Source organism: Lissotriton helveticus, chromosome 7 (assembly GCF_964261635.1).
Source record: "Lissotriton helveticus chromosome 7, aLisHel1.1, whole genome shotgun sequence".
Lineage (NCBI taxonomy): Eukaryota > Metazoa > Chordata > Amphibia > Caudata > Salamandridae > Lissotriton > Lissotriton helveticus.
In genome coordinates, this window is record NC_136068.1 from 1942666982 (window position 1) to 1942811160 (window position 144179).

Genomic DNA, 144179 nt, shown 5'->3' on the forward strand with positions numbered 1-144179 from the left:
TGGCCCCTGGTCTGTACAGCACATCGAACGCATATTGCTGAAGTTGTGCAAACCATGTTTCAATCCTCAGTGGAAGGTGCTGTGCTGTCCCAGCAAACAGCGGCTTGTGCTTAATGATGACATTGGAGATTCATACTTACAAATATAGATGGAAGTGGTGACACCCGCCCACCTCCTGATTACCAGATCCCCCCTCTCACTATTAGGGCCCTACTGACAAACGCATACATTGTTCATATTCCCTTCTTATGCTCTTGGAGCAAGGCAGCACCCAAACGGGAAACAGTCTTTACAACGCAACCGTTACAACGCATGCCATTACATGACATGCCGTTGCAACACAAAAGTTGTGCAGCAGTGGAAAGATGGTGTTGGATTTACCTCTAACGCCTTCCCTACTGTTGCACACACTGGAGTTGGAATAGAAAATTAATCTATTCCAACTTCCAGCGCTCCCCCAACAGAAAGTCGGGGTAAAGGTATGCATTGTAACGACATGTGATGTAATGGCATGTGTTGTTAAGTCACATAAACCACCCAAACCTACTGGAGTCTTGTCTTTTCCACCACCACCTCGGTGATTTTTTGTGGGTCAAAGTACACCACTCTTGGGTCATGTAAGGACGCAGTCTTACCATTGTTGAATACCTCCTCTGCATTCTGCTCTTCCTTAGTGTTGGCTTTGGTTAGGGCTCTTAGGAGTTCAGAAAGAGAGGCCAAACAAGGGACAGATCTACCACAGCATGTAACCGTGCAGAGGAAGCTGTTTACTTCCATGGCACTCGTGGGCACAGGAGCTGCTCATATGGTATCGCACTTGATGGGTCTATCTTTAACCCTTCCTTGTAAAAGGTACAAATTTAACTCAATTTGTGTATCGAAAAATAAACTTTGCTCCTTGTGCATGGTCAGGCCTTGATCAGAGAGTCATTTGAGTGTTGCACGGAGCCTTCGGAGGTACTCTTCCAAAGTCATGGAGAACTTGAGAATGTCTTCACTAATGTTCAGAATGCCCCCAAGCCCAGAGAGTGCTACAAGAATGGTCTTGTGAAACACCTCTGCGGTAGAAGAAAGTCCAAATGTCCGGTGTTTGTATCTCTGCACCCCTCAGTGAGTTGAGAAAGTCATGATATACCTGCTGGCTGGGGCGAGCATCGACTGGTGGTACCCTGTGTTTAGTTCTAACTTGGAGAACCATTGCGGTCCATGAAGGGCTATAACTATGTCATGATGTCAATTATGTTATGTGTGATATGTTGCTACTGGTTTATAAATCTTCATATTATTGTACTCATAATATGACAAACTTATTTGTATGGTCAGCCCAATGCATTTCGGGCGGGTGCCCTTCTGCAGGGCACTTAGTGTCTGAAAGCAATCAAGTAAAGCACAATTTAGCGATATTATGTACATCCTACATTACATTCTTTTAGTTTCTGGTGTCTCAGTTGCATCAAGAACTTTACAGAGGCTGAAGTTAAAATGATATAGTCAGTATGAAGGCATCTTGTCAGAGCTTGTCTGCAACTCCTTATTCCACGAACATTAAAATGTCTCTTAAGAATGGATATTCTTTCAACTTTCAGTTCTGGACAAAGACAAATGAGGTGCATAATGTTCTCTTCACCAAGTTTACATAAGTTACAAGTCGTTGGTCTCTCTGTACTCAACCATGGTATTAGATGGCATGTGCCCGTAAATACTCCAAAGCGAGCTTTTATAAATATTTGCTTGTGCTTCACAGAGCAAGGAATTTCGAGGTACGGTTGCACTTTTACCTTGGTATAGCCATTCATAAGAGCCAGTCACATAAGAGGCCACGCATGTTTTCTTTTTGAGAAGGTATCTTTATCCAAGAGTAACGGTAAATGCTTTGTTGTACTATTAATAACTTTTTTTAACGAGTTCAAGGTAATTGGCATTTCCCAGACCGAGTTTACTTAACATTCCTCTAATGATGTAAATAGATATTTCCACACCTGGGCTTTCCAGTTAAAGCTTATTTCCTGCCACAATAATTTGGACAATTGATTTACAGTATCTTTTTTTATCCTTTTCCACGCCTTAATAAATTGGCCTTTTCACACAAGTATCCAAGAGATTGGGGACCCAGGGCTTTTTAAGCGTGTCTGCCCTATCAATGTATTAAACAAAAAGAAGTACGCTGTTCTTCAACGTGTCTATGTATGACCTACTACGTGTAGATCAGTGTGCAGATAGTGTCCCAGGCACCCAAAGAAAAAGGGGGCATTTATCCTTTCGGAACTAGGGCTCTCACACACCCGGCAAGCTAGGTGTAACGCTTCATCACATGGGCATGCTCCTTGTCGGGTCGACGCTGCAATACCCAATGGGCACCCATAAATGGGCTCTTTGCCGGAGATCTTTTGTTCCTGTCGTATGGGTGCCGTGGGTGTGAGGGGCCTAGTGTATGTGTAGATGTGCTGAATAGTGTAGTTAAAACAAGTAGGGGATCCTTAGGACAATTTTAATATAGGAGGATCCCTCCCTGGTTAACAATGGTAAGGAGAGGCGACTGTCAGACTATCAAGAGTCGAGAGGCGCTCCACTCCTGGATGGACGACATGTTTCACTCCAATTAATCCAAAGGATCAGGTGACATTTCTTCAGGACCGTGAAAATTAACTATCTACAACAAGTGATGTGCAATATTTTACTAAATAAAATATGTACAATAAGGTAGGTCGGTAAAGGTTTACCTGCCATCACAAGGAAAAGCGGGGTACTACCCGCAGGTACTGGGGTAAACATGCATAGATGAACATAAGTTGATATTAATAATAGTACCCAAAGAGGCTGACCATACATCAAGTGATACGGGGATGATAACCCCTTACTAATTTTAATTACACTGTACTGGTGGTCAAAAGGTTAAAACACAGGTAGTAAAACACAATTTGAAGACAACACATAGCAGCAGCGATAAAAATCACAGATAAAAATTGTGGTGATGTGCTAGAATACATCCACAGTATATTACTAATAGTGCCGATATATGGTGGTGATGATCATGGATATTGAAACTCACCTCGAAGTGGTAAAGAATACGCCCCTTCTGCTTCAGTACAATAACGACATCTGTATTAGGATGTGTATGTAATGAAGGAAGAAAGCAGGTGTTTAATGCTTCTTGGGGCTGGTACTGTGTTCACTTTTGACAGAAAAGGATGTCCCACTTCTCAGGGACCTCCCTTGGCAGAGGGCAGGATAGGGTAGTGTGCTGGGATAGTTTTTAGAGCACATCCCTGGATCTTAACTCGATACCCGCAATGATGCGTGCTAGGGGTGCGGGGCGGCGGCCCATCAAATGGACCCACAGAGTCTTAAAGGTACCGCCACTAGGTCCGTGTGTGTCACCCCCGCCGCCGCGTCCCTGCCCGCTACAGGCCGAGGTGCAAAAGAGAGAAGGACCCCTCACCTGGGGCACAGGGAGTATGTTCTTATACTAGCGGTCCTGCTGCCCACAGCCATCTATGCAGCTCGCTTACCTTGACATCGATGCCGCAGAGCGCTGGAAGTCTCTCTGTCTCGTCAGGACCCGCGCGGCGCTCACACACGGGGATTATTCCCCTGCTGTGCTGAGCGTTCCACGTAAACGGGTGTGGTCACGATGAGCTCAGCTCGTTATGAGCACAGCGCCACCATGCAGCATGACGAGCCGAGCTTGTCACAAGCACCGTGGCGCTGCGTGCGCCCCCCCTCCCACCCCCAGCACCGCGGGGGAATTAGCCCCGCGGCGAAGGGGTTAAAGTGGGTAGATAGTTTCGTGGTAGTTTTCTGACAACGGATACTACTTTTGTGTTCCGAAATTCTGTTCTTGACTACCCTCATGGTCATACCCACGTATTTTTTGTCACGGGGGCATATGAGCAGATATATACACTGGGATGTATTGCAATTTGTGTGGGGGCGTATCTTCCAGGTGAAGGAATCTGCTAGTGTGATCTCCTTTGTGGGTTTGGTTTGTGGGCAAGCGGCACAGTAGCCACAAGGATAGTGGCCCTGTACTGGTGGAAGGTTCCATAGTTCTTTGTATACTCGTGTTAGCTGGTTTGGGTCTTGCGTGCACGAGCATGTCTTTCAGATTGCTCGTGCGTTCGAATGCAAAGCTCGGCATCGGGATCTCACGGGACCCTGTATTGAGAAGGCCCCAGTGTTTGTTAATGATTTTCTTAAGTCGGTTAGATCCGGTGTGAAAGAAGATGCACATGTCAAGATCTCACTGGGTTCTTTTTGTTTGACTTCTAGCAAGGCATCCCTGTTATTATTCCTCGCCCTTTTTAATGATTTTTCAACTTGATGAGGGGGGTAATGTCTCTTGACCAGATTCTCAGCTGGTGACTTAGCCTCAGTCTTGTAGTCGTTGGGCTGTAGCTCTGTCTTTCAATTCCTCAAAGGCTGAATCAGTATTCTCTCAGGAGCCGGAGTACATCAAATAACATGCAATGAAATGAAATGAAAATTTATACCGCGCACTACTGCCCGAAGGTGTCTAGGCACTAATAAAGACGCCTGGACATCTTTGAAAAAAACTGTGGAACACATCCAGTCAAGTATCCAGAGAATGACACTAGTAACCGCAGGATAGGCAGCGAAATCTGTAGTGTCCAGATCAGACCAAAAAAATTACTTTGTAACATCATGATCACTCTCTACCCCCTGAGTAAAGGTGTCGTGCATGTCCTTAGGCGAGGCAAGCAGCGATGTGAGTGCCAACTCCACAGGCCCGGGTGTAGCGGCCCACATTAGAAAATGCATTTAAAGATATAAATTAATATCAAACTGACAGAAGAAAAGACTTTCTTGCCCACAGACCTGTTCCTCTTAGGATGTCTGACTGATAACATAACAGGAAAGAAATTGAGTGGGTTCACTTTACTCCAAGCCAAAGATTTGAAGCCCCCTGGCACGAGTCTGTGGCGGCTGGGAATGGGCGTCTTAAGGCTGGAGGTGAAAATGGTCCATTAAAGAGCCTTCTGCTTGGTGGGCCAGACTGCAACATCTCTGAGTCAGCTAGCTTCAGTCTCTGCAGGGGGGATAGCAAAGAAGTCCTCAGCTACAACAGGGAAGGATTTGCTTCTTCTATGTGGGCCCCAACAGTGAATCCAGAGTTGACTCCGAAGGGGCATCGAAGGGACTGACTTTCTGGAAGTCACGATAAATGCCAGCCTCACTGCAGAAGAGGAAGCAAACCATAATAAATGTATATATGTTATTATATTATGGCACGGCGAAACACGTTGTGTGGATTAAACCTGTGTTCGAGTAACTGGTGTTTCCTGACTTTTTTCCTGAGAGCGCACGAACTTTGTGTATGAGATTTGGAATTGTGACTACCGGCACGCTCCGCCGGAGTGTGCGCCACCCCTCGTGGGTCCCAGTATCACGGAAGGAGCTTGTTTTCTTAAGGATGTTATTATATATGTGGTAATTCTATCATGAAAACCTAGCCAGAAGGCAGCGGAGCGCGGTAGAGGTGTATGGTGCCTCATCATCCTCATGTGCAGTGCTCGATGCCCTGAAGCCGATCCAAAAAAGTCTTCCGTCCTCTGAAAATATTGCTGTGAGGTAAAGGTGCTGGAGGTTCACGCTCATCAGCCTGAGGTTGAGCTTTTGTGATACAATATCTGGGCTTTGGACAGGCTCTTGCTGAAGATGTGCCAAATCTGAAGTCTATAGCGGATCTTGAACCGGCACCGCTGGAGCGGGGGTAAACGTTGATGGAGGATGGAGTGTTGGGACCTGAGGTAAAGAGTGGAGTCGTGGTCCACCACGGAATGTGGAGTGGAATGACGTCATCCAGGGTCAGAGGTAGGGAAGGACCGACTGGTGGAATCTGGAATAGAGGCCCTCGTATATCTGAGGGACCCAGAACCACTCTGAAGATCTGCAGCATGACCTCATCCAAGGCCTCAATTTGCTGCAGCCTCCCATAGCTGAGCAACTTGTGACTTATCAGTTCCAGGTTCAGCAATGGGTCGGACATTGAGGGCGGCGTCTGCGGACATGAGAACCTCCTCTGGGGGCTCTCCCTGGATCATGGCATCTGTGTGTGAAAGAACTTCCAGCTGGCTTCTTAAGCTACTTCAACATGTCAATGGACCTGTCCTTTGACCTACCTGCCACCATCGCACAGGGAAGAGGATGTGGCCAAACGGCTAGAGTATTCAACCTCAAAGCTGGGGAACCAGGTTCGAGTCTCGACAGGGACGCTCAACATGCTGTGATTCCGGGGCGTGGCCAGCAGCATGGTGGAGTAGGACATGCCTCTGCTCGGCTCCCGGCTTACTGCACGAATCCGTCGTTAAAACAGCCCTACAAACTTCCAAAACTCCACTAAATTGAAGCCAGTGAGACTCCGCCGACCTCGCAACCCGATCTGAGGTATCCTGCTGACACACGGGGCCATATTCGGCGCTGAGCGGGGGAACGCGAGAGGCGGTGATGGACCCGCGACAAGATGGCAACCGGACCCGCTCCTTCATCCTAAGTGGACCGCTGCCCGGCTTTGGGGTCGCGCTGCCTGCGGCCCCTCTTTATCGGCGGATCCGGTATTACGGCCCGGCTGGAGGTGAGGCGGGCGGCCCCGTCCGCCTACGTCTGGAGGCTGCAGAGTGGTGATCCGGGACGGAGGGTCCCTGCCGGGCCAGAGGGAGAGCCGATCGGAGAGTCGCCGAGAGCCCGGGGCCGGGGGCTGCGGCGGACGGCAGCGGAGGAGAGCGCCGAGACAGTGGGGTCCGCGGACGACAGAGGTCCGGGTAAGGAGGGGGGGCCGCCTCGCTCCAGAGGCCTTGAATAGTGGTGCTCACCCCCCTCCCCCGCCTTCACCCTGAGACTGGGCCTTAAATTGTGAGGATTCCGAAGTGGCTGGCTGGTCGGACCTGCGGCTGCCTCCTAGCCTCCCGCCTGGCCTGTCGACGCATCTGTGGGACAGGGGAGGCCTCGAACAGTGCCGACGAAGGCCCGAGACCTGTGTTGCCGCCGGGAGAGGGAGAGCTGAGACGCACTGGGGAGCGCCGCGACCGGGCCCTGATCGGGCCGGTGCCGTCCCTTTTGAGACAACAAACTACGCCAGTGAGGCAAGGGTGTGAGTACCGTGGGCACCCACTGCAGCTGTCGTTCACCTGAGGGATACGTCGGGGGAGCTGCCTATTTTCGACACTCAATAGAGGGGGGCCCCGATACAGCCGGAGGCACTTCACAGTGGAGGGAAGCGATACCCGCCTCGACAGGCAGTGTGTGAGACCCTGGGAGGCTCCCTCCCCGCATCCGCCCATCCACAGCTGCCCACTCCAGCGGACTATCCGTTGTAGGCGAGTCCTACTGAACCAGGGTGCCCAGACTTGGGTGTTCTTCCCCCCCCCTCGCCACCTGCACCGACCCTCGTACAGCAGGGAGTGGATACTGCTCAGGCCTGGGGCCCGTCATGGGGAAAAGGGACCCTGCCCAGAGGACGGCCAGACAGGAAACCATCGACAGCTACGCTACGGTACATCTCAGAAGGAGATGGCCCCGGCACCGCCTGGCACAAGTACAGACACGACCATCATTATGGAGGCAATACAGGCCTCAAGGACAGATATCCAGAACTCTAGAATGGCACTGGAGACAAAAATAGGCGAGGTGGGTTCAGAGGTCCTCTTGTTACGCCAGGACTTCAGGAATCTAACGGAGAGAGTGACCGCCACTGAGACCAGAATCAGCGAGACGGAGAATTCCCTTACTGCACTAAAGAAAGATATGGCGGAGTTACAGGCTTCCCACAAGCAGCTGCTGTGGAGAGTTGATGATGCTGAAAATAGGGCAAGACGCAACAACCTTCGCTTCGTGGGTTTTAGAGAAGGTATTGAGAAGACCGACGTTGCAGCATTTCTCCGAGACTGGTTAACAGCGACATTCCCACAGGCCAACTTCTCGAACTGCTTTATCATAGAAAGGGCGCACAGGGCCCTGCTAATGAAACCTCCGGAGGGAGCGAGGCCACGGCCGATCATTGCCTGTTTCCTCAACTTTGCTGATAGGGACCTCATCCTGAGAGAGGCAAGGAAAAAAGGGGAACTTAGACTGGATAATGCAAACATCATGATATTCCCGGATTATAGCCAGGATGTGCAGAAGCAGCGCCGTTCGTATGACTCAGTTAAAGCAAAACTGCGTGACATGCACATATCCTACATGTTGCTCTTTCCGGCGAAGCTAAAGTTCTTATATAAGGGCCAGTCACATTTCTTCAGTCGCCCGGAGGAGGCTTGGGAGTGGTTGTAGGAAAGACCCCTGCTCCGAGGGGCGGAGGAGGAGGGCCGTAGGGTCAGATTCGAAATGGCGGCAGCCAACTTCCGGAGAAGCCCGCCTACGACACAACGGTCCCACATCCCTAGGATGAAACGCCATACACTCTCCCCATTGAATTCTGAACGCACTGCATCGACCAGAGGAGAACGAGACCGAAATGTAACCATGGAGGTGAATCCGACGCCGGGTAACAGATTCAACAGCCTGGACAACCGCATCTTCTACGAGATGGCCGATGTGGCTAGCGCACGCTCGTCAGATTTTGAGGACTCAACAGATAACTCCCTACACCCCCTGGTCGAGGCGATCCGGGAGATGGAACAGGGGGCTACTGGAGGCGCGGAGGACTGCGGCCTGGACTCACAAGATTCCCGCTCGTGAGGAAGTATGGAATTGGTATCCGGAACTGCAGTAAGCCACTGCCGGAGACACGCAAGTTACAAACACCACTTTTTGAATTCTGTTTGACACTATTGTTGTCAGCTTGACTAGGTGCCACCTCTAGCGGCCTACGGGACGGCAGAACTCGTCCAGTCACTAGTTGGACAATTAAGCTGGTGGCGGCCTAGCCTGGGGCCCTAGTGTCCTTCAAGTTGGGGTGGTTGGCGGGAGGGCGATAGACCTTTACCGCCCAAAAGTCTTGTGCTTTCTTGGTTACAAGTATGGGATGGCTGGGAGGAGAAGGTGGGGAGGGGGTGGTGGGGGCTGGGGAAGTTCAGACAATTTGTTGGGGTGGACTCTGGGAGGAGGTGGGGGGGGAAACAGTTGATTGTTTACAGTCGTGTTTATTATTGCAACATTCTCCGCTCATACACCAGGAAACACCCACGCTATCACGTTAACACATCAGAATGGCAAGTACATTAGATATACAACCGTCTGACCTTTCCAAACTTAGCGTCCTGTCCTGGAATGTGAATGGTCTTGGTAACAAGGTTAAGAGGGGACTAGTAAACGCATACATTAAAAGAATAGGACCGGATGTAATTTTCCTACAAAAGACGCACCTCAAGGGGTCCAATTGCTCCTTCATTGCTAGGGGACGATACAAAGTGTTGGCCCACGCGGGATACACTACTGATTCCAGGGGGGTGGGCATCATCCTGAAGACCGCTTCCCCGTTCTGCATCACACGCACATGGGTGGACCCACAGGGAACGTGCGTTGGAGTACAAGGGAAGTGGCGTAGACGCACATACACACTTGTGTCCGTATATGCCCCCCCTAAACTACAGGCGAATGCACTCACGACGTTACCAAACATACTTCTAGAATCGGACGACACCATTCAATTAGTGGGCGGGGACTTCAACGATGTCATGGATAGGAAGCTGGATCGCTCAGGGTCGCCGCACGCTAAGATTACCCAGACACCACTGGCCCAGATGATTTCCACAATTGGTCTTACTGATGTTTGGAGGTGGATACACCCGGGGCAACTTACATACTCCTTTTACTCGGCCCCCCATAAGGTTTTCTCGCGCCTAGACTATATCTTTATGTCCAGACAAGACTTGACCACGGACTCGACCGCAGACTACAGGGCGAGAGGTATCTCAGACCACTCGCCTCTACAAGTTACAGTAGGTCACAGACGCAACACTACAGGGGCCACCTGGCGATTGGACGCTTGGGAACTCAAAAACCCAACGATCCTGAAGGGGGTGCGGGCAGATACACGAGTTTACCTGGCTGAAAACGAAGGAACGGTTGACTCAGGAGTAACCCTCTGGGAAGCCCTGAAACCGGTCATGAGAGACAGGATAATGAGTAGAATTGGAGAAGAGAGGAAACGACTTCAGGGAGTGGTGGCAGGGGCTGAGCGGACCATAATAGACCTGGAGAGAGAATACCTGTGCGACAAATCCCCTAACGGCCTGAGAAAACTAGTAGATGCACAACGCCACTACAGGGACCTAGTGACGGATGAGGCTAAGACGCAGAACCTGGCCACCCTTCATCGCCTGTATGACGTGGGGGACAAATCGGGCAGACTCCTAGCATGGCTTAGTAGGAAGGAGCGGGCAGCAAGGTGGGTAGAACAAGTTAAGGGTGTAGACGGTAGCCTTGCCTGCACAGATACACACATCGCTGAGGTCTTCGCTGCCCACTATGAGAGTTTTTATACTGCTAGGAACCTAGGCTCGAGTGATGATGCCCTCCGATATATGAGCCAGATTGAAGTACCATCCCTAGACCCGGACGCAGTTAAGGCCCTTGAAGCCGATATCTCGACAGAGGATGTTTCTTTAGCGTTTGGCAGACTGAGGCCGGGGAAGGCCCCGGGACCCAATGGTTTCCCGGCGGAATTCTTTAAATGTACGACGGACATCCTGGCTCCACACTTGAGGAACCTTTTCTTAGGTGCCTACCAGGAGGAGAGGCTCCCCGCTGACCTCTCTGCGACAATAATCGTTCCAATCTACAAAGAGGGTAAATCGCGAGAGGACTGCTCATCCTACAGACCTATATCCCTCCTGAACACCGAGGTGAAACTCCTTGCGACGGTCCTGGCGATCCGGCTATGGTCGGTGATACCGGATCTGATACACCTAGGCCAAACCGGTTTCCTCCCTGACAGAGCTACAAAATTCAATCTCAGACGTACGCACAACTGGCTTCAAGAGGTACGTGACAGGGAGGCACCGCACTGGTTCCTCTCCCTCGATGCAGAAAAGACCTTTGATGTGGTGCACTGGCCATTTCTGGCAGGGGTGTTAGAAAAATTTGGCTTTGGCCCCAAATTCCGGGCCTGGGTTCGCCTCCTTTACACTGCACCACGAGCCAGGGTAAGAGTGAACGGGAGTCTATCCCAGGAATTTCAGATTCGGAGAGGGACCCGACAGGGATGCCCTCTATCGCCCCTTCTCTTGACACTCACCATTGAAATCATGGCGGCCAGGGCCCGACAGAACTCGACAATTAGTGGATTCAGAATAACAGACGTAGATGCGGCTCAGGAGAAGCTTCCCTATATGCGGACGTTGTCCTTCTATACATCATTGACCCGAAGACGACCATCCCGGAGCTCTTCCGGGAGCTGGAAAATTATGGTGCCCTTTCCGGTTATACAATTAACTGGCATAAATCAATCCTGTATGACCATGGGGGAGGTGATCGTTGGATGACGCTGCCCCAACAATTAATAACTACTACAGAGGGCTTTCAATACCTAGGGATTTACATTACCCTGGATAAGGCACTCTCCCTTCAGAAAAATGTAGATAGGGTCTCACTAAACTCAACCGCCGACATGGAAAGATGGCGACGCCTACCACTCACACTCTTAGAGCGAGCAGCTTTATATAAAATGATTATCCTTCCCAAATACTTGTACGCCTTACAAAATGAATATTATTCCCTCCCAGACACATTGTTATACAGGATTCATTCGGATCTCCGGGCATTTCTTTGGCTAGGTAAACAACCTAGGATAGCGCTGCCCACGCTTCAGAGGCACCAGTATAGTGGCGGAATCTCACTCCCGAATCTGGAAGCCCATTATTGAGCGGAACACATGACCCCGATTAATGAGTGGCTACACCTACGGCAGACCATCCCACCTATGCCCTAGAAAGACATACACTATCCACACACAACCTGCTGCACTACTTATATGGAGGGTCCGCACAACACAAACTGCTCCCGGCTACCCTTACGACATTACGCGCCTGGAATAAAGCCATGAAACGCACGGGCTGGGACAAGACCCCCACTCGCCAGACACCACTTTGGCACTGTACGTGGCTACGTGAGTTACACAAACTAAAAGGTTTCAAACGATGGGATTATATTGGTGTCTCCACCATCGGGGATGTTATAGCTAAGGGAGAATTGAAGTCCTTCCAGAATATGAGAGCTGATTATGGACTGCAAAACTCAGTTTTTTAAGTACACCCAGTTCCGCCACGCGTGGAAAGCGCAACAACTACAACTGTTAGGGATGTCGGAGTATGCTCCACTGGAGGGGCGGCTTCTGCAGGAGCGGATTCAGGGGAAAGCAGTCTCTCTTACATACAAAACACTAACCAATAATATGCTGGGGGACCTTGCGAAGCTCAGGGCTACATGGGAGAGTGAAGTAGGAACACTGGAAGATCTAGACTGGGAGTTGGTGTTAATGCACCCCCGTGAGGTAGCGATAAAATCGAGGCTGTGCCTTATTCAATATAATATACTGCATAGGACATACCACGACAGGGTACGGCTACATGAAATGGGGAAAATCGAGAACGACAGATGTCTCAGATGCCACGTGGCTGAGGGTGGTTTTTATCATACACTATCGACCTGCACAGTGATCCAAATATACTGGTCCCATGTTTTCTCAGAATTGCGGGAGGTCCTGGGAGCTCCGCTGACGCAAAAGCCGATGCTGGCTTTATTGGGAATGTCCAATGATGTGGATTTGCCATGCCCACTTATAATTTTCCTGGTCCTAGCCCTGGTGGTAGCCAAAAGAGACATTGCGAAACGATGGGGGTCCCGACTCCTCCCGACCTGGAGGAATGGAGGCAAGGTCTAGACCTCTACATGGCGGCTGAGAGGGTGACCTACAAATCCAGGGGGTGCCCTAGGAAGTTTCTAAAAATCTGGTCTAAGTGGAGACATTATCATGGACTGGATGGAGGACTGGGGAATGATTGAGCATACCGGAGCGTTCCTAGTTCATATAGGGGAGGGCGGGTGGGGATGGAGGGGGAAATGGAGAGGTGGAATCTTGATGCATAGTCCACTTTTACGAATTTGCGATGTACTGCATATCAACAGTGTGTTTTTTAGGGGGGGTGGGAGTGGAACTAGAGGAAGAAGTGTTGCTGAATACATGACTGTATTGTTCAGTTATATACAAAAAGCAAATAAAAATGTTTAAAAAAAAAAAAACCAACAACATGCTGTGATTCCGAGCTAATCACTTAATCATCCCATGCCTACAAAAAAATGAATGTGTCTGTAACGCAACTGGTGCTCATGTAAAGCGCTCCGATACCTTGGGGTCTAGTTCGCGCTATATAAAACACAACAAAAAAAAGCACAACCCACTGAGCATTTACATGAGTAGGCTATGCGTTATGTAACACTCAATTGTTGAAACGGTACAAAGAATATACGTTGATAGCAAACCTTCTTTCACTCTTGATCAGCGGTCTTCAAATCTTTTTGCTTTAAGCCCCCCTAGACAAGATGTTTTGAAGTCAGGCCCCCTCCAAAACTTTATGAGAAGGATTGGAGGAGCGGGAGACATGAGTCTGAGCATGGGGTGGGGTTTATGAGATCAGTATAGTGCTCTTGTTTCCGTAGCTTATAGTCTCCAGTAAGGGCCTGATGTAGATCTCGGCGGACGGGATACTCCGTCACATTGATGATGAATATCCCATCCGCCGAAATATAAATCCCAATATATCCTATGGAATTTATGTCAGTGGACAGGATATCCATCACGATTGTGACGGCGTAACCCGTCCGCCGAGGTCTGCATCAGGCCCTAACTCTGAGACTTATAAAACAGCATATACAGCAAACAAACTCAGAAATTGACCTAAAATTACTGCTCCCCATAATCGGGGTGCTGGGAGCCCCTCGCACTCCAGGCCCCAATGCAAACGCACCTCCTGCACTGTTGATAACGGAGTCCCTGAGTAGCAGGCTATCACCTCTGCCTCTCTCACACCTTCCGCACATTGCCACAGTGTCACGCCACACTTGCAACAGACTCTCTGTCCCTTCACTAATGATAGCTGCTGCCTTGCAAACTACTTTCTGCCCCTTCGAGTTAAAAAATACCCCGACAAAACAGCAAGGTTGACCCGGGCTCTAATGCTCGCGAGAACAATGGGCCCTCACTCTGATTCTTTGGAATTAGCAGACATACTTGGGGTACAGTGGTCACTTACACCCTTGGCTCCAGTACCTGTAGCACTAATGACAGTGATTGCCCTGTAAAAAATCATTAGTGCAGCAGGTGCAGTTGCATTGCGGCCCAGGAGTGTGAGGGTCACAACACCCTAATTAAGGGTAAAAGGATCTGTGGGTCAGTTACTGGTTTAGTTTTCTGTACTTGCTGTTTTATGAATCTCATGTGGGGGGTCCACATACCTTTTGCTGGCGGGTGAGAGGAGACGTCGTGAGAGGGAGCGCTGAGCCACAGGAGCAACACCAACACTGCTGCCGCTGCCATCAGTCGCGTCCGCCGCTCCGGGACTTCATATCCCGGCAGCCTTTGCGGCGGCGCGATCCCTGACGCGGAATACGCGCCAGGAGGGGCGATTTAAACACCAAGCCCTCAGCGTCGCGGGACGCCCGGGGCGAAGCCCGGGCAAAGGGCGGGCCCTCTGTGGCCCTCCGAGGCCTGAGGAGCCTGGCCTGGGCCATAAACCCTGGACGGATTCCCCTACATCCTTTTGTGAGCTCTGCAAGACAACACTGGCCATGACCCATCGGGAAACCAGAAGTATGGCCGCTGCAGGAGCCAAAAAACTTACTGGCACATTGGATGACTTTATTATCCATACAAACGCACTAATTGATGAGGGAATCATACTAATGGATAGGAGAGTTTCCCAAGACCTGGCAACGGCCAAGCGATCCTCTCTGGGCCTCATCGCCCAGGCACAGACGCCAAACACCGATTCCCGTATGAATGCCCAGGCTCTAGTACACAATATCAGGATGACTGGGGTTTCGGTGTTACAGACACCCTCCAGGACTTGGAGGCCTCTCCAAACCTTAACCTCCTAACAGAGATCAAAGTGAGCTCAACACACCCAATACGGAAAGCGCCATTAATGAAAGGGGCCGGATAGAAGGGGCAATCCCTAAACATAAACGAGAGGTTAACAACCCGTCCATTCTTAAAGGGAAGAAGGTTCAAATTGCCCTTAACGATCAAATGGTCGCCTCCGACCCTCCTATCATGGATAACTCACTATTAGAGCTATCTACTCCCACGAGGGGACTGCATTCCACCAAGAATGGCTTACCCTTGAGCCTCCCAGATGATACTATCATCGATCATAGCCTAGAGGAAATCCTGGAGTTGAGTGGGGAAGTTGGTAATCCAGTAAGTTCATCACAGGAGGGGAATGATGTAAGTACAGATTACATTATTATTGTCAATATGCTAAAAGCACTGCTTGATCCCATAGAGATGAGACTACGCTGCCTGGAGACTATCCTAAAGAATATACACAAGGATATTAGTGCTCCTAGTTTTACTATGAATAATAAACCAGCCCAGGTCATCAACCCACCCACAAAGGCCAACAAGCCGCCCGTGGTGGTTAATAGAGCCCTGGAGACCAATAATGCTGACCCTGTGAAATCAAGTAACACCTTAAAACAGGACGGCACTAAAAATAAGACTCCTGTAACAGGGCAAACCCACAAAAATGATCGAACCCAGAATATGACAAAAACTAACCCAACCCCTCAGGTGTCACTGGGCAATTGTACACCACAGCCCCCAAACTCTGATGTATTCACCAGAGCCAAGGGCACGGCTCGCAGAAACATCCATCTTGCCCCGGATGCTTGTCCCTATGTGGTCATTCTAACCGGTGTTACTGTAATTTCTCCAACAGAAGTAGAGTCGTACCAGGCTCTAAAAAACAAAGTATGCCATTGGCTATCTAAAAACTACCCTCTCCCCCCAAACATACCGAGCAACATCCTAATGGTAGAGAGAACCCCGTGGGTGGGAGGTAATAGGAAAAAATTGCAAGGGGACTGTGTAGTGGTCACTTTTGAGAATATGGAGGCCGTGGACTTCATATTCAACAGTGGACCTCCGAGACACCAAGAAAACACTGTGACTGCTAGACCCCTTTCCTATTTTTATCTATTAGAAAATCAAGCTGATAACCGATGGAGCTGGCTAAAGGGAGCACATGACTTTAATCCTAGACAGAGATTTACCCCCCCGTGGGAATTACATCACCAGGGATGGGAAGAGGGGGGGGACGTGGGTTGGAATATGGTAAGGAGAAGAAGAGGTAGACCGCCTCAAGGCGTCCCCTTTGTTGGGTTGCATCATACTCAGCCTCAGAATCACCATTACTCTGTAAATAGGCTAAATAACCCTCTCTACTTTCCAATGGCAAACCGCTTTGATTGTCTGTCAACCATAGATTGGGTTGACTGACAAAGACAGGTCTCCCCAATAGGTCGGAGTCATCAGAGCACCCGTACGCAACTACGCACGGCCACCACTGTGAGGGATCTGAAAAAATTAAACTTATCTACAATGTCTGACAAGACCCTTGTTGCTGGCGAGATTCGGGGGTTGCCTACTATGCCTAACTCTTATCCATTATATTGTAAAATTCTTACCTGGAACGTGGCGGGCTTAAACGCAAAGGCGTCAGACCCTATATGGCAAGGGTTCGTTAGTCAGTATGATATTCTGGCACTCCAAGAAACATGGGATACTACTACAGGTTTCTCAATGGATGGCTATTCCAGCTTTTTCACTCCAGCAGTGTCGGGCTTAAGAGGGAGAGCCAAGGGTGGCCTACTTATATTGTGCTCCTTGAACTTGGTGGGGGCCTTTAAAAAACTAGATTCCGCACCCACGAATTCGCTAGTTGTGGAGTGGACTCTGTCAGACTCATATACTCTTCTGCTTATTAACTTTTATAATTCCAAAGAGGTCTCCTGTGAGAATGAGCATTTGATTTCTTTGCTAGACTTTTTGTCAGTCTATAGACAAGATTGCATTTCCGTCCCAGAGATGGTAATTCTGGGTGATTTTAATATTCACCCCTGTGAGGGGGGTTGTTACAATGACAGATATGGAGGTTTACCGACCGAGGGCATCCCCCATTTTGAACACACGAAGGAGGGTGAGGGCCTTGAAACTTTCCTTGCGAACTTAAACTTATTCGAACCAGTCCAGGGTAAAACTGAGCCTAGAGCACCAACCTTCATCAAGAGAGACGCCAACACCGTCATAGACTACATCTTTGTTTCAACTGGGGCTCTGGCTAAGGCATACGAGTATAGGGTGGTAACTGCTAGCTTTAGTGATCATCATCCTGTCCTCTCAAAGCTGGACCTAGATTGCTTCCGGACTGGGAGAACAACTGGTGTGGCAGGCATAAGAGACCTGACGTCTAAGGATCAGGGAAGGCGACTAAAATGGGAGAAGATTGTTCCTGAGCAATTCTTTCATACACTAGCCCAAGAGACTGAGGACAATATGGCAGTTTGTTTAGATTCGACTGCCTCGGGCCCTGATGTAGTGGCTGCCTATGTGGAGATATGTGCGAGTATCACAAAGAACTTGGAGTTAAGTTCAGGCCCGCAAGGTAGAAAGAAAATTCATAAATGGTTCAATAAGGAATGCTCGCTAAAGCACTCTACCCTGTTGAAGGCATTAAAACACAAACCTAGAGACAGGTCTCTAGTGGCAAACTTAAGGAAAGAATATAAATCAGCAGTTGTTAAACGCAAGAACCAAATTAAGGAGGAAGCCTGGGACAGCTTATCAGACATTGATGTACTGAGAGGCAGCAAAAAGTTTTGGGCCATTGTGAATCAGCCTTTTTTCTCCGAGGATGGGAAGACTGACATGGAATGCGTGATTGAAGATGATAGATGGCTTTGCCACTTCAAACAGATTTATGACTCCACGGCACCAACTTCACCGGTCAGCACCCACGGTCCATCCAATTCGGTTATGGAATTTAATATAACGGAGGTTGAAAGGGCGATCACAAATACTAGTAAACACAAGGCCCCTGGACCTGACGGGGTCCCTGCAGATCTCTACATCCAGTATCCGCAATTTTGGTCAAAAATACTAACTAATGTCTTTAATGCGATACCTGCAGCTGGTTTCCCATCTTCCTGGTCCACCTCTATTATTGTTCCCATATTTAAAAAGGGGAACAGGGGGGATCCTGCCTGCTACAGGCCAATCTCCCTGCTGGACTCTGCTGTCAAGATTCTGGGCAGAGTCATTCTGCAAAGACTCGGGGATTGGCTTGAGGAGAGCGGGATCCTTTCTGATTTGCAGTATGGTTTTAGAGCACATAGGGGGACTATGGATCAATGTTTAAACCTTCACCTTATTATTAGCAAATACACCGTGGTGAAGGGGGGGCATCTTTATTTGGGTTTCATGGATTTATCTTCTGCTTTCGACCTGGTTAACCGTTCTAAGTTGTGGATTATTTTGCAAGATTTGGGTTTGGACTCCACTTTGGTTAATTTCTTGCACGATCTTCACCAAAATGTGTTTGCCTCTGTTAGGGTAACAAGGGAGGGAAGATGCACTGAGAAGTTTAGATCAGGGAGAGGGGTCAGACAAGGCTGCATACTTGCCCCTCTCCTTTTTACTTTGTACACCAACTCCCTGGGGAAATCCCTGAATTCAGCTACCTTGGACATGCCGCGTATGGGGGGTCACCTATCCCGGTCCTCCTATACGCGGATGATGCCGTCCTTTTAGCTCGAACAGGTGTGGGCCTGCAAAGACTATTGGATCACTTTGGTGGTTTCATGGAAGCGCTGGATCTAAAGATTAATACAGTTAAATCTCATGTCATGGTTACGGGCTCACGGAAGAAAAACACGAAGCTCAGGTCTTTTAGCTGTAATAACTCTCCAATCTCGAGGGTACCCTCTTTTTGTTATTTAGGCGTCACCTTTGACGAGAAAGGAACTTGGGGTGCCCAACTGAAACTAAAAGAGAATGGAGTCAGTAGATCCACTGCAGCACTCATGCATTTCTCCAAAAGGCTTGGATCAAGACCCATGGAGGCGATGACTCGCATCTACAGATCCAAATGCTTGGCAATCGCATCTTACGGGGCAGATATCTGGGGTTATGTTTCAGCCCCAGGCATACAAGTTGCAGAAAATAAATGTATACGTACCTTGTTGTCACTCCCGAATTCATCTCATACATATTCAATCCATAATGAAATAGGTTTGGGATACGTTACTGATCTCTTAAAAATGTCTCCATTGTTATGCTGGATTAAAACTTGGACAAATGAGGAGATCACTTTGAACCGTTGCATTCTAAAAGACTGTATGGCCCTGGATAAAGCAGCCAGCATACCCTGGCTGGCGTATGTTAGAGCGGCATGCGCAAGGCTAGGGCGCCCGGATATGTATTCTTTACCACAGAGCCTCAAGAAAGAGGATGCAAGGTGGGTCAAGCAGCATTTTCGAAATATGTTGGAGACAGAGAGGGAAGCGGCTGAGCTTTGCAAGCCAATGGTAAGGACATTATACCAACTCTCGTCGTCCATGGCTATGGAACCTTATCTGAAATATGTAACTAAACCATACCACCGTTTTTTACTAATAAGGTTCAGGTTTAACCAGATACATCTTGTGCTTGGCTCATATACAAAATGGGGTACTCCAGAAAATAGCCCACCCTGTTCCTGTGATTGTTTTTCCACGCAGGATACTCTTCATCTAGTTATGCTTTGCGATCATTACAGGGCGGCCCGTAAAAAATTCCTTCTTCCAATTCTGAAAGACCTGAATTTTGTCCAGGTACGGCCGGCCCTTCTATACCTACAGATGTTGAACTCGGTGCAGGTCACTTATAGTGTAGCTTGTTTTTTGGTAGCAGCTGGTAGACAAAACAAAACTAAACTCCCTCCGATAAACAACCTCTAAACCTGATACTTTTTTTTGTAAATTTTGTTCGCAGGGAATGTGCAAAATATACTGGAAAGTGTATTCTCCATATCTATTTTTTTTTGTGAACTTGCTTTTATCTAATAACTTTCTCTCTTTTAATGTACTTTTTAATAGTTCCTTTGTTAGGATGTGCAATCACTTTTGAAACTTTATTGTAAATTTAATTGTATTTTAACTATATTTTATTGCTTATAACTATGTACTGCTTTTATGGTTTTAATTAACCGAATAAAGTTATTTGACTGACTGACTGACTGAATCTCACTTTTGGCGTAGACACTTAGCTACTGAAAAAGTACCACTGAATGATCTTATAGGCTCCACCCCCTGTGCTCAGCCCAGATTCTCCGCCCCCCCCTTTTCTAGGGGTCATCTTTCTGATGAAGTTGTCTCTGTGCATTTGTAAACACAAAAATGAGCCCACACATAGTGCCCCCTCTCTGGGCCACATCCTTTACACTGGCAACACGCCCCTTCCTGTTTCTCCTGTGCCTTAACTCTGATGCCCCAGGACTCCAGAGGATTAGGACTCTGCACCTGAATGTAACTCTGTTTCCCCTCTACCCTGCCACCCCCTGGACTCACCTTTTACAAAAACCAGCTGTCCCTGAATGGTTGATGCTGACCTTGAGTTGCCTTTGCCTGAAAGCAAAGGTCATGGTGGGGTCTAAAGAGCTAAAGAAGAAAAAGGCTTCTCCCCAGCCTTTAATTGATGTAGTGCATTAAAGCTTGATGGCTACAAAGATTTATTCTTTTTAAGAGGTGATGTAAGTGTGTCATTAACAGAGTTCCAGAGTAAATGAGGCAGTGCATTTCTAAGTTTGTCAGGAAGCTACATTGGCTTCCAGTCAAGCACAGAATCACCTTCAAAGCGCTTCGTATCACTTTCAAAGCACTGCATGGCCAAGGTCCAGATTTTATTAGGAAAAGCTTTAATTGGTACATGCCAGGTAGGTCGGTCCCTTCGTTCGGCATCTGCTACATTCGTAGCAGTTCCTAGGTTTCATCACTTGTCTTGGGGAGGCAGAAGCTTTGTGATGGGAGCAGCAAAGGCTGGAATTCACTACCATTAGACATTACAACTTTGTGAACTCTGCTGGCCTTTAGGAAGGCCTTGAAAACTTGTTTTTTCTGTACAATAATTCTCACATTTTGGGGCATTCTTCTTCCTCTGTAAACTCAGCTAGCGCCAAGATGCCTTTTAGGTATTCAAGCGCTTTTCAAGAAATAATAACAATTTCCTAAAATGTTATAACTAGGTATAGTCTGATTACTTATTGCTAAAATATATATTTTGAAAGCACATGTTTTATCTCAAACGCTACCTCGGATGTGGCGTTACAGCTAGAGCCGCCGACTTTGGGACTGGGGAACCGGGTTTGAGCCCCGGCCTTTGCTCAACATTCTGTAATTCTGGGCAAATCAATTAATCTTCCAGTGCCTAAAAAATAAATGAATGTGACCTAATGCAATATAACTGGTGCTCATGTAAACGCTCCAATACCTTCCTGTTGTGCACGCACTATATAAAACTGCAAATAAATAAATACATGGTGTCAGTCTAGCTTATATGGAGTGTAATACTAAATGAGGACTTACATATTCACAGTGCTTTCTGTCACAGGCTGGGCCCTCATAGGACAACAAATACATAAGTCATTATTCCACACAACACCAACTAGGATTTAGTTCTACACACAGACAGACATCTGCAGTAAGTGCATTAACCAACTGAGATTGTTCATTTCTCACAGATTTTTTTTTTTTAGTTTTGTATAGTGCAAACTTGACCTGAAGGTACTGGAGTGCTTCACTTGAGCCCCAGTTACATTACACACAGTCACATTCATTTGTTTTGCACAGGTAAATTAAGTTATTTGCAAAGAATTATAAAATGTTGAACTTGCATTTATTATTCATTTCACTGTGCGCGGGCTACTTTACAAGCAGCTACGTGCAGAAAAAAATAACAAAATACTTACATATTTTGTTCTTTTTAGCCAATCCTTTGACCCTGCTATCACATTCAATGATCTCTGCCCCCATGGCACCCCAGATTGCAGTGCCCATACTTTTGCACTTCAAGATTTGTAAATGAAGAGAGCCTGGAAACCCACCAAATAAAGAAGTCAGCACTTCCAGGTGATCTTTATTTACACTTCTTTCCTGAGGCATTCGTCCCTTTTAGAGAATTGAGCCACGGACCCCCAGGGTTCACGCCCCACATTTTGAAGACCTCTCCTCTAGACGAACACACTCAAGAATTCACACCTGGATAAGCGTTTATATACTTTTATTGAAAGCTAAAAACCTATGCTAGTACACACAACATGTATAGTGGTAACTGTAAAAACAACCAGGAAAGCAGCCAATATCTTTACAAGAAAACAGAAAAGAAGGAAATATTGCAACATGATTATTAAAATCCAGCATATATTTAAGAATGTGATAAGTCAGTTTCCCAACGCGACATCCGTATACCTTGGCAGAACAAAAAGAGTTCTGTTCTAGGCGGCAGAAAGAGTTACAGTCCACTTCCTTCAATAAGCTGCACTCAGATGAAATGCGCAGAAGCAGTTTCCTTTGAAAGGGAACTTGTTGATATCACGGTTCAGATGTGCCCCAGCAGCACCTCCTTGTGTCTGGTCCAACGCCCTCTCCGGGTACAATATGTGTTCAAAGCTTTCATAACTTTATGTGCAGAAATTGTTGTAAGATCATGTTAAAATACAACTAGCGCTTCTGTCTCCTCTCTGACTCTTTCGTACTTCTGTTAGACTTTATGCGCAATTTGTTAAAAATAAATAACAGGGAAGCCAATGTACCAATGTTCAAAAATCATCTAGAATCTCTTACTTGTGTAATCAATATTATCACAATATCTCAGAGCAAGCATTTCACAGGTGTATGATTAAAGCATTTTAATTTAAAGCCATAGATTGTGAATAACTGAAGCTAAAACTAAATATGTAGAACAACCAATATATATAAAATATATAAAAATGATCACAGAACGGCTTGAAATCTATCATCTTTGGGGACGACATCCTTGTACAGCGCCCAAGTTTAGTTTTTTTAGACTTGATTCTTGAAGATGCTGTTCTGCATTATGAGGAATAGAAAACAAATTCAACCTTCAGTTTTCCATCCTATGCTTTGTAGCTTTTAGATGCTTTGTCATTGCTTCATTCCCATATGTTGTTTCTCATGAGAAGTCAGACATCTTTTCTGGCTAAACCCTTTCCCACATTCCATACACTTGTAACGTTTATCTACAGAGTGTATTCCCTCATGTTTTGTAAGATCTGTCAGATGGTTAAATCTTTTTTCACATACAGCACAGCTGTAAGGTTTTTCGCCAGTGTGCGTCCTCTGATGCACAGTAAGTATGAATTTATGGCTAAAGCTTTTGTCACATTCGGTGCAGTGATAAGGTTTCTCCCCTGTATGTGTTCTTTCGTGACTAGTGAGATGGTGCTTACGTCTGAAAGATTTCCCACATTCGATGCATTGATAAGGCTTTTCTCCATTATGACAACGTTTGTGGACATTAAGATTTGATACAGTACCAAAGCTTCTCCCACATTCACCGCACTGATAAGGTTTCTCACCAGTATGCGTTCGTACATGTCGGATTAGAGAAACTTTATCACGGAATCTTTTCCCACATTCAATGCACTGACATGGCTTCTCGCCTGTATGTGTTTTTTCATGGTGTGTAAGGTCGACTTTGGTAAAGAAGCTTTTCTCACATTTTGTACAGAGATGTAGTTTTTCTCTTCCACTGTGTACCCTTCTTTTGTGCATAATTAGACTGCCAGATTGACTGTAACTTTTACCACAGTCACTGCACCAATAAGGTTTTTCACCTGTATGGATTCTCTCATGAATTTTCAGTTTAACAGTAGAACTAAAACGTTTGCTGCATTCTGAGCACTGATAAGGTTTCTCCCCAGTATGTGTTCTCTCATGGATAGTAAGCATTCCTTTAGTAATAAAGCTTTTCTTACATTCAGAGCACTGATACGGTTTCTCACCCGTATGCACTCTTAAATGGAGGGCGAGACATTCCTTACGCCTAAATCCTTTCCCACATTCACTGCAAATGTGTATCTTCTCATCCACGTGTGTTCTTTTATGGACTGTGTTGTTTGTCCTGTATTTTTTTAACTGCAATATTTTTTCACCTGTGTGTTTTCTTAAATGTTTCTTCATGTCACTTCTATGACAAAATCTTTTATCACAATCAGGGCACTGAAAGGGTTTCTCGCCTGTGTGGATTCTTTCATGGCTTGAGAGAGAACCCTTTGTCTGGAACCTTTTCCCACATTCACCGCACTGATATGGCTTCTCTCCTGTGTGTATTCTTATGTGAATTTTAAGACCTCCCACCTGGCTGAACCTTTTCCCGCACTCAATGCACTGATGAGGTTTTTCCCCTGTATGTGTTTTCTCATGTTCCGTCAGACTGCCTTTTGCACTGAAACTATTGTTGCATTCAGAGCACTGGTATGGTTTCTCACCAGTGTGTGTTCTCTCATGGACTGAAAGCTGTCCTTTCTGGCAGAAGCATTTCCCACATTCAGAGCACTGGTATGGCTTGTAACCTGTATGTGTTCTCTCGTGGTAGGAAAGGTGGGCCTTTGTACTGAACTTTTTCCCACATTCAGAGCACTGGAAGGGCTTGTCACCTGTATGAATTATCTCATGGACGATAAGTTGGGGCTTTAACCTGAACCTTTTGTCACATTCAGAGCACTGATATAATTTCTTATTCCGAGGCATTTTCTTGTGTAAGGAATGTCTGTAAACTCTGGATAGTAAGCTCTGTCCAGAGAGGATAGTACGCTCCGACACCCTAGGAAACTTATCGATCTCTATGGTTTGTGGCTAAAAGGCTCCGAATGCTGAGGCTCTGTTAGATGTGGATAATAAGGACTGTTGCCCTTGGACAGTAAGTTTATCGACCGTACACAGTAATCTCAGATGATTGTGGATAGTGAGTTCTGCCAACGGTGGATAGTAAGCTCTGACTTCCATAGTAAGCTCAATTAACTGTCGCTAGCGAGGTCTCTACATTATGTGTATTGACAATTTATAATTCAAGTGCTTCTCTACCATTTAGAACTCCCTTCTGGTTGTGATATTTTGCACATTAGCCCCCAAATAGTGTTTATTTCAGTAGCAATTCAATCAGGTAATGGGAGAAAAATATATAGCTCCAAAGAGTCCTTCATTCAGTAGATTTGTCTTGTCTCGTGGGTGGTTCTCATGATGTGACCACGCATTTGACGGATGATTCAGACCATCTTCACATTCTGTAACTTAAAATCTCTCAGTTCTTGATTATTTTCAGACTGCGTGTGCCTTCTAATGTCGTTTCTGGTGCAATTTCACCTGCTTTTCATTACATTTTTAGCAGTGTCATTCTTCACGTGATATAACAAAGGCGTCACTGTATCAGTTTCTGCTCAAGCTTTAATACCTGTTGGTTTAAAATAGTTTCTCCATTAGTTTCTGCATTTACAATAAAACACAAACAGCATTAATGATCCTATCTTGTGAACTATTAAGACACTGTGTACAAGTCCCTTCCCTCATAGGAACACAGGGGCAGAAGGGGTTTGAAAGTCTGTGAAGGTAAAGAACGTGAATCAATTAACAGTTATTGCCGGCACAGCTGCTCCGGCTGGTCCGCTCACGATGTCTGGCAGCTAAAAATCAGATTGCAGAATGACTGATCTCATGATAATAGCATGTTTGGACAACAAGATCCAGACCAGTAACATATCTGAGCCTTTGCTAAAGAAACATTTATTGTAGTTTATGGTATGATTTGGGATTGTAGAACACCACCACAGTAATAAGATGCAGTCACATCATAAAGAAATAACTTCTATGCTATAAAAAAAAGTACATAAGCACAGAACAATGGGACCCTTATAGTCAGAAGGGACCAAGGGTAGTAGTAAGTTATTAGAGAGCGCGGTCCCTTTCAAGAAGAATACATCCATATAGCCACAAAACTACACTCAGGATTGGGTCTATTCCTGTCCAAATGAATGGTATTAGGATGTATTAAACAAAAATAAAACATGGAACCAATACATTAACAAAGTGAACAGGACGTGATCTAATTTCATGGGCTCAGGGTCCCAATATTTATACCCATAAACCCTTTGTTCTCTGAGGGGAGATGTGGAAAATGACAATGTATATGTACATAAGCGGCGTTCATTTGTGTTCACCCTCGCCACTGTTGAAGGTAAAGCGAAAGTCACGAAACAGTGGCCCCGCCATCTTGTTCCCTTTTAGGCCCCATCACGAACATAGATAGTAGCCATTTTTGTATCATGACCTCTCTGCCCACTGCCAATAGCCTGCGTCTCTCTCTCTCTCTCCCACTCCCCAGCCTCGCGAGTATTCCCCCGCGCCCTGACAGCCCCCGGTTTCTCCTGCGTGGGCCATGAACGCACCTCTAAACACGACCCTGCCTCCGTGCTGAACCCCTGCCCCCTCGCTCTTTCATCCCACCCATAGAACAGACCCTTTCGGTAACCTCTTCCTCCCTGCCCGATTGCCCGGCCTGATCCCAGGCCATCACCTAGCCCAACAGATGCAGTTTATTGCTTCCTACAGTAGGACCTCGCCTCACATCAGAGGAGCGGTGATTAATGAAGGCCTTCACACCCCTAAATCTGACCGACACCCCTGCATTCCTCCCAGGAACACCCTCCCTCTCTTATGATGACCCCCCCCCCGGCTACACCTGGCCTCTCGACCCAGTCCCAAGTCATAAAACTAGGTCTCGTGGATATACCCCCCCCCCGGCCCCGCATAGCAAAACGTGATCTTTTCGCCTGCCCAACCTTAGATCAGACTACCCCCTCCTGCCCTCGTGTCCTGTTGGAATGTCCGGCTGCAGATTGCAATCACATGTTACATTTGGGGGGGGGAAACAACATCAGAGCGGCCGGTATGGGAATAGGCCTGGAGCTGGGATCCCAAACATGCCCTTTTTGTACTTCAAAGTGTCTTTATTGCAATAAGGAATGTTTGTGCATCATAAACCTGTGTATAAAAGACGGAGCCGTAGAGAAACTTGCTAGAGCACCTAGAGAAGATACCCTGTTGTCTGATTTGACGTGTTCTGTTCCGTCGGAAATAAACTCCTGTTTCCTGCCTTCCAGTCTCCAGCGCCTGCCTCTTTATTTGGTAATCATGAGTTGGGTGAGAAGCGGCTAACGCCGGGCAAATATGGACAAAGGGGTAATCGACCTGACCTGCCTGAACCCTTTTGTTTAGCAATTGGCGCCCCAAACGTGGGGCCCATCAGCGACACGTGGATCCAGTGGGAGAGGTCCCAACGACAGAGTGAACGACTGCAACGATCGGGAAGAGCTCCTGCCCGATAGACCCTTGTCTGGCAGCCGATCATCCGAACTTCACTGGTTCCGAGCAGACCTCTCTCAAGTGATCTACGGTCCTGACTGGGAACCATCAGGAGTGCCACAGCAATTACGGAGAATAGAGGACGATCGGGCGCTGGAAACGGAAGACGAGAAACTGTCCATTCGGTCCGGGTAAGGTCGTGTAACACGGCAAATTGCGAATTGATTGTTTGATTGTCATTGGAAAATACTAGTATTACGCATTTGATTGTTGTGTTCTGAGAGATTCCCTGTCTGCAAACGGGGAAGGATAGGAGTATTCTCCCTTTGCAGATAGTGAAGGGTGGGTAGCGCAGGCTTTTGCCCCCGTTGTAACCCGTCGCGCCTACTTCCCTCTCCATTCGATTGATTGTTACCCAAGCATTTATTGTTTTGGAATTGGTTCTCTTTGGATCATTCTCTATTTGCAAACAAGCACAGAGTCGCCATACTCTGTTTAGTCTTTGCAGATAGTGAAGGGTAGGTAACGCAGGCTTTTGCCCCCGTTGTAATCCGTCGTGCCTATTTTTATCCCCAACTGATTGATTATTTGACCGGACATTAATCGTTCGGAATTGGTTCTCTGAAAGGATCTTCTCTGCCTACAAACAGGGAGGAACAGGAAGACCTCTCTCTTTGCAGATAGTGAAGGGTAGGTAGCGCAGGCTTTTGCCCCCGTTGTAACCCGTCGCGCCTATTTTTATTCCTCATTTGATTGATTGATTGTTTGCCCGAACACTGATTGTTTGGAATTGGTTCTCTCTTTGGGTATTCCCTATTTGCGAATACTGTAGAATAGAAATATTTTATCTAGTCTCCGCAAAGTAGTGAAGGATAGGTAGTGCAGACTTTTGTCCCCGTTGTAACCCGTCATGCCTATCTTCTCCCCATTGTTCAGTAGTTGGTTCAGCCCGGACCATTTATTAGAGGTAGACCATCTGGCTCCACCGGAGGACACCCCTAATAAAAAGGACATATATAAAGAAAAATGCGGATTAGCCGCTGTATCATGATAGCAAATTAAAGAACATAAAAATCGTTAGGAAAAGCAAAAGGAATCGAGCAACATCAGTAGGCCACTGATGAGATCTCTTTTCGACCTCGCTGAAATGGAAACATTAGGAACAACCCCTCAGGAAATATGAAACTAGTGAGAAGAGCCTAACTCAACGCTATGACTGCAAGACAACTCGGCTCCACCGCCCACCCCGCCCAAATAACGACAAACCCTAGGCAAATATTAGAAATATACAACACTCCAGCAAGGGAACATGTTAAAACGTTTTATTTTACAACTATATATTAAACAACTATTTACACGGCAAACGGCTGCAACACCAAACCCACAATGCAATTCGCCGCCTGCTTGACGCCGTTCCTGTCCCTCCTTCCTCAAAGTAGCAATGTTGGGCTACTTTGGGCTAGTAGGTTTTTGGGCGTTAGAAAGTCTACAAAGCCATCAGCTGGCGAGGTAGCGTCGGTGGCGGCCTGGGGTGGAGGACCATTGCGCAAATAGCCCAGAGGCGACACCACGCGCCGAGGCCTGCCCCCAGGATGAATCAGCGTTCCGCTCGACGAACCCCGCGGTTGGCTGACCGGGGAACCCGCTCCTGTGGCCGTGGTAAAGAGCGGCTGGCCGCCATCGGCCGGAGAAGTCGTGGGGTGAATGGCCCGGAATGTACTGGTCCTCCCATTCCCTTCTTCTCCCGGCGCCTTGCAGGCCACGGGGGGGGGGGATGTCTTGCATATGCCTCCGACCCCCCCCCTCTTTCATCGCCTGGTCCAGCCATAACGAATGTCAGCGAGACGGCGTGGGGTGCGCTGGGAGGGAGAGGCGGCGCAGACGAGCCTCTCCCATCTCCCCAGGTGGAGGCTCCTCAGCTGCACCCCCAACGCTCCACGCACCCGGCAAAGGGTTCGTCCACTCTTGCGGTGCAGCGACGCTCCACTCACCCAGCAGGGTCTCGTCCACTGCGGCGGTGCAACGACGCCTCGCCCGGCAGGCTGGAATCCGTCTGCTCTTTCGACCCAGTGACTGCCGGTAGCTGCAGAACTCCTAAAAATGGCGGTCGACTCTGCAGGAATGAGCCTGGCGTGCAAGGATGGCCTGGTCGCTGGCCAGCTAGAAAACGAGTCCCCCGTCCAGAAGCGTTCTCCTCAGCTTTGAAGATTCTACGAGAACTGCAGGGGCCCCACGCCCCCGATGGGGAACGACTGCCATGATTGCCCGCAGAACGACCAAGACGTAGCCACAAGACGTTGGCGCCCTCATGCTGGCGCCAGCCTCAGTTTTGAATGACCAAAAATACTGCAGACTACCGATTTGATCAGTTCCGGTGGAACATCAGTATGACCCGGTAGGAAAGATTGTTGCCTCCTCCCTTTTCTTTGATTGATGGTTCATGTCACCGGTCCCTTCTGTTGCCCCTTAACGAAACTTCTGGACTGCCGAAAGAGGTTCTGGTCCGACCACGAGTTGGTGGAGACATTTTGACTATACTTGGACCCACCTGACCCCACCCAAAATGGCGCCGGTACAAACGAAACCCGCAACTCCCTGTTGTGTTCCGGATGCTCAGATTTGATATCATGAGATATGTATGCAGTTTTTTTTTTTTGAAGCACATGGCGAGAGGGGATGAGTATGTAAATGTAAATGTAAATGTGTTGGACTTGTAAAGCGCACAGCTGCCCGTAAGCGTCCCGGCGCTTGCTTAGGGAACCCGTCCTGGTATTCCCCTGTGAGAAACCCTGGCAGGGTGTCCACAAGGTGAAAGCCAGGCATCCCGCCGCGAGGGGCCGTAGTGGAGATTAAGCAAGCTATTGCCCAGAGTCGCAGAGTGTGACCCCGTGAGTTGAGTAGGCACTAGAGCGAGAATTGTCGAGTGGAATTTTTTGAGCCCGAGACCCGCCGAGGCGGGGAATCGAACCCTGGTCCACGGTCAATCTCAGCTTCCGGGTCTGCCGCCTCTAACCACTGAGCCACGCTTCTCAGTATTGATTGAACATTCGGACAATGATTTGATATTAAGTTCTGACGCGTCATTGATTACAGTATTATTGAAAGTTCGAATTTTCAACACTTATGGTACTTGCCCACAATGAATTTCAATATAATTTTATTGCACTTATCGTACCTTGATGAAATAAAACGACCACCGACTCAGTTACGTTCTCCTCAAATAAATATGCCCTCAGGTACAGTTCCAGTCTGCTCCGTGGCCGGCCCACGTGGTTGTAGGCCTGCATTTGTACGTCAGCATTTTTTTTAAATAAAAGTTTTGTGAAAAGCAAAAATAGTCGTAGCTCTTGGATTGGTAAGTTCGAATACATGACCATTGTTTCCGATATACGTAAAATACCGGCAAAATAAGGCAAGTCGATCACTTAAAGGTTAAAAAAAGCAAAGTACCCAGAAATATTGCAAATATGAATGGTCCAAGTTCGTTGCGTGTGTTGTTTTTTTATTTTATTTTACTTTTGTGCGACATAAAGCAATCAACAAAGGTCCCGATGTTTTGTTTTTCTTTATATGCCACATATCCCAGGGAAATTGTTTCAGATGCCCATAAGTCAGACCCGGTACCACTGTAGACCACCCCTCCTCCTCGAAGGAAGAACACGAGTTCACCCCACTTTACACTGACTGCCCTTTTGTTTCGACCCCCCCCCCCCCACACAAGATCCGCAATACCACACGTGGGCGATCTATGCAATATACAGTCCATCAATGATTTTGCCTCCCGCACCACCAGTCCCTCTGGGCTTAAAGCGCCGAGATGGAAGGGACTGCACCCCGCGGAGATAGGTCGAATATGTGGTAAGTAAAATCCTTTTGGGTTTATGCGCGCGGATGTGTTTTAAATGCTGCCCCCACCCCTTCTTCTTCCCCTTCTTTCTGCAGGTCGCATTGGAACATCGACTAAAATGTGGAGAAGACCTAAGCAACGCGAATTTGGGTGATATGAATGCACGCGTGTATGACCGGATGAGTGTAACTCGACTGGATATACGTTGCACGCGTTGACCTGATAAGAGAGATGTTTTTGTACGACTTGAGTGATGAGTGAACGGCCGATGGAATGGGGAAAAAGGGGTGGCCTGAAGCAGAAACTTGGCGGGTTATTGCAGTATGACAAAAATATGACTCCAACCGGCCCCCGAATAATGCAACCAAGAATGACGTGCACCTACGGGTAGATTCTTACGACATGAAACTCGAAGCTGCCCATTGTTCCCCCAACTGACACCCTCCGTTGCCTCAGCCTGGATACCCATTCGCTAAAAAACGATTCAAAGATCCCACCGTAAGTACTAGCCCGACCAGGTTAGTTCCCGAACAATTGACGAAAGTGTAAGTATTTGCAACAGAGACCAACAGCAAAAGACAGCCAGGCGAATTAAATAGGAAACTAAGGATGCGCAGCATGCAGGAGGAAATATCTTTGGCCAAGTACTGTTCTATGTTTTGTCTTGAGTTCTGTATGTAAATACATGTACCCCCCCGCCTGAATTCATGTGTACGTAGTATATGGATTTATGTTGTCCCACAGTCTGTGTTTCTATATAACATGACCCCTACTGTTTTGTGTTGTGTGCGCACTAAAATGGCCTATTATTGTACACGTTTCTCTCTCTCTCTTTCTTTCTCTCCATGTCGTACGTGTACCGAATAGTTCATTTAAAATGCGGACGACTCTCTCTCCGAGGGTCCCCCTGTTCCCTCTTCCTTTGTGTGGTAACGTTGTGCCCCGCCGGCACGAGCCTAATTGGTTTTTCGAACATAAAGGTGTTCGACAAATTGCCAGAAACTAAAACAATTGTAATTTGCCATATTACTACCTCTCCTTTCTGTAAAAATGATAGAACTTGAATTGGCTATGAAGGAAAGGACAGGTAAGACGACTGATGTCCCCTAATCTGGCCCTTTTTATAGGAGGATTATACGTCAGTGGCCTTCTGTTCTCAGCTCGTTAGAAACACAATCTCCTATGCCCAGATTGCCCCACCCCTCCGCACCCAAGTACGAATGTCCAAAACGTCCCCGTTCCCCCCCGCTTGACCCCAGCTCCGTAAACTCGAAGTATAACTGACGACCCTGATTAACTGTTGCTCCCCGAGAAAAGAGTGTTTAGCCTCTACCTCTCTCATGATGATAGAAGACTGCCAGGGCTTGGGGTAGAAAAAACGAGTCTCTACCGAAGGGTCCGATTTCGAGTCTGATGAAGTACACAGTCAATAAGAGTCGGATCTCTCCCTGTACGTCATGAATGAACGCCAAATAGGCTTAGCACATACTCAGTAGACATGCCTGTATACATGCTCCTCAGTGATAACTTCTGACCGTGACCGATGAACGAACCCCCAACTACTTAGATTTGGGACGGAATTGAAATGTATAAATATCTTCGCTTGTCAGTTCTCTAAAACCTGTTTTGTACCCATTCAAGGACACACAGTCACCGGAAGAGAGGGGCCAGACGTGACGCACAGCCTGGCCACAGATCATGAGGCACGTGTGACCTCGACCTAAGATGGAGCCGCAGAGCAACGGGACGCGGGACGATGCACCACTCTCAAACGCAGAAAATGAAGGAATGGAGGGCTGCCTTGAAGCCCTCTACTTGTTGACCAACGCGTGCCAGAAGTCCCCGCCCCTTTGAGCCCGATTGATGGACCTGCCTGCGCATCACCCTTTGCTCCCTTGGTTTGTCTCAAAGATCTGGTCCCAATCCGCCCTCTCTTCCCTCGATTATCCGACAAAACCCCCTCTTTCCCTTTCACATGGATTTTTGACTCAGAGACAAGGAACAGCATTTAGGTAGAATAGCGTTTGCCACGGAAGGAGAAAAGAAATGCGGGTGCCCAGCATGAGGCGCCCTTAAAAAGATTAGTTAGGAAACAGGACTGTGGTCTAACAGCAGAAGACAGATCGCACCCTGCGACGTGTAAAGAAGGATCCGAGCTGGACCTATAGCTCCACCACCGGTGCTCAACAGCGCCAACGGAAGAAAACGAACTACCAGAGCCTACCAGTGATGGCTCGCTACTAAAAAGGACACTGTGGCGAAGACCCCCCCCTTTTTTTTCGGAACTTTCTACACCCCTTGGCTAATTGCTTGTATTGGACTAAATTCCTCCCTCAACCACTTTTTGCCTGTAAAATGTTTCATCGGTCACTTTTTAAATACGACAAATGTAAATTTATATGTATTCCACCTCGTATGTCGCACCAATTGCACACGGTTATATGCAAGTCCACCAGTATTGACAAACGCTATTTCATTGACAACACACGACTATATGTACACCCCGTCAGTTATGTTAAACACGGAAATGACCTAACTTATGTTAAAAAGCGGCGACTGTGGAAAATGACAATGTATATGTACATAAGCGGCGTTCATTTGTGTTCACCCTCGCCACTGTTGAAGGTAAAGCGGAAGTCACGAAACAGTGGCCCCACCATCTTGTCCCCTTTTAGGCCCCATCACGAACATAGATAGTAGCCATTTTTGTGTCATGACCTCTCTGCCCACTGCCAATAGCCTGCGTCTCTCTCTCTCTCTCCCACTCCCCAGCCTCGCGAGTATTCCCCCTCGCCCTGACAGCCCCCGGTTTCTCCTGCGCGGGCCATGAACGCACCTCTAAACACGACCCTGCCTCCGTGCTGAACCCCTGCCCCCTCGCTCTTTCATCCCACCCATAGAACAGACCCTTTCGGTAACCTCTTCCTCCCTGCCCGATTGCCCGGCCTGATCGCAGGCCATCACCTAGCCCAACAGATGCAGTTTATTGCTTCCTACAGTAGGACCTCGCCTCACATCAGAGGAGCGGTGATTAATGAAGGCCTTCACACCCCTAGACCTGACCGACACCCCTGCATTCCTCCCAGGAACACCCTCCCTCTCTTCTGTTGACCCCCCCCCCCCGGCTACACCTGGCCTCTCGACCCAGTCCCAAGTCATACAACTAGGTCTCGTGGATATACCCCCCCGGCCCCGCATAGCAAAACGTGATCTTATCGCCTGCCCAACCTTAGATCAGACTACCCCCTCCTGCCCTCGTGTCCTGTTGGAATGTCCGGCTGCAGATTGCAATCACATGTTACATTTGGGAGGGGAAAACAACATCAGAGCGGCCGGTATGGGAATAGGCCTGGAGCTGGGATCCCAAACATGCCCTTTTTGTACTTCAAAGTGTCTTTATTGCAATAAGGAATGTTTGTGCATCATAAACCTGTGTATAAAAGACGGAGCCGTAAAGAAACTTGCTAGAGCACCTCGAGAAGATACCCTGTTGTCTAATTTGACGTGTTCTGTTCCATCGGAAATAAACTCCTGTTTCCTGCCTTCCAGTCTCCAGCGCCTGCCTCTTTATTTGGTAATCATGAGTTGGGTGAGAAGCGGCTAACGCCGGGCAAATATGGAAAAAGGGGTAATCGACCTGACCTGCCTGAACCCTTTTGTTTAGCAGAGAGGGGCTTGTGCCTAGTCCAAACCAGTTCCTGAGCACTTTGTTTACCATACGTCTCCTCTCCTTTCACAGTGCAGGGCAGAAACATCAGACGCCCCACAGGAGGTGGAGCCAGCATTGTGGAAGGCAAGTACAGCCCTGGAGCACTTTGTTGACAGTCTTCCTTCTCTTCTTTCCTTGTGCAGGGCAGAGACATCAGACGCACCACAGAAGGTGGAGCTAGCATTGTGGAAGGCAGGCACAGCCCTATTCAGAGTTCAGGTGAACTCCTCCCTCCCATCAAGATGTAGATCTCTCTATTCACCACTGGGTGACTCAGCCTGTCTCTTGGAATCACCCAACCCTGTCACTCACAAAACCAGACAAAGGAATACACAACCTAGCAGAGGCAGGTCTGTATGGTTAGACAAGCAAATACCTACTTTCTAAAAGTGGTTTTTGCAAACACAGAATATTAAAATAAACTTTACTAAAATATGTATTTTATTATTCTGAGTTCAGGCATACTAAACTCGAATTTCTACCATGTTCTCTGAGCCTGTTAGGATTATAAAATGTAACAATTCTAACACCCCATTCTGGCCGATGGAGAACAGGTAGCCTTGCAATAGTGAAAAACGAAAATGGCTGAAATTCAATATTAGGACATGCCACACACATCAGGGCTTGTCCTACCTTATACTTGCAATGCACCCGGCCCTTGGGCCTACCATAGGGGTGACTAATATGAAGAAAAGGGAAGGTTTAGGGACTGGGAAGTGGGTGCACTTGCCAATTCAGCATGACAGTACCAGACTGCACGCAGGTTCTGCAATGGAAGACCTTAGGCACATTTTACAAGGCTACTTCTGTGGGTGGCACAACCAGTGCTGCAGGCTCACCAGCAGCATTTGGATTACACGCCCTGGCACACTTAGTGCACTAGATTAGGGTCTGACAAGTAAACCAAATAGCCAAACATGTAATCACTAATCCATACATCAATTTACAATAGGGTGCACTTGCACTGTTGTAAACGTATCTAGGACCCTATTTAAATATTCCCGATTTATGCCCTTATGTGGTTATAACAAATCATATCCTTATAAAGGCATAAGAATCATATCCATATTTAGTCATAGCCAATGCAGTCCAAATACGGCAAGGCTACTCCCATAGACTCCTAGAAAGCACAACGCATTCCTAAACAAACCAAGCCTCCAGCAGCCCGGGAATTCCCCCTGCTTCTGTATTGATTTGTCCTAGAACTCCTGGAGTCCTGAAAAGAACTGCGAGTTCTTAGTGACGTCTTATGTCCAACCTTACGTCAAACTCTGCACCTTCCAGGTATAAATATACCAACAGCTGCCCTAGCAAAACACACGGTGGTTTGGAGCAGATCAGCTATCTACTTGCCCGACGCCCTGCTGTGGCAAGTGCCGAAGGAAGCCGACCCTCCCATTGACGCACTGAGAGAGACCCTGTCTTTTCTCCTGCCGAGAAATCCAGCTCCAGTGTTTCCAGTCACCCTTGCGGGTTGCTGGGAGATCGAGTCCTGAGAAAGAGATACAAGACCTCCTTCATTCTATAACCAAGGTACGGAGCTAATTAGATCCTTAGAGAATTATTGATTCAGATTCTTGGCAAAAACTATCTTAACTTAAACTGCAGCTCCCTTACTCCTTCCCACGTACTAGGCTTAGGTTAGGTACACCGGGGTAGGCGTATCTTAGAAGCACCAGTTGAGTACGTTTAGTCATGATTTTATATATGTATATATTTTATCTATTTTAAACACTGTATGGCTTAGAAACCATACCATGCTTTTACAGTATTATTTCATAATACTCCTTTTACTGTACACACTTTACTTTATGACAAGTATTGCAATTGTGGCAACTCACTTCTCTTGTATGAGAAAGAAGACTGTTCAATAAATAACTACTTTTATTGAAAACGCCCTTCTCTCTATTTCTCTGTGCTTCTGGTGAAACTAAGCATGCACGATTGACTGAGTAAAATAGTTATCTATTGTTTCCGCGACTCTGGAGATATACTCCTTATTACGGAGGGAGCAAAGTTGTCATGTTTATGCGGGTGTCAGAAACTAATCCCTTCTTGTCTATTCAGGAAAGTTAACACCTTCTTGTTTACTCGAGAAAGTTTCTAGTGACCTCTGAGCTAGCTGGCATTCATAATTAAGTCTAACATATTCAATAGAGACCTAGTCGACCTCAGTCCTACGTCTAAACTATCGTTTATGTTATCCCAATGCGCAGAGCCTATTGGGAATATAGGAACTACACTACATGGCGCCCAACGTTTGGTAAGGCGATCATTTAACGCTAGATACTAGAGTAACTCCTCAGTCGTGCTTTTCACACAGACCTTTTTTTCCCGTTAAAACTCTAATAGACGTCTGGAGTGGGTGAAAGGTTAATATCCGCCAAAACTTAGTAGGAAGAGATTCCTATGTATTAGTTTTTGGTTTAGTCAACGTTGAAGGATACAGTGTTCGAAAATATTGTGCACCTAATCTTTGTTTCCTTGAAACTTGCTCTGCAAACTTTCTGTCAGCAAAATGTCGGAAGGTGAAGAGGATAAAGAAAGAGATGCTTTAGCAGCTCAACTTTTAGCTGAAGACACAAGTCTCCAGCAAAATGACCCGGAGGCCATAATAATACCAGTCAATGTAAGGAAGAGTGTAACTTACAAACTTATAAAAAATGGAGTATCACCAAGAGGTGGTACAGTCATATTTGTGGTAGAGGCCCATGAATATCGGAAGACAGAGGTATTCTATTCCTGGATACATTTTCCAGCAGCACATGCTGTGACACGCGATTTTCACTACTACAAAATAGATGAATCTCCAAGGGAATACGTTTCTTTTGAGGACTTTGAAATTCCACTAACATACCAAGAGCACCAGCTCTGGTTTAATGGCGCCCTAAAACATCAAAATCACTTCACCAGGCTCGGTCCACTAAGTAGACCAGGAGCCACATGGCCAGTTCTAGCCGGCTACACACCACATCCTGATATTGAAAAAATGTCAAGCGGAGAACTTTTAATTAAACTAAAAGAATTAACAAAAGCATATAGACAATTAGTTCAATTAACACTTGACGGTACTACCTGCCGCCAAAAATTGAAAGAAATAGATATAGCAGAACAACCTTTTGAACTTGCCAGAATAATAGAAAAATCCTATGAAGAATTAGGTAGAGATAGTTTGGGTGGGAAACCACTAAAACCACAACTAACTGAAAATCCTGAAAAGAGCTTTATTAAGAATAATCTCATTACACCAAAAAAGAAGTGGGAGGGTAATAAACAAACCACTCCCAGAGAAAAACAGTTCCAGTCCAGAGGAAGGTCTCCCCAACGGAGAAATAGATCTCCAGAACGAGGGGGCAGGTCTCCACAATGGGAGCCCTCTGAAAAACGATACAACTTTAGAGAAAGGGATAAATTAAGAAAACCTGACAGATATCAAGATAATGATACACGTCCCTCTCGATCTTTTCAGACTTCCTCACAGAAATCGGAAAGAAGAGGACGGTCAGAACACAAAGAAGAGCACGTCAAGTACAAAGACAAGGTACCTGCTCATCAAAGTAAAAAATTACAATTTCCAAAGAAGAAGGTAGCCAGTATTAAAATAAAACATGCCGAGGATTCTGAGGACACAACTGAAGAACGGAGAATGGGCCCAGACAATGCTAGACAGCGCAGCAGAAGTGACCATAGCTCGCAAGATCCTGATGAATCTTCTGGAGACAGAGGACACGAATGAATACATTCAGGTGGAAACTGCAGACACCAGAGTTAGTGAACCCCATAAATTATATGAAATAACATTACGTATAGAAGGGGACAAAACTAGGAAAATAAGAGGTCTCTTTTGGGAGAACCTATCTAAAGGCTATGATATCCTTCTAGCAGAAAAAGACTGGCCACCAGAGTTTGTCAGGGAGTGCCCACATGGCGAAGAAATGATTATGCCTGCCTTCTCAAATCACATTCCAATTCATAAAAAATACACATATGCTAGAAAATGGGCAGTGGCCCAAGCTCCTGCATTATATAAAAATCATGTAGGATGGGATGAGGATTCTCCTCACTATAAAATCCAGTTAAAAAATCAACCTACTGCACAGAGGCAGTATCCTGTTAAGCAAGAAGCTAAAAAACAAGTCAGGGAGATCTTAGATCAACTTGAATACCAGGGGGTGATTGAAACATGCACCTCACAAATGAACAATCCTTTGTTTCCTGTCTCCAAGCCAGACGAGTCATATCGTCTAGTATTGGACTACAGACACCTAAACTCCTGCTGCAAAGTATTTGGAGTACAAAACTCACATAGTGCAGCACTAATGAATAACATTGTGCACAAAAAAAATATAAAACGACATTAGATATTTCAAATGGTTTCTTCTGTCAAAACATAGCACCAGAAAGCAGGTATTTGACCGCTTTCTCAAGTATGGGGGCTCAAAGGCAATTTTGTCGTCTCCCCCAGGGATTCAAGAATAGCCCAGGATTATTTTCAGCCAGGGTAACAGAATTACTACAAATATATGATGATGAGGCATTATCCTATGTCGATGACATCTATCTTACAGACGATGACCTAGAGACACACTTGAAAAGAGTGAACACCATTATACTTGGGTTCGCATCTGAAGGGTACAAATTCCACTTTAAAAAATCACCAATTGCCCAACTAACTATCCTATTTTTAGGATATGAATTATCAAGTGAAGGCAAAAGCCTAGCAGACAACTTCTTAGAGAAGTGTGCAGTACTCCAAGCTCCAAAGACGCTGAAAAACTTACAATCAATTCTAGGTTTCCTGAATTTCGGAAGAACTTACATTCTAAACTATGCAGAGAGTGTTAAACCTATCTACGAATTAATAAAACCTGATTTCAAACCAATCAATTGGACTCAGAAACACACAAAAAATTTAAGATCAATACAAACAGACATGTTAACTAAAACAAAACTGCAAACACGCGCAAATGAATGCGACCTTCTAATCCGAGTCATCCCAGGAAGATGCAGATTTACGTACCTAACCTCTAATTTTTTGTTTTTGTTTTTTGTAAATATGTTTTTATTGCAGGAAACAGATATAATCACATTATTGGCACCTATTATCTGATCCAAAGTAACGTCGACGGTAGTGGTATAATCTCTATACACGGCCATTCAGCCCACAACCCGGGGGTCGGGCGGCGTGTGCCATTAATTTACAATGAATATCCCCCCGTCCTGGCAGGGTGTAACAGGTGAAAAATATGGTTCTTTTGCTTTTCTAAACAACCCAAAAAGAAACACCCACCCCCCCTTGAACCAGTTCTATCCCCCCAGGGGAGTGAATTGTCAGTCTCGATGGCATAGCAGTCTAGTACATGGTGGAGACGAATGGCGCTCCTTTCCTCTATCCCCCTCCCTCCACCCCTCTCGTCATCGGCAGAACAACGTGTGGTCTAATAGTATGTGATAAGAGACTTAGTTCTCCGTAGTGGGTACATATCACCAATAGTATGTTATTGGGATCTAGGCTGTTCCTCATCGGCACTATCTGAATCAGTATGTGTGTTATGGTCGCGCAGGGCCTGCACCAACGTCTCCCATGCTTGCGCCGTCTCCAGAGCTCGCTCATCTCGTCGCCGTCTCGCCTGCTGGTATCTCAACGTGCTCTCGCTCCCCGCCCACTTAAGAAGTTCATTGCGCCACTTAGTGCCTGTTGGACCAGCTCGCGCCTTCCAGTGTCTGGTGATTTCTCGTTTGGCCAGGAGCAACCCCAAATCGATGAATTTACTAGTGATCTTATTGTTAGGGGTATGCGGAAACCAATGTAGAATCCCTACAGCTGCATCTATCTGCAACGACCTTCCAGTCACTTCGGACAGCGTGTCTCCCACAAACAACCAGTAGGAGGTCAGCATAGAACAGGACCATAACATGTGAAAAAGGTCCGCTCCAGCCGCTCTACATCTAGGGCAGGCCGCCGTTTCCAGGTTGAAATATTTCTGTAGTTTCTCCGGGGTCAAATAGGCCCGGTGTAATATATAGAAGTGGACCAGTTGGAATCGGGCACTGCGCGTGCCCTTCCAGGCCCGTCGCAACAACTGGGCCCATGTGGTCTCTGGGATTTCCTTCCCTATATCAATATCAAAGAGCCGTTAGGGGGGTCAGTCTCCCAGCAATCATCCTGGAATATAAGCATGTCACTGCTTTAATCGTTCCCGCAGCCATCATGACGTACTGACATGCCTCCGACAGCTGTGGTTCCTCATGACCCGTGTTCCAGTGTGCTTGGAGTGCCCTTGTGATCGCCGCGTGGAGCAAAAAATCGCCTCGAGGGACATCGTAGCGGTCCAGAAGCGCCTGAAAGGGCAGCAGCGCCCCGTCCTCATAGAGGTCTCCCAGGGTCTGTATACCCATCTCCTCCCAGACTCCCATGCGAGACCAGTCACCGCCATGGGGCAATGCAGTGAGCATTCCCAACGGGATCTCCGGGGCATAAGGCCGCGGCCTTCCCAGTTTGCGATGCACTCGATTCCAGCACAAGCGTATGGTGCGTTCCTCCTGGGTGAGGTCTCTCAAATCAAGCCTCTGTTGTAGTGCAATATATGATAAGACATGCCTAGGTATGCCACTGCCCCGTGTCTCTTCCGGGCCACGAAACTCCCGCGCCACCTCCTGGGTATAGGTCTGTAGTTGGGCAGCCAAATAGTACATTTCAAAGTCGGGCGCCGCCAGCCCCCCCTCCGCCCTAGGTCTCAATAGAGTCCTGAGTGCTACTCTACTGCGGCCCGAACCCCACAGGAACGCCACTATCAGAGAGTCTAGGCCCTGAAAGTTAGATCTAGGGATCCAGATCGGAAGTGTCCTGAAGTAGTATAGCAGGCGGGGTAGTGCCACCATCTTCAGTAGTGCTATTCGTCCTGCCACTGAGAGGGGCAGGGTGGACCAAAAGGCCATGCTACCCTTAAGTGCCCTGATGCCTCTAGAAATATTGCCCTCCAGTGTGTCAGCAGGGCGATGATATACATGTACCCCCAGGTATTTAAAACAGACAGGCTCCCATCGGATCTCTCTGTGAGTATTCGGCTGGGGACTTTCACTGTGAACCGGAAACAGGCAGGTCTTAGCCCAGTTTACCCGAAGTCCCGAGATCTCACCAAAAGCCGTGAGCACTGAATCAGCTCCGGCCAGGGCCGTCTTAGCGTCCTCAAGAAAAAGCAGTAGGTCGACAGCGTATAGGGAAATGTATTGGTGACCCGACGGAGAGTTCAACCCCCTGTAATGGGCTCCCGTGCGGATCGATATAGCCAACGGCTCCGCTGCCAGGGCGAACAACAATGGGGATAGCGAACAGCCTTGTCTCGTGCCCCTTTCTACGGGGTATCGTTGTGAAATCAGCGGGCCCGATTTCACTCTAGCCACCGCCGAGGCATACAATACCGTGGTCCATCTCAGAAATCCCTCACCCAGGCCAAACCGCTCCAGGACCCTGTGGAGATAAATCCACTTCAGGCTGTCGAAGGCCTTCTCCAGGTCTATCGATAGGACCATAGGATCGGGAGCATTTGTGTGATCACCCTCTAATAATCGGAACAAGCGTCGGATGTTCATCGTGGTGTTACGCCTGGGGATGAAGCCCGCCTGGTCTGTATGTACTAGGGAGCTCATGTGCTCCAGCAGTCGTGTAGCTAATATGCTGCTCAAGATCTTATAGTCAACCGAAAGCATCGAGAGTGGTCTATAAGACGCTGGCTCCACGCCCTCGCGATCGGGTTTGAGTAGAGGTATCACCAGGGCTTCTCGCATCGAGCTCGGTAGGCGTCCCAAAGTCCTCGCTTCTTTGTAAACCTGCAGGAGTTTGGGGGCCAGGAGTTCTACGTATGTAGAATAAAACTCCACTGGGAGTCCATCCAGACCCGGCGTCTTATTTCGCGCCATTTTTTTCACGGCGCTTCTGATTTCTCCCAGCTCCACATCTCGCCCCAGGGCCTTCGCCTGTTCCGGTTCCAGAGTGGGGATCGGCAGATCACGCAGGAAGGTGTCCGTCAGAGTAGTATCCGGCAGTAAGCGGCTGCGATACAGTCTCTCATAGTAGCTCCAGAAGCAGTTAAGGATCTCGGGCTGAGTATAGACCTCCCTGTCCTCCGCAGTCCGCATGGCCACAATGGGCGACGTAGGTCTCGTTGGGTTGGCGAGCCAAGCCAGTAACGTACCCGATTTGTCGCCCTCAGCCAATGACCTAGTCAGGTAAGCTTTGTGGTCATAGCTTCGCAGCCGCTCAACCTCTACAGCCACCGCCTCTTTCGCCGCCAGGGTCTGTTGTTGTAGCTCCGGGCGGCCAGGGCGGGTAACCTCCAGTTCGCGGAGGACCTGATCAGCTCTAGCCAGATCCTCCAGGAGTACTCGGCGCACTCCAACTCTCTGCGTTATGCAATAGCCTCTAATCACAACCTTAAAGGTGTCCCATTCCGTGGCTCTCATCAGTCGTGCCCTCATTCATCTCAAAGTATCCCGCGATCTTGTCTTCCAAGTCACTGCGGAACACCTGGTCCTCCAGCAGTTCGGGTCGCAATTTCCAGGTTGGCACACAGGGGGTGCTCTGGAGCCACCGGAGATCTATCAATAACGGATTGTGGTCAGAGATAGTCCTCGCCAGGTATTCCGATCGCACAGCCGAGTAAGCTACTTCTCCCGACCCCAGCAGGCTATCTAGTCGCACATGCAACTCGTGCATGCCAGAAAAATGGGAGTAGTCCCGGGCTTGCGGGTGTTGGGTCCGCCAAATATCCGTCAATCCCCACTTGGTCTGCCAGTCTAACCTGCACCTGGCCACTCGATGTGTCGGGGAGTCCGGAAGAGGAGGATGAGATCTGTCTAGATTAACATCGAGCACCGAATTAAAGTCGCCTCCCAAGAGGATGGGTCCCGAGAGGTAGCGGGCCAAGGAGCCCGATAACGCAGTCAGAAAGGCGAGCTGGTCCGTATTAGGCGCGTAAATGCAGCAAATGTTCACATCTCTTCCCCCTAGTCTCCCTGCTATTGCAACGTATCTCCCCTCTGGGTCCACAGTGTGACTATCTACCTGGAAGGGTACCCCCGCTTTTATCCATATCAGCGCGCCTCTTGCATAAGCCGAGTACGTGGTGTTGTACACTTGCCCTCGCCATCTACGCTGTAGCGCTAGTCCCTCAGACTTGGTGAGGTGTGTCTCCTGCAGTAGTGCAATCTGTATACCCCTCCGCACTAGATAAGCATGGACCTTATGTCGCCTGGACATGGTGTGCAGACCCCGCACATTCCAGGTGATGCATTTCAGAGTGGAGAGATCAGCCATTGTCCCATGTCCTGTCTTCCTGTCTCACCAAACACACTACAGACATGTGCAAGCATCTAATGATATCTGTACCGATGATGAGTACCCCCCCCAACAACAATAAATCAACAGTCAAACACGAATCCCTCCTCCACCCCCCCAGAACAGGTTCTAAATAGTACCATCTAGTCCCCATCCAAACTGTGTCCTCAAACAATCCCCTCCCTACTAACCTGACGGTAGCCACCGCAGGTGTGCCTTAAGGGCGATACGGGGGCCGAGTGCCGATGCGGGGTCTCCCCGCTGCAAACTGCATTACGACCGAGCCCTATACCTTCAGGGCCTATGTAGGGAATCCCCGCAACCCTCCACCCAATCCGTAAACTAACAGTTCCCCTGACGAGACCCTTCAACCCCATGCATGCATTTACTCACTCCTAACCCCCCAACCAGAGCAGGCTCACCCGAAAGTTTCATTGTTCATCTAGTAGGTCTTCTGCTGTCTCCGGGGTGACCACCGGGAGCTTCACGCTATCCGTTTCAGATCCCTCCGTGTCCGATTGGCCCCCACTCTCTCCAGGTTCCGATTGAACCGTCCCATGTTCTCCTTGAGGGCCAGATATGGAGGAGACCATTTCCAGCGCACCACGCCGCTCCGCCGCAGTCTCTATCGTAGAGGGACGAGTAGTCCTACCTCTGCGATGTCTGAATCTCTTAGGTTTCCGCTGTAGAATGCCTTCCATCGTGGATTGGGAAGAGGTACCAAAGCCATCCTTGCCAGCCCTGTATAATTCAAGCCAACTACACGCATCGTCTGGGGTGTCAAAGAACTTGGTGGAGTCGTCTATGATGATGCGGAGTCGTGTCGGAAAGAGTAGGGAGTACTGGATGCCCTCAGCACGTAGTTCTCGTTTGACGGCCAGGAAGGAGGACCGACGTCTCTGCGTCTCGTAAGTATAGTCCGGGAAAATGTTCACACGACTGTTATCCACCTGATATGGTCCCCTCTGCCTGGCGGCCTGCAGCAGGAAGTCTCTGTCGCGAAAACGGATCAGCCGCGGCCCCTCCGGACGGGGGGGTCGGCCTTGCAGCGGCGGTTTGGCCGGCACTCTGTGTGCTCGTTCCAAGGTATAAAAGGGGGACAGCCCCTCCGGCGCCACCGCCGTCCGTAGCCAATCCTCCAGAAACGACACCATGTCCTCTCCTTCAATTTTTTCCGGAAGGCCCACTATCCGAATGTTATTTCTCCTGTTGCGCCCTTCCGCATCCTCCGCACGTTTCTCCAGGGCTTCTATTCGGGAAAGAGCGTCCTTCACCGTAGCGTCCAAAGTTTTCTGCGCCGGTACTAGGTGACTCACCGAACCTTCTACCTCCTTCACCCTGTCCGAGAGCTTACCGTGGTCCGCTCTAAGCAGACCCAAGCCCGTCGCAACTTGAGCAATGTCTTCTCGGAGGGCCGATCTTGTCTCAGTGATCGCCAGCAGGATTTTGTCGAGTTGCTCCTGAATATGCGGGTTCCCAGGTCCTTCCAGGGGTTGGCGCTCCTCGTTGTCAGGCGGCTCCACGTCAGAGGCGGTCTGAGCGCCCCCCTTAGGTCCCCTCGGTTTACCCATGATGTTTAGGATCCGCGGGAGGGTCGCAGCAGCAACAGGGGATGATCTAGCTGGGGGTCGTCGCTAATGGGGCCGCTCGAAGCGGCGTCACTCCGCAGTCCGTTCCCCCCGGCTACTAGCAGGACCCCGAGGAGGGCAGGTTCCTAGGTGGCGGTCAAGCTGAGTACCCGCCGGTAGGTCCGTCCAGGTTCAAGGGTAGAGCGCAACAGCGGCGGTCCTAATGTTCCCCTTCGCCGCAACATGCTGAGCAGATGTATGCCCCTAGCCTCAGTGTCAGGGGCTGGTGAGGTCTTGGGTAGGTGCGGAGAAAGCCCGGGGAGCAGCGAGTCCTCAGGGTGCCCCCAGTCCTCTACTCGTTATTCGGCCCCGCAGTCGTGTAACCCTGCGCCATGCAGTGTGTCCTTATAGCTCGGGGCGATGGGGCACTCCGCAGATCCCAGCAGCGACCCACAAGCAGTCTGTCTTCTCCCAAACTATGGGGTCAGAGCAAGGGCTGCGAGCCGCCCCGGCAACCCACTCACGGCAAAGAAAGAGCCGCCTCACCTCCTCTCTGCTTAGCATCTCAGCGCCGTCTCGAGGCAGCAGGTAGGGGTTTTCCACTGCCGATCGCCGGGCACCTCCAGGCCCCCCAGGGGCCGCATCTCAGTGGAGCGCTTTGGCGCCATGCTTTGCGTCCACGCTTCAGGGGGACGGCGAGGGCGCTCCACAGTCTTCCCCTCAGCATCTCTAGAGCGGTCCGCTCTATTTCAAGCCGGGAGCCGGGTTCAGTGCCTCGAGCCGCCCTGACAGCCCCGTACGGCAGCGAGGATCCGCCCCTCCCCCACGCAGCCCTTCAGCAGCGTCTCTCGGCAGCGGGCCGGGGGCAACTCCGCCTGGCCGCCGGGTCGTCAGGGGGCAAGCCGCTAGGTATTCCCTCAGTGGGGGAAGGATCGCCCGCTCCGCTGGGGGTGCCGGGACGTCCGCCGCCGCCAGGTCTCTCGGCCGTCTTCGAGGCCGCTACAGTGATGCGGGCGCCATCTTGGTCTCCGCCGTGCAATCCCCTCTCTCCGTCTGGACCCAGTCCCAGAGACCACCGCGGGCTCACAAGTGCGGTACAAGGTGTCCGGGTTGCAGGAGGGTTTCTTTGTGGGGTCGGGATTCCCAGGGAGCCCCCCAGAAGCAGGATTAATGGTGGCTCGTCTCGGAGCCGAGCTGCTAGGCGACCTCCGCCATCGGCTCTCAAGCCACGCCCCCCGTACCTAACCTCTAATGAGGGAGAAACTGTACCAATAGCTTATAAATCACACTTGTACAAACAAGCTGAAATGAAATTCAGTTATACTGAAAAAATTCTAACTGCGGTTCAAACTGCTGTAGCAAAAGAAAGAGCCCTAGCCCAAGGGAAGAGCATATCTGTTTTAACAGCAGTATCAGCCCTTGAGGCAGTAACAAGAGCAAGCATTCCGAATGCTATGGCATTAGATCCAAAATGGATACAATGGGAAAATTCTCTCGCTGCAACAGAACACGCATTTGATCCGAAAATAAAAAAAACGAGAAGATCTGGAATACGAACATGAATGTCCTCTGTCAATCGAAATTCTTCCTCTCGAACAATACACCTGTGTAATATACACAAACAGATTTGCGCAACACTACGTTGTGGAAAAACAAGTTTACAATGCAGCATGCGCGATTGTTAAAGATCGCTGGCGCTTAGGTAAATTCAGACCAATGGTCACTAAAACTGAATCACTCAGAAACGGTACAGCTCAGCGAGCTGAAATAAGATCTTTAAAGATGGTGCTTGAGAATGCCGATCACGAATTTCCTAGACTTATAGTGTGCGATTCGTATTATTGCGTCCACTCTTACAATAATTTCATGCAGACCTGGATTGAAAACGGTTACAAAGATGAGACAGGTGTCACAATATAGCATAAAAAACTATGGGAACAAGTAGTTCTTTTACAGAAAGAACTACGAAAGACTCGGGTGATACATACACAGAGTCTTCGACGTGATGGCGTTCACGTTGCAGGGAATTCATTGGCTAACAGAGCCAGAATGGCAGCGGTTCAACCAGCTTCCGTATCTCCCAAAAAGCGTTCGAAAAAACAAATAGATGGAGAAACCATGCTGGCAGTAAAAGCCTCATTAAAAGGCGACTATGCAGCATTACCTCTCAACTATCCACTCGACAATTCATACATAATTGATGCGAACTCCGTTCCGTTTGCTCAAATCCCTGGAGTGGGGGACAGAGTAATTCCAAACACGAATCGGAGGGCTTACTTGATTCAAGAAGCACACATGGGAATGGGTCTGAGGCACCAAGAGATCTTGAAATCTCTACTAGAATTGCAATCACAATACTGGTGGCCGGGGATGAGCGTGCAAATTTATAACTTTGCAATGGATTGTCAGGACTGCAACAGAGATCGCAGTTGTGAACCGGACCAGACGCCAGCCCAGACACCTCTATTAGACAGCATTAGGCTATCTACACGCAGACATCCAGACAGAAAAATGCGATCCCATAATTATTAAGATGAGATTCATTTGGATGTGGCCCCAGCGCTCGGCTGACGCCAGAACTGTTATAATAGATTTGCGAGTCTTTATCGGCACATACGCAATTGGCATGCTATATTCTGACCAGGGTCCTACGTTTAGCTCTCGAGCTTACAAAGAGGCCATGGCCAGCTTGGGCATTGCATTGTGGTACTCTAGTCCATTCCAACCCGAGGGAAATGCGGTAGTGGAGAGAAAAAAACGTGACATAAAGCAATCTATAACAGCGAGGGTATTAGGTTCGGGTGACGGGTGGGTCAAACATCTAACAAGTGTCCAACGTAGTCTTAATAATCTGCCAAGAAATTCTCTGGGGGGGAATCACTCCGTATGAACTTTTGTTTGGTACTAGAATGATAATTGAAGACCTCGATTGTCAGACTTCAGTGGTAGAAAAAAAAAACCTTTGATATAAAAGATCGTTTAGCCGTTTTACAGGACTTAAATGAAACAAGAAGAAGTCTAAGTAACACAAAACTAAAGCCAACGGCCACTGAAGAAAAACCACCTGTCCCAGCAAGACCTGTCTGGATTCCAAAGATTGGGGATCTGGTCAGAGAAAAGATCGTGGTGAAGAAGGAATTTGGGCCTTCTTACAGAAAAGCAGTACCTGTCTTAGCGTATCAATCGACCTGGTAAAACCACAATCATGTGGCCAATAATAAGTAGTAGGCCCAGTGGACTCCCAAGAAGTAGCAGAAGACCAAACCTTGCTACAATTCAAGAGGTTCAAACTGAGAGACTAATCACATTTGATAAACCTGCAGTGAATAAAAAGGACTATGCAACAAAGCCATGGAACCTGTGCCTCTTGAAACCCAAATCGCAACAATTCGTCAAGAAACACCAATCTACAATGATGTAGCCTCTGACTATACAAATGCAAAGATTAATGAGAATCTGGAAGCAATTCCAACAATTGACAGAACTGCATCTGGCTACTTCATCAATTTTGATGACTTTTCTGAAGATCCAAGTGAACATGAAGAAACACCAGCAACTAAAACTTTCAAAGAAAAAACGACTGAACTATTTCATCAACTCAAAGAAACATATCTGATTTCACCATGGATTGAATTATGGATTGTGTTAGGTGTACTGTTCCTCCTACTCTGGCTCATTTTGGTTTTAAGCTTGGGAAAATTCATTGATGGAAAATATAGTACAATGGACACAGCAAGTCAGAACATCAACTTGGTCCTAAAGCCTCACAGATCTTCTCACATTGAAAAAAGAGAACTATCATCAGTAAACATCACAGCCATTCCTATACCTGGTGGTGTAGCATGGCTACTGATTACGACATCTATGGCCCGGTTGAACTGTTGAGATATCCACATCAGTTCAAGGTTTCATTAAGTGACTTTTTATCACCTAGTACTTTCTTTGATGATTGGGACTTTGAAAATATTAATAATACGATGTCAGATTTAGAAATGTCAGCAAAATTTATAGAACATGATTATTTAGAAGGCTCACCAAACTATGAAGAAATGTATTGCTTTAATCATTATGGGCATCACTATTTGCATAAATCTGCTAATCCTAGAAATGTTTTTACCTATAATCAATGGGAACATTGTCCAACACCGCCAAAAGGCAGCTCGAAAACATTTTATGAGAAATTCCTATACTTCTCAGGGTTTAACATCACTGATCCAGAAACGTTTTATTTTAAAATGTTAAATAAGACAGGAATGAAAAACATGTTGACAAACACTAAATTGATATATTCCACGACATTTTATGAAAAAATGTCTACATTTGGTTTTGAATTTTGGAAAAACAACATTGAAACAAAAACCGTTTGGGGTACAAAAGATTGGCAGGTACAAGGTCTAGAATCATTATTTAGAGCCTGCATGATCCCAGAACAAATAATATTCCTGAATGACACCATTCAACAAACAACCTGTCTTGGCCTAGCCAAGATAAAAGACTTAAACATACCATCTATTCCAAATCCCATACCTGATAGTAATAGCACTACAGATGTGGAGATAGACCTATCCCATATTTTACACCAAAACAGAACAAATCCTGATTGTAAAAAATGGTTGATCTGGCCCACAGACACTAATAACTGTCTGGATAGATTCCTGAATAAAACACAGGGGTTCAAACAGAACAGGCCAGACCCAAGATATTCCCAGAGACAACATCCAGGGATAGTTACAACATACAGTGTAGGAAAGCTATGCCTCCAATGGCTACAGAAATCCACAGTGCCTGAAATTAAGCAACACTTTACTTTACTTAAATTTACTTAGATTTCATATTGGGACCTCGCAAACAGCATCAAAAACGTTTCATATACGCCGGTATATACCCTGCTTACAACGAAGCTTGGAAAGTAATGCAAATTGAAACTGCTGAAAAAATACGAGAAATTGATCGTATCAATTTGGAAAAATCACTGTCTGTAGTGGACAATGTGTTAACGACTCTGTCCTCCAGAATATATTCACTGGACAGCATTGTATCATCTGCTTTTGATATAATAGAACAGGATATGCTAATGTTACAACATGGCCAGTCCCAATTACGTTCTATTGTACAGCTAGGCTGGACGTTACAAAATCTGCGTTCAGGCTACGTGCCATGGCGTCTAATCAACACACCGTCATTATTTTCTATCTTTAACCTTACAGATAAACAAATCTCTTTGGCACAAAAAGGAGCAGACTATATGGTGCTGAGCATTGAAAAACTAGAAAAATTACCATTAACAATGTCAGAACGACCTATCATTGAATGGATAATACATGGTACAATTACAATTCCGATAACGACTTTTCAGTTTCAAATTGCCAAAAGCATATACCAGCAGGCCTGTAAGAAAGGTTGGGTAAAGGTTACATCAAGTCGACCTGGAATCTACCTTATACACATAAATGTTACAGTGGGGGGAAAAAAGAGGTATTTCTTACTGGTAATAACTGTAAAAATTCACTAAGCGGTACACTTCTGTGCCAAGGAATTAACTTGCATGGAGCCTGCGAAGGTTCATCAAATAACCTTTCATGTCACCTGCACGGCACTCCTGCTACACAGATAGAGCGTTTTTTCAGACAACTTTCCAACTGCAGTTACGTTATAATAAGTGACCACAGCTGTTGTGGCATGGTGCCTGGAACGGCCTATCTCGTGAGCGTTACTCCCAGGGTCATTTGCTGTATGCAAGTATTGTATCCTAACAGCAAACCAGACAAGGAGGCAGCAATATGGCCTTCTCTTCTATTCGAATTGATACTTAAACAGAATGAAGTCTATTCTTTTGCAAACACCTGTGCCTTTAACCTCGTCTAAAGAAACGTATGATCTGCAAGTTGCAAGGACAGCGGCAGAGATACATACATTATTATCAACAAATTGCCCCGTGCATTTCGTAGAAATGTTAGGTCAAATTTTAAACATGTCTGATACCAGTGGCATCGCACATGTATTTAAGACAATTTTTTCGGGACTATTAGCACCTTTCAAAGCAGTCCTGAGCATCTTCCCGAATTTCGTGCACTCTGTGTTTGGCGGCCTGCCTCTCATCTTGGGACTCGTAGCAGGAATTTTATTTTTGTTCCTTCTGCTCCGATATGGCAAATCCAGCCACAAACAAAACTCAGACAACCATGGAAGAAACAATCCTAGCGATGAGATACCGAGAAAGAATAACTACAGTACTCGGCTTAGCTCGGCTAGGAGATCTGAATACTACTTGGTTTCTTTCATTCAGACCAATCTGGCAAGATTGCATCCTACCTGTTCTACGATGCCTGCTATGCGGAGAAGAATGCGTGTTGGACGTCTGTCTCACACTACCATCAGCAGTACCTATGGATATTGATACTTTGCTTGGTTCGGTAATGGCTCATGCAACTTGTTGTCCCCAGCGGCTACCTATTCTGATGACGGCATTCGTTGAGACCTCGCCATTACGATTAGGTGACGGTGAGGTACGAGATGAAAGCGGCACACAGGTACAACCTTCTGTGACCATTGCTGATCTCGACACCGATGATGGCAATGCTTCTCATATATGCACTATTTCTACTTTTTCGGACCTGGTCCAACTTTCACCTACTGTTGTAGACGAACTCTTTGCCAGCCTATCTGAGTTAATGTTCTCTCCTAACAACGAGAATAACTTTTGAGCACATAGAGTTCCCTGAACTCTGAATTCGACCTTCAATTTTGAAAAACAGAAACTTCTGAAAAACTGTGGAACTATTTTTTGGCCTAAAAGCGAAATAATTTTTCCGCGTCCCCAAAATATTTACATTTTTTGGCACATGGTACTCTGCTTAAAGTAGAACTATTCTTAGAGAGCAAGATTTCTATTTTTGGAACTCTAGAGACAATATTGTGACTTAGCCTCTAGCACATGTACAGTCTTGTATAAATATGTGATGAAATGGTCTCGACCTTCTCTTCTGTATTAAGAGCCATTTCATAAATGTAATTTTCATGATTCATTCAGCCAATATTTCAACGTACTATATATGCATTATCTGAATGATACCACTGCTTGAAAAACGTACAGTATATTACTCATTTTTCGTGTATACACCATTTCAAATGCATTTTATGTATTTTGGGGTGGGCTGGAAAACACATGCATCGTTATATGTTTAATATTGCTTAGTATTTAGTAATGATGGACATTATACGTGGAGTGGGTGTTCTAAACGGATCTAGGACCCTATTTAAATATTCCCGATTTATGCCCTTATGTGGTTATAACAAATCATATCCTTATAAAGGCATAAGAATCATATCCATATTTAGTCATAGCCAATGCAGTCCAAATACGGCAAGGCTACTCCCATAGACTCCTAGAAAGCACAACGCGTTCTTAAACAAACCAAGCCTCCAGCAGCCCGGGAATTCCCCCTGCTTCTGTATTGATTTGTCCTAGAACTCCTGGAGTCCTGAAAAGAACTGCGAGTTCTTAGTGACGTCTTATGTCCAACCTTACGTCAAACTCGGCACCTTTCAGGTATAAATATACCAACAGCTGCCCCAAGCAAAACACACGGTGGTTTGGAGCGGATCAGCTATCTACTTGCCCGACGCCCTGCTGTGGCAAGTGCTGAAGGAAGCCGACCCTTCCATTGACGCACTGAGAGAGACGCTGTCTTTTCTCCTGCCGAGAAATCCAGCTCCAGTGTTTCCAATCACCCTTGCGGGTTGCTGGGAGATCGAGTCCTGAGAAAGAGATAGAAGACCTCCTTCATTCTATATCCTTAGAGAATTCTTGATTCAGATTCTTGGCAAAACTATCTTAACTTAAACTGCAGCTCACTTACTCCTTTCCACGTACTAGGCTTAGGTTAGGAACACCGGGGTTGGCGTATTTTAGAAGCACCAGTTGAGTACGATTAGTCATGATTTTATATATGTGTATATTTTATCTATTTTAAACACTGTATGGCTTAGAAACCATACCATGCTTTTACAGTATTATTTCATAATACTCCTTTTACTGTACGCACTTTACTTTATGACAAGTATTGCAATTGTGGCATCTCACTTCTCTTGCATGAGAAAGAAGACTGTTCAATAAATAACCTCTTTTATTGAAAACGCCCATCTCTCTATTTCTCTGCGCTTCTGGTGAAACTAAGCATGCACGATTGACTGAGTAAAATAGTTATCTATTGTTTCCACGACTCTGGAGATATACTCCTTATTCTGGAGGGAGCAAAGTTGTCATGTTTATGCGGTTGTCAGAAACTAATCCCTTCTTGTCTATTCAGGAAAGTTAACACCTTCTTGTTTACTCGAGAAAGTTTCTAGTGACCTCTGAGCTAGCTGGCATTCATAATTAAGTCTGACATATTCAATAGAGACCTAGTCGACCTCAGTTCTACATCTAATCTATCGTTTATGTTATTCCAATGCGCAGAGCCTATTGGGAATATAGGAACTACACTACAGCACTGTGGCACTGAATAGCATCTAACACGAGCAAAAATACATGAGGCAACAACAAAAATGGAAGGGAGACCCCCGCCAATGGTGCCAGGTCTAACATTCTCCAACTCTGGTTCCTGCTGGGAGGCATTATAGAGCCTAGTAATAAGCCCCTTGCGACTCTCCCCCTTGACCATCGCCTGCAGTGCACGAAGAGCCGTGGGCTCCTCAGGGAAGTACGGATATGAATCCGAACGGCCTGACATACTCTGACTTACGTGAAGTTGAACATGAAATTGCGATCTACTCCATTCAGGGCCTCACCAAGAGTTTTGAAGCAACCCTCTTTGTACAGATCCCCTAGCCTAACAATGCCCGCCGTTGCAAGCTCCCTCAGTGTGGCGGGCTCCCGAGCAGCCGATACCTCCGGATGAGATGCATGCCCTCTAGCAGCCAGAGCCCGCCACATCTAGGACGTGCACAAAGGGGGGTTTATTTCCATACGGGTCCACCCGAGCCACCCGACAAAACCATAGCCTGCACCGGAATGGGAAGGACAGCGTCTGCTTCAATAACCACATGCGGTTGAAAGCGCTGCGGGAAGTGCCAATAATGGGCAAAGTGTGCCTGCGCACAGAGGTAATAAAGACGAAGACCCGGAGCCTCAAAGCCCCCCTGAACAAAAGGCTGCACTAGCAGATCCCATCGGCATCTGGGTTGTTTTCCCCCCCAGACAAATGTCAGCAGTGCCGACTGCAACGTTCGGAATAGCACTATATTCAGTTTAATAGGTATGTTAATAAAGAAGTACAGCATCTTGGGCAGAAACACCATTTTTACCACAATGATTCTATCTGCCAACGATAAAGGAAGACGTGACCACCGCTCTGCCTGCTTTGTAATGCGCGTAATGGAACGTCCGTAGTTCTCTGTTATCACTACAGCTGGATCCCTGTGAATCCACACCCCCAGGTACTTCAGGGGCTCAGAGGTCCAGGACAGCAGGAAGTCACGGTCAATTTCCCTCGTGTGCACTGTTAATGGAAAGACCACAGATTCGGACCAATTAATGCCGAGTCCTGAAAACCTTTCAAATTGGACGTATTCCCTTAGTAGGGGTGATAGATATACAGAGGGTTCCCGGACGTAGAGCAACATATCATCCGCGTAAAGCGAGACAATCAGCCGTCGCTGTCGAAACCGTAATGCGGCGGCGGGATGTTTCTGGCGGAGTTTGCAGGCCAGAGGCTCTAGTACCAGGGAGAAAAGCATGGGCGACAGGGGGCATCCCTGCCTCGTGCCTCTTTTTTATAGAGAATAAGGACGAAACTCTGCCATTGACTCGCACTCTGGCGACCGGCTCATTATAGAGGACCCGAAGCCACTGCACAAAGAAGGGGGGGAAACCCCATCCTACTCAGGACCATGAACATGTATGACCAATGTACAGAGTCAAATGCTTTTGCTGCATCAAGCAGCACAGCAACGGCATGAAAGTCTGGTTCGAAATAATGCAGCGTAGAAAATAATGTGCACAGGTAGGGGATCACTCTGTAACGAAGCCTGACTAATCTGGTAATACTAGTATCCAGGACGGATTTGAACTAGACTCTGCACAGGGACACCAAATGTGCCCTTATGCAGACTTTCTGGTGCTGGCAAGTGCACGCACCCAGCCCTTGTACACTAAATCCTGCCTGGGAGGTGGTCCCACCTCCCTGTGACAGGATGCCTATTATTCCACCTTCCCCTGCTCGAGCTTGGCTTAGCAGCAGGAGGGCAGAAATGTGTCTCTGGGAGGCAGCAACCATTTTGTGCTGTCCGGGACAAGAAGGCTGGTACCGGGAACACTGAGGGGCATATTATCAAGCCTCGGCGATAAAATTATCGCCACTTTATCGGCAGGAAACTGCAGCTAAAGTGGCGATAATGGGCTTGATAATATGCTCTATGGAATTCCAAACGAAGCTCATGTTAAATGTGAAGGACAATATAACATGAGCTTCGATTGGAATTCCATAAATCATATTTTCAAGCCCATTATCGCCACTTTAGCAGCAGTTTCCTGCTGATAAAGCGGCGATAATTTTATCGCCCAGGCTTGATAATATGCCCCCTGAGAGCCTAACTGAGGGCTCTTCCGGTGCTTGGAATCATATCTTCCACACCGTTTACAGTGTGGGGGTATGATTGCAGCCAGTTTCGAGATAGTCCTCACGTAATTAGGCTGTGCTCCTCTATATAGTATATGGCTGCTTCACTTACAACCCGGGAGAATGGTCTCCGGAGGCTGCAGGGGTGTCCTGCTCATGCAGGGGCACCCTCTCACTTAGAACCAAGCACCCTGCCTTCGGGATTGCAAAGGCCTGCTATAGGAGTGACTTATAGGTTTTAATTGCAATGACTCTTTGATATAGTAAACCTATATCTTTAGTAAGTGGTGCACGCACCAACTTACACAGGCTGCAATGGCAGGCCTGTAGTTCCATTTTGAATGGTCTCTCATGGGTGGCATAATACATGCTTCAGCCCATGGGAGACCTCCGGGGTACCTATGCCCTGGGTAGATGGGTACCATATACTCGGGACTAAAAAGTGTACCCCATTTTCCAATCTGGGATGTACCCAAGTACTGACCACAACAATTTAGGGAGAAAGCAGATAGACTGGGGTCCTGATTGGCAGGATCCCAATCAGACTGGCCAAAAACAAGCATAGCACCAGGCAAAAAGTGGGGGTAACCATGCAGAAGGATCCTACCTTCCTACACCTATAAAGGATGAAATATGCCAATCAAACAGAAACTGACCAAAAAACTATGCTCCGGATAATTGGGGTGTTGTGAGACACGCATATTTCTGGACCTGCTGCAAGAATGCTAGCTACAGGCGTAAGTAGAAGGCTGGTTTTCCTGCTGCCTATCATCCCTTCCCCCATTCCCTCAGTGCCAGAACTGAGATTCCTGGTTGGTGGAGGTATGCACGTTAAGGTTAGGTATGAGTATGCGTTCCTTTTCTGTGAGCAGATGAATTAATCACGTGTAAGGTTAAATCCTTCTTGTCTTCGTTTTATCTTGGCTAGAGCCGTTACAATGACTATTCAACTTGTAAGAAATTCATTTCATTTTCGTTGAAATTATGCAAGAAATTGCTTTATTTATTCAACAAGGAGCAAACAACAGGCATACTCACACCTAACCTTAACTTGAAACTTTGAAGCTCTTAGGGTTCAGAGCTTTGAGTACGGTTCCCTCGCTCCTTCAATAATCACGAAGAAAGATATAGGTCTGGGATCCCTGGTCCATCTACCCTTGGTGGAGGTATGCACGCAGGCCAGGCAGGAACAGACATTCTAGTCAGGGTAAGTAAGATACACACTAAAAGTTTTCTTCTGCTCACCCTCACGTTGCTTGGCACAGAGCAGTGTAAAGTATTTGTGCAACAGACACATAGTAACACAATAAATACACCACAAAAACACTCCATACAGGTTAATAACAACTGATTATATTATAAACAAAACAACAATAATCCAATGTATGGAATTTGAGATATTATATTTTAGAAGAATAAATGCAATAAAGAGCTTAGAAGCATGTAGCGCTATAAAGGTTATGTCAGGTCGCGCTGGACTTGGGCCAAAGTGATAGTTTAGGCCGACCGCTTGGAGGCTGGCTACAAGACCCACGCAGGCCCGGTAAACAAAGTGGCTTTCCTGAATGCAAGCAACGAGATGCGCCGATCTTATCCACGCAGTGAAAGCAAAACGTCAGTTCCAAAGTTGGGTGCTGGAGTCGAGAGGTGTTGGGTTTCTGTCACGCAGTCGAGGAGATGCGCCGATCTCACCAAGCTTCAGCGCCGGCGATACAATGACTGATTTGTCAATCTTGGGAGGCAAAGTGCTGGTTCTGAAGCAATGCCACGTTTTTACTCCTGCAACGGGGTCAATATGTCGTTTCAGCTACTAGCACACAGGAGACAAATCAAAATCCATGTTGCAAGTATCTGGGCCACTTTCAGTGAGCCAGGCACAGGAGGGGTAGAAACTTTGATTTTCCTGAGTCTCAAGCAACAGGAGGCAAGCCAGCAAGCCCTTGGAGATCAGGGAAAGCATAGCCAAGCTCTCCTTCAGCAGAGTCAGATATCAGTAGACAGCAGGGCAACACAAGAGAACGGCAGCCTTCCAGGTCTGCAGTCCAAAGATGACAGATATTCAGTTCAAAATCCATAAGTGTCTGATTTTAGGGATTCAGAGACCCAGTCCTTTATCCCAAAAGTGAGGGGTGACTTCCAAGTAGCTCTCTGAAGTACACAAGGATCCCTTTCAACCCAGTCCTGTCTGTGGGAGTAATCAGTCCTTTGTGTGGGTCAAGACACTGCCTATTCAAGGGACATGTTAGCCGCTCCCTTCCACCCTGCCCAGGCAAGGCCATTAGAATGAAGATGTATGTAGATGGGTACTCAGACACACCTATCCTTCCTGTGTTACAGCTGTCGATAGGCAATGCACAAAGTATAGCTGTCACCCATCCCAGGCATGTATTGGAAACAGGCTGTCAGGCACATAGAACAGTAAGTGATGAGAAATGCCCACTTTCTGCCTGGAGGCGCTTGAAAAGGGCGTTACATCTCCTGTCTCTCGGGACGCACGGGTGGTCGCCGGGCTGAGCCCGGGCAGAGGGCGGGCCTTCTGTGGCCGTCCGGGGCCGGCCAAGGCTGGGCTGGGCCACCCTGAGCTGTGAATCAGTACACAGAAACAATAGAAGCCTGAGGTAATCGTTTAAGGTCTATACTAACATTGTTCGTCTGCACGTATATATTGGGGCCATTATCATTGCCAGTGTTACTGTTGTATCCAGGCCATATCACAATGGGTAAAAATACCCCTGCAAAAATGCAGAAAACAGCTCCAAACACCCCCTTACCCAGTCTAACTGCCATAGACATGATGCTCCAGAAAACCATAGGCGTAGTGGCCACAGCAATTGAGAACACCGAGAGGCGCCTATCACTCCCGCCTGGCTTATCACATAAAATGTTTTTGGATAATACAGTTGCTTCTCTGGACTCATCACTGTTGGCCTCGTTTGCTGGGTTTCCAAGTTCCACGACGCAAGAGCATAATCCTATCCAACAAAACATGCCATTCGAACTTCCTCCCTTGGCTGGCAGACTGTCTTTAACTCCAATCCTGCAACCACTATTAGTAAAAAAGGAACCCGTCCCCTTATCTAACGACCCAGTAGAGCTGGATGCTTCATTAACATCGAACCCGGAATTAATAGAGGGGGAAGTCGGGGAGGATGGAGAAAGGGAAAGCGTACATGTAAGAACAAGAGGGCAAGAGGCGAAAATGAAACAGAATTATATTAACAAAAACCAGAATAAAAATAACGAGCGAGGGAAAGCAGATCGTCTGTACTGCAAACCAAGATCTAATCCACATGCACATAACGGGGAAAAAAGCGAGGGTCAAGTTTTAATGTCCACTGCTCATTCTAGTAGTGGGAAGCCTGAAATGGGGGAAGTAAGCTTCTGGAAAAGGCTTGAGACTCTGCTTACTACAGTATTGGGGCCAATTAACACAAAGATCTCAAGCATTGAAACTAGGATGGAAGAAATCGAGGGTGGTATAAAAAAACTTGTGAAAACAAAGCCCCCTAAAGAACAAGAGTTGTGTACCAAAAATTTAGTGGAGAATGCCTTAAAAGACAGGCTAGATAAAACAGAGGAGAAGTTTAGAGCAAGCCTAAAAAACCTGGAGAATAAGATTGAGTATATAAGGGTACCTCATGAGAAAAATGGTGGAGGAGGCACCACCAGAAGGAAAGATAGCTCATCCCAAAAAAACACAGGGTTAAACAACTTTACTGGAAGTAGAACCACCCCAATAGATTTAGGTGCCCAAAGTGCCACCAAGAATACGGCCCGAGAAGAGAGTTTAAATCGCGATGGGGCAAGTCAGCCTGATAAAGGAAACGAGCATCAAGAACAGCATACTACACAGGCAAGCCGTAGTGTAGCTCCATCAATAGCCACAAGCTCTAAAACTAGTCATCTCAATAAACAAGTGGTATATAGTCCCAAGAGAACTGATCTACTCCCGAGCGAGGTTGTATTAACTCTTCCTCCGGCCTCCTGCCCCTATGTGATCGTACTGACTGGGGTATCGGTTCTGAGGCTGGAAAAATTCAAACGGTTTCACCCAGAAAACACAGACGATATACTAATGGTTCGCAGAGTGCGTTGGGTAGGGGATGGCCCAAAACACCTTAGAGGCGACTGCGTGGTAATAAACTTTAGGAGACCACAGTTAGTCAAGAGAATACTGGGCTGTCACCAGACAAACCCACATTGCAGTACTGATATAGATATATTTCCATTGAGCTATTTTTACAACCGGTCTAAGGGAGATTATTGGTGGTGATCTGATTTCCCCAGTAGCGCTATCCAACAGATTCACAGAATTATCCGGGTTGGATGACCTGGACTGACTGGATGGATGCAGTAAAGACAACGGGCCGAAAATTAATTCCCCCACAAAAATAAAGAACAAAAAAGTGATGGGGGTACCATTGGGAATAGTGGAGACAAATAATATAGGTGAAAGCCAGGGCATATAAAAAGGGCTGATAGGCACAAATACATGTCTGAATTATGACCACAATTCTAGGGAGTTAAATGAGGATACACCGAATCCAATGGTAATAAGCACTGCCAAGGGGAAAACCGATAACCCTACAATAAAAATGATCTCGTGGAACATAACAGGTCTAGCTAAGAACCTAGTAGATGGGTCATGGAATGAATATATAGATCAGGGAGATATAGTGTTACTTCAGGAGACCTGATCCCTAGAAACTCCACATAGACTAGGCTATAAAACATACAGTATAAACGCCAGCCAGAGTGGTAGGGGTAGGCCATTTGGGGGTCTGGTCATCTGGATAAGTATTACAATAGAAGCAGAAGTAACCCCCCTAGATATTGATTCCCTAGATATAATGGGAGTGAGAGTAACGACCTTAGGGAATAGGGTCATTTACCTATTCAATATATATAATAGACCAAATAGCAGTGCCAAGGAATCTCCAGCCATAGGGCATTTGGATGTATTCCTTGACACTATTGAACCTGGGTCAAGTATCATCTGCGGTGGGGATTTTAATTGTAAATACGAACCCATAGTAGGAATGGATGACCTGTTTGAAGATCAAGACATGGCATATGGAATCCCCACCCTGGACTCTCTAAGAGAAGTAAAATGCACGGTAGCGGCAACCCAAATCATGAAAGTTACGTTGGGACACGAACTACGAGCATGTAATGGGCGCCTCCCGTCTGACAGACCTAGTGGTGTTACATTTTGCAGAAGCAACACTTATAGTCAGATTGATTATATTATAGTCTCCATGAATCTGTGGCATATTACTATTGATCTAACGATCGGTAAGAGGGTAGAGAGTGATCACTATCCCTTAGAACTCTCACTTGAATCTTATCCCTTTAAATCTACGGGCGCTCTGGTGGAGGAAATTACGCATCAAACAGGTGAATTATGTATAAGTAACAATAGACGTGCATTGAAATGGCCTTATATATTGGCCAAGGATGCCACAATGATAAAAATACACAATACTTTTTCCGAAATTATTAGCTCATTCAGCGAACTAAGGAAAGGGGACGATGGTGCGCAAAAAATGCACCAATCCTTGGTAAAGGCTCTGCATCCATTGTTGACAACCTTATATAAAAAGGATGACGAATGTAGTAAAAACCCAAATAAGATGGCCTATCCATGGTTCAACAAAGAATGCAGAGCAGCAAAATTGGAGCTAATACAGGCAATTAAAACAAAAAGCCCTTCAGAAATCAGTTTAAGTAGGCTCAAATATAAAAAATTACTAGTAGAGTCCAAAAAAACATGGGATAACGACTTATGGTCGGATCTAATTATTGCCGCAAAATCTAAGGACCAGGTAGCTTTTTGGAGCTTATTTGCGGAGGGAAATAGGACAGGGAAAAGTATAAAGGATACCTTTCTTGATGAGAAAACATGGGTTGAGCATTTTTCAAATCTCTACCAAGATACTAATTGTTGGACTTGGCCCTTTTCACGGAAATATTTTGCTTTTTGCTTCCCCGAATCCAGGATGTCCACCCTTTGTAATGTAGTTGTATAGGCCCCGTGAGGTTAAAATGCCCTGGGTAATGTTAAAATCAATGCTAGATGCAGGTGCCCTCTTCCCTCAACATGGCTGCCGTAGGCCCCTGTTACTGCAGCGTGATCCTGTTAAGGCGCATTCTAGTTGCCAGGAGCTGGCGGGGACTCCAAACATTGTTGCCATTCCAGCCTGCCTTGCCTGTCCACAGTTAGAGTAGGGAAGCTCCTGGCACCTTCTAGAATAGGGGCGGAGCTTAGTTTTGCCGCCTTAGAGGGTGGTCACCTGTTCTGGGCCTATAAAAGGAAAGGGAGGGAAACTTTCCAGTCAGTTGGGACATCACTGACCTGGGGAACCCACGCAGGAATTTTAGGCGGTAGGGCCTAGTCAGGGACTTATGCCACTGAGAGTGACAGGGCTTAGGTGCTGCCTCTTAAGTTGAGTGAGGTGCCCTGAACTAGCCCACTGATATGGCCCGGTGAGAGGGGAACCCAGGGATCATCTACAGTGACCTGCAGAGGAATCCTGCCTGCAGCCCCCAACTCAACCCCCCTTCAAGAAACAAGAAACCAGCAGCTATTTACAAGGGCGCCAAAACCATCAAGCGCCAAAAAGAAGACCTGCTGATTACCACAGGACTGCTGGGGAATCAACCAGGTACTGGACTGTGCTGCACCTGTGCCCCCTTTGTCCTGACCTGGGTCCGAGCGCTAACCTGCCACTGTCGTGTGGCCTGTCCTGCATCATCTGAACTGCCTAATTTACCTCAGCTGACAGAACTGCTGTGGGTGCCCCCACATCGCGGTTCACTAGCGCTGTGTACTGTGAAGCGCTGTAACCTGCATCATCTCTACCGTGGTGCTGTCTGCCCTGCCAGAACTTGGCTGTAAAGTGTCCCCCTATTGTGCGCTGGGCCACGCTGGGCCTGAATTACTGTCTGCCCCCCAAAGCGCTATCACTCTGAAGCGCTCTCCTGCTGTGCCCCAAAGCGCCGAGAAACACTGTGCTAATTAAGCGCTGCCTGCCACTCACCGCCGCAGCCCCAGTGGTCCGTGCAGACGAGGCTGCCCTGCGGAGAGCTGTAATTTGCCCCCCGGCGGCCCTCGGTGCCAGGAGAGGGCCGCAGTCGTCTTGTTGTGGGCTGCGCCTGGCCCAGTTGCGGGAAGTCCTTGTGGCATCCCCCAGAGCCTTGGGGAGGCCGCCGCGATCATCCAGTTAGGCTGAGGAGATTAGAAGCGGGCCGAGTAGGACCTGAAGCCGCCTACCAGCCCCACGTGATGGGGGGCGCCGGCCGCGTCACCGGCCCCGCCCCGTCCAGCGCCACACAGCGATTGGCTGCTGCTGCCGCGCCCACCGTGCCTGCACCGCGATTGGAGGCAGAGGTTGTGCCTCCCCCATTGCCGCCCTCTGATTGGCCCAGCACCGGGAGAAGCCCCGGCCGGGCCTGAGAAATGTCGCGGAGGGAGCCAGGAGGTGAGAGAGCCCCCTCCGATTCGCTGCACCCTCGAGGCCGACTGAGACCTCGGCGCGGGGCTCCATGACCGGCCCCTACAGCGGGAAACCTACCGGAGGGCTCTGAACGGAGTGAGAGCCCACCCACCGGCCGAAGACGACAGGTAAAACCCCCAGGGAGGAGGGCGGAAGGTCCCGAGTTCGCCCCTCCCAGGGGAAAACTGGTGACTGGGCCCCATTAGCCCCGTGAAGCACTTGGCCCTCATTAATTTGAAGAGGGGGTTAACCCTTGATTAGGGGTGTTCTAAGAGTGCTTATTAGAGTGGCCCAAGGAATGTAGTGATTTCTCCACGCTTAAGGAAGGGTTGTTCTTATCTCAAGAACTGTGGACCCTCTGCCTGATGAAGGGTTTCTTATTGCATACTAGAGGGGTTACTTACAGAATTGGATGTCTGCCTTTGCTGAATAAGTCAGCTTAATGCCCTGTTGGCTCCTGGTTAAGGGAATGATATTGTTCCTGCCTGATGCCCAGGGAAGTGTTTTATTCTGGCCTAATGAAATATTGATGCCGGCCTGATTTGCATTGGCCTGTTTATCTTACCTAAAGAAATGTTTTGCTTCTGCCAAGGAAAAGATTCATATGCCTAAGCCAAGTTTTATATGTTTAAGGCTATGCTGATTTCTAACGTGATGAGGTGTTCATGTTACTGCAGGCACTGTTGCTTACTGTTTCCTGATGCACAGGCCAACTCTCTGTAATGAGAAGCTTTACCTAGGCTTAATGAGAGACCCTACCTACAGTCAATGAAATGTTTTTATCCCTGCGAAGGGGAATGTTCTACCCTTAGCCTTATGTATGGTTTAACCTGACTAATGAAACGTTTTACTCCAGCTAATTGAAGGTTCTACCTTGAATGAAATGTTTGGGCAGGTGAATAGTGATGGCTCTACATGAACTGTACTCAGGTAATTCTTTAATGAATTCTTTGCAGGGGCGGGCTTCATGAAATGTTTATCCTATCCAAGGAACAGTTGCCCAGATGCCTAAAAGTGCTATACTGCAGGGGTCGTTTATTAATGAAATATTTTACCCATGCTGGAGGCAATGTGTCACTTTACCTGATGACATACTGGTTTATACCTACTGAAATGCTTAATGCTGATTGAGGAGACGTTTATTCTTGATTAAGAAAATGTGGTACCTATGCCTAGGAGGTGGTTTTTCCTAACTGTTAAATATTTTACTCCTGATACAGGGAAGTAGTTATTCTAACCGGAGGCAGCGGCTAAGGAAAGGTTCTACATTTAATGAAACGTTTTTCATGTGATGAAATGTTTTACCCTCATTTAAGGCACTGCCTATTCCTGCTGAAGGAAATGTTTTACTCTTGCATAAGTAATGTTATCCTTATCTAATGAGATGCTTGTTCTCTTGTAATGAGACGTTGTCTATGAATTGATTACTTATGCTTATTCGGAAAGTTTATTCCTGCGAAAGAGTTTTATGTAAAGTTCACCCTTGCTTGGTGAGAGGTTAATTGCGTTACCTACTGAACAGGTTACTTACCTGAAGACCTGTGGACTCTTGCTATAGGATTGCTCATCCTTGCCTGATGAGCTGGTTGTCAATGCTAATCCTTTCATGAAATGTTCATTGTTAACTAATGAAATGCTAATTCTCTAATGGAATGTTATTGCAACATGTTAAATTGGATATTGAACTACCCCCTTTTCTCCCCTCCTATGAAAAGCTTAGATGAGTAATTGATACTGTGATTTCCCACTCCTGAACCTTGAGCTTAGATAAAAGTTATTTGATTTTTAATCAAAGCTCACTGGAGTGGCGTCAGTCATTGCGTGCCTTTTATTGTCTCAGTGGTTGTGTGTGCTGTGTAGTCACTTAACACCTAAGCTTTCGGGTGCCTACCTGCTCGTGCCAGGCTACCCCCGGGGAACTGGCGACCCCAGTTCCTACACTAGTAATGATGGATCTACCTTGAGAAATGCCCCAGACGAGGAAATAGACGATGGGATAGAATTGGTCTTTAGCCTCGATCAGACAGTAAAAGCAATAGCAGCCATCAAACCGGGGAAGGCTCCGGGCCAGACAAGATCCCTGGGGACCTGATAAAACGCGATCTGGAAGTTTGGAGCTCCTACGTTAACTTTTTATGCAATTCAATAGCTGCAGGAACTCCGATTCCGGACACATGGAAAGGGGCAGAGATCGTGACCATTTTTAAAAAAGGACATCGCTATAACCCGGCCAACTATCGCCCTATCAGCCTTATTGATATTTTCAAAAGGTATATGCTCGCCACATTTTAAACAGACTTTTAGATTGGGTGGATGAGGAGGATATTTTAATCAAGTTCCAAGCGGGGTTCAGACCAAAATTAAGCACCATCGACCAAGTTTTTAGGTTTTTATGTATTTATTGGAAGTATGTAATTTTTAGGGATGGTAGCCTGTACATAGCTTTTATAGATTTACGCGCTGCGTTCGATTTAGTTCCCCGATCCCATTTATGGGTCACTTTGAGGGATATCGGGGTACCAACAGAGCTACTAAAGCAACTAATTAGGCTACAAACTGAGAATTATGCTTTGGTTAGATGGGGTCCAAAGGGCGAACGAAGTAAACCAATCCCGGTGAGAAGAGGGGTTAGGCAGGGGTGCGTATTGGCCCCAACCCTCTTCTCACTCTATGTAAATGATATCCCCAAATTTCTTTTAAATTGTCAGCATGATTCACCACACCTCGGGGATGAAGCGGTACCAGCCTTATTATTTGCTGACGACACGATTTTAATTTCCCAAACGCCCAAAGGCTTACAATGCTTGGTGAATGCTTTTAGTAGCTACTGCATACAAAAAGGCCTCGAAATAAATTCATCAAAGACGAAATACATGGCGCTGAATCCGCATAAGTCTTTTAAAAAAAAATCTTATCCTAAATAACCAACCACTAGAATACGTTGAAAGTTTTAATTACTTGGGAATCACCTTGGAAAGCAAAATGGCCTGGAAAGGCCAATTAGAAAAAAGTAGGTTAACGTTGCTACAAAATTCGATCCCCATTTTAAAGAAACACAAAGCTAGCACCTCAAAGGCGGTGTCCCCGGCTCTAGAAGTATATAAATTCAAAGCCCAATCGGCAGCCCTTTACGGGGCCGAGATTTGGGGATCCAACTCCACCAAAAATTTTGAGCGGGAAGAAAACAAATATTTTAGACAGCTTTTAAAACTCCCCAATAGGACACCCTTGCTTCCTGTAACTTTGGATCTGGACATTAAACGCACAAACCATTGCGCTGTATTAAGACCACTATTGTTTTGGATAAGGATCTGGGTTACCCCAGAACTAATCCATTACAAGGTTGGTCTGGAGGAAATCATGAAGGTGAATCGTCCTAAAGACATTCCGTGGTTGAAGCACGTAATGTCTTGGATGCAAAAACTAGGCCTATCTTCCTACTGGAGTGACCCTTTAAAACTCACACCACCTTGTAAAAAGAATTTAAAGTTGATTTATTGGAACTTTATAGCAAGCGATTTTCTGAATAGTGCTACTATGGGCCCACTAACTTTGAGGTTTTTAGCCTTTAAGGACATAGGCACCCGAGAACCCTTCCTTGGTGAGATAGAACCTCCCTTAGCAAAATCCTTATTTTTTTACTTTAGGTATGGAATTTTGCAAATAGGAGCAAATACATCTAGTTGGAAAAATGAGAAGGGGGAAAAGGGTAGCGACCTTTGCCCCCTGTGTACAATGCAAGCAAGGGAAACCGACGAGCATATTTTATTCTTCTGTGCTGCATATACTATTGTAAGGCGCCGTTGGATCAAACCCCTGTGTAGGTTGCTAGGCACTAGGAGTTGTAGCAATGCTTTACGTATTTTGAGGACTGAGTCTTCGCAAAAAGTAGCTTTTGCTGTAAGCAGATTTTTATTCAACGTATCCTTGATAAGGAAAAGAAGTGGGTTCAGGTTATAAAAAGAATTATGAATAAAAATAGCTTTTCAGGGTATAACCTAGGCCAAGCCAAGCACTTGCACTTTCATGGGGATATGATTACATGATAAATTACCGTATGGTTTTAAAAATTTTATAAGATGTAAATGATCATTTTTAACTATGTAGATAGTTGGCCAGCATGTTTTTTAATACAATGTAATTTTTGGGCTAGATAGGTTTTTATGGCGTAGTTATGGCCGTGTTTTCTTTTTAAATCACGATCCGTGCCCCGTCTACTGTGTTAATTCAATAGGAAATGATGGAGTATTCATGAAAATGTAATGTGTTTTTATTATTGTATCTTTTATGGTTACACATAACCGAAATAAAGATTAAAATAAATAAAAATAAAAAAATAGTAATGTTAAATCCAACTTCACCAGTAAGATATGAAACGTGAAAGAGCTACTCCTCTCTGATCAGGAATTACTACTTAAAAGTGCATAAGGGAATTCCCAGTGCTAACCCATTAGAGGAGTAGGCCTCATTGTAGTGAAAAATACATTTAGCTGTTTTTCACTACTAAGACATGTAAAACATAGAAGTACATGTCTGACCTTTTACTTACATAGCACCATGCCCTTAGGGATAAAAATCAGGCCTACCTTAGGGGTGACATATCTGCAGTAGAAAGGGAGTTTAACATGCCACGTCGAAGTGGCAGTAAACTGCACACACAGGCACTGCAGAGGCAGGCCTGAGGCAGGTTTGAAAGGCTACTTCTGTGGGAGGAACAATCAGTGATGCAGCCCACTAGTAGCATTAAACATACAGGGCCTGGGTATATGGTATACTGAATTACAAGTAAATTAAATATATCAATCAGGTATACATATACACCAATAACACATGTTTAACAAAGAAGTACATGCATTTTAGCACTGGTAAAGTGCTCAGCGTCCTAAGACCAACAAAATGATTGAGCAAAATGTGGAGGCAAAAAGATTGGAGAAAGACCACCTTAAGGCTGGCAGGTCTAACCGTCTCCCCAGCTGAAAGTGGGGAGAGCTACCCAGTCTTTAGGGCGTTATCTTTACTAAGGCGGAAAAATCAGCATTGGCGTGGTCTAAACCTGGTCTGTATTCCACCCTGATGTCCATATCATGTAGGGAAATGGACCACCTTAACAGTTTTGGATTCACTGCCTGAGTGGTCTGTGGTCAGTCTGAATCAGGAAGTGCTTGCCAAACAAGTATGGCCTCAGCTTCTTCAATGCCCAGACCAATGCAAAACATTCTCTTTCTATAGCACTCCACCATTTTTCCCTGGGAAGTAACCTCCTCTTGATGAAGACTTCCGTTTGTTCCAGGCCCTCACATTAAGTTGAGATAGTACTGTCCCTGTGCATTGCTCTGAGGCATCGTTCTGCACGATAAACTCCTTGGAGAAGTCAGGAGATCTGCGTACAGAAGCTGTGCACATGGCTTGCTTCAGGAAATCAAATGCAACTTAGCATGCCTCTGTCCAATTTACATTCCTTAGCTGCTTTTTGGAAGTCAGCTTAGTCAAGGTGGCCACAATGGTGCATAGCCCTTGAAAAATATCCTATAATACCCAGTGAGGCCCAACAATGCTCTGACCTCAGTTTGAGTCTTGGGGGGCAGCCATGCCATGATGATTGGTATCTTGGCCTGAAGGGATTGCACCAGGTGTCCCAAGTACACCAAAGTCCCCTGCCCTACCTGGCACTTACTTGCCGTAATAGTCAGGTCTGTCTGTTGCAGAGCCTGAAGCACTTGCTGGAGGTAAAAAGGTGGTCCTTCCAGCTGCCACTGAAGACAGCCATGTCATCCAAATAAGCCACAGAGAAGGCCTCCATGCCAGCGACGACCAGGTTCAAAAGCCTCTGGAAGGTGGCAGGGGCGTTCTTTAATCCAAAAGCATCACTGTAAACTGGTAATGGCACTGTGAAGTGGAGAAGGCTGACTTCTCCTTTGCCCCCTCTGTTGTGCCGATCTTCCAGTACCCTGATGTAAGATCAAAGGTACAGAGATACTGGGCAGACCCTAACCACTCAATCAGCTCATCAGCCCGGGAGATGGGGTGAGCATCAGTTTTGGTCTCTGAATTTAGCCCTTTGAAACCAAACAGAAGCTCAGCTCAGGTGTGGAGCCTGGGGGCAGCTTTTGGGACCAGAACCACAGGACTGGACCAAGGGCTACTGGAGGGTTCTATCACCCCCAACTTGAGCATTTTTGACACTTAAACCTTAATGCTCGACCTCACCCTATCTGACAACCTGTAAGACATATTATGAACAAGGAGGTTGCCCCTAGTGCCCGCATCATGGGTACAGAGGGGGGTAGTCCCAGGGATAAGGGAAAAAAGGGATGAGTTCTGCTCCAACACTTGGTGGCAGCTTCTCTGTTGGTCAGGAGTTTGGTTGGGGCAAGGGATATCTCCCTCCACAGACCCATCCTTCTCCTTGTAGGCTAAGAGGTCAGGGAGAGGTTCCCTCTCCTCTTTGCCATCTATTACCAGCAGCATGATGACCTCAGACCTCTTAGGAGTGTAGCTTGAGGCCAATGGCATGCAGCCCACGGTGGGGTTGCCTAGGGTCTTGAGATCCACAAGGTAGGTGGTCTCCCACTTTCTCTTTCTCTCATTCACTTCATATGGTCAGTCCAGCGGTCAAGGAAAGCTCTGGGCTCCCCTGGGTCCATTACCCAAACTTTCCGACAAGGCTGCAAATCCAAAGTGGTATAGTTATTGTCTTACCACTCCTTCATGACAGCTTGGCTGGCTTCTAGGTTGTTGGAACCTAACTTCCACAACTTAGCAGTTTTGCTCCTGAATGCCAGCCTGCAGCTCACTACATCCTGAGGAGATTTCCTGGGAAACTGCTCCCAGCCTTCCTTGACCAAACTCAGGGGTCCTCTAACAGAGTGGACAAAAAGAAGTTCAAATGGGCTCAAGCCCACTCCCTTCTGTGCTATCTACCTGTAGGCAGACCACAGACATGGCAATAGGATATCCCACTTTTTCCTCGAGGCATCAGTCAGGCCTCTAATCTTGCCTTATAGGGTCTTGTTGAACCTTTCAACAAGCCCATTGGTTTGTGGGAAGTAAGGGGTGGAGGGAACTTGTAACTCCACACTCCTTCCACACTGACTGTATATGCAGACATGAAGTTTGTGCTACTGTCAAACACAACCTTCTTGGAGAAACCCACTCCCATAAAATTCCCCATCAGGGCTTTTGCCATTGCAGGGACAGTCACTGTTCTCAGAGGGTTTGCCTCTGGATACCTAGTGGCATGAATTAGGATGAACCTGTTGTCTGAAGCAGTCCGGGGATCCATAGGCCCTACAAAGTAATCCCACCCTCTCAAAGGGTGTGCCAATGACCGGCAGTGGGTAAATGTGGGCTTTAAGCCTTTGTCCTGTCTTCCCACTAGCCCGGCACGTCACACAGGTCCTACAGAATGTATGTGAGGAACTCTTGATCCCGGGCAAATAAAAGTGTGGGACAAGCCTTGCAAAGGTCTTGCCTTGGCCTAAGTGTCCTGCCAGGAGAATTTCATGAGCCAGCTCCAGTAAGAAGGTCCTATAGTATTGGGGGATCACCAGGGCCCTTGTCCCGTGGTCAGGAACCTTAGGCTCACTGTAAAGGAGGCTGAAGTCCCAGTAAACATGGAGGCTGCCAGAGGCATCACCTGCTGCTTGGGCTTCAGCCTGTTACCTCAGTCCCTCAAGGTTTGGACGCTCTCTCTGTGCCCTACAGAGCTCCTCCTTGGTGGGTCCCCCTTCTACATGCCACCAGCAATGACAGACAGGTCATCAAGGGGAGCAGTGGCCTCCCCAGTGAGCTCTGGGATGGCCAGTGCAGGTGCCCACCCAGCTCACTGGGAGCACATCCAGGGGCTGGTTTCCCACGCACTCTGCCTTTCCCTTTTTTAGCAGCTGGCTGGGCCATTATTCCAGGTTCCAGTCCTTTTTGCCTCCCATGGACCTTGTAGCACGGATCTAATTAGGTAACACTAACATTGAGCTCCACTTCCTTCCAGGTAGCGTGCTCAAGGTCATTACCTAGCAAACAATCCACAGGCACGGCGGGGCTCACAGCAACTTTCAGAAGACCTGAACACCCCACTCAAATGGAACCAGGGCCACAGGATATTGACCCTTTCTGTTGTCAGCCACCACAACCTGGTGGAATGCATTTGGAATTACCTGCTCAAGGGAAACCAGCTGACTCCTTACCATGGCCACACTGGCTCCTGTATCCCTCAGGGCCTCCACACCTTGCCCACTGATCGTGACCCATTGCCTATACTTTAAAACATTGCAGGTCACATGGACCTAAGGAACCATCTCACTGTCACCCAGGGAAACTAGGCTAACCTGACCAAACTCCCCCACAGACCACATGAACTGGGACAAACTCCTCCCCCAGCACTACACTCCCCACCCCTGGAACCTCTCCTCCAGTGGGAGGTTGTGCCCTTTTTGGTCACTATGTAGTGTCCATACTCATAGCACTTACCAGGCTTGCGTTGCTGACTTTTGTCAGGGTCGTTTTTTTCTGTCAGCCAGATTAAGAATGAGAACCAGACCCTTTGGCGTGAGTTTTTTTGGGGCCTAAAGAGAACTCTTTCTTTTTATCCCCCTTCCCTCTTTTGTGGGAACCCTGCTCACCCTTTTGTCAGTCCCCCGGATGCTGTCTTGGACACTCTGGTGCTGACCCAGATGTCCGCCTCCTCAGCAAGCTTCATGGGAGCAGTAAGCTTACTATCCACTTGGTGTTGGCGCAGCTCTGTAAAAAAATATCAAGCATGTGCTCCTTTAAAATCAACCTGTACAGCCCTGAATAATTATCTACTTTGCTCCCCTCACCTAGCCTTCAATGCCTTGCCAGCATAGTCTACGCAGTCAATGTAGCTCTGCGTGGATAGCTTGTGACGGGCCCAGAACCTCCGTCGGTATTTCTTAGATGTCAACCCATCCTTACTGGTCAAGATGGCCTTAATGGCAGTGTAGCATGCCTGGTCCCTCGCCTCTAGTGTAAGAAGAGTGTCCCTCCCCACCATGGGCATGTACCTCCATAGACTACCACCCCAGAACTCCATAGACTACACACCCCAACCCCTGGGACCTTGTGCACTCTTAGAGGCACTTTACAGGCTGCGAAACTCTTGTTCACGTCATACTCCACCACAGTTAGGCACCAGACCATTGGGTTGTCTGACCCATGACTCATGTGAAGACACTGCAGGTATGCTGCCACCATTACTTTTGATGGACATACTTCCAGAGCTCTTACATCCAGCTCTCTGAGGCTCAACTCATGGGAGAGCTTCTTCTCCAGAGCTAACCTCCTCTCAGCCAGACCCTGCTCTTTCTTCAGCTTAGCATGCTCCAACTCCAGCTTTCTTTCCTTCACCCTGTGTGCCAGGTCCTATGGGGACAGATTCCTCTAGGAGACACTGCTCCCTGTTGTGGAAACCACCACTGCTCCTGGCAAATTGCTTCCCCCTCTGGAGGTAGTTCTAGAGTCACCACAGACTCCTGGTCCAGCTACTCCTCATCCTCAGTAATCTCTGGCTCCTCCTCCTCCTCCAGGACCTCATCTCCTGCCACTTGGGACTCTGCCCAAGCCTTCAAAGCTTTCTGCAGCTCCACCTTTGGCTCAAAGCTTCTCAAAGAGATTTGAAATTCCCTGGAATAGCTCTTCATCTGCGCCACAGTATATGACTCTAACTGGGCCAGATCAAACTCCTCTGCAGGGGCAGGTACCGTGGCTACTTCCTCAGAGGTAGACATGTTTAGAGCACAAAAGTTAAAAAGACCAAAACTGGGAGAATTGAAAGGAAAAGAATTGGTCTTTGCAAGGATTTGTAGCAAACAATGAGTTACTATATGGTTTGCACAAACACAGGTCCTATCCTCACCGCTGATCACCCATGTTAGAAACTGGCTTTCTGGTTGGCAAAGGTATGCACCCTGTCCAAGCAGAAGAAAGAATCCAAGTCAGGGTAAGTAAAATACACACTAAAGGTTTACCTGAGCCCTCTGGTAGCTTTACAAAGAGCAGGCAGGCTAAATCAAAGAGGCAATGTGTAAATTATTTGTGGAACACACACACACACACACACACAGTAACACAATGAATACACCACAAAAAGACTCCACGCAGGTTTATAAAAATAGATTAATATATTATAAACAAACCAAGACCAAAATGACAAAAAATCCAATGCATAGAAGTTGAGATACTGAATTTTATAAGAATAAATGCAATAAAGAGCCTAGACGCAAGTAGCTCTAGAAAGGTTACTATATAGGGCACACCGTCTCCAAGATATATAAACTCCTTTCTCCTAACTAACGAAAATCGAATAGGAAATGTGAGTCGACATGGGAAAGTGAGATAAACTCCACCAAGATCACATTTGATTGGGAAAAGATTCACCTGACCCCTCTCTCTAACAACATTTTGCCTATACTCTCACAAACCAAGATAATGTTCATAACTAGATCGTACTGGACTCCAGAGAAAAATTTTAAGCTTAAACTCAGTGATAGCCCCACATGCTGGAACTGTAAATCTCACATAAGTAACTTGGCTCACATGCTCTTCTGTTGCCCTTCCTTGCAATCCTACTGGGACAAGATCTATAATTATATACACAAAACCTTTCACTACCTACCTCCAAGAGATTTCTCCAAAATTTTATTGGGGGCCCTGGACCCTCAACTTGTAAACATACAGGACCGGCGTCTGATGGCCCTCATGCTCACTCTAGCATGTAAAGTGATTCTAAGTAAATGGAAAAATGCTGGTGAAGTCTCATTTAGAATGTGGCAAGATTGGCCATTTGAGAGGTGCTGATAATGACTCTCTGCATACTTGGTCAAACTTTGCCGGGCAGGAGGGCGCTCGTTTCGCTATCTTGCCGCCAAATTATGGAATTCCCTGCCTGCACATATCCGTGGTATGGATGGCCTGCTTGCGTTCAGGAAAGCTATTAAAACCTTCCTCTTCCCCTCAGTGTAGTCTATTGGTTTCGTGTCATCTGCGACGACCTGCGGCTGTGTGTGCTGTTTCGATCCTGCAGCGCCGGGGCGCCCCTTTGCTGGGGCAGCTGTGCGCTATAGAAAAACTGCTAACATAAATTGTATTTGCAGGCAAAATCGGCGTTTTTACTTATTGCACCGAAATGTTAGCTAAATAGCTTGATTTTAATAAGTGTTAGCTGACTACCTTGCTCCCCCTCTTTACAGCAGCCTAGGACCACTCCCAGCCGAGCATTGACGCTGTGGAGCCGGTCCTGAGCATAAAAATAGTGGCGGCCATCTTGTGTGTGGGGTAGGATCGAGTGCGCTCTAGTTGCGCATAAAAGGGGTCCCAGAACACCTAGCACTTGATTGCCTGTTTGTTGAGCACCTCCTGAGGCGGAAGCCGGGAGGCTGTTGCATGATATTGTACATTTTGCCCTGTATTACTTCTTAATCCCGTTTTTTAAATTGTATTTGCAGGCAAAATCGGCGTTTTTACTTATTGCACCGAAATGTTAGCTAAATAGCTTGATTTTAATAAGTGTTAGCTGACTACCTTGCTCCCCCTCTTTACAGCAGCCTAGGACCACTCCCAGCCGAGCATTGACGCTGTGGAGCCGGTCCCGAGCATAAAAATAGCGGCGGCCATCTTGTGTGTGGGGTAGGATCGAGTGCGCTCAAGTTGCGCATAAAAGGGGACGGCCATGCCCTCGCGCAGCGGACGCGCCTGACTCGCGCCGGAGTCGAGCTAGAGTCAGGCCCGTCTACGCCCGTCCACGTCCGGCCGGGTCCAGGGGCCATAAGCCCTGGCCCAGGTCCTCAGTATTCCAGGGAAACCTTACTCGCACTAAACACTAACACCAATCTCTTATGCCCGCGCATATTGGATACATTGAAGCAGGAAAGATTGCTGAAATATACAGCTAAGCCACCTACTTACAAGATTAATTTGAAGAGGGAAGTTGGTAAAATAACCTCACAGAGCATTGCTCTTCTTAATACACGTTCCCTCCAAAAACACAATCTGGAAGTGTTCTCCCTGCTCCAAGAAGACAACCTAGATGTCTTGGGAGTTACGGAAACCTGGTTAGAAGACTCGTCCATGCCCGACTTGGTAGCAGCACTACCCCCCAATTTCTGTGCCACTATTCATAACAGGAAAGATGGTAGAAAAGGGGGGGGAGTCGCCCTTCTATATAAAAAATCTTTTAAATCCGAGATCATCTGTGCAGATAGTCTGGAAGGTGTGGATATTCTGGGAGTTAAGCTCTGCTCCACCACCAACTGCTTGGTGATACTCCTAGTTTACCGCCCCCCTAGGACTTCCCCAGCTTTCATGGAACCTTTTCTGGGTCTGGTTCATGACCTACGAACTAGGTATGAGGGTCTCATGATTATGGGAGACTTTAACCTCCATTGGGAGGAATCCCCCAAAGACGCTATGTCAAAACAGCTAGATGAAGCATTGACTTCGTTAGACCTAATCCAGAGGGTGAATGGTCCGACTCATGAGAAAGGTCATACACTGGACCTGATCTGGACGTCAGTCCCGATGCTAGGCCCTATTACTATATCTCCCTGCATATGGTCGGATCATCACCTGTTACAGGGTAGAATAGTATTTCCAGGACAAAGCGCACCGCACACCGCTGAGTGGCAGGTCGTGAGAAGGTGGAACACAATCAACACCGACACACTTATCTCCACTCTAGAGAGACTACCACCTCACCTTAATAGACAACCAGAGGATGACACTGAGACAGCCAGTCTCAAACTATCTCAAAAACTGGAAAGCGTCATTGAGGTGGTGGCACCTGCACGAAGGGTTAAAATTGGAGATAAGGAGAAAAGTGCACCATGGTTCAATGAGGCACTAAGGCTATTGAAACGCTCCCTGCGTCGGACAGAGAGAGCCTGGCGCAAGGGGTATGACTCTGACAGTCGAACCTTATATGCCAAAGAGCTAACCATATACAAACAAGCTATTAGGGCTAGGAAGGCTGAGTTTTATGAAGATAGAATTGCAACCTCTCCTAATCCCCAGAAAGAAATTTTTAAAGTTCTGTCTGAATTGAGGAAAAGAAGGAACAGTCCCCCTCCTTCTCACAAGAAGACTGCCAAAAATTTCAGTCTTTTTTTACCACTAAGATTGTTGATCTTCTGTCCGAAATTAAGATGACCCCCAGACTGGACTGTCCCGATACTCTGACCAAAACGACCCCAACAGTCACTCAGCCCCTTACCTCAATACCCTTACTCACTAAGGAAACTATCAGAACAGTGATGGTCCGAGTTAAATCAGGTTCACCGGCGGACCCGTGTCCCCCAAGGGTCTTTAAACAAGCATGGTTAGGGCTAGAGGACGACATACTATCACTCCTGAATAGCTCACTCATAACTGGACAGGTTCCATCCAACTTCAAGGAGGCTCGCCTGATCCCCCTCCTGAAAAAGGCAGGGGCTGATACTAAGATCCTGAAAAACTACAGGCCCATTTCACAGTTACCGTTCCTAGCAAAAATCTTGGAACAACACGTATTGCCCACTCTCTCTCAACATCTAGAAAATAACTCTCTACTAGAGCCTAACCAGGCTGGTTTTAGGGCCCACCATAGCACGGAATTGGTCATGCTTTCCGTGCTGGACGACCTGAGACTTAAAGCGGACAGGAAGGACCCATGTGCCCTGGTGCTGTTAGACCTCTCCGCGGCATTCGATACGGTCAGGCATGACCTATTGTTGTCGCGGATGTGGGATCTCGGTATTCAGGGCACCGCCCATGCCTGGCTGACATCCTTCCTGGAGTCACGGGTCCAGAGAGTGCAATTGGCTAACCTGGTATCGGAGGCAGTAGATATCACATGCGGAGTCCCTCAGGGCTCGGCATTATCACCTTTATTGTTCAATGCCTACCTGCAACCTCTCATCTCAACATTAAATCAGATGGACTGCAGTATATACAACTATGCCGACGATACGCAGATTATTATTCAAATTGACAACTGTCCAATGGCATACCAGAGAATGCAGAACATCCTAAAATTCACTGTGAACTGGATGACGACCAACTCATTAAAAATAAATCCCGATAAGACCGAGGTGTTGGCGATTACAACGGCATCCAGCCCCTGGAACAATCTCCTCTGGCCTACCGAATTAGGGCCATCCCCAATACCAGCTGAAGCAGTGAAAAGCTTGGGCCTGATTATTGATGCAAGCCTCACCATGTCTGCCCAAATCTCAGCAGTAGTGGGTAGTTGTGTGGGGCTAATGAGGCAATTGCGCAAACTATCCCCGATCCTGACGGTAGACACGCTTAGAAGAGCAGTATCAGCACTGATCCTGGCACGTCTGGATTATGGCAACGTTCTGTATGACAATATCTCTCAAAAACTGTTGAGTAGACTTCAGATAGTCATGAACGATGCCGCCAGACTGATCTTCAATAAACATAGGAGGACTCAGGCTACTCCCCTCCTCCATAAACTCCATTGGCTGCCAGTGAAACAACGGGCCAAATTCAAGGGCCTATGCATTACGCATAAAGCACTGTACGGACAAGCCCCAAAATATATCAAGAAACGTCTAGTTCCATATGCCCCAAGCAGGAATTTACGATCAGCAGACGCTGCTTTACTGATTTGTCCGCGCTTCAAACTTTCCTCCTTTGGAGGGCGAACTTTCTCCCATACAATCCCCAGTGCATGGAACAAACTGCCAGAGAGCCTGCGCAAAGAAACAAATCTTTTATCTTTCAGAAAAAAGCTAAAAACAGTGTTGTTTCAGGAGGCTTGGGGTACTGCCTAACTCTCTTCCCTCTAGCATGGTGCTCACTCTCTGCAAAGCGCTTAGAGACCCCTGGGTGATAAGGCGCTATAGAAATCTAATATACCAATACCAATACTTCTCCATGGCGTAAATCGCATAGAAAACTGTGGGGTTTCCTTGACTCTTCGTACTCATGTTATGATCCTCCATAAGCTTGTAATCACTGTGATGTCTAGAAGGCCTCATTCTCCTCACAAATTGAAGTTATACTTAACTTTTGCCTACTGTGTGATTTTGGCTGTCCTGACCACTTGATACTATTAGGCATGCGCTTGGCGACGAGTTTTACTTGGCACTAGAGCAGTCATTATTGTTTATTATTGTTATTATTGTCACTGTCATTATTGTTCTTACTATTATTACTGTAATTGTATTCTAACTATCCTCATTTAGAATCATTTTAATATCATTACTGTCGTGTATTACATTACTGTGATTATCACTATGATTATTACTATCATCTTTTTTATTGTATTGTATTGTTTTTTTTCCTTTGTTTTTCCTCAATAAAAAAGATTTGAAGTAAAAAAAAAAAGAAAGGTTACTATAGATCGCTCTAGACTGAAGCAAAGTCAAAGATCAGGCTGACCTCGAGGAGGCACAGGCCTGCTGCAGAACCTACGCAGCCCCTGGAGAACAAAGTACCTTTCCTGGTGGCAAGCAATGAGATGCGTCTATCTTTTCCATGTAGTGAACATCATGAGTTAGTTCTGTAGCCAGTTGCCTGAGTCGAGAGGCATCGATCAATGCACCGGTTTCTGCCACACAGTCGAGGAGATGTTTTGATTGCACCAAGTTGCAGCGGTGACCATATGCTGTCCGATGCATCAATTTGGGAGGAAAAGCGCTGGTTTTGATGCGATGTGCTAAGTTTACTCCTGCAACCAGGTTGACGTGCTGGCTCTGCTACCAGCAGACAGGAGAGGTGTCAAAATCAGTGTTGCAAGTATCTGGGCCACTTACAGGGAGCCAGGCACAGGAACAGGGGTAGAGACTTTGATTTCCCTGAGTCTCAAGCAACAGGAGACAAGCCAACAAGCCCTTAAAGATTGGACTTTGAGGGAACGCAGAGTCCAGCTCTCCTTCAGCAGAGTCCGAGAACAATAGAGCAACGTAAGAGAAAAGGAGCCCTGCCAAATCTGCAGTCCAAAGATCAATCAATCAATCAATCATGACATTTGTATAGCGCGCTACTCACCCGGAAGGGTCTCAAGGCGCTGGGGGGAGAGGGGTCCGTTACTGCTCGAACAGCCAGGTCTTGAGCTGCTTCCTGAAGGAGAGGTGGTCCTGGGTTCGCCAGAGGTGGATGGGGAGGGAGTTCCATGTCTTGGCTGCCAGGTAGGAGAAGGATCTTCCACCGGCGGTGGCTCTGCGGATGCGTGGGACGGAAGCGAGGGCGTGGCTTGTCGACCATAGCTGGCGGGTGGGTGGGTAGAAGGTCAGGCGGTTCTTGAGGTACTTGGGTCCCAGGTCATTGAGAGCCTTGTGTGCGTGGGTGAGGAGTCTGAACGTGATCCTCTTGCTGACGGGGAGCCAGTGCAGGTCTCTCAGGTGGCCGGAGATGTGGCTGTGTCGGGGGATGTCCAGGATGAGTCGTGCGGAGGCGTTCTGGATGCGCTGGAGTCTTTTCTGTAGTTTGGTTGTGGTTCCGGCATAGATGAGTCCTTCAAGCAACACAGCAGTCCTTGTAACGATGGTTCGGTTCAAGATCCAGAAATGTCTGATTTTAGGGGGTCAGAGATGTAGTACTTTTACCCAAAAGTGCCTTTGGTGGGAGAGGGGATGACGTCAAAGCAGCTCTCTGAAGTACACAAGGATACCTTTCAACCTAGGTCTGTCTGCCAGGCTATCTGTGGGGGGAATCAGTCCTTTGTTAGGGGACAGGACACTGCCTATTCAAGTGAAGTGTTAACCCCTTCCTTCCATCCTGACTAAGCAAGGACATCTGAATGGTGATGTTTGTAGATGGGTACTTAGACACACCTATCCTTCCTGTGTTGTGGCTGTCTCAAAGGAATGCACAAAGTGAAGCTGTCAGCCACCACAGCCGTGTATTGAAGACAGGGTCTCGGGCACACAGAGCAGTAAGTACAGAGAAACGTCTAATAAGAACGGCATTTCCCAAAAAGTTATGTTAAATCCAACTTCACCAGTAAGTAGGATTTGCCAGTAATCCAGAGATAAGAAACATGAAAAAGCTATTTCTCTCTGATCAGGAATTACCACTCAAAATTGTATAAGGGAATTTCCAATGCTAACCTATGAGAGGAGTAGGCCTCACAGTAGTGAAAAACAAATTACATTGTTTGTCACTACTAGGACATGCAAAACATAAAAGTGCATGTCCTACCTTTTACTTACATAGCACCCTGTCCTTAGGGCTACCTAGGGTCTACCTTAGGGGTGACATATGCAGTACAAAGTGAGCTTAACGCTTGGCAAGTAGTTTTAAATGTCAAATCGAAACGACAGTAAGCTGCACACCCACCCACTGCAGGTGTAGACCTGAGACAGCTTTGAAAGGCTACTTTTGTGGGTGGCACAATCAGTGCTACAGCCCACTAGTAGCATTTAACTTACAGCCACTGAGTATATCGCATACGGACTTACAAGTAAACTAAATATGTCTATCAGGTATACATCAATTACACACGAGTAGGGAAGAAGTACATGCACTTTAGCAGTTGTAAAGTGCTCAGAGTCCCAAGCTGTAGTACTGAAAATTCTGGACCCGTGTTATAAACACCATCGTACCATGACGATTTTTATATCAGAAGACCGAGAATGGTTAGTACACTATGCACAAGCATTTTCGTCATATTCGAGTGACGATTTCACCTTGAAATCTTAGTTTTCGTCCTGAACCCTTGGGTTCCATTTTGTGTACGGCAGCCATTTTGTGAGTTGCCCTCACATAGGCCAATGATTAAGGCCAAACCCAATTCTGAAGGACACGTACACCTTCCCTGACTTCTCTGCGACCTGGGCAAGCTGACTCCACTGCCCAAGGCCAAACCAGTCCGGTCAGTTGCTCTCCCAGTGGCCGAACGAGATAGCATCAAGGCACAACATGCCATAAACCTTTCATCGCACACTTCATCGACCCCTGCATGTCGACGTGGTCCGAAAGTCTTTGCTGCGAGGTTCCCCGCTTCCCGACGGCTACGAAGGACTGCTGCCCTGACGATCGCCCTGTTTTGGACCCTTGATGCTTGGTAGAGCGAAACGATGGACGAGTCTTCTGTTGACGTCATCGATACCTCAGTTAAGTATAAGTGGAGCGTCTCCCAGTCCTTAGTTGGTTCTTAGTTTGGGTATCCCCTTGGGATCTTTGATTTGGAACTTGCAAGTGCCAAAGCCGAAGGACTCGTGTATTCACGAGAATATCGTATTCGATAATCCTTTGAAGTTTGAAGCTAGACTAGTGAGCGAAGATGCCTGGTCTTAGCAGACTTGGAAATTTGTTTTGTCTTGGTTGTAATAGGGATTCGCGATTGGAGGACTTGTGTCCGGTTCCTCCGATTGGAACTCCAACTTATGAACTGTATGTGAAACATGGAGTAGGCCCCATCACATATAACGAAGTGTGGATCAAATACACCAGAAAGGATGGTGTTTTAAAATGGCCCCAATATGGTAGCTTTGACACGGAGGTTTTAGATAATCTCGAGGTTAAACTTTTTAAAAATAAAGCCCGGCCGGCGATGTTTGACTCTTTCCGCCTATGGCGTAAGGAAGCCAAACAGAAGGAAATTAAATTAGCGAAGAAAAATAAGAGAGAAAGGGGTATCTCGATAATGCAAGCTGCTATGCAGTTTAAAGATAACGAAGAGGAACAGATGAGCGAGCAGTTGCACAGGCAACGTAAAATGGTAATCGATAAATGTTATCCAGTTTTGCCGCCTCTTCAGCAAGATGCAGCAAAAGACCTTGAACAAGACCCCCTATTGTCGCATTTATTGAGTTTGCCACCCCCTATGCGCAGAGTGCTACAGCAACTCCGCAACCTTTAGTCGTGCAACCTCCGATTGTAGTGCCTCAAGTTCCTCCACAACCACCAGCTGCTCTTCAGTTGGCTCCTACTCTCCCGGTGCAGCCTCCTCAAGGGCCACCGACTTTGACATCTGCTCTGCCTTTACTTCCTACAACTTTGACCACTAAATCGACTACCACTCCTGGTATTCCTCCTGACACTGCCTCTGCGTCTGCCTTGCCTCACCCTGCTCTTCCGCCTGTCCTTTCATCGACTTCTCCTTCTGTTCGCCAGAGAGTGACTAGCACTGTTGCTAACCTCCTATATCCTCTCTTTGGAGCAACAAGTGCAACCCCTGTCTCAGAGCGTAAACAGTTGCGTAGCCAACTGCCTGATTCTAGGGAGAAGGAAACATTGAATTATTTGGCACATAAATGGGTTACTGACCCGATAAGATATGAGCTAGAGTCTGTTATGGGTGTCTTCCATCAGTGGGAAGCACCAAAACAGAGATACGTTTTTGAGAAAATGTGTACTTTCCTGAGTGAGGATTTAGAGGAAAATGATTTAGAGCCCAATCCGCCTGAGTTGTGTCATATACGGTTCGAATTTGGGAAAGGCGCAATTGTGGGTTCAGATGTTAAGAAAGCAGTTGCAACATTATTGTCATTTAGGACTGAAGGTGTTTCTCGGTCGTTGTTTGAGTCTGATTCCTGTGTCAAGAAGAAGGTAAGACAATATCCCATGAGAGAAGTTCCCCCACAATGGAGGGAATGGGACCTAGCAGCTAACCCACCTATTCAGCCACACTTTCAGCGTGTTTGGGTACATGTTCCTTGGAAGCGAGCTGAAGTTTTGTCCCTTAAGCAGACATTGCTTGATCCCCGTAATAATCCTGCAGGGTATTACAAGGAATTGTCACAGACTGCAGGCTCATGCATTATGAATTTAGCGGATATAGACATGTTGTTTGGAAATGTTGTTCCACAGCCTTTATGGGGAAAGATTCGTCATGCAGATCATGATCAAGAGTTAGGTGACTCATGGGCTAATATCAGTGCTGCAGATGGCCGACAAGTTGGTGGTGCTAAACCCGAGCCTTTAGTAGCAGACCTTCCTGGTAGGATCATTAATTACATGAAAACTTTAATGCCTGCGATGCGTGTGAATTGGGATAAATTGTCTGCGTGTAAGCAGAAGAAAGATGAGACAGTGTCTGATTTCTTCACCAGGTTTGAAGAAACGTTTATCGACCACAGTGGTCAAGATATGAGTACAGAAGGTGGTCAACGGTTGTTCGTTGACAAGTTCGTGCACAATTTGTTTCCCGAGTTGTGTAAGAAATTGAAAGATTCAGAAAGTTCGTGGGCTGTATCCTCTTCAGCACAGATATTGGCTACTGCACAGTATTATGAAAATCGAGATAAAGATGAGAAAGATAGAGCAGACAAGAAAACGAAAGAGTTAAAAACAAAGGTTCTTTTACAGCAGGCGTACCCGCCTCGTGGTGGTCAGAGTAACTATCAGCAGCCTCAGCAGTTTCAGAGAGACACGCAAAGGACCGAATATCCTCAACCACGTGTCCCTGTAGGCCCTAATCAGTGTGCATATTGTAAAGAAGAGGGCCATTTTAAAAGTAGTTGTCCTGCTTTGTTACAGCGCATGAATGGTGTTTCCAGCGCAAGAGGTCGAGGTATTTCACAAGCACCTAGAGGTAGAGGACGTGGAAATTTCCCCCAGAACGCACGTTCCTTTCCGCCTCAAAATTCAATGAATAGGTTTGATCAGCAGAATAATGCGTCTGGTAGGACAGCTCAGTACTATGCTGATGACTACTATGCAGAAGATGAGAATATGGAAGGTAATGATTGCTAGGACAGCCATAGACAAAGAGAGGGAGTTGTTTCAGTTCCAGTAGATCAGAGTGGACCTTACGTTGAGGTGATTACATCAGGTGTGTCAGAGCCTTTTCTGTTGGATACTGGTGCTACAAAGAGTTCTATTATGCACTCTAAACTCCCTGGCGCACCTTTGTCTGGCGAAACGAATGTTTCAGTAGGTTTTTCTGGCGCCCCGGTTAGAAACCCAGTTTCTAGTCCTATGTCCCTTTCTGTTGGACCTTGCGAATTCGAAGCACCCCTTATTCTGTCGACCGGTTGTGGTGAAAACTTGTTGGGATTAGACCTGTTGAAAAGATTGTATGCAACTTTGTATTGTTCTCCTTCGGGAGTACAACTTACACTAGGTAAGAAAGTGGTCTCCCCAATGTATTTGTCGAGGGACAAACTTCCGACAGAATTGTCGTCCCTCCCTAATATTCTTTGGGCTACTGGACCTAATGATGTGGGTCTTTTGGAAATACCGCCATATGTTGTGACATTGAAAGCCAATGTTAAAATGCCACGCATTCCCCAATACAAGATCTCTAGTGAAGGCGAAAAAGCATTGCTAGCGATCATTTATGATTTGATTGAAAAAGATGTCATTGAAGAGACAAGGGGCAACGTTTGCAATAGTCCGGTTCTGCCTGTTTTGAAACGTACTGATCCCTCTCAGCCACCTGCTTACAGATTCGTGATTGATCTTAGAGAGGTCAATAAAATAGTTGTGCCACAATTTCCAGTTGTTCCTGATATCACTGCCCTATTGACTATGATTCCAGCTTCTGCGACTTGGTTCTCGGTGATCGACTTGAAGAATGCTTTCTTCAGTATCCCGATTGCCGAAGAGAGTAGGGATATTTTTGGCTTCAGTTTAGGAGGTCGAAGCTTCCGCTTCAAACGCGCTCCCCAGGGCTACTGTGAAAGTCCATCGATATATAGTCAAGCTTTAAAAGCACAGCTTGATACGATTGTTTTACCTGATGGCGCTACCCTTATTCAGTACGTTGATGATTTGCTTGTTGCTGCAGATACTGAGGGAATATGTAAAGTAGCTACGTTGTCATTGTTGCGTCATTTGTCTGAGTTACACCACAAAGTGTCCCTTTCCAAATTGCAATATTGTCGACAAGAAGTGACCTATCTAGGTCATCTCTTATCGAAGGAGGGAAGGAAACTGACCCCAGAAAGAATTCAGGAGGCAATAGCGAAATTAAATGTGCCAAGGACACAGAGAGAAGTGCGTGCTTTCTTGGGTATTACATCCTATTGCAGACAATGGATACCAAATTTTTCTTTGCTGGCCAAACCTTTGGTGGCCCTAACTTGCAAAGATACACCGAATCCCCTTCCATGGTCTGAAGATTGTCAGAAAAGTTTTTCCGAATTACGCAATGCATTATGTTCGGCTCCTGTGTTGGGTACCCCCGACTACAGCAAGCCCTTTACATTGTATGTCCATGAGAAAGAAGGTTGTGCATTATCAGTGTTGACCCAGTTGTTCGGGGACAAGCAGCATCCATGCGCGTACTTTTCGTCGACTTTAGACCCGGTAGCTAAAGCATTGCCAAGTTGCTTGAGAGCCACAGCAGCAGCAGCTGTTTCTATTCGGCAGTCTGCTGGTTTAGTGATGAATAATACATTGATTGTGATGGTTCCACATGCAGTGGACACGTTGTTAAACAGGACCAAGACACAGCACTTAACTAGTGCTCGATTGTCAGGTTATGAGTTGACACTGTTAGCGAGTCATGTACATATAAAAAGATGCAACACGCTTAATCCAGCTACGTTGTTGCCGATTGTAGCAGAGTTAGATGCTTCTGAACAGCATGATTGTTTTCTCAGAACAGAAGAAGAAACGAAAGGGAGAATAGATCTTAGTGACACTCCACTTTCAAAGTGTGATGGTACCTTATGGGTGGATGGTTCATGCTTCAAGCTTCCGAATGGAGATACGACTGCGGCATATGCTGTTACGACTTTGCATACGATTGTTGAAACTGCACGTATCTCACATAATTCAGCTCAAGCAGCAGAATTGATTTCACTTACACGAGCGTGTGTGTTGTCGAAAGGAATGAAAGTGACCATATATACCGACAGCCAGTATGCATTTGGTGTGGCTCACAGTTTTGGACGATTGTGGAAAGAACGTGGGTTCCTGATTTCGCATGGAGCTAAGATACAGCATGGTCAGTTGGTGAATGAGCTTCTTGAGTCATTGACTTTGCCGTTGCAAGTTGCGATTGTAAAATGCAGTGCACACAAGAAGGTGACTGATGATGTTGGTCGCAAAAGAAACTGCAAGGGATGTGATGAGTCGAATGTATGTTGCGGGCCCTGCAAGATGGATTGGTGACGTTGGAATGTGTGAAGACACGATAGAGAGTGTGAAGTCTATTCAAGCTGAAGCTACAGAGAAAGAGTTGAGTACATGGAGAGAGAGTAAGGGGAAATTGGATTCAAATGGTTGTTGGGTTGAATTGTCAGAGCATCAGAGATGGTTGTTACCCGATGCGTATGTGCTTGCAGTGGTTACAATGGCCCATGGAATGGCTCACATCAGTGTGAAAGGGATTTGTAAGTTGTTGGCTCCAGTATGGCAAAATGCTGGAATTCCTAAGTGTGCAGAGAACAATTTCTGAAAAAAAAGTGGCAATCTCTTGCAAGAAGCTGTGCCGCCGTCAATTCGATTGAACACTACAGAGCCTGAACTCCTGTTCCAAGACCAGACAGAATCTGGGAAACAACGCTATAATCTGAGGCCGAGAACTATGGACAAATAAAAATATTCCTTTTCTTTGCTATTTTTGAAAGTGCAGCTCTCTCATCTGAGAAACTTTTTAATTTTTGTTTTTCGAACCACCATCCGGGTTCCGCTGTAGGGTCGCGGTTGCCCAAGTCTTTGGGGTGCAGCTGAATACGTTAGGTCGACGGTTCTGGTTGGTCTAAGGGAGTTGCCCTGGACTGACAGAAGCATTCCTTAGCATAGAACACCCTACCATCGCGAGCAGCGTTTTAGAGAGGATGGAGTTTTTCGAGATGGAGAGACCTGCCAAAACAACGAACTTTAAAGCCAGAATGTGTAAAATGATGACCACGAAACACTTTTTGATACTATGCATTTTTATGTTGTTCAGTGTAATGACGTTTTTTAATAGGATATGTTTTATTCTCTTTTCAAGTGACATTCGCACCCACTACACCGTCTATACCTCCTCCTTCTACTGTTTCCTCACATTCTTTTCAACCTCTTCCTGAACACGAATCCGCTAGGAGATTAGAGTTTATTAATAACTCTTTCGTTCAGCTTTTGCACCAACACCAACTAGTAGTGAACACGACTAACTGTTGGGTGTGTGGTCTTATGCCGCACACAACGGATAAAGGTATCCCTTATCTGGTCCTGCCTTTCAGCCACAATGGTTCTGTGTGGGCATACAGAACAATTTTCATTTATGCACATGAGACCTACCCCCTACGTTCTGTGACAGACACTCCTAAGAATAGTGCTCTAGTTAAGGGTATAGTAGACATGATTAAGGAAGATATTTCCTATGAGACTATCCCGAGAGAAGAGACACTAGTATATATAGGATGGAACGTGACCGGATATGGAGTTACTCTGAGTGAGAAACAGCAAACTAAGAGATCTTCCCCGATTTGGATTGTACCCCATCAGGGTCACTTATGTCTGCAAGGTATTGGCAAGAATCCCAGAGCTCAGTTAGGGAAAAGTATCTGTACTGAGACGTATGTTTTTGCGTCCCAGACTTCCCCTTCGTTTCTAGCAGCTAAGGGTACCTATTTCATCTGCCATGATAGAGCCTATACATGGTTGCCCCCTGACTTTTCGGGCACATGCTTTGTTTCGTTCCTGTTGCCTCCCTCCTACACAGCAGCGGCAGATTACCATAAGACAAGGATAGTTAGAGGTGTCTTCAGTGAAGAGGACACTGCAGGACAAGAATTTGGAGACTTCGTGAGGGGTTTTCTGCCGTTCTGGGGACCCATGGTTAACAGCAGGAACATAAGGCAATTGACAAGGGGGTTTGAATCCACCGTGATTGAAACTACCGGTGCCCTTAGTAACTTGACTGCTGAGCTCCAGTCGGATCGTCTTATGACCCTTCAGAACAGGGTCGCGTAAGACGTCATACTTGCAGACCGAGGTGGGGTATGTAGAGTGATCCAATCGAGTTGCTGTGTTTTCATTCCAGATAACGCTCCAACAGTGTACCAGGCCATCAAACTACATAAGATTTCCGAATCTATTCATGTAGACAAAGGAGATTGGTCGTTAATGGGATGGTTCTGGGAACTGGTATCCGGCTGGGGATGGAAAATCCTGATGGTCATTGGGATGGTCTTAGCCATCCTTTTCCTGTTCTGTCTGTGCGTACAGTGTGCTCCTGCTATATGTGGCCTCTGTGCTACATCGTGTATAAGGAAGCCTGTATCGAGGGATGAGCTAAGTAATAGGATGATGCTACAGCAACATCTCAATGACTTTAGGAATATAGACCTGGACTCAGATTAGCATGAGTATAGGTTATTGCCTATGTAAGGGCAAAAGGAGGGTCTGTAGTACTGAAAATTCTGGACCCGTGTTATAAACACCATCGTACCATGACGATTTTTATATCAGAAGACCGAGAATGGTTAGTACACTATGCACAAGCATTTTCGTCATATTCGAGTGACGATTTCACCTTGAAATCTTAGTTTTCGTCCTGAACCCTTGGGTTCCATTTTGTGTACGGCAGCCATTTTGTGAGTTGCCCTCACATAGGCCAATGATTAAGGCCAAACCCGATTCTGAAGGACACGTACACCTTCCCTGACTTCTCTGCGACCTGGGCAAGCTGACTCCACTGCCCAAGGCCAAACCTGTCCGGTCAGTTCCTCTCCCAGTGGCGAACGATAGCATCAAGACACAACATGCCATAAACCTTTCATCGCACACAAACCACGCCTAATCTTGCACACACCTGTCCCTGTTTCCTACTTTATGACCTGCTTTACGAGGAGGAGGTGCCCATTTTTTTTGGGGGTCCGCCGATATCTGATGAAAATACTGGGCCTTGCCGGGTAATTTGTTGTGGGCTGGACGAACTGAAATATGGGCTTGTCATCATGACTCTGCTTTTTCTTTGTAGTGAAAATATGTGAATGGTCAACTGTAAACTTCAGAATGTTTGCCTAAAGCGTAATATTTTGTATAAAAAGAGAAGGCTGGCTTTGTAAGATTGAGCAGTCTCCTGAGAATATACACCGTGTTGTACTTCTAGGATACCTGTTACTTGGTTGCAGCCAATAAATTCGATCTTTGACTTCACCTAGAAGACTCTGTGTTTCTGTAGTCTGGGACAGGAAGGACCCGAAGTCTTAGGGTGTTGTCCCTGGCACCGCTGGGTTACCGGTTCAGTACCGGTTCTGTAAAACCCAGTACTTCAAAGCTCAACATAAAGATTCAGCAAAAAGTGGAGGCAAAAAGCAAAAAGATTGGGAGAAGACCACCCTAAGGCTGACAGGTGTAACAAATGTCTCCACCCTCCACCAGCTGAAAAAGTGGGGGGAGTTACCCAGTCTCTTGCAGATGTCACTGACCATGTCATGAGTGATGTAATATGTGAGGTCATAGGCAGTGCATTTCGGGGGCCGAAGTTATAGTTATAAAGTCACTGTAACCTTTGTTTATATATATATAATCCATATCCATTCTACTGGTGGTGGCCAGTAGGTAGTTATAGTTAGGATCTAGCAAATAACTATGGCACAGTTTGACAACATTTTCTAAACTAGTTTGCCAGTCACTTCAGCTGCTGTCGGGTAAGTTTAGAGGTAATTCGTCAAGCGGGGCTGAGAAAAAGGGGAGAGGGTGGGGTGTCCCCAAAACAGGATTCCCATGCAATTTCCAAAATGGGTTTTAGACAAGTCTTCATCCAGAAACACTTAATGGAATTGCACTAAATTTGTCAGAAAACTAGATATTGGTCCAGAAAGAGTGCTTTTAGTGCTTTGGTATAAATCTGTTCAGTAGTTTTAGAGTTATTAAAGAAAAAAGATTTATGTCTAACTAGAGATGCGGATCTACGAGCCAACAGCAATGCCATAATTGGCTGGCCGCAACCTGAGAGAAAAGTTACAGCCACCATTTAGTGCATCAGGAAACAGTTCCCAGGAGACAGGGTGGGAATAAAGTCTAGATAGGATATAAGAGGTCAAGATAGAGGTATCCTGACCCCATGGGACTTATGGAAGGTTCTGTAAGGGACTTCTCTTGGGCGTGAGGATTTGCATATCCACTGCGGCACTTAGTGCGACCCCCTGTGAATCCACTGATCCAGATCGCAAATTTTAAAAAAACATACACCCACTCACAGACCCACTTACACACCCAGACAACCACTAACACACTCAGAGAAACAGCCACTGACACACCAAAAGACCCAGAACACCACTCACAGACCCAGAGGCACTCACAAGCCCACTCACACACCCACAAACACACTTATACAGCCACTCACAGACCCACACAGCCAGCACACATGCGCTCAAGACCACCATGCACACACACAAATACACCCAGACAACCACTAACACACTCACTCACACATCCATACAGGCACTCACACACCAAAAGACCCAGAACACCACTCACAGACCCAGAGGCACTCACAAGCCCACTCACACACCCACAAACACACTTATACAGCCACTCACAGACCCACACAGCCAGGCACACATGCACTCAAGACCACCATGCACACACACAAATACACCTATACAACCACTCACACACCCACTCACAGAACCACACACAGACCCACACAGCCAGTCACATACACACTCACTACCATACAGCCACTTACGCCCACTCACAGACCCACACACAGACCCACCCAGCCACTCACAGCCAGTCACATACACACTCACTACCATACAGCCACTTACGCCCACTCACAGACCCACACACAGACCCACCCAGCCACTCACAGCCAGTCACATACACACTCACTACCATACAGCCACTTACGCCCACTCACAGACCCACACACAGACCCACCCAGCCACTCACAGCCAGTCACATACACACTCACTACCATACAGCCACTTACGCCCACTCACAGACCCACATATACAGACCACACACTCACATACCCACTTACACAACCTGCAGTTATTCACGCACCCACTTACTCACCCAGGTTACAGGTACGTTATAGGTTAGGAAACAGAATTGAGAAAACGTAGAAATTCACTGAAAGAATTAAGTATACAGGGACATTGTAGATAGCAAATAGCATTAAAAAACATTGAAATTCACTGAAGAAAAGGTTACAGGGAAGTTATAATTAGGAAATAGCATTAAAAACATAGAAATTGTCTGCAAAAAAAAGGTTACAGGGATGACATAGAACGGTTTAGCAAATAACAGGGGTAAAGCTTAAGGGGTTACAAGACCCGAGCAGGACCCTTTATTCAGTGTTCCAGAAGTAGGACTACCTGTCAGGTTACAACACCCCTGATGCCACCAGATAACTGCAGGAGTAGTATGAGAACGAAAGGCAGTAGCTAAAGTTTTTTTTTTGTCTTTTGGGAATTAATGCCCAAATAGTTCCCTGCATCTTTGATTGGTTTTTATTGAGAGCATCAGGATTTAGAGCCAGATGTGAAAGGAAACACATATTTTGCCCCAAAGTGGCTGGCACGCCAAGAGTTTTCTTAAGGTAAGGAATTAGAATAGACAATGTTCAACCTCGTTTTTGTAGTATACACCGCACGGAGAAATTCACAGCAGTGACTTTTCTTTGAATTTCTTTGTGCGATGTATACTACAAAAACGAGACTGAGCATTGTATATTCTGATTCTTTGCCCTGAGAAAGGGATGCTATCGTTAGGTTCATATTTTACACATAAAACCATAGAAATTAAGTAGTTATAGTTATCTCACAAATCTATAACTCGTGCCCTAAGTTAACGATTACTCTCAACTTCGATATGCACTATTAATATCGCACATGTTACATCAGTCATGACATTTTCTATGACATCATTGATATTATCACTACAACATTTGCAGTAAAATTACTGATAACAAAACTGTGCATGGCGGGGGCGTGAGTGCGCTAGAAAGGATATGGGATTCAGAAAGAGCAGAACATGGATCTTCCACAGCCTTGGCACGTCTGTCCGCTACATGCCCAAACCCCAGAAATGCCCCAACCTGTGGAGTGGTCTTGGGGAGAGCTATCGGGGATTACTTGGCCTATGGTCCTTTTGAAAGGCACCCCCCTAAATGTAAATGTAAATGTGTGTATACTTGTAAAGCGCACTATAACCTTTCAGGCATCCTGGCGCTGTATACCGCTGTGGAACCCTTCCTGGCTTTCCCTGTGAGATGCCCCCTACTGGGCACACCCAAGGTGAAGCCAGGCATCCTAGCGCTTTCGGGGGCCGTAGTGGAGATTAAGCAAGCTATTGCCCAGAGTTGCAGAGTGGGACCCATGATTAGAGTAGGCACCGAGGAGAGAATTATCGAGTCCGCGGACATTGAGCCCAAGACCTACCGCGTCGGGAATTGAACCCTGGTCCCGGGCCAGACCTCTGCATCAGGGTCTGCCGCTCTAACCATTGAGCCACACTTCTCCACTTAAACCTCAGCTTTCAATCTTCCTGCACATGATTTGTTCTGCTGGTCGTGACCACTGACCACCATAGCATCGTGGGTGCAGTTGTGTTTAAACCGTACCCGTGGCATGGTCAGTCCCTTGGCTAACTTCCACCCGAGGGAGGGTCTGCTCCATGTCTGCATCCTACACCAGCTTACCTGCTTGAGACCACCAGAACTCTGGTTCCAACTTTGTTCTTCAAGTGTTTATTTGGGGATATCTAGTCTGAAACCCTGCAAAAGATAAGACAGACAAAACAAGAGAGAGGTTTGTGCAAGATACAATAAACGCACATGCGTGCAAAAGACAAAGGCGAGGAATCCTGAGAAGGGGATTCAAGGGCACGTAAGCAGTTATTTCTGTACAATGTACTCAGACACAAAGTTAACAGTAGTTGTTCTGCACTTTGTAGGCATTTGAGTAAATGGTGGACAGAATACCTGGATACACAAGAGGTCCTCAGAAGGTTAAATACATTATTTATTATTACATTATTTCTCAAGACAATGAAAGGAAACACAGCATGTTCTGGTAATTTAATAGTAAGGTACCAATCTTGGAAGATTTGTTTATATGGTGTACAATCTGCATATGTATGTCACAGTTAACCCCTTCCGTGCTCATGACGAGCTCAGCTCGTCATGAGTTACGACGCTCGTACGCTGATGACGAGCTGAGCTCGTCATGTATCGCGGCTTTTCAAAAAACGCCGCGCACAGCGGGAAAACCGCGGGCGCGCATGCGGTTAACTAATTCTCATGTCCTCAATCCCTGCTTTGGAAAGCAGCACCAGGTAAAGCAACCCATTGAGCAGTGGTTTTAACCAGTTGATGCCTTGAGGTCTGCGAGGCCTAATCTGTGTTACAAAATGAAAGACCATTAAAATGTATACATTAAAATTAAGAAAATACACATATAATGAGGCCAAATTTAAAATGTGAAAACGTTTTCAATGTTTGAGCGTGGTTTTTTAAAAAAGATTTCAATATTTGTGCATTTATTTATTGTATACTTGTTTCTGTATTTTTGCACATTGTTTTGAGGCTCAAATCATTGAAAATGCATGCTCCGGGGTGTGCAGCTTCTAATAATGACTCAGTGGGCGTCCCTCTTCCCAGGAGTGATTCAGTGGGTCATACATTCACCCCAGTACAGAGATCGGGGCCTAAATCCATCAGTTTGAACCCAGCCATGTGCAAATCAGTCTTAACCCTGTGCCTCATGGGAACAGTCCAGCCCGAACTGCCAAGCCATGTCTTTCCTGGACTGGAAACAAGCATCCTAGGACCGGTTTCGGGGTTTCACCCCTCTTCAGGCAGGATAGCTTGACTCCAGTGGCACAGTGAGCCCAGGAGCCACGTCTGGGTATACCTGGCGCACTTAGGGCGAGAAAGCAAAAGACACACAATTGATGGACGGAATGCAGAACAAATCAAAACATTCACCACCAGTCAAGAGATCTGGGTTAAATCCATCATTCTTTTGCTCACCTTGCCGTTTAGGTGTCACAGAGATGATCATGGCAATTCGTCAGGAACGTGAAAGGTGAAACCTAAACTACTCAAGAGTAGGTCGGTCCTAAAGCCATGCCTTACCCCAGCTCATTAACAGTATATACTATGGGGGCGTGGCCAAGTAGCATGGCCGACAGGACGTGAGCTCCGCCAGCTCCCTTCCCGAGGACCCAGATTTCCTCAAAATAGATCCTGCCTAGGCTGTTTCTCACCGAAATTAAGAACCCGAAGCTTCCCTCATACTCAGGGGACCCTCGTGCTGGAGCGGCCGCTGGGCGAAGCCTCGCAAACTGCACTGAAGCTCCGGCGGGCGCTCTGAGGGCTCCGGCGTGCAATACGCGAGGCCGTGGTCTGGGCCTCCGCCTGAGCGCCATAGAGGAGGCGCCGCCCATACACGGCTCACAATCGACCCAGTGTCGGACCCAGCCTCGGCGGAGCCTTTCTCATCTGGCGATACCTTCTGCGGGCGTTGGGGTGCGGCCCACGTTCCTCCGTGCGGCTGCGACAGTCTGGCGGGTCTTGATTCCGGAAGGGAGAGGAGCAGCATCCGCCCCTCCCCCTGAAGCTGCATCGGAGCAGTGCCTCCCGCCGGGTGAGCGCCCCTACGGAGGGCTTATCTCTAATCTCTGGGGCCCTGGGGGGCTGCGGCGTGGCCTGAGACAGCTCGGACATTGGGGTTACGCAGGATTGAGTCGGCGCCCTTCCCCCATTGGGCCGCCATCTTGCCTTTGCATCGAGACGCTTGTCCCCCTGCGTCGCAGAGATCCACCACCTGGAGGCCTGCTGATCCACGCTGGGCTGCCATCGGGCGCTCCTTACGAACAGACACCCTGGGGAAGGTGAGGTCGTGCCACTGGTTGTGGGGGTGAGTCACGGTGATCCAGGCCCCTCCATTGCTGCGAGAGCCCTCCCACTTCTATCGGCCTGATTACCTGCTCCCCCGCCACCTGTCCCAACGAATGGTTCGTACACCACTGAACGCTCCTCCATTGGGCGCTCTCTGGAGGGACGGACTCCTACATTTGTAGTCAAGGCTGTGCCAAGTCAAGGCTGTGCCGGGAGGACTGGATGGCCTTCCGCCCTTGTTTGACCCGACTGACACTCTGATTTGTCTGGACGTCCCCCAGGTTGCCGTGGAATGGAGGTGCCTGGAGGAGAGCCATAACACTTGACATTTATATCACCAGGGCGTCCTCGCACTGAGTACCTGGCCGGGGGTGGCTAGAGGGAACCCTTTGGGCCATATTGAAAGAGGTGCGTAACTTTCGCTGCCTGATGGCGACCCGCAAGGATAGGTCCTCGAGGTCTTCCCAGCCCAACACCATTGTGCAGTACACCACCCCGCGCCTGCCGTCACAGAGGATTACACGGCAAACGGGTCTGGAAGACGGTGGGGACGGACCAGAGAGCTTTCCCGAGTGGAGATATTAAAGGCTATACAGGGATCCCATTCTGCCTTGGGTCATGGGGGACCCTTCCTCGGCGACGTCCTCGAGCTTGAGGGAGACGCCGATCGAGATCACGGGGTCCCGAGGAGCCTCGAGTCACAGTGGGAGCTGATGGTGCTCTCCGTGTGGGATCGTCGCCGTCGGGGGCCGCTCCGGAGTCCCCCGGGGTGTCCGCCCCTGGGGAAATTTTGGTCCCGGATACCCTGCAGGGCACTATGCCAGATACGGACTCCACAGCTCCGGCGATCCCAGAAACCGGCCTTTCCAAGCCTCCGTTGGAGGAGGTTCCAGCCTGAGGTACTCTCTTGTTTATGGTTTGATACCCATCGCTTTGAAGGGCATTGTGTTAGACTATCAATGGCTCATTGATACTCCTACTTTCAACTAGGAGTCCTTGGATGACTGGGTGGAACAGAGGACTTGCATCTCATTGGACTGACATGCAGGGGGAGGTCCACATATACTGGACGGACGCCCGGCCCGCACTGGGGCTGATACCGGCAGACATGCCTAGGCACTGTCCTGGATAGCTGGGTCCCATGGGGAGCTGGGAGGGGGAGGTGGGTGGAACTGGTTTGGGTGTGTGTTGAGTGGGTTGAATGGGGTGGCTGTGTACGTCCTGGCACTGGCAGGGGAAGGGCGGGGTAGCAATTTTGGTTGTTGCTGTCTTCTCGCTCGTGGGTGGGGGTGGGGGGAGTGTTTCTGAGGAGGTTTTGAGTTTGTGGGGTTCTGGAGGGTGGGATGGGGTGAGTGCGGAAAATGTTATTGGCATTGAATGTATTGTGGTTCGGGTTACTATGTGGCTGACTGGGAGGGCTGGTTTGTCCGGTCTGGCTAGTGTCTGGGCCCGGAGGTGGCAGCTCGCAATGTATGCAGCAAACGACCCGGTTGGGCACAGTTATCGCCCATGGGGTTTAAATTCTTAACTTGGAACGTGCGTGGTTTGGGTACTTGCACCAAGAGACACAGGGTCCTTTCCTTCCTCAAGCGGCATGGGGTCTCCGTTGCGTGCCTCCAGGAGACCCATTTAGATGAGGAGGGTGCTGGGAGGCTGTCCAAGAAATGGAGAGGCCAGATGTTCCACTCCTCCTTCTCCACGTATGAGTCCTTATCTGGGTGGCACCTGGGATTCCCTGTGCTGTTCAGTATGTTGATTGTAAAAAACACAGTTGATGGACAGAATGTAGAACAATGTCATACATTCACCCCAGTACAAGGATCTGGGCCTAAATCCATCGTTTTTTTGCACTCCACACCACCCTGTGTTAGACACTGGCTATATGCAAATCAGCTCTGACCCTGTGCCTCATGGGAACAGTCCAGCCCGAACTACCAAGCCATATCTTTCCCAGACCGGAATCAAGCATCCTAGGACCGGTTTCTGGCTATCAGCCTTCATCAGCCTGGATAGCTTGACTCCAGTGGTGTGGAGAGCCTGGGACTCACGTCTGAGCATCCCCAGCCCACTCGGGGTGAAAATTGCAAAAAACACAGTTGATGGACAGAATGTAGAACAATGTCATACATTCACCCCAGTACAAGGATCTGGGCCTAAATCCATCGTTTTTTTGCACTCCACATCACCCTGGGTTAGACACTGGCTATATGCAAATCAGCTCTGACCCTGTGCCCGTGGGAACAGTCCAGTCCGAACTACCAAGCCATGTCTTTCCCAGACCGGAATCAAGCATCCAAGGACCGGTTTCTGGCTATCAGCCGTCATCAGCCTGGATAGCTTGACTCCAGTGGTGTGGAGAGCCTGGGACTCACGTCTGAGCATACCCAGCCCACTCGGGGTGACAAATGCAAAACCAACAGTTGATGGACAGAATGTAGAACAATGTCATACATTCACCCCAGTACAAGGATCTGGGCCTAAATCCATCGTTTTTTTGCACTCCACACCACCCCAGATCAGACATGAAAGTGATACAAAGCGCTTTGAAGGTGATTCTGTGCTCGACTGGAAGCCAGTGTAGTTTTCTGACAAACTTAGAAATGCAGTGCCTCATTTACTCTGGAACTCTGTTAATGACACTTACATCACCTCTTAAAAATAATAAATCTTTGTAGCCATCAAGCTTTAATGGGCTCCATCAATTAAAGGCTGGTGAGAAGCCTTTTTCTTATTTAGCTCTTTAGACCCCACCATGACCTTTGCTTTCAAGCAAAGGCACCTCAAGGTCAGCATCAACCATTCAGGGACAGCTGGTTTTGTAAAAAGAGAGTCCAGAGGGCAGCAGAGTAGAGGGGAAACAGAGTTACATTCAGGTGCAGAGTGTAAAAGATGTGGCCCAGAAGAGGGGGCACTATGTGTGGGCTCATTTTTGTGTTTACAAATGAACAGAGACAACTTCATCAGAGAGATGCCCCCTAGGAAGGGGGAAGCAGGAGAAACTGGGCTGAGCACAGGGGGTGGAGCTTATAAGATCATTTCAGTGGTACTTTTTTTAGTAGCTCCTTTTCAAACCCTAAATGTGAGATTCATAAAACAGCAAATACAGCAAACTAAACCAGTAACTGACCCACAAATCCTTTTCCCTGTAGTTAGGGTGTTGTGACCCCTTAAACTCCTGTGCCCCAATGCAACTGCACCTGCTGCACCAATGATTTTTTAAAGGGCCATCACCATCATTAGTCCCATGCTCTCCACATCACTGGAGTCAAGCTATCCAGGCTGATGAAGGCTGTAATGCCAGAAAACGGTCCTTGGATGCTTGATTCTGGTCCAGGAAAGATATGGCTTGGCAGTTCGGGCTGGACTGTTCCCATGAGGTACAGGGTCAGACTGATTTGCATATAGCCATGTCTGAACTGGGGTGGCAGAGTGGGCTAAAGAACGGTGATGGATTAAACCCAGATCTTTTGACTGGGTGTGAATGTTTGATTGGTTCAGATGCTCTGTCCATTACCACCCCCTTTTGTACCGCTTTTGGCCGCTATAAGTGTGGCAGGGTATGCTCAGACGTGAGTCCCTTGCTCACTTTGCCACTGGATTCAAGCAAGCCGGGCTGAAGACGGCTGTAATGCCAGAAACCGGTCCTCGGGAGCTTGTTTCCGGTCCAGGGAAGGCATGGCTTGGCAGTTCGGGCTGGACTGTTCCCATGATGCACCGGGTCAGACTGATTTGCATATTGCCATGTCTGAACTGGGGTGGCAGAGTGGGCTAAAGAACGGTGATGGATTAAACCCAGATCTTTTGACTGGGTGTGAGTGTTTGATTGGTTCAGATGCTCCGTCCATTACCACCCCCTTTTGTACCGCGTTCAGTATGTTGAAGCAGACATTGAAGGCAGGTACCTGCTATTGCGGATCAGGCTGGATAACAGGGAGTTCTTACTCTTGAACTCCTATGCACCGAATATCGATGACCCGAGTTTTTTCTCCCGTCTTCAGGATCTTATTGTCTCGGATTTGGATGCTCCCTTCCTCTGGCTTGGGGACTTCAATTGCATATTGGATCCCGATATGGACCGACATCCTCCTAGCCCTGGCACGAAGCCGCGCATGACTGCGCGACTCAAGGAGGTAATGCATAATTTGGGGGCTGTGGATGTGTGGCGAATGTGCCACCCCACTCAGAGACTATATACTTGCTACATCCCGACACATAAAACCCATAGTAGACTGGATCACGTCCTTGCAGCCAATGTTGCTCCGTCTCTCACGTTGATGGTTACACACCAGGCCCGCTTCTGTCTGATCATGCCCCGGTGACATGTATGGCGCATTGGGCTGATCAGGCGGCCCATCCCCGTACTCGGCGGATGCCGATGGACATCCTCCAGGACCAGGTGGGAAGAGACCATGTGGCAACTGCCCTATCGAATTACATATATTTGAACTGGGAGAGTGGCGACTTACCATACTCCACCAGAAGGGGAGGCCCTGAAGGGGGTGATACGCGGGGCATGTATGGGCCTCACATATGGGGTCCGGAAGCAGCTGCTCTCTGACTTACGTGAAGCAGAGGATGTGCTCCATAACTATCAGACTCGGCCGGATCCTGACACCTCGGATCTGGAAGCGGAGAGGGCGGCCCAGGAGTCTGTACATGACATCCTCTCCCGCCTTGATAAATTCACATTGGGCAGTATAGACAGCGCCTCCACCGCGAGGGTGACAAATCTTGCCGGCTACTGGCCTGGATTCTTCGACGGGAGTTCGCACCTGAAAGGATAGTTGCCCTACGGGCTCCAACTGGTGATATGGTGCACTCGGAATCTGCTATTCTTGAAATCCTCCGATCCCATCTGCAGACCGTGTATGCAGCTGACCCCTTGATCACGGAGGCCTACTATCGGCCCTATCTACAAGATTTGGCTCTTCGAACCCTTTCGAGGGAAGTGGCGGAGGAACTAGATGCAGGGTTGACGCTTCGGGAGATCAACGTCTCATTGGCCGCCCTGCCGCGGGCTAAGTCCCCAGGTGGGGACGGTTTCCCACCTGAATTTTATCATTCGTTCGGTGACATCCTGGCCCCCCTCTTATTGCAGGTTTATAATGAAGCCCTGGAATCTGGCGTTCTACCGCCCACCATGAACCAGGGAGAGGTCTGTATGATCCTGAAACCTGGTGGGGACAATTGTGATCCCGCTGCGTTCAGGCCTATCACCCTGATCAATACAGACGCAAAGATCCTCACTAAACTGTTGGCTACTCGTCTAGCCCCGCATATGGCCCACTTAATTCACCCCGACCAATGTGCGTTCATCCCTGGCCGCAACACGGCCATGAACTTGCGGCGCCTGAACCATATCCTCCACGAGGTACGTGGACGGGAAGATTCCCATGTACTGGTGTCAATCGACCTGGCTAAAGCGTTTGACACGGTCGACTGGGGGTACCTCCTGGAGACGCTCCGGAGGACGGGGCTCGGGCCGGTGTTCTGTAATTGGATCCGAGTGCTCTATGGGGCACCCCGAGCTAGAGTTCGGCTTGGGTCGGCCCGCTCTGAGGAGTGGTCCCTAGGGAGAGGCACTCGTCAAGGGTGCCCCCTCTCACCGCTCCTATTTGCCCTAGCAATAGAACCCTTGGCAGTTTCCGCTCGCACTGAATTAGAGCAATGGGGCATTACGGTGGGCGACACCGTAAACGCGGCCTCCCTCTATGCCGACAACGCTTTATTCTATTTGACGTCCCCCACCGACTCGCTTCCCGCCTTGATGTGGATTCTGGACCGCTTCGGCGCAGCCTCTGGACTGCGTATCAATCTTGGAAAATCTTTTTTTCCCGCTGGCGGGCTGTGCTGCCGGCCCGGGCGTGGATCTCCCGTGTCTAGGGCTGAGGTGGGAGCGAGAGGCGTTCCGCTATCTCGGCATTCAGGTGGCCTCGACCGACGAACATTTGCTGGTCCGCAATGCCAACCGAGTGCTCCGGACTCTACACCAGTCTGTGTCCTTCTGGAACACGCTTCCTCTCTCCCTTATGGGACGGTTGGCGGTGGCCAAGATGGTGATGCTCCCTAGAATGTTACATATTTTGCAAAATACCCTCTGCCCGCTTCCCTCCTGAATATTTCGCACGCTCGATTCACTGCTCACGTCTCTGCTCTGGGCGGGCGGGTTCTGGACCCGGGACAACGCAAGCCTATTGGGCTCCTGACCCAGAAAGTTTAGTGTAATGTGAGGTTCAAGCTGATCCACTTTAACTTTGTCCACCGCACCTATATGACCCCGCTCTCTCTGAACCGCATTTCTGTGGATAGACGACACAACTGCCCTAGGTGTGGGGCGGAGAGGGCTGGGTTCTTCCATCTGGCCTGGGAGTGCCCACAGGTCGGTCACTTTTGGAGGGAGGTGGTGGACCATATTGGTCGTGCTACAAAACTCCGGATTGCTCCGAGTCCGCTCCATTGTCTCTTGGCCCTGGTACCCAAGCCCAAAAAGAGGAACCTGTCTTACAAGTTACTACAATTATTGCTAGTGTTGGCAAGGCGGCGTGTGGCCATCACTTGGATGGGGCAGAGAGCTCCCGAGATGTCCCTCTGGCTGAGAGATGCTCGAGAGTGGACCTTAGCCGTGGAGACACATATGCAGCGCACACGTCGTGATGGGAAGCTCCAGGATGACCTGCTTGCCTGGAGGATGATGTGTTCAGAGGGGTTGTCGGATGATGATTCGGATGCCACTAGTGCCGAATTGTTCACCCCTAGGGAGTCTGGTACCGAGGGAGACGGGGAGGGAGACAGGTTGGAGGGCCCTGGTCCGGGGTAATGCCCTGCTCAACGCGCACTAATGTTCCCTGTTGTATATATCTGCAATTTGCTTTGATACCCGAATGTCTGCTTTTGGTTGTGGTGCCTGCGCCTTTCGGGCCTCCCATAGATGACCTGACTATTCCACATGCTTTCTTACTAATGCCACGCACAGGGGGGTTGTTTGTTGTTCTTTATTAAAACTGTGTTCTATTGAAAAGCATATTTATCCAGAGGGATAGGAGTAGGATTACATGGAAGCAATAGGAGAGAGTGTATATATATATATAAAACTCAGCGGACATACCGATATATGCATACTGTTCATATACGGCCGTGATTACTTGTGATATGCACTGACTCTACGCCGCCCAGCCTCCGGGATGTGGGCCCATATGGCTGTGTTCACCCTGAATGTTGCATGTAGCTATCCTTTGCCCTCGGTTCTTCTGAGAGGCTATGAAGACCTGTACCTTCTGTGCTTCCGCAATAAAAATATATATTTTTAAAAAACAGTATATATTATACCTTGAAACGCTCGCTATATGTACCGACCTGGATGGAACAATAAAGGAAAAAGAGCAACAATAGCATTCAACTGCAACTCTTTGGTGGATAATTTATGTACGCATGTAGCACATATGTCTGACTGCATGCATGCATCGGATAAATACCTTGTGGAAAAAATAAAAATAGTAGTGACAACAGTGATGGAAAGTATATTGTCTTACGGGTAATGCGAATGTGATCACACAAAAATGGCCGTCTTTTGCCTTGGGGTGAAGCCCACGATGTGCTATGGAGTCTATGGGCCCCCCATGCTCAGTTCTGAAATACAAAATAGGTTAGTCATAATAATCATACGTCTTACTGCTGAAAAGGTGGGCTTTGGTTCCACATACAGTTTCAACTGCCTCCGCATCCTCCGCAAGACCCTCAAATGGATTCCCCCTGACTGCAGAAAGACCGTCACCCATGCACTAACACCAGCAGGTTGGACTACGGTAACGCCTTATACGCCGGAATCAACAGAGATCTACGACACAGACTCCGGACGATACAGAGCGCCGCCACCAGCTTCATCCTTCGGACGCCACGCCACGCCACGCCAGCTCCACTGGCTCTCCGTCGAGAAGAGGGTCACCTTCAAACTCCTCACCCATGATTACAAATCCTTCAACAACATCATACCCAAATACCTCAACGAGAGAGTCTCCTTCCACGTACCCAAAAGGAACCTCCACTCCGCTGACCTCACCCTGGCAGAAGTGCCCCGCATCCACAGAACCGGCGGGGGGCCTTCTCCTACATCACAGCCAAGACCTGGAACGAACTCCCCTTGCACAACAGATGCTCCCCAACCCTGCAAACCTTCAGGAAGGACCTCAAAACCTGGCTCTTCGAATAACCCGATGCTGCGTCTGATCCGGAACCCCCTCAGCACCTTGAGGCCCTCATGGGTGAGTAGTGCGCTTTACGAACCCTTGATTGATTGATCGATTGATTGAATGTCTGTGCGCTTGGCACACAGGGTGTGTGCCATGTTGTGTTTTCACAGTAGTTTGCACCATCTCATGCAGCCTGCAATGGCGGTCTGCATGTCTTTTGAGTGTGGGTCCCTCAGGGTGGCGCAATACATGCTGCAGCTGTTAGGGACCCTTTTTAGTACCGTTGCCGTAGGTACCAGGGGTACCATTTACTAGGGACTTATAGGGGTACCAAAGTCCTTGCCAATTGGGGTACAACATTTAGCTTATTTTAAGGGAAGAGCACGGGCGCAGGGGACCTGGTTAGCAGGGGTCAAGTGGACTTTCTCTCGCAAAGCATCAGGACACCAGGCGAAAAGTGGGGGTTGCCGTGTCTAAAAGAGGCACTTCCTGCAACAACCACGTATGCAAGTGAGTCTGTATGTGTTACAAGCTGGCCTCGAGGCTCCCAGTCTCTGCTGCCCGAGTGTGTCTTTGAGAGCGCACCCACCGCAGCGCCGGCAAGAGTGGAGCAAAGAGGTTCCTTTAGGGGCTGGGCCCGCCACATCAAGGTAGAATCCTTCCCAAAATTGATTGCAAGGCACGTTGAAAGAGGTTGTGGGGTGGCATGCTGGTTAAACTATCACCTTTGCTGTGAAAGAGACAAAGAATTACAAACACGCTCTGTCAACTTTCATCGACTGATTTGCGTGAGCATTCTGGGACTACACGATAATTCAGGGAAAATCTCAGAATGCGTTAGTCTAACCCCTGATGCGTGAGAGTTGGCACAGCTGCACAAACAAGAGTCCACCACATCTGCAGCATCTGCCCGGACAGTTTGTTTTGTTCCAACTGAAAATACTTGCCAATGAATATTCACCATCCCTGTCTTTGCGGAGGTTGCTGCTACTCAACCCCCACAACACACGCGTGCCACTGTGTGGTTCACTTTCACTAAAGTTGATGACAATAGCTCTGCGCGGCACAGTGCACTGTCCCTGTGTGGCGTCAATCCAGGCTCCAACTCTGTGCTGGAAAAGTAAATAATGTTAATGTCGACCAGCAGCAGCAGCAGGGGCAGAGCTGCCAGCATCACATCATCATCAGGGGGCCCCATCCTGGCGGTCCCACCATCATCAGAGGGCCCCATCCTGGGGGCTCACATCCTCAGCAGAGGCCCATCCGGGGGGGGGGGTCACATCCTCAGCAGAGGGCCCCATCCTGGGGGTCACATCCTCCCCAGAGGGCCCCATCCTGGGGGGTCACATCCTCCCCAGAGGGCCCCATCCTGGGGGGGTCACATCCTCAGCAGAGGGCCCCATCCTGGGGGTCACATCCTCCCCAGAGGGCCCCATCCTGGGGGGTCACATCCTAAGCAGAGGGCCCCATCCTGGGGGGGTCCCATCCTTACCAGAGGGCCCCATCCTGGGGTGGTCCCATCCTCACCAGAGGGCCCCATCCTGGGGGGGGGGTCACATCCTCCCCAGAGGGCCCCATCCTGGGGGGTCACATCCTGCCCAGAGGCCCATCCTGGGGGGGTCACATCCTCAGCAGAGGGCCCCATCCTGGGGGTCACATCCTCCCCAGAGGGCCCCATCCTGGGGGTCACATCCTCAGCATAGGGCCCCATCCTGGGGGTCACATCCTCCCCAGAGGGCCCCATCCTGGGGGTCACATCCTCCCCAGAGGGCCGCGTCCTGAGGGGGGGGGTCACATCCTCCCCAGAGGGCTATCCTGGGGGGGTCACATCCTCAGCAGAGGGCCCCATCCTGGGGGTCACATCCTTACCAGAGGGCCCCATCCTGGGGGGGTCCCATCCTCACCAGAGGGCCCCATCCTGGGGGGGGGGGGTCACATCCTCCCCAGAGGGCCCCATCCTGGGGGGTCACATCCTGCCCAGAGGCCCATCCTGGGGGGGTCCCATCCTCACCAGAGGGCCCCATCCTGGGGGGTCACATCCTGCCCAGAGGCCCATCCTGGGGGGGTCACATCCTCAGCAGAGGGCCCCATCCTGGGGGGGTCACATCCTCCCCAGAGGGCCCCATCCTGGGGGCCCCATCCTCCCCAGAGGGCCCCATCCTGGGGGTCACATCCTCAACAGAGGGCCCCATCCTGGGGGGTCACATCCTCCCCAGAGGGCCCCATCCTGGGGGTCACATCCTCACCAGAGGGCCCCATCCTGGGGGTCACATCCTCCCAAGAGGGCCCCATCCTGGGGGTCACATCCTCCCCAGAGGGCCCCATCCTGGGGGGTCACATCCTCAGCAGAGGGCCCCATCCTAGGGGTCACATCCTCCCCAGAGGGCCCCATCCTTGGGGTCACATCCTCAGCAGAGGGCCCCATCCTGGGGTCACATCCTCCCCAGAGGGCCCCATCCTAAGGGTTCAGCACTTCAGGGGCGCTCCCTCGAGGGGCGGCAGTAAACATTAAATAACCCAAGACAGACAATATTTAGGCGGCTGGAGAAGGAATAAACTGGATCCCACCGTGGTTTATGTTCTTTAAGATATTTTTAGGTCTCGGCTAAAGACGCGCGGAAGCGCGTCTCCGCCGAGATCTTATGTCACCGAGCGTGCTTCCCAGGAGACACTCCTGGCCGCGCGCAGGCGAATCTAAACTGGCACGCGCATTAGTACGAGCGCTGCGCGAGGCTCCCACACAACACACGCATACATAGAAACAGAAGCGCTCACGTACGCACATACATACAGAACCCCCCCACTCATATACACACACACACACACACACACACACACACACGCGCGCGCGCGCGCACCGGCCCCCCCTCTCCCCTTTAACTTACTGTGGTAATCTGGGGGACTCCGCTCTCTGCACCGGCAGGGAGAGTTGACGCTGCGGCTCCTATCCCGGGACTCCCTCTTGGTCAAGGGAGCCACGCAACACGCGTGCAACGTCCTGTTGTCGGCCCCGGGGCTCTGCACGCTCGCAGGAGCCCCGGGCCGCTCCACGCATTTCCTCCGCCTGCCTCCTCTTCCGGTCCGGACGCGGCTCCGCCCCCGTCACAGGCGACCTTGCCTGACTTCCGGTGCGGCCGCGGCGGAATTCCGGGGGCAGTAAGAGTTATTGTATATTTGGCTGCTAAATGAAAGCGTGTCCATCTGCCACTGACATTTCTTTCAAAGTCCAAGTGTCTTAGCTTTTGATGCTCTGAGAGTGTTCTTAATTTCTCTGAAACAGATCTCCAGCATTTGTTTTCGGTAATGAAATATGTTTGATAATTCGATACATTATTGTAAAAAGGCATATGGAGTCTATGGTTGTCATCCCCATTACAGTTTCTGCGCAACCTACATTATTTACGTTCCCTGGACTTTAAACTGTATTATGCTGTAGAAAGATTTTCTAGTTAAGCATCTTTTTATGTGTTTTCTTTTCAATTCTTGTGTAAATTCTATGTTCGTGGTCTGTCCAAGCGCATGGGGCACGTGGTAAAGATTTCATCTAGGTGATGGTAGGGAAAGGGAGGTTTTTAGTAGAGCCTGATTTTATTGTAGATAAATATATTGTATTAGCATCTTTGCAACTGAACACATTTGCTCCTGTATATCTTTAATTGTGTAAGATCCCTAAATGAAATCTGGTCATTTACTCTTCCTCTCACAGATGTTCAGATGTTACAACTTTATCAGTTCGTGATTTTCTTTTGCACATCTTTAGTTCCCATTTACTTTAAAATACATCTTACTTTTGATAATAGTTAATTTAATTATAGTTATTCTTGGTGTAGTCTTTGGGTTATTGCAGTAATAACTCTTTGCTTTCGGTTTCCATTATTCAACAGTATTAAAAAAGAGGAGTTGAGAGGGGTGGGCAACTTGAAGATGAGGAAAAGGACAGAGGTAGTCTATTGTGAATATTTTAAATTTTCTGTTTTGTCAAAAAGAAATGTCATGAGCAATGCCAATTGCTCTACCTTTAATGATGCCGAGACCATTGCATTGCAAATGCTTGTTTATATAATGGGTCCTCACTCGGCTGCAGTGTCAGGACAGTGGGGGAGGGAGTGGGGCACAATTCATGCAAACAATTTATTCCGCTGCCCCCCCTGTCCACACTCTCAAGAAACAAGCATTTGCAATGCAATAGATCTCGCAGTCCTGGAAGTTTGAGCTATTGTCTCTGCAAATAATAATGCAACGCCAAAAGCTCAAACTTTTAGTGATGCAAGAGCTATTGCACAGCAAATGTTTTTTGTTTTTTCTAGGCACAGGGAGAGTAAGTTATTTGCACAGAATCACAAGACATCGAGCGTCCCTGACGAGACTCGAAGACAGGTTGACCGCTCCAGCCGTTAGGCCACATACTCTCCTACACCTTCACAGATATTCCAAGGCAACCCCTTAGCTCCATGTTCAAAACTGGTTAGGTGCTTACCAACATAAAGGGGATCTTTGATGCACCAACTGAATTTCAATCTTAAAGCAACAATGTTAAAATGAATAACATAAGCCTGCTTTTTAAAATATCACATTCACGTTAATTCAACAATTAAAAGGGGGTGTCACGGGTTTTAGAGGCAGATCATGTTCCACTGCTCTAGCGACACCTACAATGGCTTAAAAATGACAGATTTGTGAATTTCTTGTCACATCATCATCTGTGGTAAACGCACCAGGCACATATTCAATGACTTCAAAATGTGTGGGAAGCAAATTGTGAGGAGTGTTTTTTAATGACCCTGGCAGAAACGCAAATAACGTCAGCCCACCGTGTAGCATAAAAAAAAACTAATTGTCTCGTTTAAAATGTAATTTTACACATGGGGAAAGATGGAGCTGTCATAGGCCGATCCGACCCGCATCCACACAAAATAAAGCAGCGGGCAGTAATTCACCACGTTGCGAAATTGTCACTGGTGATAGCCCTTAAAGGCTCGAAGCGTTGCGGTTTCCTCCAGTCTCGTTGCAAAAAATGTTTTGTCATTTGTGAGACTGGCTTCATTAGTGCAATAAGTCTGGTTTTAAAGTGGCTCCCTGCTAAAACGGGCCGTTTTTAGGTCTCGCCTAGGGTCGCAGCGCATGCGCCGCACACTCTGGCGAGTTCTATTGTCGTCAAGTCAACTTCAGAAGTGGGGGGGGAAGCTCCGCCTCTGCTTTTCATTGGCGCGCGTCACACTTTATGTTAAATGGGTGCCTTTGATTTGCAGTAAGGCTTTTTGCTCCCCTCCCTGTCTCCTTTCCGGCTCGTCCACCCAGACTGGAGATTGTGAACACACGCACAGGGCGTCTCTTTCGCTCGCGCACAGCATTTCGTCCGCGTTGCTTCCTTAAGGTAACCGCATTGGCATGTCCCCGTGCTTGGTCCTCCCATCCAAAGTGGATATGTGCAAGATGCAGGAAAGGGGATGCTTCTCCTAGACTTCCGCCAGAATGAGGTGCCCTGACCCCACGTCACTCGTCTAGGTGCAGTGCCTCCTCCAGCTCATGAGTCTGCTTTTGTTTTAATTATTATTAGTGGGAAACACCCTGGCAGCTCTTCTACGCTATTAAATGTCTTTTAGATGTTTGGAAACGTCACTACAGGGATTTGCAGTACAGGGCAACTGAGATTGCAATTTCTGAATGGGGCTCGTTGCACGCTGGCTTCTCTTTGTAGGAGGCATGTTTTCTTCTGACATAAAAAACCGATACCACAGTAGGTAGAAGTTATGCCACTTGGCTTGCAACTGAGGAAAGTTTTACAGCTCTCTCCAATAACTGAATCGCTTTGTGGCACTGTGCGATATATCTCCGGGGGTATGGTGTTTGAATTGTGGCTCGTGCGTGAGTGCAGCGAGTGTGTTGACCGTACATTAGCAGTGTGCAGCTGCACCCTTGTGCATCTAATTGTGTTCAGAGCAGTTAACTTCTTCCAAACCTACATGTTCTTTACACGTATGATAGAGGTACCACCAGACTGGCGCCTGGTTATGTTTTATGCAGCCGGTCCCCCGAAAGCTCCTGCGCTCCCCTCTCAGTACATGTGACCTCAGACTCCCTGGATATCTTTAACTATCTTTGTCAGATATTGTACAACTCTCATGACTAATATACAGCGTTCGTGTCAATTAAAGGCTATAAATAGACTATGATCTGCATTCAGTGTATTAAAGTAACGAGAGTATACAAGGTTTATCTGTTTAGGATTCGTACATATTCAAGCAGAAACAGGTGTGCCATTCAGATAGCCCAACCACGCCCTCTTAGTCACCAGTCAACTCTAACACGAGCACGTGTTTCAAAATGCCACTAAAATGGCTGTCCAAGGCCATGTGTGCTTTCACTTGCCAAGCAGCCCGGAACAATGGCAGCCCCTTGTTTAAAATGAAATAGGTCTTGCACATACAAGAGTTTCAGGTATTGGCATTGTAAATAATAATGCCTTTTATTTATGTGTTAATTATCAAAACCGATAAATAAAAGGCATTGTCATTTACAATGCCAATAGCGTAAACTCTTGCAAATGCAAGACCGACTTTATTGCAAATGCTTGTTCCTGTTTACATCAAACTGAAAATATTTTAGCCGCATTTATGGTTGCGCTGCAAATAAATAAAAGATAAAAAAGCGGACACCACTACTAAAGCCGGCATCGCACCAGTACTCTTTAGATAAAGGGAGCAAAGAGTTCTCAGAAAGGCTAATGCAAGCTAATCAGTGAAGGACACAATTACAAATGCAGACACGGTGTTACTAAGGAGGGACTGACAAGCCTGCTAACAAATCAGAAGCAACCATTAAGAAAGGACAGCAACAGGAGCCAATCGGAAAGATGGGTGGAGAGTGGGCGGAGCTTCAAGTCCATACCCGAGCACCCCGTGCCTCGCAGCAGCGCATACGCTGCCCAGGCTCGACCGAAAAAGGTCTAGTCACATTAATGATCCACAAACTTTTGGTATGCTGCCCCCGCCACTTTATGCGATTCTCCCAAGGTACGGACAGTAGCTCTGTGCTCGTTATAAAGGAAGCTTCAACTCTGCCCTGTGAGTTTAGTGAACAGCAGCTCGAAACAAGCCTGTCTGCTGAGTCTGCATGAGCTCTCTGTCGCGTCGGTGCTGCTAGATCGCTAGGCAGGGTTGGCTTTAGGGCAGTGCGACTGGTGCCGCCGCACCGGGCGCTGACCATTGGAGGGGGGGCGCTGATCTCAGGAGGGACGCTGTATTTAGTAATAAGTTATGATTGGAGAGATGAGGGGCACTTTTGCCCGGTGGTAGTAAGAGAATCCGAGGAGGAGGTCATAGGGTGTGGGGGCAATTGTCGCACCAGGCGCCACCAGCGCTAAAGCCGGCCCTGTCTCCAGGCTTGCTCTTTCATTTGGTTTCTCTATTTCTTGATTCCATATCCTTCTCTTGTGGTTAGTTAGTTGGGTCTTGTGTTTGTCTCGTGTTGCCCTGCCTCTCTGTGGGCCCGATTCACAGACCTAACTTAAGACAAAATCCTAAACTTACTACCATTTTGGTATTCCCAAAAGGCACTTACTCATTTCGGTATTCACAGAAGTTAGGACTCCTAACTTTAATACTCCTAAATGCCTTCTGTGATTTCCAAAAGTCTTAAAAATTGGATTTTTTTTCAGTTTAGGAGTAGTAAAGTTAGGACTCCTAACTTTACTACTCCTAAACTGAAAAAATCCTAACTTTAAGACTTTTGGTATTCATAGAAGAATTTAAGAGTCCTAAAGTTAGGAGTCCTAACATTACTACTCATAAACTGAGAAAAATCCTAACTTTAAGACTTTCGGTATTCACAGAAGGAATTTAGGAGTCCTAAAGTTAGGAGTCCTAACTTCTGTGAATATCAAAATGGTAGTGAGTTTAGGATTTTGTCTTAAGTTGGTTCTGTGATTCGGGCAGAGGCTGTGATTTCTTTTGCTCCAGCTCTGAGTGGACATGTCCTGCCCCTCTGTGGCTGTGGTCACTGTGGCTCCAGCTCTGAGTGGACATGTCCTGCCCCTCTGTGGCTGTGGTCACTGTGGCTCCAGCTCTGAGTGGACATGTCCTGCCCCTCTGTGGCTGTGGTCACTGTGGCTCCAGCTCTGAGTGGACATGTCCTGCCCCTCTGTGGCTGTGGTCACTGTGGCTCCAGCTCTGAGTGGACATGTCCTGCCTCTCTGTGGCTGTGGTCACTGTGGCTCCAGCTCTGAGTGGACATGTCCTGCCCCTCTGAGGCTGTGGTCACTGTGGCTCCAGCTTTGAGTGGACATGTCCCGCCTCTCTGAGGCTGTGGTCACTGTGGCTCCAGCTCTGAGTGGACATGTCCCGCCTCTCTGAGGCTGTGGTCACTGTGGCTCCAGCTCGGAGTGGACATGTCCTGCCCCTCTTGTTGTGCAGACCCCTCGCATATTCCCGTCCTTCCCTTGTTAATTAACCAGATACCCCGAGCCCCTGCTTAACATGCCTGTCAGCCTCAGCAGGCGCTAAGGATGATGGGACATGTCCACAGGCTCCAAACTCACTCAGCAGAGCTTCTAGGCGCTAGCAGCACCCCCTCCCTCCTCCATCAGGGGGCAGCAAATCGTGATCCAAAGATCAAGTTGAAATAAGACAGGGTGTCAGGGGATTAAAAATGCACCCTCGAGCCTCGGGTGCGATCCGTGCCCCGCGAGGCATTTATTCAAAGCCATCACTTCTGTGCAGCCATTCACTTAGAATGATTCAAGCGCCTGGTTTGAGGACAGCGCTATGAATGAACTCAAAACACCTCGGCACGTGCACTGTATGTATGTGCATAGTAGGTTCCTACTGTGCGCGCAGCAACATGTTATTGAAACAAACACGAGTTTTTAGCGCTGGCCCACCCTGACACCTGAAGGGACCGCGCGCCCGGGGGGGGGGGGGGGGGGGGGATGGGCTCGGGGTGAAATGCAGCCTTTTTAAGCCTTTCCTCACGGTCCATGCTCGGCTGCACCCCCCCCCCCCCCCCCGCCCCCACCAAGCCTCTCTGTCAGCGCTGATGGCTCGGCTCGGTTTGGGCTCGAGGGTCCAGCAGGGGTCCCCACCAGGACTCTCTGAGGGGCCCCACCAGGCCTCTCTGAGGGGCCCCCACCAGGTCTCACTGTCGGCTCGGCTCGGTCTGGGCTCGAGGGTCCAGCCGGAGCCAGGCCTCTCTGGGGGGCCCCCACCAGGCCTCTCTGGGGGCCCCCACCAGGCCTCTCTGTCAGCTCTGATGGCTCGGCTCGGGTTGGGCTCGAGGGTCCAGGCCTCTCTGGGGGCCCCCACCAGGCCTCACTGTCGGCTCTGATGGCTCGGCTCGGGTTGGGCTCGAGGGTCCAGCTGGGGCCGGAGCCAGGCCTCTCTGAGGGGCCCCCACCAGGCCTCTCTGAGGGGCCCTCCTCTGACAGGGTTGCACTCACCTGGATGAAGTAGACACGCCCAGAGGTTTGATGGAGAATCCCCTTCTTTGCTCCTCAGCCAGTCCCATCCAGGGGCCTGCAGAGCTGCAGAGGTCACGTCTGTCTGTCTGTCTGTCTGTGCAGTAAAGCCTCACCCCCGCCAGGGAGGAAGGAACATGAAGTAAACATGTGGTGGAGGCACAGGAAGCGAGCAGGCTTGGGGGGGGGGCCACTGGAGGGGGAAGTTCAGTCCCCAACTCCTGTTGACGTGGACACGGCAGAGCGAGACACGAACAGAGAGCGAACAGAAGAATAATAATAAACACAACACATCTCCCCCCACCCACTAAAACAAAGAAAGTTAAGACACTTCATCGCAAACAAAGTCTGCCATCCACTTGGGCTTTGAGTGAATACATTTGCCACAAAGTGGTAAACTACTGTTCACATTGCAAGTTCTACCACCAGGTGCTACAACATTATCACCCCCAATAGAGAAATCTCCCCTAATACAATTCGGCCCAGTGGCGGCCACCCCGGGACTGCTGTTGCAGTGACATAGAACAGCTTCTTGTGCATAAATGCCCCGTCCGGAGCGAGTATCTGCAGAACAAGATCACGCAGGCACAGACACATTCAGAGAGGAGCAGGGGCGAGGGCCAAACATGGCCACAGGTTCAGGGTCCAGCCCTGGCCATCAGATGACTGCACCGCACTCCTCAGGACTTTCAGAACTCTTCAAGGTTCAAAGAGCCGCCCCCCCCCCCTTTCTAGTTTTATAGGTTTTTTAACTTTGACCCAACAACCAACCTTGATGCAAACACTTTTGGGATAATGTTTTAAGTCGCTCATCTCTTTATACTTGTTATGTCTGTTGACAATCCTAGACCTGATGCCATCAACTGGCCCAGGACTGGCAGCAGCTTCCAACCACCACTCTCGGTTGTACTTCGTTCTGGCCCCGCGTCCACGCATGACCTCAAAAGGAGACACGTCCACAGCATCTCGAGGGCTGGTCCTACACATCCACGTGGATTTAAAGACTTGAACTTCCCAATCACCACCATCTTTAACACTCTGTTAAATCTTTCAATCATACCATTGCCCGAGGGTTTGTAAAGGGAAGTTGTTCTATGTCGGATTCCGGTTTTCCTGAAATAATCTTTGGTAATGTTCGACATGAATTGGACACAGTTATCTGAAATAACTTGGACAGGTAACCCTTCCTCAATAAAACTCATGTGAAGAAATCTCAACACTTCATCAGAAGTAACCTTGTTGACACTACAAAAGAAGGTCGGTAGTGGTGTATCCAAAGGATAAGGACCACACATACACTGTTGATAGTCAAGCTATAACCAGTACTGGAATAATGATAGATCTTCAGTTTAGAAGACGGAGTGCTACATAGACTACTGTCCCCCACTACCAAGAGAGACTAATGACAATCCAAGATTGGCAAAATACAACTGAAACGGAGGGGTCAAATAGAGCACAATCCTAACAGACATATGTACATTAACAGACTAATAGGTCTCCTAGTTGTTTCACAATATACGAAGATTGTCCAATAGTGTAAACATTTGGACACAACAAACAGGCAAAAAAGTTCAAATTTTCATATTCTTTATTAGGAAATCCATGAGAGTAGACTTGACAAGAAACAGCCGACACGTGTTTCGTCAGTACTGTGGGTCAGTACTAAGACTTTTTCAAGGCTGTGAGATAAGACAAAGAATAATATATAATGTATGTCTAACAAAGATATCCATGTTAACATATAACAGAAAAGACAACAAAATTATAAGCCTAAAACAAAACACAAGAAATATCAATCAGCGAGAAAAATATAAAAAGTAAACAACAAATGGGAAAATAAGATAAAAATTAATAATAAGGAGTGAAAATTGAGATCAGAAAATATAGAAAAGTACCAACACCAATAGAATTAGTGAACAGGCAAAACCACAAGTGAAACAGATAGTCAGCAATAGTGGTAACGTAAACCTTCACCAAATAGCCAGACAATTAGTAGAATGTACAAATGATGGCTAACCTAAGCGAAGCGAAACAGTCACGTCGTATCTCAGCTAGGAGTTTATCCAAGTGGAAAAAGTTAAAAGTCAGGGGCCTAGTAAAAAATAAATAAATAAATTAGATACCACGTAAAAGCTATAGCAGAAAGGACTGTGTAGCAGATCCAGGCACAATGTCTTGTGTGACAGAAAGACATAAACCATAAGCCTGGTAATACGTGCTGTCAAAAAGTAGACTTAAACAAAGTGCTCCTCACAAGCAACAAGTTGAAAAATGGCAAGGGATCACCCAGGCGCACACATTCTGCTCACCATAGCCAAGAGGATTCGAAGTGATCATGCATCATCAAGGAGCAAAAGTCCAGAACTACGAGGTCAGATCGTTCCAGGTAGTAACTTTCCAGTCAATGCACCAAAGGCATTCTGAATAAATAAAAAATAAACAAGGAAAAAATTGTCACGATGTGCATGACCCATAAAGCGAAACCTATGGCCACAGCAATTAAATGCTACAATCCAATCTATAAGAGTAGTGGTTTGTACCGACCAATAACAGTACAAAAAATTGAAGTTTGGAACATGAAGCAAGACTTATACATTTACTGAACACCAACAGGTATACAAAAATCGCATGAGACTAGATCCATAATATAATAACAGTGTAAGTAAATAATATGACATGGGGAAAAAAATGGGAGACTCTAAGTTAAAATTCAAGGAAAGAGGACAGAGCTCAGTATATATTTAACCGAGCCCATGCTTGTATCATAGAGTGAAAACAACAAGTAATTTGATGAAAGCACCTTTTTACACCAATCGAAGGACTCATCCACTCGAGTCTCGTGGCAACATGAGCTCAATATATATGATGTTATGGGTCGTAAACAATGTCTGATGAGAAATCCCTACAGTTTGGGAAAAACAGAATATATATACGAGTCAGAAGCTTGATATCGATACGCATAAAGTTAATAAAAACAGAATAAAAACATGCTGATAAATTCATACCAAGTAACGAAACGGCAGATTTCTGTAGGTTCAGTTCAGTAAAGCCATCATTAGATGTATAGACTCGACTAACAGAAGCCACTCATAATAGGTGACAGTATGCTATCAAAAAGAGAATAATGTACATATTTAATAATTGAATGTTGACGACATTGCAAACCGTTATCGACCCAAAGTGCACCCAGTTTACCTATGGCCAAGCTCCACAGCAGTAAAGGAGCTGGAAAGAAAAATACATACGAACCCAGATTACCGTCTTAAATGATACGAGGGACATGGAAAGCAACACATAAAGGCGAGTAAGGAGTTCCCCGCTTACCGGTAGCGTATGAAGTAGATTCCAAGTGGTAATGGTAATTTTTCTTTCCAGCTCCTTTACTGCTGTGGAGTTTTTCCCAAACTGTAGGGATTTCTCATCAGACATTGTTTACGACCCATAACATCATATATATTGAGCTCATGTTGCCACGAGACTCGAGTGGATGAGTCCTTCGATTGGTGTAAAAAGGTGCTTTCATCAAATTACTTGTTGTTTTCACTCTATGATACAAGCATGGGCTCGGTTAAATATATACTGAGCTCTGTCCTCTTTCCTTGAATTTTAACTTAGAGTCTCCCATTTTTTTCCCCATGTCATATTATTTACTTACACTGTTATTATATTATGGATCTAGTCTCATGCGATTTTTGTATACCTGTTGGTGTTCAGTAAATGTATAAGTCTTGCTTCATGTTCCAAACTTCAATTTTTTGTACTGTTATTGGTCGGTACAAACCACTACTCTTATAGATTGGATTGTAGCATTTAATTGCTGTGGCCATAGGTTTCGCTTTATGGGTCATGCACATCGTGACAATTTTTTCCTTGTTTATTTTTTATTTATTCAGAATGCCTTTGGTGCATTGACTGGAAAGTTACTACCTGGAACGATCTGACCTCGTAGTTCTGGACTTTTGCTCCTTGATGATGCATGATCACTTCGAATCCTCTTGGCTATGGTGAGCAGAATGTGTGCGCCTGGGTGATCCCTTGCCATTTTTCAACTTGTTGCTTGTGAGGAGCACTTTGTTTAAGTCTACTTTTTGACAGCACGTATTACCAGGCTTATGGTTTATGTCTTTCTGTCACACAAGACATTGTGCCTGGATCTGCTACACAGTCCTTTCTGCTATAGCTTTTACGTGGTATCTAATTTATTTATTTCTTTTCTACTAGGCCCCTGACTTTTAACTTTTTCCACTTGGATAAACTCCTAGCTGAGATACGACGTGACTGTTTCGCTTCGCTTAGGTTAGCCATCATTTGTACATTCTACTAATTGTCTGGCTATTTGGTGAAGGTTTACGTTACCACTATTGCTGACTATCTGTTTCACTTGTGGTTTTGCCTGTTCACTAATTTTATTGGTGTTGGTACTTTTCTATATTTTTGATCTCAATTTTCACTTCTTATTATTAATTTTTATCTTATTTTCCCATTTGTTGTTTACTTTTTATATTTTTCTCGCTGATTGATATTTCTTGTGTTTTGTTTTAGGCTTATAATTTTGTTGTCTTTTCTGTTATATGTTAACATGGATATCTTTGTCAGACATACATTATATATTATTCTTTGTCTTATCTCACAGCCTTGAAAAAGTCTTAGTACTGACCCACAGTACTGACGAAACATGTGTCGGCTGTTTCTTGTCAAGTCTACTCTCATGGATTTCCTAATAAAGAATATGAAAATTTGAACTTTTTTGCCTGTTTGTTGTGTCCAAATGTTTACACTATTGGACAATCTTCGTATATTGTGAAACAACTAGGAGACCTATTAGTCTGTTAATGTACATATGTCTGTTAGGATTGTGCTCTATTTGACCCCTCCGTTTCAGTTGTAACCTTGTTGACACTTTTTATAACAGATCACCTAGGAAAAACGTCACTGAGCGCTATGATATACTTTGCTTCTAAACCAATAGGACCCGTGATATCAATTGCAATGGTATGGCACGGCTTGGTGGGAACAAAAGACGCACAAATTTTGGGTCTCAAGGTAACCAAAGATTTATCCGAAATAGTGCACAGCAATCAATCACGCACATTTCTCTCGATAAGAACATCGATATCGGGCCTCCGGAACCATTGTTTGACTCTCTGCTTGGTCTTGCCGATTCCGCCGTGCTCCTCATGACAAGGTTTAGCGATCTTCAATCCCAAAGAATAAGGAGGAACAATTTTATCACCTCTGAAGACAGACCCCATGATAATAGAGAGTTCATGTCTAATCTCCCAAAATGGTTTAAGGACCTCAAGGAGTTCGGTTTTACAAGGTCAACCAGTGTCGATAAACACAGACAGCCTCTGTAAATCTTTATCAAGACTATAACAGTGCGACCGTTCTTTCTCTGCAAACTTGAGCATACCTTGGTTATGAATCAGAGCAATTTTGTAATTATAGTCTTGTAGACGCAAAGACAGTCTAGCAATTCTCGCAGAAGCATTCAAAATTCCCTCTGTAGTGAGTAAATTGACTAGAGGTTTGTGGTCCCTCCGTATCTCACAAGGTTTTCCCCAGACAAGAGAACAAAAATGCTCCATGGCCCATACGCATGCAAGGGTTTCTTTTTCAATTACAGAAAACCTCTCCTCAGTAGGAGGTAAGGCACAAGAAGCATAGGATACAATATTTTCCTTCCCATCAGCTTTGACTTGTGATAAAACACCACCCAAACCCTTTGTTGCCGGCGTCTACAGTGACTACATTATCTAAGTCGGGATCGAATCCCTTAAGAGAAGGAGCTTCCACAATTGCACATTTGATATTGTCAAATTCAGATTAGCATTCCATTTCCCACAATAATTTAACTCTGTTTTTAAGCAATTGCCTAATGTGAAATGCCTTAGGAGAGAAGTCCTTCACACATTTTGAGTAAAACTCCACAAGTCCAAGGAAAGATCTGACCTCCTCTCTATTCTTAGGACTGGGAGCATCACGAATGGCATCAATTAAGGAAGGTTTAGGAGAAACACCATAACTACTAAGAACGCGCCCCAAATAAGTGATAGATTTGCAAATTTGGACTTAGAATGCTCAACTATAAATCATTTAGTCTCCAGAATAGTGAGAACTTCATTCAAAATCCTGGTGTGTTCAACCCATCTACCCCCAAAACAACGATGTCATCTTGGAAACACCTAACGCTTTTGATTTGACCAAATAATTGGTACATTAACCTTTGAAAGATGGCAGCGGCTGAGGCTAAGCAAAACCAAATGGGATGATGGACGGAGTGTTGAATATTGCAAACATTCACCCCCAGTCGGAATTGAAACTTTATTTCGATTCATAAAAACAGAATCATAAAAGTATGACATAGCATATAATACAATACATATAATATAATACAATTTAACCATGCAGTAGTCTTTCAAACATTATAAATTTCAATACATGGTTTACAAAAAATGTTTGAAAGACTACTGCATGGTTAAATTGTATTATATTATATGTATTGTATTATATTATATGCTATGTCATACTTTTATGATTCTGTTTTTATGAATCAAAATAAAGTTTAAATTCCTTCACCCCCAGTCAAATGATCTGGGTTTAATCCATCATCATTCTTTAGTTCACTTCGCCACCCCAGTTCAGACATGGCCATAAGCAAATCAGTCTGACCCTGTGCCTCATGGGAACAGTCCAGCCCGAACTGCCAAGCCATGTCTTCCCTGGACCGGAAACAAGCATCCGAGGACCGGTTTAGGGTTCATAAACCTCATCAGCCAGGCTATCTTGAATCCAGTGGCAAAGTGATCAAGGGACTCACGTCTGAGCATACCCTGCCAACTTAGAGCGAACAAAGAAAAACCAAAGGGGATGATGGACGGAGCGTTAAACATTCCAAACACTCACCCCCAGTCAACTGATCTGGGTTTAATCCATCATCATTCTTTAGCTCACTCCGCCACCCCAGTTCAGACATGGCCATATGCAAATCAGTCTGACCCTGTGCCTCCTGGGAATAGCCCAGCTCGAACTGCCAAGCCATGTCTTTTGGTTTAGCCCCTTGGCTAAACCAAAAGGGAGTCTCTTGTACTGAAAACACCCAAAAGGGGTAATGAATGCCGTAAGCTTCTTACTCTTCTCAGCAAAAGAAATCTGGTGGTACGCTTACTTTCCCCTGAGGCGGAAGCCGGGGGCGCTCTCTACTTTCCCTCCACTTTACTCAGTGCACGTTGGCTGGTAACAATTTTAAAAACTGTAAATATTTTAAATTGTGCTTCTTAATTTACCTAGTGAGTCGATCCTTGTATGCGAGATTAAAGTCGCCTCAAGGGTCCCTGCACTTAATTGCCCACCGGCGCAGCCGATTGAGGTGCTGACGCCGGCACGCAGAGGGATAGCCGCCATCTTAGGGGAAGGCAGGGTAGTGGTCCAGCTCTTGGACGCCTCCCACCCTGCTCTCTATGTATAAAAGTAGATGGTCTTCCCGTTCGCGCAGCGGGCGCGCCCGTGGCGCGCCGGTTGCGCGCCAAAGGCAAACCCGTCTGCGCCCGTCCGCGCCTGGCCCGTGCCCAGTGCCAGCACCCCTGTCCGTCGCTCTGAGACCAGTCATATTAGCTGGTCTAGAGATCAGCTCCTTCAGTTGAGATTAGGTACGTGTATGCCGGCCTCTCGCTGCTGCCCTTGCAATCTGGAGGGTCGCCTTTTTAAATGCCCACACTGTGATTTTACGTTACCCCCTTGGGGAAAATGTGCCTCTCAGCATCCCAACTCGGCCAAGCACTCTATTTACCCTCTGACGCTGAAGGCCATGCGAGCGAGATCTGGATGTCACTTGTCTCTCACGCCTGGAATATCCTGTTTCTCACTGAGTCCTGGATAAAAGATACTTCTAAACCTGATATCCATCTAGCTACTCCCCCAGGCTATCGTTTGATGGGCATTAATCGAGATGGTGGAAAAACTGGGGGCAGTCTTGCTATCATTTTGAAATCACATCTTAATTTGACCATCAGAAAACTTACGAACATCGGACTAATTGAAGCCATGTACTTTACCATCTCAAACTCGGCTGCTGTGATTCTGGCTGGCATTCTAGTGTACAAGCCCCCAATGCATCAGCCCCCTCCTTAATGTTATTAGTACACTTGATAGCGGATCTCTCTCTCAAACATCCGCACTTTATAGTCCTAGGTGATTTTAATCTTCATGTGGAAAACTCTTCTTGCTCTCAGGCTACTCATCTATTAGAAACACTGCAGGGTCTGAACTTAAACCAATTAATTCAGGGCCCGACTCACGTAGTTGGCCACACTCTTGATTTAATATTTTCTAATCATCCTGGTATCACAGTACACTCCTCTCTCCCCCTTACTTGGTCAGACCATTACCTTCTCCCTTTTGACCTAATGCTTCCCTCGGTACCCAGCCCTGTAGCACTTGGCAGGGAATACGGGAGAAAATGGCACAAAGTCACCTGTACCGCCTTGGATCCCTTATTCTCTCACCAACTAGACCCACTGTCGAATGATATTGACGAAAGTGTGGCCAAACTTAATTCCTCTTTGTTGCTTGCCATTGACGCTATTGCACCCTTACAACCTATTACTTCCGCAAGATCTCGACCATCCGCTCCTTGGTTCTCTCCTGCCCTGCGCGAGGAAAAGAGCCGCTGTAACAAATTAGAACGTAAATGGCGGCAAACTTATGATTCCGAGTCTAAAATTATCTACAAGACTGCCCTAAAACACTTCTTAAAACTAAAACGGTCTACGATGAGAAACTTGTTTTTCCTTACAAATCAAGAACGCAGATAATTCTTCAAAAACTCTCTTTAATATTGTAAAGGACTTTGTTAATCCCCCGGCTATGGTGCCTCAGAATTCCTCGAGCCAGGCCTTATGTAATGGTCTGGCGGACTACTTTCAAAATAAAATTAACAACATTACATCTTCTTTCTCTTCTGCTTTGACTCCCCCTATTTCCAGCAACAAGGACCCTGAGAAAGTGTCATTGGTGTCCTTCAAAGAGTTAACTATTGAGTCTGCACTGAATTTGTTTGCCCAGTGCAAATCTGGCTCCCCTTTAGACCCGGTCCCTGCTAAGGTTATGGGTAACCTGGCTCCCCTACTGATCAGGCCGCTCCTGTCCATTTGGAACACATCACTGCGCACAGGCCAATTTCCGACTGCTTGGAAGGAGGCAATGTTAGTCCCTATTCTGAAGAAAGTGGATGCGGACCCGGCGCAATTTAGTAATTATCGTCCCATCTCCCTCCTCCCTAAACCGGCGAAAATCCTGGAAAAGGCGGTGCAGAAACAACTGGCTGAATATTTAGAATCCAACTCACTGCTACACGACTCACAGTCTGGATTTAGAACTGGTTTCAGTACCGAGACTGCTCTTTTGGAGGTCTCTGAGACGATCCGGGAGTGTGTGGATAGGGGCGAGGAGGCCATGCTGGTCCTCCTAGACCTATCCGCCGCTTTTGACACCGTATCGCATGAGATACTACTGGATCGTCTGAGCCAGACTGGAATGGATGGTGTTGTTCTGACTTGGATTGGCTCCTTTCTCAAAGGACGAACTCAGAAGGTCCTTCTTAGACCTTTCGAATCAGAGGGTAAACCCCTCCTTTGTGGCGTGCCTCAGGGCTCAGCTCTGAGCCCCCTGTTTTTTAACGTGCATCTTGCCCCATTGGCTAAGGTGGTGGAGTCCTGGGGGGTCAGAGTGATCTCTTATGCTGATGACACTCAGCTTGTGTTTTCATTTAGAGATCACTCTGACTCCAGTTTTGCCAGTTTTCGCCATTGCCTTGGTAACATATGTTCCTGGATGACCTCTAATCATCTCAGGCTCAACACTGATAAGACGGAGGTCTTATTTTTTAATCAGAAAACTTCGCTGCCTGCTGATCTTTGGTGGCCTACTGTGCTTAATCCTCCTCCTACTCCAGTCCAAACAGTACGTAATCTGGGCTTTCAATTTGATAACGCTCTTTCCTGTAAAGCTCAAATCAACAAGGTCATGCCAGCTTGCTTCGGGAAACTACGTATGATCAGAAAGATCTTTCCGTACCTTCCTTTGGATGCCCGTAGAACCATCATTCACGCCCTGATCACCTCACATTTGGACTATGCCAACAGTCTCTATGCCGGTGCCCCCTTGTACCAAATTGAACGTCTGTAGATCGTTCAGAATGCGGCAGCGAGACTGATTGGCAACATCCCCTATCGTCAGTCGGTCGCATCCTACCGTAAGAAGCTACATTGGCTTCCCATCGCCTGTCGCATTCAGTTCAAGATGCTGACCCTTGCATTTCGGGCCCTAAATGGCTCGGGCCCGGGATACTTGAGAGAGAGACTTGTATTATCTCAATCGGTCAGATCTTTGCGGTCGAACAACCTGCGTCTCTTGATTGTCCCTCGCTTTCGCCGTTCTAGAATGGGCGGCAGAGCGTTCGGTGTAATGACTGCTAAACTCTGGAACAGCCTCCCACTGGACCTTGGGTTTATGTCCTCTGAATCACTCTTTCGTAGTAAATTGAAAACTTGGCTGTTCTCCATCTCTTGAAGTGTTTCTCTTTTCTAAGTCTGCAGTCTATAGCGCCGGGACACCCCCTTTGGGGGTAGCCGAGCGCTTTACAAGCTTCATAAATAAAAAAATAAAGGTCTATGGACGAAAACCACTCAGCATTTTTCAGAAGAGATAGCATCTCAGAGATCTTAGGGAGAGGAAATTTGTCCATTACAATGTTGTTATTTAAGTGCCTAAAGTCTATACACAACCTCAACTTGCCATTGCTACATCTTGCTACCACAATCGGAGAAATCCATTCAGCTGACTCAATAGGCTTAATAAAGCCAGCCTTAACCAATTTTCCCAACTCTTTTTCAACATCATCTCTAAGTAAAACGGGAATGTGCCTAACCTTATGTACTTTGGAACACGCATCATATATATATATATTTTTTTTTTTACAACAAATTTTATTGAATTTCCCATCCAAAGGGGGAGAGCCCCCAACAAGTCATATTCATACAAGGCAATGAACATATGTATGCTAGGTGTTGCCCAGGGTATCCTTCAAGAAACTATAAAAGACCGACCCCAACAGCCCCCACGCCCCTTCCCTGCTCCACCCAACCCGCTTGAAAGACTAAACAGGCATAAGTATATATGAGCACATTTCCGCACCGACTAATCCACGAGTAGGAATGAAACCTCAGGTGATGGTAAGTCTGTCTATGAAATCTTGATTCGTGGACGTGTGTGACATCGACAGATCAATACCCCGATACTTGGCCCATGCAGCCCAGATTTTCCTGTGCTTTTGCGGGCAACCCCTGGCCTGAAATACCGCCACCTCGACAGACATGCATTTATCCAATGCGGATTTCCAGGCCGCCACCCCAGGGGGGGAAGAGGACTTCCATTGCTGGGCTATGTCGCGCTTAGCCAGTGTGAGCCCCAGGAAAAGAAGGTGTCTCTTATAGATGTTCCCTCCTATATCGTCAGTACTGTGGAGGACGGTCAGGCGCGGATGATCTGGGAGGTCTCACCCATGTACCCGCCCCAGGCAGAACAGTACCCCCGACCAGAAATGACGCAACACTGTACAACCCCAGACTGTTTGTATAAAGGATCTATCATCTGACTGGCATCTGAGGCATGCGGGGGTCGAAATAACTCTCATCTTCCAAGGAAGCGTGTATAGTACACCCGATGCATGTACTTGAACTGTGTCAGTGTGTATCTAGATGACACTGCTGAGCCCCTGGGGCTAGCAAGAGCCTCGGTACAGTCGTCGTCAGTTAGGGTTGGTATGTCAGCTTCCCAAGCAGCCTGTGTCCGATGCAGGTTCGTCCTAGTGTGTGTGGTCAATGCCTGATAAAGCTGACTGATTTTTTGTTCCCCCAGATCACCCATCAACAGTCTTGTGGAATTGGGATTTGTTTAGGTCAAACTCTTCCTGCAGCCTTTGGAAAGATTTAAGGGTAGGACCGCGCATCACATCACCCAGTGTCGAGATCCAAATCATGTCTCACCAGCGGAGCCCAGGTAACGTGGCGACCGATCGAAGGCACGTGCCACGCCAGAGGGGTGTCTCACACGTCAGCATACCCCACCAACCCATAGACTTCTAAACACTTCTCACCCCAGGGTGGGAAGAGGACTTCCATTGCTGGGCTATGTCGCGCTTAGCCAGTGTGAGCCCCAGGAAAATAAGGTGTCTCTTATAGATGTTCCCTCCTATATCGTCAGTACTGTGGAGGACGGTCAGGCGCGGATCATCTGGGAGGTCTCACCCAAGTACCCGCCCCAGGCAGAACTGTACCCCGACCAGAAATGACGCAACACTGTACAACCCCAGACTGTTTGTATAAAGGATCCATCATCTGACTGGCATCTGAGGCATGCGGGGGACGAAATAACTCTCATCTTCCAAGGAAGCGTGTATAGTACACCCGATGCATGTACTTGAACTGTGTCAGTGTGTATCTAGATGGCACTGCTGAGCCCCTGGGGCTAGCAAGAGCCTCGGTCCAGTCGTCGTCAGTTAGGGTTGGTATGTCAGCTTCCCAAGCAGCCTGTGTCCGATGCAGGTTCGTCCTAGTGTGTGTGGTCAACGCCTGATAAAGCTGACTGATTTTGTGTTCCCCCAGATCACCCATCAACAGTCTACCCTCCAGGGGATGGAAGGTCGTAAGGTCTTTAATCAGGGAGAAAGAGAATGCCGAAATTGGAGATACTTGTGGAATTGGGATTTGTTTAGGTCGAACTCTTCCTGCAGCCTTTGGAAAGATTTAAGGGTAGGACCGCGCATCACGTCACCCAGTGTCGAGATCCCAATCATGTCTCAGCAGCGGAACCTAGGTAACGTGGCGACCGATCGAAGGCACGTGCCACGCCAGAGAGGTGTCTCACACGTCAGCATACCCCACCAACCCATAGACTTCTAAACACTTCTCAATATCTGAATCACCGTACGGCAGGCCGGGGGGAGAGCGTCCAGGGCAGAGGCACTATATAGGAAATACAGCAGTGAATAGACCTCTAGGAAGAGCCGCTCCACTGCATAAGCCGGATCATCCAGCGGATTATACCACCATTCATTAATGACCAGCAGTTGGGATGCCCAGTAATAAGATTGCATGTCTGCAGCCGCAATACCCCCACAGTAAGTGGATTGGACGCAGGTAGCCAGAGCCACCCGGACCGCCCCGCCATCTCACAGGAAGCTGTTCAGGAGAGCATTTACTTGATGAAACCAGGACAGAGGGATGGGATAAGGGTAGTTTTGCAATTTGTATAATAAGCGCGTCAAAGATACCATTTTAAAAATCGCGGACCAGCCGTAAATCAATCAATCAATCAAGGACATTTATAGAGCGCACTACTTACCCGGAGGGTCTCAAGGCGCTTGGGGGGGGGGGGGGGTGCTGCTACTGCTCGAACAGCCAGGTCTTCAGCTTCTTCCTGAAGGAGAGGTGGTCTTGGGTCAGGCGCAGGTCGGTCGGGAGAGAGTTCCAGGTCTTGGCGGCCAGGTGGGAGAAGGACCTTCCTCCTGTTGTCGTTCTTCGGATGCGGGGGACGGCGGCGAGGGCGTGACTGGCTGATCGGAGGTGGCGTTTGGGAGCGTAGAAGTTGATGCGGTTGTTGAGGTAGCTCGGGCCTTGGTCGTGTAGGGCTTTGTGTGCGTGGGTGAGGAGACGGAAGGTGATTCTCTTGTTGACGGGGAGCCAGTGCAGGTCTCTCAGATGTCCGGAGATGTGGCTGCGTCGGGGGATGTCGAGGATGAGTCTGGCTGAGGCGTTCTGGATCCGCTGGAGTCTCTTCTGGAGCTTGGCGGTGGTTCCGGCGTAGAGGGCGTTGCCGTAGTCCAGTCGGCTGGTGACGAGGGCCAAGGTGACCGTCGTCCTGTTCTCGGTGGGGATCCACCGGCAGATCTTCCGTAGCATGCGCAGGATGTTGAAGCATGACGAGGAGACGGCGTTGACTTGTCTGGTCATGGAGAGGGAGGAGTCCAGGATGAAGCCCAGGTTGCGTGCGTGGTCTGTCGGTGTGGGTGCGGTGCCCAGGGCGGGGGGCCACCAGGAGTCGTCCCAGGCGGAGGGCGAGGAGCCCAGGATGAGGACTTCCGTCTTGTCTGAGTTCAGTTTCAGGCGGCTGGTCGTCATCCACTCGGCTACATCTTTCATCCCTTCGTGAAGGTTGGCTCTGGCAGCGGCGGGGTCGTTGGTCAGGGAGAGGATCAGCTGGGTGTCGTCGGCGTAGGAGATGATGTTGAGGTTGTGTTGGCGTGCGATGGCCGCAAGGGGGTTCATGTAGACGTTGAAGAGGGTGGGGCTGAGCGAGGAGCCCTGAGGAACGCCGCAGATGACTTCCGTGGCTGCAGATCTGAACGGTGGCAGGCGTACTCTCTGTGTCCTTCCAGCGAGCAACGCCCGATGATGAAGCATTGCAGCGCGGCCCGAGGAGGAGCAACGCCCGATGATGAAGCATGGCAGCGCGGCCCGAGGAGGAGCCACGCCCGATGATGAAGCATTGCAGCGCGGCCCGAGGAGGAGCAACGCCCGATGATGAAGCATGGCAGCGCGCCCGAGGAGGAGCAACGCCCGATGATGAAGCATTGCAGCGCGGCCCGAGGAGGAGCAACGCCCGATGATGAAGCATGGCATCCCCATTCCGAGGAGGAGCAACGCCCGATGATGAAGCATGGCATCCCCAGTCCGAGGAGGAGCAACGCCCGGTGATGAAGCATGGCAGCGCGGCCCGAGGAGGAGCAACGCCCGATGATGAAGCATGGCAGCCCCAGTCCGAGGAGGAGCAACGCCCGATGATGAAGCATTGCAGCGCGGCCCGAGGAGGAGCAACGCCCGATGATGAAGCATTGCAGCGCGGCCCGAGGAGGAGCAACGCCCGATGATGAAGCATGGCATCCCCAGTCCGAGGAGGAGCAACGCCCGATGATGAAGCATGGCAGCGCGGCCCGAGGAGGAGCAACGCCCGATGATGAAGCATTGCAGCGCGGCCCGAGGAGGAGCAACGCCCGATGATGAAGCATGGCATCCCCAGTCCGAGGAGGAGCAACGCCCGATGATGAAGCATTGCAGCGCGGCCCGAGGAGGAGCAACGCCCGATGATGAAGCATTGCAGCGCGGCCCGAGGAGGAGCAACGCCCGATGATGAAGCATGGCAGCGCGGCCCGAGGAGGAGCAACGCCCGATGATGAAGCATGGCATCCCCAGTCCGAGGAGGAGCAACGCCCGATGATGAAGCATGGCAGCGCGGCCCGAGGAGGAGCAACGCCCGATGATGAAGCATGGCAGCGCGGCCCGAGGAGGAGCAACGCCCCATGATGAAGCATGGCAGCACGGCCCGAGGAGGAGCAACGCCCGATGATGAAGCATGGCAGCGCGGCCCGAGAAGGAGCAACGCCCGATGATGAAGCATTGCAGCGCGGCCCGAGGAGGAGCAACGCCCGATGATGAAGCATGGCAGCCCCAGTCCGAGGAGGAGCAACGCCCGATGATGAAGCATTGCAGCGCGGCCCGAGGAGGAGCAACGCCCGATGATGAAGCATGGCAGCGCGGCCCGAGGAGGAGCCACGCCCGATGATGAAGCATTGCAGCGCGGCCCGAGGAGGAGCAACACCCGATAATGAAGCATGGCAGCGCGGCCCGAGGAGGAGCAACGCCCGATGATGAAGCATGGCAGCGCGGCCCGAGGAGGAGCAACGCCCGATGATGAAGCATGGCAGCGCGGCCCGAGGAGGAGCAACGCCCGATGATGAAGCATGGCAGCGCGGCCCGAGGAGGAGCAACGCCCGCTGATGAAGCATTGCAGCTCGGCCCGAGGAGGAGCAACGCCCGATGATGAAGCATGGCAGCCCCAGTCCAAGGAGGAGCAACGCCCGATGATGAAGCATTGCAGCGCGGCCCGAGGAGGAGCAACGCCCGATGATGAAGCATGGCATCCCCAGTCCGAGGAGGAGCAACGCCCGATGATGAAGCATGGCAGCGCGGCCCGAGGAGGAGCAACGCCCCATGATGAAGCATGGCAGCACGGCCCGAGGAGGAGCAACGCCCGATGATGAAGCATGGCAACGCGGCCCGAGAAGGAGCAACGCCCGATGATGAAGCATTGCAGCGCGGCCCGAGGAGGAGCAACGCCCGATGATGAAGCATGGCAGCCCCAGTCCGAGGAGGAGCAATGCCCGATGATGAAGCATTGCAGCGCGGCCCGAGGAGGAGCAACGCCCGATGATGAAGCATGGCAGCGCGGCCCGAGGAGGAGCAACACCCGATAATGAAGCATGGCAGCGCGGCCCGAGGAGGAGCAACGCCCGATGATGAAGCATGGCAGCGCGGCCCGAGGAGGAGCAACGCCCGATGATGAAGCATGGCAGCGCGGCCCGAGGAGGAGCAACGCCCGATGATGAAGCATGGCAGCGCGGCCCGAGGAGGAGCAACGCCCGCTGATGAAGCATTGCAGCGCGGCCCGAGGAGGAGCAACGCCCGATGATGAAGCATTGCAGCGTGGCCCGAGGAGGAGCAACGCCCGATGATGAAGCATGGCAGCCCCAGTCCGAGGAGGAGCAACGCCCGATGATGAAGCATGGCAGCGCGGCCCGAGAAGGAGCAACGCCCCATGATGAAGCATGGCATCCCTTGGGATGTGGGAGGGCATCAAGAGACAAGAATTGCGCTTGCCTCTACTCTGTGGGGTTTAGACCTATGTTTCTCAAAAAGGGATTGGTCCGAGCATTGAATGAAGTTAACCTGGACAGCGTAAAACGAATAAAGCCAACAAATACAAAGCAAGCAAATGTGGGTTACAAACCAGAAAGCCAAGGGTAAGCAACTGGCGGATCCATCCCAGGGAAGCTTTCCGAATATTCCCAAAATGTCTTTAGCAAACCAGGCAGCTGCACGGTCTGGTCGGCTTTGACCTAAAAACTGACTGTAACATTGTGTAATATAAGCAGCGTTTATGTAAATGTTCATATACCTTTGTTTTGAGACCACGCTATATAAAACTGCAACAACAAAAAAATAAGAAAACAATGCAGCAGCCTAGCTTATGCTGTGTGTAATACTATTTCAGATAATGACTTACATATTCACAGTGCTTTCTGTCACAGGCTGGGACCTCATAGCACAATAAATACATGAGTCATTATTTCACACTACACTGACTAGGATTCAATGTTGTGCCTTTCTGGTCCCTCACACACACACAGACATCTGCAGGGAGTGCATTAAGAAACTGAGATTGCTCATTTCCCGCTAATTATTCTTTCATTTTATTATACTTTTATATAGTGCAAACTTGACCTGAACATACTGGAGCACTTTACATGAGCCCCAGTTACATTACACAAGGTCACATAAATTGTTTTTTTGCATGAGATTAAGTTATTTGCAAAGCATCTTAAAATGTTTAACTTGCTTTTATTTACTTTCACTGTGTGGGGGTTACTTTACATGCAGTTAAGTGCAGACACACAAAAAAAAAACATAAAATATTTACAGAATATTTTCTTTTTAGCTCCCTCTTTGACCTTGCCACCCACATCAATGACCTCTATGCCCATGGCACTCCGGATCGCAGTACACCGCTTTTTTATGTATCCAATGTCTGTAAATGAAGACTGCCTGTAAATGCACCAAATAAAGAAGGTGGCACATCCGGGGGATATCTATTTACACTTTTTTGCTGAGACATTTGCGCCACGCTGAGAATGCAGTCACAGACGCTGCTGCCCATCCCCCAGGGTGCGCGTTGCACAAATTGAAGAGCTATGCTCTAGACCAGGGGTACTCATAGTACGGCCCGCGGGCCTCCAGCGGCCCGGCAAGCCTTCGCTGGCGGCCCGCAAACCTTGCAGACAATTTACCTGTGTTTAACAAAAAAATTAAAGAGTGTCTGCAAATACTGCGCGCCGAGACTCTGCTGCTCTGTGGGGGCCGGGGCATTCCAGTGATAGAGTGGAGTAGCAGGGGCCTAAGAAGAAGTGAAGTACAACACAGCCTCATTAACATACAAATGGTCTTTTAAAGATCTGTGAAGTGCTAGGATGCGGCTGTGTGTGTGTGTGTGTGCCCGGAAGCTGTCTCAGCCCAGGCACACACAGGCAGGGTGAGATGAAGAGGGTGACAGAGGGAGGTAGAGTGAGGGAGTGAAAGGGAGGGAGACAGAGGGAGAGGGAGGGAGGGAGTGAAAGGGAGGGAGAGGGAGGGAGAGCGAAGGAGGGAGAGTGAGGGAGGCAAAGGGAGACAGACAGAGGGAGAGTGAGGGAGGGAAAGGGATGCAGACACAGACAGAGGGAGAGCGAGGGAGAGAGGGGATGGGAGGGAGAGGGAGGGAGAGGGAGGGAGGAAAAGGGAGGCAGAGCGAGGGAGGGAGGGAAAGGGAGGCAGACAGAGAGAGAGGGAGAGAGGGAGCGAAAGGGAGGGAGAGCGAGGGAGGGAGGTAAAGGAGGGAGAGAGAGGGAAGTGGAGGGAGGGAGACAGGGAGGGAGGTAAAGGGAGGGGGAGAGAGAGCGAGGGAGGGAAAGGGAGGGCAAGGGAGGGAGGGAAAGGGAGGCAGAGGGAGGGAGGGAAAGGGAGGAAGGGAAAGGAGGGAGGGAAAGGGAGGCACACAGAGGAAGAGCGAGGGAGGGAGACAGGGAGGGAGGGAAAGGGAGGGGGAGGGAGAGTGAGGGAGGGAGGGAAAGGGAGGGAGAGGGAGGGAGGGAGGCAGACGGAGGGAGAGCGAGGGAGGGAGGGAAAGGGAGGGGGAGGAAGAGCGAGGGAGGGAAAGGGAGGGAGAGCGAGGGAGGGAGGGAAAGGGAGGCAGACAGAGGGAGAGCTAGGGAGAGCTAGGGAGAGCGAGGGAGGGAAAGGGAGGGGGAGGGAGGGAGGCAGACGGAGGGAGAGCGAGGGAGGGAGACAGGGAGGGAGGGAAAGGGAGGGGGAGGAAGAGCGAGGGAGGGAAAGGGAGGGAGAGGGAGAGCGAGGGAGGGAGGGCATACAGAGGGAGAGCGAGGGAGGGAGGGAAAGAAGGGAGGGAAAGGAAGGCAGACAGAGGGAGAGCGAGGGAGCGAGGAAAAGGAGGGAGGGAAAGAGAGGCAAAAAGAGGGAGAGTGAGGGAGGGAGGGAAAGGGAGACAGAGAGGGAGGGATGGGAAAGGGAGGCAGACCGAGGGAGGGAGGGAAAGGGAGACAGAGAGGGAGACAGAGAAAGGGAGGCAGACAGAGGGAGAGCGAAGGAGGGAAAGAAGGGAGGGAAAGGGAGGGAGAGGGAGGGAGGGAGGCAGACGGAGGGAGAGCGGGGGAGGGAGACAGGGAGGGAGGGAAAGGGAGGGGGAGGAGGAGCGAGGGAGGGAAAGGGAGGGAGAGGGAGAGCGAGGGAGGGAGGACATACAGAGGGAGAGCGAGCGATGGAGGGAAAGAAGGGAGGGAAAGGAAGGCAGAGCGAGGGAGCGAGGAAAAGGAGGGAGGGAAAGGGAGGCAGAAAGATGGAGAGCGTGGGACGGAGGGAAAGGGAGGGGGAGGAAGAGCGAGGAAGGGAAAGGGAGGGAGAGGGAGAGGGAGGGAGGGAGGGAAAGGGAGGCATACAGAGGGAGAGCGAGGGAGGGAGGGAAAGAAGGGAGGGAAAAGGAGGCAGACAGAGGGAGAGCGAGGGAGCGAGGAAAAGGAGGGAGGGAAAGGGAGGCAGAAAGATGGAGAGTGAGGGAGGGAGGGAAAGGGAGACAGAGAGGGAGACAGAGAAAGGGAGGCAGACAGAGGGAGAGCGAGGGAGGGAGGGAAAGGGAGGCAGACAGAGGGAGAGCGAGGGAGGGAAGGAAAAGAGGGAGGGAAAGGGAAAGGGAGGCAGAAAGAGGGAGAGTGAGGTAGGGAGGGAAAGGGAGACAGAGAGGGAGACAATGAAAGGGAGGCAGACGATGTGATGGGGTTGTGATGGAATCTGAAGGCATCATTTACTGCCGGGCAGGAGCGACTGCGGGAGGTTCCAGATCTAGTCAGGTGCCTGGAGAAATTCACAAAGTGAGGAAACACTAGGTGAGGAATCTGCGGTTAGAAGTTTGTATCCGTGGAATATTACTTTCAAACGTTAGTTTACACATACAAAGTTTCTAAAAGTGTGGACTTCAAGTTTACTATGACTTTGGTTTCCTTTTCACATTTTGTCTCTCGTAGGGTACACAATACATCTTTTCAGATTTGGAAGCATTTCATTGTATGGCTAATGTTCTTGCAAATGAGTTACGGTCTCTTACAGGTTTGCATACATGCAATAATGTAAACTTGACTCTTGAAGATGCTGTTCTGTATTATGAGTAATAGGAAAATATTCAACCTTCAATTTTCCATCTTATATTTTGTAGCTTCTTAGACATCATGTCTTTACTTCTTTTTCATATGTTGTTTCTCATGGGAAGTAAGACCGCCTTTCTGGGTAAACCCTTTCCCACATTCCATACACTTGTAACGCTTATCTAAAGAATGTATTCCCTCATGTTTTCTAAGATCTGATTGATTATTAAAGCTTTTTTCACATACAGCACATCTGTAAGGTTTTTCACCAGTGTGCGTCCTCTGATGCACAGTAAGTATGAATTTATGGCTAAAGCTTTTGTCACATTCGGTGCACTGGTAAGGTTTCTCCCCTGTATGTGTTCTTTCGTGACTAGTAAGATGGTGCTTACGTCTGAAAGATTTGCCACATTCGGTGCACTGATAAGGTTTTTCTCCATTATGACAAAGCTTGTGGTGATTAAGGTTTCCTACAGAACCAAATTTTCTACCGCATTCACTGCACTGGTAAGGTTTCTCACCAGTATGTGTTCGTTCATGAAGGATTAGATGACGTTTATCACGGAATCTTTTCTCACATTCAGTGCACTGACATGGTTTCTCGCCTGTATGTGTATTCTCGTGTTGTTTGAGATGACCTTTATCAAAATACCTTTTCTCGCATTTTGTACACTGGTGTAGTTTTTCTCTTCCTGCGTGTATTCTTTTGTGTTTAAGTAGATTTCCAGGTTGACTGTAACTTTTTCCACATTCACTGCACTGATACGGTTTTTCACCTGTATGTATTATCTCATGGATTTTCAGTTTAGCACTAGACCTAAAACATTTGCTACATACTGAGCACTGATGAGGTTTCTCCCCAGTATGCGTTCTTTCATGGACAATAAGCAATCCTCTCTGTTTATAGCTTTTCTTACATTCAGAGCACTGATATGGTTTCTCACCTGTATGCACTCGTAAATGGAGGGTGAGACATGTCTTCCGCTTAAATCCTTTCCCACATTCACTGCAAACATGTTTCTTCTCATCCATGTGTGTTCTTTTATGGACAGTGTTGTTTGTGTTATATTTTTTGTCCCGAAATAATTTTTCACCGGTGTGTTTTCTTAAATGTTTCTTCATTTCACTTCTACAGTAAAAGCATTTATCACACTCCGTGCAAGGAAAAGGTTTCTCACCAGTATGGATTCTCTCATGTATGGTAAGAGAACTCTTTGAATGGAATTTTTTCTCACACTCAGTGCACTGATGTGGCTTTTCTCCTGTGTGGATCCGGATGTGAACTTTAAGCACGCCTATCTGGCAGAACCTTTTTCCACACTCAATGCACTGATGCGGTTTTTCCCCAGTATGTGTTTTCTCATGTTCTGTCAGACCGCCTTTAGCACTGAAACTAATGTTACATTCAGAGCACTGGTATGGTTTCTCGCCAGTGTGTGTTCTCTCATGGATAGAAAGCTGTCCTTTCTGGCAGAAGCTTTTCCCACATTCAGAGCACTGGTGTGGTTTATAACCTGTATGTGTTCTCTGATGGTATAAAAGGTGGACTTTTGAAATGAACTTTTTCCCACATTCAGAACACTTGAAGGGCTTGTAACCAGTATGTATTCTCTCATGGACAATAAGTTGGTGCTTTAACCTGAACTTTTTGTCACATTCAGAGCATTGATACACTTTCTCACTCAGAGACATTCTCTTGGGGATAGTAAGCACTGTCACCTACGGATGATACGCTCCGTAATCCTAGGAAATTTAGCAATCTCTATTGTCTGTGGCTCATAGGCTCGGAATGCTGAGGCTCTGTTAGATGTGGAGAATAAGCTCTGTTGCCCTTGGAAAGTAAATTCTTTTGATGGTGTACTATAATATCCGTTGGCTGTGGACAGTGTCTTCTGCCGACTGTGGATAGTAAGTCTGAGTTCCGTAGTAAGCTCAGCTGACAGCGGCGAGCGATGTCTTCTACATTATGTGCACTGACATAATTTCTCATTCAAATGCTTCTCTCACGTTTAGAACTTCCTTCCGGATCAGATATTTTATACATTAACAACCACACGGTGTTTATTTCAGTAGCAAAATTCAATCCGGTAGTGGGAGGAAAAATATATAGCTCCAAAGAGTCCAGCATTCAGTAGATTCTTCTGGTCTCTGAGATGGTTCTCATGCTTTGACCGTCCATTTAATGGATGACTCCAACCATTTTCACATCTCTCAGTTCCTGATTGTTTTCAGACTGTGTGTGCCTTCTAACATGGCTTCTGGTGCATCTTCTCATTTCATTTTTAGCAGTCTCATTCTTCAGGTGAATTAACACAGGCGTCTCTGTATCAGTTTCGGCTCAAGCATTAATACCTGTTGGTTTAAAATATTTTCTGTGTTAGTTTAAGCATGTGCAATAAAACACAAATAGCATTAATGATCTCATCTTGTCACTATAAAGACACAGTGTATATGTGCTGAGAGAGTTTGAGTCCCTTCCCTCATAGGAACACAGGGGCAGAAGTGTCTGAAAGTCTGTGACGGTAAAGAACGTGAAGCAACAGCTGCTCTGCCGGGTCAAGTCAAGGCCACTGGCATCCTAAAATCAGATTGCAGAACTACTGATCTCATGATAATAACTGACCAATTGTTTGAACAACAACATTCAGCAATATACAAGCCTTGGATAATGAAATTGTTATTTATAGTCTGGGATTGGCCCAACCCAGCATAGTTGAAAAATGAAGAAGACGCAGCGACATCAAAGAATTCTACTTCAACGATATTGAAAAAGCCAATAAAAAGACAAAACATGAGGGTGTGAGACCGGTAGAGAAGAGTGGTGTGTGGAGGTGGCGGTCTTGTGGAACAGCAACTCTCCCACCGAGTAAAACAGAGTTGTCTGTCACAGAGGTGAGTGTAGGCGGCTACCGAACTGTAGACGGAGGAGAGGCAGCACTCTTGATCCCCCTACCTCCCAGCATATACGCATAGTTACTTTGCTCGATCCTCATTGCAAGAAGTCTTTGTCACCAGAAGAGGCTCAGGGCAGTGTGGATGGACATAGAAGCAGCTTAAAATGGCAAAGGCCATATGAAAGAGACGGGAAGCTCAAGGATCGCCCAAACGTTGGACAGGGAGCCACAATCCACACATGAGCAAGAGGCGGAAGGAAGGGGACAAAACAAGATCTCCTAGGTAAACTGCACAAAAAGCACCGCTGAAACACAACAAATCTAGGTTTGATAAATACCTGAGCAGAACTGAATTCGGCACCTGTGGCAAGGGACCTCCCAAGGAGGAATCTAGCCCAAAAAAAAGAGTTTTTCACAAGAGTAGTTGCTAGGTCAATAATGCAAAACAAACAGGGTGCCTAAGCTGGAACAAGCACCTCCCCTTCACTCTCCCTTCAGACCAAACTGTACAACTAACTAGCAGGGTTACCAACGAAGGATGGAATAAAGATGTCGAGAAACAATCTGATCAAACAAATCCATCATCATCAGGAAGGAAAGATGATACACATTGTGAGAGGCTGACCTGGTATACGATGTCCACTAATGTAAGTGGGCACCTTGCACCAGTCCAGACAACCCTTATGGTGATTTAAGAGGTCTTAGACAACCTTAGACAGCTCTCTAAGTGGTACCTGTGGAGAGCAGCCTTCAGGCTTAGTCCAGAAGGAGTCTAAAGCAGGTTGTTTTACCAGAATGCAATCTTGTAACATAGATTAAGTGAAAAGAACCACACCAAGTATTTATAAAAATGTGTATTTATTATATAATACTCTCTAGTACGTTCCAATATTTCCAAACACAATGCACACAATACTTTGGAAAAGAAACACAGTAAAAAGCACAAAATGTACAGCGGACCCCGGGAAGACCAAACATTATACTAAGAAAGTGGTATAAGAACCATGACTCGAGTCAGGACGATGTCAAGAGGACGTAGAAATGCTGGAGTCCCAAGGAACCACCAAAGGTGTGTAGATGGGGATCCCACGGAGAGCGTGTGCAGTGTGGAAACATGACCGTGTGCTCTGACAACTCTATGTGTAAGTTGCAGTTGTATTTTTAACCCCTTCCACGCTCATGACGAGCTGGGCTCGTCATGAGGTAGCCTCCTCGCACGCTCATGACGAGCCCAGCTCGTCACGTAAAGTGCGATTTAAAAAAACTCAGCGTACGGGCGGAATTCCGCCCGCACGCATGCGGTTAAAGATGAAGGACCCTTCCCAGTGGTCCCTAGAGAATCCCTGTGGAAGATAGAAGGTTGGAGAGCCACCTCACCCTTGCATAACCTTGTAACCACGTTACCTACATCAGGAAAGCTGGCTGCATATGTGTGAAGTGGTGTCAGAAACCGCTGTCGAACCCAATGGAGGGCTTCAGGAAAGTACCGCTGTGAAGGAAGGAAGAAATGTCCGATGGAATCCAAGGATGGATTCTTGATGAGCATCAGCCGATAGGACACCTCTGGGTACCATATACTAGGGATTTATAAGTGTACCCCAGTATCCAATCTGGGATGTACCTAAGTTCTGAACATACCAATTTAGGGAGAAAGCTGAGAGACTGGGGTCCTGTTAGGAGGATCCCAGTCAGACTAGTCAAATACAGCTCAGCACCAGACAAAAAGTGGGGATGATCATAAAAGCAGATCCTACTTTCCTACACAAGTGCTCATAGACCAACACCGGTAGATGCCAAACTGACCCAAGAATCAATAATGGTAAACAAACTGGACAGAATACTGGAAACAATCACAGGAAGTTGTCTGACAGAGTGAAAGAGACAGAAATTATCATATCACAACTGCAACCGTGTAGAAAATTGAGGACACAATCCAAGATCTCACAGACAGGTGTAGATAAGCACATATTATTGATCTGGATTAAGACATATATTGTTGGCAAAATAACCAGGCTCGAAATTGGCTCATCGGATCTACTGGGCGTCAATTTAGCCTTTTGAAAAGGGATGCTTAATATAAGATTAATTTACATCTATAACCCTTTTAGCTCCCAGTATAAGATCTCAAATACAATCTCAATACTATCTAACTTCCTTGCGAGCTCCAGAAAATAACACTATGTTATAGTGGCCGGGGATTTTAACGTTTCCTTTGAACCCATGGATTATGTGCAGGAAATCGTTCATGAGGAGGATTTGGCAAGGGGTACTAAAAAATTGTAGATACCCTCCATCAAACGATGCACAAGGGTGAGCCAACAAATACTTTCATTCACACTCACTCATGGGGTTCGTGTTTGTAACGGGAGGACAACCTCGGACCATGTTGCATCTTTCACCTATAAAAGGGCGAATGCACAGAGCAGGATTGATTACATAATGGTTGACCTGGTCTTATAGCCCAAAGTGCACAATATGGTGGTAATTGATAGTGACCATAATGTTTACTGGTATCCCCATTCTGAACTCCATCAGTCCTGCCCCGGCACACATGGTTACCACAAACAACAATATGAGGGTTAAATGGCCCCATGTAGTCTCAGATGAGAATACGTTAGCTGCTATTTATACAGAGGTAGCTCAAACCCTCCTTGCTATAGGAGATTCCTACCCCAACGTCCCTAGTATATGGACAAGCTTCTCCACCTTATTAACAAGCATCAAAACCCACGTTTGTAGACAGCGTAAATCTAATATTTATAGGCTGGGAAACGGGCCTTGGTACAATAAGACCAGTAGACAAGGCAAAAAAAAAAAACCTCATCTTTGCCGTTAAGGAAGGAATTAGTGGAGACATTACGGAGAGAAGGAAAGCCTATAACAGTCACAGGCAGACGCAAAGAGAAATTGGGAGGAGGAAAAATGGTGTACCCTTGTTGAGGCAGCTAGACTTAAGGCCTGGCAGTTATTCTGGCACCTACCTACCAAAAGGATAGTAAACCAGGTCGCAGGGGGGACTTTTTTATTCAGCCACAGGTATGGGAAGATCACTTCTGGAAACAATATACTGTGGATGATTGGGCAAGTGCTATAAATTACATCCGGGATGGGACGGCCTCTCCCAGCGAGTCAGTAGTTGATGACCCAGTTAGCTTCAACCTGGAAGAGTTTCTGGCAGCAACCAGTACACTGCAACCTGGGAAACACCAGGGCTAGATGGGATACCCGGTGATCTCTATTGCTCAGAGTCAAATATATGGGGCCCTTTATTCCACATAGTTTTTAATGCTATTGTCCAAGGGGGGGGGATAGCCCCAGGACCTGGAAGGGAGCTAAAATAATCCCCATTTTAAAAAAAAGAGATAAAGGGGATCCCTTCACCTATAGGCCAATTAGCCCCATAGATATAGCACAGAAAGTCTTTTATAAAATAATTTTGATCCACTTGCAATCCTGGACAGAGGAAAATAACATCCTGTCCTACTTACAAGCCGGCTTTAGGAATCTACAAGCGCCTTGGACCAGGTGTTTCGCTTCCTTCTGCTCACATGGAAGGAAGTCATGATTAAAAAGGGAGACCTGTATGTCGTGTTTGTGGATCTCAAAGAAGCATTTGACTCCATCAATCATGCTAAACTATGGGCTACCCTTAGGGACCTCAGTGGGCTACTATGACTAACTGTCCGACTCATCACGATAATTACGCCCAAGTTAGATGGAGCCCTGGTGGAGACCTATCGAGGAGCGTAAAGGTAACAAGGTTGTGTTTTGGCCCCAAACTTTTTACCCTATATACAAATGGACTTATCAGTACCCTATATGATTGCCTGGGCGATCCCCCGAAACTTGCTGGCAGGCCAATCCCATACTTTTCACAAACGACAAGCTGCTTATCTCCAAAACTTCTATGAGTATGCAAAATATTTTAAATAGGTACGTAACAGCTTGTAATGACCGGGCCTTGAAATTAATAGCTCCAAAACAAAGTTTATGGTTTTAACCCACATAAATAGTTAAAAGGGAACCTGAGGCTGGGTTCAAACATTTTAAAACAGGTTAAAGTCTTTTATTATCTGGGTGTTAGGCTAACCAGTAATTTGACATGCTCTTCCCAGATGCAAAAGAGCACACACACACTCCAGCATATTGATAGTGTAATTGTCCAAAAACGTAATCGATCTGTGGTCTGCCCAAACTCCCGCGCTATTGAAATTCATCGGGGTAAAGGGCTGGGGGCAGCACTCTACGGTGCTGAACTGTGGGGCATGGACCCGCCGAGACAACTAGAGGCGACAGAAATAAATTCATAAGATCAACTCTAAACCTACTGATAAACACACCATTACTCCCGGTACACTTAGACCTATTTCCCATCGCATACATTGCATTTTGAAGGTCCTAGTGTTCTGGGTTAGATTGTGGACTAGTAATACCCAAATCTCACTAAAGGAAGCTGTTGATGAACTTCTCACCCTTGAAAAAAAAAGTCTGGCGACTGGCCTGGTTTAAGGAGGGTAATCAGTGGCTGTACAAACAGGGGCTGGGGGTCCTGTGGGAGGACCCCATATCCATGTCTAAAAAAGTGTTTCCCCTCTTAAAAAAATAGATTTACATCAAGCTCACATATGAAAATAGGGCTGCACTAGGCACTTCAGCCAACAGGTTCTTAGATTTTAAAATCTCATTTCAGGCTGTTATCTGTTATTTAGGAACCAACATGTGCTGTGTCTGTTACAAGTAGTGGTCAGTTCTTGACATCTGCAATAAAAATTTTACTAATCCCCTTATAACTGGTTACTCGGTATGATGACATTTATATGAATACCTTTTTGAATTTTGAATTGATTGAATTTTATTCACCCAAATATTCAATATTTTATTTTCGCTATTAAGCCTGTCATGTTGCTGTTTTTACGATGTGTTTTAATATTTTACTCTCTTTTGTAAGTGTTTATGGTATATTTGAATTATCTGGCAATTTATGTGAATGGTTATAAAATGATTGAATTAACAACTACTACTACCAACAGAAATTACCATATCACCACTGCAACCATGTAGAGAATTGAGAACACAATCCAAGACTCACAGACTTTTCTTTCTGGAGAAGCACACAACATGCTTTCATTCCTCAAACAACGGCTGGAAACTGAAGATGCACAGAAGGGCCTACAAGTTCTACCCCTAAGAAACTTACCCTAGGGCAGAGGTCACTTTTTTTGCACCAGGTCCTCATAAGTAAAATGTTTTGAAGTCTCGCCTCCCTCCATAATTTTATGGCAAGGATTGGGGGAGTGGGAGGCGTAGAACATATGAGATCATTTCAGGGATACCTTTTTCTGTAGCTCATAATCCACAATAAAAATAAGACCAATAAAAGAGTAAATGTGTCAAACAAACAGAAATTGACCAACAAACACTGCTCCTGATAATTGGGGTGTTGTGAGCACCACGTATCCTGCACCTGCTGCACAAGTGATAACTACAGACTTGAGTCGCAGGCTGTCTTCCCTGCATCGCAACCCTTGCCTGCTATCCCTCACCACCACTTCAGTCTTCAAACCAGCTCTCTGTACTTTCTGAACACAAAAATGAGCTCCCACAAGTTGCCTCCTATTTTGTAGCAATGGTGCCTCTGAGTCCTAAAGCTATCAAATAAAATGATTCTCCATGCTCTTTTTTCAAAGTGCGGACAGTCATAGCTGTAATGCAGGCACCCTCAGACCCTTGGACACCTGTGCGACCCTTAATTAAAAACATGGCCCCCATCTTGTCCCACACCTCTTCCTGACATCTATCTGAGGAACAAACTTAGGTGTCTCCTCAAATTACAGTTTTTGTCTCCCTTGAGCCACTGCTCGAAGGTTATGTCCCTGTAACTTTTGTTGTTTTTAGTGAATTTTCATGTTTAATTTTATTCCCTAACTATTATGTCCTTGTAACCCATGCTTTTTTAGTGAAATATTATATATGTGTGGGGGTTTTTCACTGAAAAGAACAAGCAGGGCTCAAAAAATTATTAAAATGTTACTAAATGAGCAGGTAATAATCTACTATAATGTATTTGACCCGTGAACTGGCCTCAACGCGATTGTGTCACATTTCACTTCACAAAATTCTCTAACTTTAGTCACAGAAAGAAAAGTAAATATAGGAAGACAAATTGACCTTTGATTTCTGTCTCTGAGAGCCAGCAAATATGATCACTGATGTTTGCTCACCGGGGTGATTGCTGACCGCCATCACTGCTGGGGCACTTTCATCGGACTTTGGCAGGCGCGGCTCCCGCTCCACGGGCGTGCCGCTTTTCCGGTTTGCACCGCTGCGGGACTGCGAGGCAGGGACAGGACACACCTGCAGCCTCTTCCCGCAGCGGCTACGCCCTCCTGCCTGGCTTCCTATAACTTTTCGCGGCACCCGCTTCGCGGGCGCCACTCACTGCTGTTTGCTCACCGGGCTGATTGCTGACCGCCATCACTGCTGGGGCACTTTAATCGGACTTTGGCAGGCGCGGCCCCGCTCCACGGACGTGCCGCTGTTCCGGTCTGCACCGCTGCGGGACTGCGAGGCTGGGACAGGACACACCTGCAGCCTCTTCCCGCAGCAGCTACGCCCACCTGCCTTGGAGGTTTAAAACTAGCCAGCTCACTCCGCGACGCGGGACGGAGCGCGGGGCGAAGCCCGGGCAAAGGGCGGGCCGTTTGAGACCGTTAGAGGTTGGGAGAGACCGGGACCGGGCTACCCCCCATGGTCCATCTCTGAGGATGTCCATGAGGGAAACAAGGAGCAAAACCGTGTTGGCAGCAACGGGAGCGGCCAAAGGTACTTTGGACAATTACTTTGTAAAAGCGGGGTCATTACTGATTGATGAAATTTCTATATATATCGCAAGAAATTGATTGGGTGAGGAGATCCTCTATGGGCCCCCTGGCCCAGGCCAAGACCCCAGATACAAGACATGAGCGTACCGATATTACTGAGTGCATTAACGGGGGAATCAGTGTTATAGAGAATACCCCGAATTTAGATTTGACCAACTCTATCTCTCACATTAGCACGTAGGACCTTAGTGACCTTGGCGATCTGAGTTTGTTAAATCTGCCATTGGCCCAAAGCCACCCTACCCTACCATCCCCTCTTGAATGCGCTCCTGACGCGGGTAATATCAATGGGGTGTGAGGGAAGGAGCGATCCCAAAACAGAAAAAGGGGGCGCAAAACAAAGGGGGAAGAAAGGCAAAGACTCAGAAACCCAATTCTACCCAGGAGGCTGATAGTCCGGGGATTTTGACAATTGATAGAGATGAGGTCTTACCCACTGAGACTCCACACGTAGAGAATACAGAACATGGTAACACGAACCCCCTTGAGATCTCAGATGAAGATATCACCCTGGCCGACATAGGAACTCTTTTGAGGGCCCTATTAAGTCCCCTGGAAGCTCGCCTAATCAAGATGGAAGCTAGGCTAGTGAATATAGAGAAATCCACGATGCAACTAGCCGACAGCCTGAAGGTAAACATCAAAGCTGATAGTAATGGTGAAAGAGGGGGTGCTGAGGTAAAGAACAAAAGGGGCACTTTAGTTACCACCAAGGCGCTTAGCAGTGCAGCACCCCCGGCCCGACAGGCCAAACCAACCCCCTCCAAAAACATTACCATGCAGCCTAGAGCCAACATACCCAACCCTAAACAGCCACCAGCCCGACC

General features: G+C 47.7%; 2 protein-coding genes across 2 annotated transcripts; both read right to left on the reverse strand.

Moving 5' to 3' along the window:
- Positions 1-22250: 22250 nt before the first annotated feature.
- Positions 22251-113422, reverse strand: LOC144770949 (uncharacterized). Its single transcript, XM_078655787.1, has 3 exons — positions 113261-113422; positions 93440-93514; positions 22251-25459 (listed from the first exon to the last, which is right to left on the reverse strand). Exon 3 carries the CDS (start codon positions 24757-24759, stop codon positions 23152-23154), a length of 1608 nt encoding a protein of 535 aa, XP_078511913.1. The 5' UTR covers positions 24760-25459; positions 93440-93514; positions 113261-113422; the 3' UTR covers positions 22251-23151.
- Positions 113423-133667: 20245 nt separating this feature from the next.
- LOC144767896 (uncharacterized) lies at positions 133668-135269 on the reverse strand. The gene has a single exon (XM_078651241.1). The coding sequence runs from the start codon at positions 135267-135269 to the stop codon at positions 133668-133670; it is 1602 nt and encodes a 533-aa protein (XP_078507367.1).
- Between the last annotated feature and the right edge of the window lie 8910 nt (positions 135270-144179).

Excerpts from the sequence above, each read along its gene's own strand:
- LOC144770949 (XM_078655787.1), bottom strand. The coding sequence starts at position 24,759 with ATGCCTCGGAATAAGAAATTATATCAGTGCTCTGAATGTGACAAAAGG.
- LOC144767896 (XM_078651241.1), bottom strand. The coding sequence starts at position 135,269 with ATGTCTCTGAGTGAGAAAGTGTATCAATGCTCTGAATGTGACAAAAAG.